The 129,322-nt window shown below is 36.1% G+C and overlaps 4 protein-coding genes and 2 non-coding genes across 8 annotated transcripts; 4 read left to right on the top strand and 2 right to left on the bottom strand.

Moving 5' to 3' along the window:
- Positions 1-15,063: 15,063 nt before the first annotated feature.
- Positions 15,064-15,171, top strand: LOC118344629. The gene has a single exon (XR_004798409.1). It is a non-coding gene; the product is annotated as a small nucleolar RNA R71 (small nucleolar RNA).
- Positions 15,172-22,487: 7,316 nt separating this feature from the next.
- LOC118344571 lies at positions 22,488-23,123 on the top strand. The gene has a single exon (XM_035685590.1). The coding sequence runs from the start codon at positions 22,488-22,490 to the stop codon at positions 23,121-23,123; it is 636 nt and encodes a 211-aa protein (XP_035541483.1).
- Positions 23,124-24,117: 994 nt separating this feature from the next.
- Positions 24,118-28,202, bottom strand: LOC109013991 (probable RNA-binding protein EIF1AD). Of its 2 annotated transcripts, none has more exons than XM_018996282.2 (5): positions 27,926-28,202; positions 26,546-26,789; positions 25,604-25,679; positions 24,794-24,920; positions 24,118-24,544 (listed from the first exon to the last, which is right to left on the bottom strand). In XM_018996282.2, the coding sequence occupies exons 2-5, from the start codon at positions 26,657-26,659 to the stop codon at positions 24,346-24,348; spliced, it is 516 nt and encodes a 171-aa protein (XP_018851827.2). In that variant the 5' UTR covers positions 26,660-26,789; positions 27,926-28,202; the 3' UTR covers positions 24,118-24,345. The 2 variants fall into 2 exon arrangements, with proteins under 2 accessions (XP_018851827.2, XP_018851828.2); XM_018996283.2 differs by having other exon boundaries at positions 26,546-26,668; positions 27,926-28,177.
- A 14,899-nt stretch (positions 28,203-43,101) lies between these two features.
- LOC109014030 (protein FAR1-RELATED SEQUENCE 5-like) lies at positions 43,102-44,442 on the top strand. Its single transcript, XM_018996340.2, has 2 exons — positions 43,102-43,653; positions 43,750-44,442. Exons 1-2 carry the CDS (start codon positions 43,102-43,104, stop codon positions 44,440-44,442), a joined length of 1,245 nt encoding a protein of 414 aa, XP_018851885.2.
- A 6,488-nt stretch (positions 44,443-50,930) lies between these two features.
- On the bottom strand, positions 50,931-51,010 carry LOC118344639. The gene has a single exon (XR_004798418.1). It is a non-coding gene; the product is annotated as a small nucleolar RNA R21 (small nucleolar RNA).
- An 8,793-nt stretch (positions 51,011-59,803) lies between these two features.
- Positions 59,804-101,051, top strand: LOC109013990 (structural maintenance of chromosomes protein 3). 2 transcript variants are annotated; one of them, XM_018996281.2, is made up of 30 exons: positions 59,804-60,115; positions 61,156-61,196; positions 61,296-61,371; positions 70,811-70,849; positions 70,951-71,018; positions 71,123-71,194; positions 73,448-73,527; positions 73,645-73,723; positions 73,855-73,972; positions 74,049-74,224; positions 74,592-74,837; positions 75,025-75,146; positions 78,783-78,927; positions 87,409-87,581; positions 87,657-87,756; positions 89,550-89,686; positions 89,873-90,074; positions 92,378-92,465; positions 92,543-92,692; positions 93,154-93,305; positions 93,417-93,608; positions 93,752-93,935; positions 94,012-94,082; positions 94,188-94,339; positions 95,690-95,858; positions 96,330-96,476; positions 97,216-97,311; positions 98,911-99,085; positions 99,948-100,139; positions 100,907-101,051. In XM_018996281.2, the coding sequence occupies exons 2-29, from the start codon at positions 61,182-61,184 to the stop codon at positions 100,136-100,138; spliced, it is 3,615 nt and encodes a 1,204-aa protein (XP_018851826.1). In that variant the 5' UTR covers positions 59,804-60,115; positions 61,156-61,181; the 3' UTR covers position 100,139; positions 100,907-101,051. The 2 variants fall into 2 exon arrangements, with proteins under 2 accessions (XP_018851826.1, XP_018851824.1); XM_018996279.2 differs by having other exon boundaries at positions 59,805-60,115; positions 100,563-101,051.
- The last annotated feature ends 28,271 nt before the right edge of the window (positions 101,052-129,322 follow it).

Here is a 129,322-nt window from a genome sequence, read left to right as displayed (position 1 = left end):
TTTTTAAATGAGTTTGTGAATTTTTTCTTTTTAAAAAAAAATATTTAAAGGAATTTAAAAAAAATGTTTAAAGGAATTTAAAAAATGCATTGCATCTCATCCCGTCTTATCTCAATATCCAAACACCGCAAATACAAACACTTTTCAATTTCAAATCTTCAAAATTTTCATTTAATCATTACCTAATTATCGTAACTTTCTCAAACCTCCAACTAGGGGTGATATCGGTCCGGTCCGGTCTTGGCGATTTTGTGGACTGGACTGGACCTGTTTAGTCCAAGAATTCTCCACCCTAGACCGGACCGAGTCACATATAGGACCGGTCCAATCCGGTCCGGTCCATTTCGGTCCGGTCCAAGGTCGGTCCAGTCGGTCTGGACCCTCCTAAGATGGGCCATTCAGCCCATCTAAATCTGATTTTTTTTTTTTTTGCCCAGTTTCAATTATTTTCGGCCCATTTCAAATTTTGTACATTTTTTTAGCTAAAATTACTAAAAAAACTTATCTTGAAAAATACAATGATAAAAAAAAACTAATCTATATAAAAAAATAATAATACAAAAGTTATTACAAATTACAAACTACAAATTATAATCCAAAACTTAACAACTTTAAGTACTTAACATATAACGGGTAATTTATAGAGCTTTGAAAGACCAAAATATTAGAACAAGGTTGAAAGTTCACATCAACAAAACTGCATTCCAAAGCTTTAATCCCAATTGACTGCATAGTATGGAAATTTCTAGAAATCTTCAACTCAGGACTAGGCCATATTTCTGTCTGAAATTAAGACACTGCAGTATATCAAGTAGGGCTACGACAAAAAAAGAAATGATTTTTTACCATACAACTAGGGGTGTTTTTTTATATATAATAAGATTTTTTGTAATTTATCTTCACTAATTTTTTAGACCAAAATGATAAATTAGCTAGAAGCAAGATATGAACCCAAAACACACCCCCCTCTCTTTTTATTAATCTTTAATTTGCATAATTTCTTGTAAAATACCACATGAAGATCAGGACATAATTTTATAGCCTAGTTTACCAACAATCTTCTCACCTCTTTAGTTTTTAATCATCATTGAGTGTAGGGCCAGTAGGCATTGAATTTGATCCATCCACAGAATCAGCAAAGTTCGAGTTCCCAACAAGTTCTATCCATAAAAATTTAAAACAAAACAAATTAAATAAATTTACATAACATAGAAGATAAAACAAAATAAACCATAAAAGATATCAAAGGTGCTTCTCAAATTCCTCCACTTCATCCATTAAAGTCCTAAGGCTTATTGGAGTAGAAGAAGAACGAAACCACTTTTGTGCACATATGAGACCCTCAACACGCATTGGATTTAAACTACTTCAGAAAAGGTCAAGTACACAACCCACAGTGCTAAATGTAGATTCAGAGGTCACAGTAGATACTGATATTGCAAGAACATCGCGTGCAACCTCTGAAAGTACGCGATATCTAACTGAATTCACCTTCCTCTAAATTAGAAGGTCAAAACTATCATCTTCATCCTCACATCTTTCAGCTAGATATCTATCAACATTTGACTTACTTTCCAAACTATCTTCTGACTGCAACTGTTGTTTAAATTCAGCCATCATTTTTGTCTTTCTACTAGCCACCTTGTCAGCTGAAGGAGCTAGATTTTCATGTTGGGAACTTGTGCGCTAAAGAGAATGCCCTTCTTCATTTTCCATGTATGTCTCATATATGCGGAAAAATACATTTTTCACCTTTCAACTGAAATCAATTTTTTTTTTTTTTTTGCATGATCATGTGCATACATTTTTCCCAACCCAAAATCAAGATATCGCATCTTGTAGCAAGGATCAAGAAGAACACCAACATAGAGCAACATATTTTAATTTTTCAAGTTCTCCCAATACTTGTCAAACCTTCTCTTCATATTTGTGGCCATTAATCCCACCAAGGGGTTTCGTTCTTCACACTCCATGTTAATGGCATCTTTAATAATAATCAACTTCGGGAAAAAAAAACATTACAAGTTACATATTCACCCCCCGAGAATTTTAAAGTTGCATCATAAAATAATGCAAGGAACCTCACAAACAACTGTACCTTCCCCCAATTGGATGCATTGGGAGGCCCTAACTTCTTTGACTTTCTCGTATTCACCACATGATCTACATTTTCATCATCGACATCGTCATCATCTCTAATACTACTAAGGAAGCACGGATCTTCTTCCTCCAACCGATCAAAAGCCCTTTTAAATTTTAAAACCCTCTCCAACATAAGATAGGTGGAGTTCCACCTAGTCGGTACATCTAGGCAAACTTGGCTTTTTGATTAAATATATTCCAACCCTACACATTTATGAAATGTACTCCACCTTTGAAGGGAGGATTTAACATACTTCACAATACCCCTCACCTTCGCAATAGACTCCTCATATTGCGAAGCACCCCTCACGAACGATTAAGTTCAAAATGTGGGCACAACATCGAACATGCAAGAATTCATATTCCAAGATCGTGTCTCTCCTATACTTTGTTTTTTTTTCAAATAAAAAACAGCCTCATTATTAGAACTTGCATTATCAAGTATGAGTGCAAGTGCTTTTGGTCACCCCCAATCATGCAAACACATCTCTATGCCCTTACCAAGGGTATCACCCTTGTGATTTTCAACCAAATAAAAGGAAAGAATCCTCTTGTGTAACTTCCAATAATCATCAATAAAGTGTGCTGTAAGACACATATAGTTTAGGTTTTGCACGGATGTCCATGTATCCGTGGTGAGAGAAACTCGCTGCCCTCGAAAAGCATTTCTCAACTTTTATTTTTCTTTTTAAAAAAATTAAAGTAATCATTGGCAACCGTCATACGCGATGGAATCCCTACCCACTTAGGGCAAACCACAAGCATAAACTTCCTGAAACCCTCCCCTTCAGCATGCCTAAAGGGCAACTCATCAAGAATAATCATCTCTGCTAAGGCTTGTCGGCAAGCTTCAACACTAAATGCAGTAGGCACAAGTCCCCCACTACCACTTCCACCTCCCTCCACCTTCCAACCTAAAGTCGTCTGAGATTTATCCGTCTTCTTAAGCAGACATTTCTTACATTGGTGCTCAATGTGATATTTCATGTTTTTCGTACCAATGGTCTTCGTATCACATGCATACGAAGCACCACAATAATTACATGCAGCCCTAAGTTTACTTGGATCACTTTTTGAAATTTTTGTAAAGTGATCCCAAACAAAAGACCTAACTCTACCTCTTTGTGACCCACCAACTGATTGATCACTTACATTGGATGGGGGTGGGGGTGGGGGTGGGGGCATGTTTGGTGTTGACTCTTGCACATCATTTGTAGAATACTCCATCTATAAAAAGGAGTAAGGACAAACAAGACAAAAAGACAAAAGAATTAGAAAACAAACATTAAAATATAGTGTTAAAGCCCTGTAAATTCACAGCAAGACCATAATGACTGGACACATTAATCTGGGATTTTTTATTTTTCTACAAATTAATGCATGTCAACTATATATATATATAATATGAGTATATATATTATATATATAATATATATGAGTATATATATGTATGTATATACTATATATATATGAGTATACCGTGTATATATATACTATAAAAAATTAAACTATCGTGTGTTTGTGTATGTATATATATATTTTGGACAATTTATTTTTGTAAACTTGGCTGTCACAGACTCACATCTAAAATCAAATAAATTGAAAATTACAAACTTTCATTGTGCTTCGAGTTCGAATAAAATACAACTACAAGTATACAACCACAAACTGAGTCACCACAATCGGCAATAAAAAGTTAAAAAATAAAATCAACACTCAAGCAATGTTGCAACACCATCAAAATTGAAAATAAAAACCAGAGAGAGTACCAAAATACGCGAGTAACGCGATGGAGGAAGGCGTCTGACGATCTGAGGGGCTAGAGGAGGGGGGGATGCAACGGAGAGGGGCTAGGGTTTTCCCACTTCGCAAAATTGCCTTTCGGGGGGAGAGGGGGGCGAACTGAAGAACAGAGGAAGTGAGGGGGGGGGGGGCCCCAAAGGTCCAAAACTAATGTTGAAACGGCGCCGTTTAGATTGAAATTGGACCCAAAACCGGTCCGATCGGTTTTTCCGATCCAAACCGCCCGATTCTCACCCCTAATCGTAGATATAATTGGAATGAGATATGTGGGGGTACTTGTGGTTTATATATTTAAGTGTGATTGGTGGGATTTAAGCAATACTTGAAGGGAAAAATGCCATGATGAATATTTTCTGAGTATATACATCAAAAAAATGGTATGAAGATGATCATTTTATTTTGGCTTCCCAAACGTCTCAAGTATTCTATTTAGACGATCATCAGTTAGGAAATCAATGGAAAATAGTATAAAAGTTTTCTCCTAGAAATATTTATGACGTTATCCCTGAGGCGGAGGGACAAGATAAAGAAGAAGATGATCCATCTACTCAAGAAGCATACCAAGAGAGTCAACCTGCCTTAAGCTTATTTGTGGATTTGAGCTAGTATGAGATGATCTCATTACATAGAGAAGATATTAAGGCTGAAATAGTTGAGGCGACAGTTGATCAAAGTGTTGAGTCATCTGAAGTATCTACAGATGATGAAAGCGAATCTATAGATGAAACTAATATAGATGATTGATCAGTTTTGTATTCATATTACATAGTATCTCGCAATTATGCCACCAAAGAGGAAGGAAGTTTGCATCTCATCTCCATCTATTCCTAACTCTCCGTCTGACTCACCATTAGAGACTGACTCTACGGAACAATGTAAATACTTAATACTCATTTTTTCAATTAAGATATATGATAATTGGTACAAGATAAATAACTAATATTATTTTATAGAGATAACAATATAATCTCTTTTCAGACGAGGTACTACTAGAGGCGTAACGTTGGAGAAATATTGTAAAGTAGGTAAGATTAAGGTTAACATTCCTGACGAATATACCGGAAGCGAGGAACAACAAGCAGCTTGGCTTGTTGTGCATGTGAGTGCTCTTACAAGAACTTATATGCACCTTTGGCTACAAGTTCATGGCATAAAATCTTGCAAGATGTGAAAGAGCTTATAAAAAAAAGTTGTTTGGTACGTAATATTTAAATAATAAATTTATAAGAATATTATTTAATATTGTAAATAATAATATCTTTGTGTATATATTTTTTCAAAGATAATTTCGAACTAAATTTTGGTCGGAGAGAGGAGCCTAAGATTGTCGAATAATTGATGTGTAATGCATTCCACATGTATAAGGCGAGATATCACGAGCATTACAAGAAGTACGAGAACAAGGAAGATGCACGCCAGCATCCTTTTCAGGATGTCCGACCTAAAGATTGGGAAAAACTTTGCGACATGTTTGAGAATCTATCATATAAGGTAAATTAAATGAATTCTTTATATTTCATATTTGTAATTTTCACTTACTAACTTTTACAAGTTCAATACAGAAGTGAAGTTCTATCAACAAAATGAATAGGTAGAAGTTGAAGATTCATCATTATGTAGGCTCAAGATCTTTCCATCGCCTCTTTCAGAAATTGGTAATGTACTTTTTTTATTCTATATAGTTTATTTTTAATATTGACTTTATATCTTAACAATGTCTCTTGTAGAAAAAGTCAGACACTAATTATGATCTGACAAAATTATATGATACACGTATCACATACTAATAGTAATGGAGAGTAGACTCATCCTGATGTTCATGAGAATTATGTAAGTATTATAATTTCTTTTAATTAAACATATTTAAATTATTGTGTCGATATTAATTTTATATGTTGTGTGCAGGATAAAATGGTTGCCCTTCGTGCTGAAGCTGCATCATATCAAAATTCCGCAACAAGTGATGCTGAAATTTTTACACAAATTATGGGTCAACGTTCAGGATATTTGAGAGGTTTGGGTCACTGTGTAAAGTCTTCAGGCTCTTCATCAACGTTAAGCACTACTGTCATTGCGTTAGAGAATGCAAATTCTAGGATTGAATAATAGATTGCAAAATAGCATGAGCTAGAGGCTCAATCGACAAAACAAACAGACATGAAGATGCGCATAAAACAACAAGAAGATCAACAAAGAGAGATGCAACTCCAAATGCAAGAACAACAATTCAGGCCACCAAGCAATTGATTTTCGTTAGAAGTGTTTTGCATATTGAACAATTATATATCATGTACTAATAATTTTATTAGTATTATTAGTATTTTATATATTTAGTTCTGACTTATTAGATTAGTTTTATTTATATTGAACAATTTGTAATGTATTTTTGAAATATAAATATCTATTTGGTTTTAAATTAGAATTGTCCATGAAAATAATAACCGTTTGAACTCTTATCAAACGTTCGAACATATATAAATTGGACACAACCGTTCGAACCTCACAAGTTAGAGTTCGAACGGTAAAAAAAGTTACGCCATGCTCGAACGCGTTCGAACAAGAAATTCACTATTTGCATTTGATCATCAATTTGTTTGTTCGAACGTTTCTTCATGTGTATTTGGTCAAACGGACTGGTATCGATCGACCGGCCATGAAATATTCGTTTGAACAAAAATATTGTTCGAACGTTATTTACGTCATTGGAACGACTTTTCCAGATGAATTTAAATCATCCCAGAAAAAAAAAATCCGTTTGAACGTGATCGAACAGTCCAGCTTAATTTCATCCCAAAATATATTTTTTGGGACGAAGTTGTTATTTTCATCCCAAAATACCTTTTGGGATAGTTTTATTGGGACGACCTTCGGACATTTTTTTTTCATCCCAGACTATATTTTGGGACGAGATTCCAGTTTTTTGGGATGAAACTTTTTGTTCCAAAAAACCTTATTTGTTGTAATGTCTATAGTGTATTTGAAATTTTTTATTTTTTTTATTATTTGCTTTTAAGTATTTTTTTAACATTGTTAATCATAAAGAAAAAATTAAAAAAATATACAATCTAATAGTCACTTCTTTAACCATTAAATAAAAAAAATAAAAGTAGTACTAGTATTGGTCAACCTGAGTGGAAAGTTCAAAGGAGATGCAGCATCAACTATCAGGTATGGAATGCATTGCTTACAAGCGCGTATGTACATAATTTCCATGGTGGCTTCCATCCACTTTAGAACTTTTTAACTAAAACACAAATAATCATGTACACTATTAGACCCGTCGAGTGTGTTGGACAATCAAATGACTTAACTCGTTTGGACAGTGAAATGAAATGAGATAATTTTATATGAGTTAAATAAAATATTATTGTTTTAAGATTTTAAAAAATTAAATTATTGATGATATTTTATATGGGAGTTTAGATAAATTATAATAATGAGATGAGATGAGATGGATTGAGAATGATTCTGTATCAAAACCGAGCCTTAAAATTAACACGAAGTCATTTGAGTCTTTTTTTTTCTAAGTATTTTTTTTTAATTTTCTTAAATAATTATTATCATACACGTTTATCAATCTTACATAATATTAACATATGAGTCTCCTCAATTTGTCTACTTGGTGTGCCTTTAGTGCAAATTGTACATTTTTATTTTTTTGCTTTTTATTTCAAACATTTTTTAAATATGTTTAAACATTTAAAAAAAAAATACCAATATACTAATAGTACTCACTTCCAAAAAAAAAAAAGAAGAAAATTCATTGTATGAGCGGTTAAAATGAATGGACAAATTGAGGAGGTATAATAGTTGATGGCTTCCAAACTATTACTCTCAAGTGTAGAAGTGGACTAGTTGTAATATGAGGCAGCTCCCAAGGTCATCTCCACAAGGACAAGAGGATTTCCAGCCAATTGATTATATGAAATTGTGAGGATTCAGATTTGAAAAGAATTTGGATGATTTATCAAGTGGGAAAGAGTTTTGTATGAAAATAAGAAAATAAACCAAGAAATATTATATTCACAAAGAAGGATCTGTTGCCATTGATATGTATGGTTGATTTTTAGAGTGCCTTGGTTCTGAAATTTTTGGAAAGGATATGGACTAAACCAGAGTAATTCAAATCTCAAGAAAATAAATTAATCGACTTATGACAAACAACTGAAATTTTAACTTCACCTTATTGTAAACAGAGAATTAAATGGACACTAAAGTAATTACAGATTTTGTAGAAACAATTTGACAAACATTGTGTTGCGGTTTTAGAACTTCTTTTCACTCCACATATTACCAAGATTTCTGGGTACTACTCTTCTTTTATTAATCCAATCAATGTATTAACAAAATGGAATTTGAAGAACATAAACTCAGAGATCATGTACCAAGGCTTTAAAAGAATTTATCACTAATCATCAACCAATTTTTTACTTTATCACTTGGCTGAGAGACACCTTGATTGATTCAAGGTTCTGCTGCACCTAGTGTCAACAATAGAACAAGAATAAGAACGAGAGAATCCAACAGAAACCCATTCACAGAAATATGATTTCAAATATAGTGAAGTAAATAAATCGAGATCTATAGAAATCCATCCAACATAAGGAGCAAAGGAAGGCAACCCAGGCTACAGATTTAGCCTAAGTTTACCATCATCAACATCAAATCTCAACAAAACGAAAAACCCTAGAAACTTTCAAAAACTTCTGGAATATAAAATCAGGGAAATAAACTGTATGCTAACTGACGACCTCTCTCTAGCATTTCTCCTCCTCTTTATACCCATTTCCAGTTCCTATTTCTCTCTCTGTGCCACTGATTCTCCTTTCTCTGTGCTTCCGTAACCGTTTTCTTTTTTCCTTTCTCTTTCTCTCTTCTCTTCTGCTTTTTGTAACCTTCTATCTAGAATCTTCTCTTCTTCCCCTATTAGCAGGCGTGGGCCTCAATCTTCCATTCCTATGTTATGAATCATGTAAGCCTTATTGCAGACGTGGGCCTCAACCTACAATACACACATGAGAATTAAGACCGTGTAAGTCTAAGTTAAGTAAAACTAAGCTCAAGTCTATTTTTACTGTGTAATCAATCTTTACATGTCAACAACCCAACTGTTATGCATTGTTTATTAAATACTCTTTTTGCAAATAAAACTTATTTAATCAAGTATTATAAGAGTACTTAACACAACATTATTTCCCTTTTATCACACCCCCAACTGACTTTTTGCTAGTCTCTAGCAAATAAAGTGAATGAAATCATACAAAATGGAAGTTACCAGTTATAAATTCAATAAATCTGAAAATCACATGCCATGAAATAAACTTGTTGAGTTTAAGAACACTGGAGATAGATTAATCTAAATTTTTGTATCAACTAAAAGATTTATACATCATTTAGTTAATCAACAAGGGAATTTAATGTAACAAAATTTGCTTTCCATCAAGTGTATGGGAATAAGGATAGAATTCCAAGATCAACTACCAAGAGGCATTAGCAGTTTCAATCACAGCAGCTAATCTGAGATAACCATATGGTTTTACTCTAATTCAAAACCATTATAGTGGCAGCTTTCAAGCTATTACACTTTAAAAGGCACCTACTCTTTTATTTATTAAGGACCCTGGTAATTGGCTGTCTTTTCCAATATACTAATATAAACCATGTATGAAAACCTTCTTATTTCACTTCTTTTCTTTTCTCTTTTTTTTTTTATTTTTTTTTATTTTTTGATTTGATCACTAGCTTGTCCATTTTCTCATTTAATACACTTCAAATTTTTTCCTAAGCCATTAGAATATATTTCATTAGACCCAATGTAGTCTTTCTAAGCATTTTGAGCATGTGTTGTGTGTTTTAGCAAAACTTTTGACATCTTTCCCTTGGTTTAACAACTAAATAAAATGGATAAGTTCCTCTTTTGACCTATACTTAGATTTGCTCTACATTCCACACGTTTCATGACCTCAACAAATCATTCTTCAATTCACATTCCAGCATATAAAATTCAAGAATAGGAATTTTAATCTACTTTGAACTCATTACTAGCACTCCCTAAGGTGGACCAACATATGTCTAAGGCATGTAAACAAAAAAATAAATTCTCTTCCACCCCCCAACTAGATTGTGGCATTGTCCTCAATGATGCAAGGGAAATGAAAGAATTTACACAAAGAGAGCAGCTAAGGAGCGAAACAGTTAAAAGAAGAACCAAATAGTTGAAGAAAATTTGAAGGAAAGAGGAAAATGAAGTACCTTGGCAGCATTGAAAGGAATGCAGCCAAAATAAAAATAAAGATTGAAGAACAAAAGAAAACAATGAAAATAAATGGACAGATCAAGAAACGATTAATTAGGATCAAGCAAATGTAGAGTAGATTCCCAAATTGCAAAGTTAGAAATAAAAATCTAAAGCCTTTGACCATTAACCTTAAAAATGTTACCATTGAGAGGATTCATTATCTCTATAGCACCATGAAAAAAAATAGTTTGTACCACATAAGGCCCACTCCACCGAGACCTTAACTTACCAGGGAACAAGTGTAACTGAGAATTGTACAATAACACTTGTTGATCAGGCTCAAAAGTCTTACATTGGATGTGTTTTTCATTCTTTCTTTGGACAACTTAGAGTTGCTGTAGGCATCCATCATCAACTCATCAAACTCAAATAGCTGCAATTTTCTCACACAACCAGCTTCATCAATATTAAAATTATATTGTTTAATGGCCCAATATGTTCTATGTTCCAGCTCTACAGGTAAATGTCAAGCATTGCCATATACTAGTCTATATGAGGACATGCCCAAAATGGTTTTAAAGGAAGTTCTATAAGCCCACAAGGCATCAGACAATCTCAAAGACCAATCATTCATGTTAGGTCTAACTGTTTTTTCAAGAATGTTTTTTATTTCCCTATTAGCCAGTTCAGCTTGGCCATTGGTTTGAGGATGATAAGGTGTGGAGACTTTATGATAGATGCCATATTATTTCACTAAAGCAGAAAAATGCTTATTAAAAAAATGAGTACCATTATCATTGATAATGGCCTTAGGCATGCCAAATCTTGCAAAAATGTTTTACTTTAAAAATTTTAAAACAACTTGATGGTCATTGCTTTTGCAAAGGACTGCCTTAACCCACTTAGAAACATAGTCCCCAGCAAGCAAGATATACAAATGGCCATAAAAAAATGGGAATGGACCCATAAAATCCATCACCCAACAGTAAAAAATTTCAATCACTAATATAGGCTGCATAAGCATCATATTTCTTCTAGTGATACTTCCTAATTTTTGATAGGGTTCACATGCCTTACAAAAGCTATATGCATCTTTAAACGTAGAAGGCCAATAAAACCCACTTTAAATGATTTTAACTACTGTTTTGTGGGTTGAAAAATGCCCACCAAAAGCTTCTGAATGACAGAAGGACAATACACCAAAACTTTCAGTATTAGGTACACACTTCCTAATAATTTGATCTGAACAATACTTAAAGAGATATTGATCATCATAGAAAAAATACTTAGCTTCAGATTTCAGCCTGTTGATGTCCTAAGCAATCCAATGAGGAGGAGTTTTTCCTATGACCAGAAAACTTACAAGGTCAGCATACCATGATAAAATCTCAACTGAAAATAATTGATCATTAAGAAAATAAGAAGAAATTAAAGGGGAGTGTTCAAATTTTTCAGATGTAAGTCGAGACAAATGATTCGCCACCACATTTTCCATCCCATTTTTGTCCTTTATTGTGAGATCAAATTCTTGCAGTAGGAGAATCCACCTTATTAGCCTTGGTTTTGTATCCTTTTTGGATAATAGAAATTTAAGTGCTGCATGATCAGTAAATATGGTGACAAAAGAGCCAAGCAAATAAGATATAAATTTATCCAAAGCAAATACAATAGCTAGGAGTTCTTTTTTTGTGGTAGAGTAGTTTCTTTGAGCAGCATTCAAGGTCTTACTAGCATAATAGATGACGTATGACATCTTATCTTTTCGCTGCCCAAGTGCAGCTCCTACATCAAAGTCACTAGCATCACACATTAATTCAAAATGAAGTATCCAATCAAGGAGTTTAACAATGGGTGCAATGGTGAGGAAATATTTTAATTGATCAAACAGTTTTGACATTCACTGGTCCATTCAAACTTGACATCATGCATGAGAAGTTGACAAAGAGGTTTAGAGATATGATTAAAACTTTTTATAAATCTTCTGTAAAAACTAGCATGGCCTAAAAAAGACCTAACATCATTCGCATTCCTAGGCACAGGTAAGTTTGAAATTAATTCTATTTTAGCCTTATCAACCGCAATGCCTCGTGTGGACACAATGTGTTCAAGAACTATGTCTTTTTGAACCATTAAATGACACTTTTCCCAGTTTAACAGCAGTTGATTTTCCTCACATCTGGTCAGAACAACTTGTAGGTTAGCCAAGCAAGCATCAAATGATTTTCCAAAGACTAAAAAATCATCCATAAATATTTCTACAATGTCCTCAATTAAATCACTAAAGATGCTTAGCATGCATTTTTGAAAAGTAGCCGGGGCATTGCATAACTCAAAGGGCATTCTTTTGAAAGCAAAAGTGCCAAAGGGGCAAGTAAATGTGGTTTTCTCTTGGTCCTCAAGGGCTATCTCTATTTGATAGTATCCAGAAAATCCATCTAAGAAATAGTAGTACTCATGCCCTGCCACTTTTTCTAAAATCTGGTCAAGGAAAGGCAAGGGAAAATGGTCATTCCTAGAGGTTACATTGACTTTCCTATAGTCTACACACATTCTCCAGCCTGTGGTTACCCTAGTAGGTACTAACTCTCTCTTGTTATTTTCTATCACAGTCACCCCAGATTTTTTTGGAAGAACTTGGATTGGACTAACCCATTTGCTGTCTGCAATGGATATATGTTGCATATGCCTAAAAGTTTCAAAACCTCAGCTTTTACTACTTCATTCATTGTAGGATTTAGCCTCATATGCATCTCGCTAGAAAGTTTTGAGTCTTCTTCTAAATATATCTTATGAGTGCAAGTAAGAGGGCTTATACCTTTGATGTCAGCAATGGACCAACCAATGGCTGCTTTATGTTGTTTAGCATGGTCAATAACTTACTCTCTTGGTCAGGAGTTAATTGAGAAGAAATTACCACTAGAAATGAATTTTCTGGGCCCAGGTGAGCATATTTCAATTATGAAGGCAGGGGCTTTAAATCTAGTACTGGGAACTTTTCTGTGGAAGGCTTTAATGCTGCTGGAAGTGCTAGTAATGGCTCAAATTTGAGCTTCCAATGCACCTCAATGGAATTTCCTACAGCACACATAGATGACATAATGTTAGCAGGTTCAACTAAATCAAGGGAGTTCTCTAATTCCTCTCATTGTTCATTACAATCATAATTCAGTAGAGAATTTTCAAAAAGAAGAGATTCCAATGCATTAACTTCTTGAAGATCCTCGAGTTCTTGAGGTTGCCTACACAAATTGAAAATGTTCAATTCTAAACTCATGTTCCCAAAGCTTAATTTTAAGACACCACTCCTATAATTAATTATGGCATTAGAAGTTACTAAGAATGGTCTCCCTAAAATCATAGGCGCTGAAGAATTTAAATGGACAATTACTTTCATGTCCAGTACCATAAAATCTACTAGGTAGTAGAATTTATCTACTTGGACCAAGACATTCTTAACAATACCCTTTGGTATTTTGATGGATCTATCGGCAAGCTGTAAAATAATAGAAGTGGCATTTAATTCCCCCAAACCCAGCTGTTCACAATAAAAGGTAGCAAATAACCCCTGAACCCAAGTCAAGTAAAGTTTGGCCAATTTTGGAATTTCCAATGACACAAGCAATAGTTGGTGAACCAGGATCTTTACACTTGGGTGGTGTGTAATTTTGAATTGTTGCACTAACTTGCTTAGTGAGAAATGCCTTTTTTTGCACATTTAATTTCTTTTTTACATTGCATAAATCTTTTAGAAACTTAGCATAAACAGGAATTTGCTTAATAGCATCAATAAGAGGAATATTAATCCTGACATGTCTAAAAATTTCTAGAATTTCAACATGTTGTTTTTCCTTATGTAGAGAAAGCAATCTATGTGGGAATGGGACAGGTGTGGGGCATGTATTTGTTTTAGATTTTTGCATGCTTGGCTCACCTTTATCTTGGGAAGGGTTAGAATTTTTACCTAAGCTGGTTGCACCATGTGCAGGAATATCCACAACCTTACCACTCCTTAGAATTATGGTGGCCTTGACAGATTTGACATTGGCACTTTCAACATTACTCTGAATTTGTTGATTCAGTCCTTGTGGGTTGGGTTAAGGCTGAGCAGGAAATTTACCTTTTTCTTGAGCACTTAGAAAGGTGGTCACTCTTGTGAGTGTTCCTCTGATGTCGTTTATTGCTAGTGAATTCTAATTGTTTATTGTATTTTGACTTTGCATGAACTGCTGGAGGCTCATGGATAGCTAGTGTATGGTCTCTTCCAAGTTCTTCTTTTGCACTGAAGGTGTGTGATTCGCATACTGTGAAGGTCCTAGGGCTATTGGTGCTGAATAGGAAGAATATTAAGCAGGTCCTGGGACTATTGGCTGCTCATTTCTCCAACGAAAATTGGGATGGTTTCTCCAACCTAGATTAGAATATGGTCTAGAAAAAATTTTAGAAATCATATTCTCAGCATTTGGTTGGTCAAGTAAAACTTCCTTAAAAGCTGGAATTGCTGGGCATGTACTAGTTACATGCTCTGGATCTTCACATATGTTACATTTTTCAGAAGTAGATGGTAAGATTTGCAGCTCATAGACTTTCTTAAGCTCTATAGACTCTACCTTCTTAGAGAGTAATACAAGTCTAGCATGTAAATCATCAGATTCTTTCAAATGATACTTTCCACCCCCACTTTAAAAATTTTTGATTTTCAGATCTATCATACACCTCAGAAGCATCCCATGACTGAGCATTTTCAGATAAATAATCAAAGTACTCAAATGCCCCCAAGGGTTTTTTATTAAAAAAATTCACCATTGTACATGATTTTCACAAATTGTCTCATATTTGGTTGTAAACTCTCATAGAAAAAACTTATGACCCTCCAATTCTCATATCCATGATGAGGACATGCATTAAATAAGTCTTTAAAACGTTCCCAGCAGTGATAAAATATTTCTACATCCTTTTGACCAAAATTCATGATTTGTCTTTTTAAATCATTGGTCCTATGCATAGGGAAATGTTTTTTAAAAAAATCAGTTTGCATTTCCTTCCAAGTCCCAATAGACCTTGGCCTTAAGGAGTTTAGCCAGGTTTTAGCCTTGTTCTTTAGAGAAAATGGGAACAGTTTTAACTTAATGACTTCTTCAATGCATGTTCTATCCATGAAAGTTGAACAAACTTCTTCAAACTCTTTAATGTGCAAATATTTTGATTTCATACCATGAAAATGTGGTAGCAATGGAATCATCCCACATTTAAAGTTAAAATTATTTGCATTCAAAGATTGAATGATACAAGAGGGTGGACTAGTCTTAACAGGCTGCAAATATTCTCTAAGTGTCATGTTAGGATTTACCATTTCTCTATCATTTTGATGATTTTCAGCCATGTTGCTATGAGTGTCAAATGATGATTCAAATGCTGAATTATGAGAAACAGATGAACCCGAAGATGAGGTTGATGATTCAATCCTTGCAAGTCTAAATGGCTATCTCTAGCCCAACCAAGCATGCAAATTCAGCAAAATAAAATAAAATGAAAGATAAAGTAAAATAAAAGCAAACAGATGAAATGAGAGGAAAAGATATCAACCTAGCTGTGAAGAGGTTCACAGCTACACAAACACCCTCTTAGCAATAAGATAATGTTCTGAAAATACCAGTTGTCTCCTGCAACGGCGCCAAAAACTTGATGGTTTCCAAACTATTACTCCCAAGTGCAGAAGTGGACTAGTTGTAATACGAGGTAACACCCAAGGTCATCTCCACAGGGACAAGAGGATTTCCAGCCAATTGATTGTATGAAATTGCGAGGATTCAGATTTGAAAAGAATTTGGATGATTTATCAAGTAGGAAAAGGTTTTTGTATGAAAATAAGTAAATAAACCAAGAAATGTTATATTCACAAAGAAAGATTTCTTGTTTGTCTTATCTATTCCCTGTCTTTTCTCTTGGTTTTATCTCTTTCTTTATTATTAGTGATAGATTTTCAATAGGTTGGACCCAGTCAATTTTGTCCCTAACACCTAGATTAACATCAAATGAATTGTTCGGAAACTATCTCAAATTGATTTCCATGCAGTGTGTGACATGTGAGAAGATTGTTAAACATGTTGTCAAGGAAAGTAAATTGAGTTAGTTGTGGGATATTTTTCCAACCATCTTGTTTTGAGAAAGGTCCAATGATTCTATTCCTATCAAGTTCTCCAACATTAATGATCAAATATGACTGGACCAACAATATTGTTGGAACAAATGAGTATGTGTAGTCAAATAGATGGTGATGGAAATTGGGGGCGAGAGGTCTTTCCATTCTATTATTCTCAAGGTCTAATTCTTGTAGATTAGGTTTGGGAAGAACTGTCTCAAGAATTTTCAAATTTCGTGTGAAAGTTGTTAGAAAGATATAAACCACAAATAGATGGTAGAACTAGAGGAATTGAGAATGATCATTGTAGATTGTTGTTCTCAAGGTCAGACCAGCAGGGAAGAGCATCTCAGAATTTCCAAAGTCCGTTATAAACTTGTTATAATATAGATATTCCGAATAGATGGTAGAATTGGATGAATTGGGAGCAATCCTTTCATCCTGTTCTTGTCAACGTATAATCTTTGTAGATTTGGACATGGAACAACAACACAGAGAATTTGTAAATGTGTGAAAGTGTTACCAGAGCATGCTAATTTGGCGAGGCATGACAAATTGCTAAATTAATTTCCTAGAAGGTTCATATAAGTGAGTTGAATAATGATAAAGAGCCAATTTGAGATAGATCCAGAGAAATTGAGATAATCATTCTACAGGAGATTGAAAGAATTGAAGCATGCATGTAACTTAGTAGAGAACTTGCTTGAAATTTGTGCAAAACTTCTACTCAAGGAATTCCCCATAAAAAAATGCTAGTATGCTATTTGACTTTGCCTGCTCATTTTGACTGCTCATATATTTAAATTTTTAAAATTTTTTTTTTTACTTAATGATTAAGAAAGTGATTTTTAGTGTATTAATATTTTTTTTTAAATATGTTAAAAATACAAAAAATAAAATAAAAAATGAGATTTGTGCTAGCGGGCACGCCACACTAGCATTGTGGCCAAAAGACAAAAAATTAAAAAGTCATAGTTGTCCATAACTGACAATCAAATTTTGTAAAAAATAAAAATAAAGCCAATAAGTAGAGGATAAGAAGAGGAAAAGACTGGAAAGTTCATAACACGTTTTAGAAGATAAAGACCGTAAGAGACTTGCATTAATTAGTTAACAATGATATTTCACCGTTCCTTCTAAGCTGTATATATTAAAACAAGATCAGTCCTCCCGGGGTGCGAGAGGTTTCTGTCTTTGCTCTCAGCAAAGTGCGTCCCTGGGGTTTTTCGAGGAAAACTGCAGAGCTACGTATGGAGGAAGAACTAGAGAGTCTATGGAAAGGTTTCACGCTAACAGATCAGGAAAAGAAAGGCTTTGAAGTTACGAAAACAGAGGTTGAAACGGTGGCAGGGGAAAAAAAGTTTTGTCTGCAGCTGCTAGTGGTTGCTGAAAAACAGGTGAATAAAGAAGCCTTCAGAACCACGATGTCGAAGCTATGGAGCCCAGAAGGATGGATCCAATTTAAGGAAATGGGCATAAACAAATTCCTGATGGAATTCGAGATGGAACAAGACAAAAAGAAGGTCCTGCAGGGGCATCCTTGGACCTTTGACAGATTCCTGGTCTGCATGGAAGACGTTGATTGGTCAGCTCCCCCGAACGAAGCCTCTTTCTCGCAGGAATCTTTTTGGATTCAAATACATAACATGCCGTTGGGCAGTATGAACACTGAAATTGGTTCTCAAATAGGAGCAAGTATCGGAGAGATAATGGAGATAGATTCAGACACGTCAGGCTGTGCATGGGGTCAGTTCCTACGAATAAAAGTTCGCATCAACATCATGGAACCGTTGAATCGGGGCAAACTTATGAAGATGGAAGATAAAACTATTTGGCTCCCATTCAGGTATGAGAGACTTCCAGTCTTTTGTCTTCACTGTGGAGTCATAAAGCATAAGAAGGAAGGCTGCACAAGACCAGCTAGATGGAGTCAAAACTCCCGCAAGATCGAGTATGGCCATTGGCTTCGGGCCAACCCCCCTAAACCAGATAGCTTGTCCATGAAGAGATACGAGGGAAGAGGAAGGGGAGAGGTAGAATCAGCTTGGCGGGAAAAAAACCACTCTGAGGTTACTGTTCCTGGTCATAGACATGAGGGACACAATCTCTCAAATCAGGGAACAGATGGTACAATTAACAGGGACACGGCGCAGGATACAAGTGGTGATCTAAAGCAATCCCAAAAAGGGTTTACTTTTACGGCTACATTACCCAAAGAGTCAATTTCTAACCAGGGTTTCAAGCACTCACAGAGCGCAACTGGTACTTGGCAACAGACTAGAAACGAGGCTTCTGGTCTTGAAAAGGGACGTGACCAAACTGAGGTGGAAAAAGGAAGAAACAGGAAATCCAGGTCACCAAAAGGCCAGCCTAAACAGGTCCCAGTACCTCCCATTAAAACAGAACCATCTATTGCAAACCAGGTTAATTCTCTTAACCTTTTCTTGCAGTCACAGATCAAAGTCCTCAATAATCCTAATAAGTCCACCTGGAAAAGAAGAGCTAGGGAGCAGTCCCAAACAGAAAAAGACCTTGAGAAGGAGGACCTGGTTATGTGTAGTGATGATCTACCGTTGAAAAGAAGGGGGGATGATATCTTTAACAGTGCAGAATTTAAGAAAAAATAGAAGAAATATGAGGTACAAGAAGGGGATACCAAAGAAGAAGAAATGGTGGTGGCTGCTTGGCAGCTCCACCAACAATCATGATTTGTTTAAGTTGGAACTGCTGAGGGCTTGGGAACCCTCGGACAGTTAGAGAGCTACACCGATTGGTGAAATCAAAGTACCCTAGTCTCATCTTCCTTATGGAGACTAAATGCAACAGAAATAAATTGAGCTGGTGAAGAAAAGTCTGAATATGGCTAACAGCTTTGTGGTGGATAGTAGAGGGGCTAGTGGAGGGTTGGCTTTCATTTGGAACGATTATGTGAACGTGAACTTGCTTAGTTACTCACAAAACCATATCTCTCTTAGCGTGAATACAAATATGGTGAATCAGACTTGGACACTTACTGGCTTCTACGGAGATCATGTTACTGGAAGAAGGAAATTAAGTTGGGCTCTACTCCGTGCCTTGCAACCAGCTGATGATCATCCATGGTTATGTCTCGGAGACTATAACGAAATCTTGAGCAATGGAGAAAAAGTAGGGGGTGCTCTTAGGCCTCTATCTCAAATGGAAGAGTTCAGAATAGCTCTACTAGATACGGGTCTTCATGACTTAGGTTTTAAGGGAGATCAATTCACTTGGTGCAATAATAGAGAAGGCCTCCAATTCACAAAAGAGAGACTCGATAGAGCGTGTGCTAACTCCCCTTGGCAACTTTTGTTTGGAAATTATTCAGTAACTTCAACAGCAGCTAGCTGCTCAGATCACAATCCTTTGGTAGTGTCGATTCTTACTCTGGAACAGCTTGATTATAGAGTTGAGAAACCATTCAGATATGAGGTCAGGTGGGAATTACAAGAGGAATGCAAAAAAGTCATTGAGGAGTCATGGAACAGAAATAGCCCAAAGTCGAACAAGTTGCAGGTGGCCTCAGAAAATCTTATGAGAAGTAGAGAAAGTTTGAGCTGGTGGAGCAAAAAATCAGTGATGCCCAATACTAATCTAATCCATAGCAAGTTCCAGAAACTTCAAACCCTCCAAATTGCTAATGAAGGAAACCTTAGAGAGGAAATTCAGGCTGCTAGAGGAGAGATTAACCAGCTTCTTGAAGAGGAAGACACCCACTGGAGACAAAGGGCCAAACAGAAATGGCTCCTAGAGGGAGACAGAAACACTAGATTCTTTCACCAGTGTGCAACTCAGAGAAGGAAGAAGAACACTATCTGTAAAGTGGCAGATGAATCGGGTGTCGTAGCCTCTACTCCTGAAGGTGTTAGTGAAAAATTTAATTGCTTCTTTAAAAATCTGTTCTCTACTTCTAATCCTCAAGGATTATCAGAATCTTTACAACACCTCAAACCTTCGGTTACAGAGGAGATGAACACTAAGTTGAAGAGAAACTTTACACAACAAGAGGTGGAAGAGGCGATATTCAACATGAACCCTTTTAGCTCGCCTGGACCAGACAGGTTCCCCCCAGCATTCTATCAAAATCATTGGTCTCTTGTGGGGAAAGAGGTAAGCGAAGCTGCCTTATATATTTTGAACTCGGGTGGGAAGGTTGATTCAATAAATGATACTCAAATTGTTTTGATCCCCAAAAAGGAAAACCCCTTAACAGTCTCAGACTACCGCCCCATTAGTCTCTGTAATGTTATCTATAAAATGGTATCCAAGGCAATTGCAAATAGACTGAAATCAATTTTGCCAGATATCATATCAAGCACACAATCGGCTTTTGTCCCGGGTAGACTAATATCAGATAACCTTATTGTTGCCTTCGAAGCCTTACACACAATGCACAGCAGGTTAGGAGGAAAGGAAGGGTTGATGGCTCTCAAGCTCGACATGAGCAAAGCATACGATCGGATTGAGTGGCAGTTCCTCAAAGAAGTTATGCTCAAGATGGGGTTTGCTACGGAATGGGTACAACTGGTGATGAATTGTGTGGAGACAGTGTCTTACTCAATTATTCTGAATGGCTCTCCTCAAGAAGTTTTTATACCAACAAGAGGCATAAGGCAGGGAGATCCCTTGTCTCCCTACCTTTTTATTTTATGTGCTGAAGTATTAACCTCCTTGCTTGAGAATGCTGAAAGAACCAAGGCTATCACAGGGATACAGATAGCTCGAAGGAGAGTTACTATCAACCACCTGCTGTTCGCCGACGACAGCCTCTTGTTTTGCAAGGCAAACTCTCTAGAATGGAGCAGGATGTTACACGTTCTTAGCACCTATGAAAAAGCTTCGGGCCAAAGACTCAACAAAGACAAGACCGCAATTCATTTCAGCAGAAATACCTCACAGGAAAACAAGGACTTGATTTTGAGTACAACAGGGGTACATTCAGCTCAATCTTATGAAAGATACTTGGGCCTTCCAGCATTAATGGGTAAATCAAGAACTAAATCCTTCAAGTCAATACTGGACAAGATTAGAATGAAAATCAACAGCCTCAAAGTTCGGTTATTCTCACAAGCAGGCAAGGAAATTTTTATAAAATCAGTTCTCCAAGCAATGCCAACGTATAGCATGGCAGTTTTTAACCTCCCGGGATCCCTTCTAAAGGAAATTAATAAGCTGCTGAGCAATTTTTGGTGGGGGCAGGTCGAGCAAGAAAGAAAGATCCATTGGACCTCATGGAAGAACATGGGGAGGGCAAAAGCAATAGGGGGAATGGGCTTTCGAGAACTCCATTCTTTCAATCTTGCAATGCTTGCTAAGCAAACTTGGAGGTTAATCCATTACCCTCAAGCACTTGTATCCGAAGTCCTAAAAGCAAAATATTTCCCCCACGGGCAGTTTTTGAATGCCAAGCTAGAACACAAACCCTCTTATTTCTGGAGAAGCATAATGGCAGCTAGAGATATGATAGTTAAAGGGACTAGATGGAGAGTTGGTAACGGAGCAACTATAAACATTCTCCAAGATAAATGGATCCCGAGGCCTACAACATTCAGAGTTCAAGCCACCTGCCCCAGCATAAGCATAGGAGATAAGGTCAGTTCCCTCATTGACCAGAATTCGAGACAATGGAACTCCAAGCTAGTGAACCAATTATTCCCCCAGGAAGAAGCAGAAATCATCCAACAGATTCCTCTCAGTCCTTCTAATTGTGAGGATAAACTGATTTGGTTGGGAACTCCTCAAGGCATTTACTCTGTCAAAAGTGCATATCATATGCTTAGGGAGATGGAGGCACTGGAAAAAGGCCAAGGGTCGAATAGTTCTCACAGGGACCAGTTCTGGAAAAGGCTATGGAAGTTAAGAATTACCCCAACTGCAAAGAATTTTATGTGGAGGGTATGCAATGAGGCGCTACCTACCAACTTCAATCTGTTCAAGAGGAAAATTCTCGACAAACCTCTCTGTCCCATTTGTTGGCAAGAAGATGAGACAATCCTCCACGCCCTGTGGTCTTGTCCAGCGGCACAAGATGTCTGGCACAATTATTCCCGTAAAATTCAGAAGTTAAAATCCCAGTGGCACTCAATCTAGGAAATTATGAATTCCCTAGACTCAACTGACCAACAGGATCTGGTAGAAGAGTTAGCCATGGTTGCAAAAAGAATATGGATGAGAAGGAATGAATTTGTGTTTAAGCAGGAATTTAAGAGCCCAAATTCTTTAGCAAAGCTGGTTATTTCTGATTTAAGAGATATGAGGAACATGCAAATGAAAAACTCAACAAGAGATCAAAGATTGCATAACCAGAATGTTAACTGGTCTCCTCCCCCTCTTCACGTCTGGAAGATCAATTGGGATGCCGCGGTTGATAAAGCAAAATGCAAAGTGGGTATTGGGATCATTGTAAGGAATCATACGGGGAGTGTGGTGGCAACCTCAAGACTTAATAGACCACTCTATCCGGATCCTGCACTAGCAGAAGCTATAGGTGCTTTGGAAGCCGCCAGACTTTGTCACCACTTGGGCCTCACGAATATTATCCTGGAAGGGGACGCGCTTCAAGTGATTCAAGCGATCAATAGCAGGAGCGAGAATTGGTCTTCAACTGGGATGATTATGGAAGATGTAAAGGGTCAACTGAGCACTTTTGAGAGCTGGTCTGCAATCCACATACGTAGAGAGGGAAACAAGGCAGCACATGAGCTGGCCAAGAATGCACTTGTAACATCTACGTCTTCCTTAGATGTAGACTGTATTCCCTCTTGTATAATCAACTTCATTTAATGAATGAAATGAAGTATGTTTTACTCAAATATATATATATATATATATATATATATATTAAAACAAAATAGCATCAATAATTTTGACGTTGATCTATGACAAAATATCATCATATATTAATTGAGAAAAGTTTTGCTAGCTATTTATCATTCCCACACACAACACACCACACTTATTTTTATTTATTTTTATTTTTAAAAATCTATTTTAGTTTTATTCTTCTTAAACTAATTAAATTTTTCTACTCATCATCCATACACCACACATTTGGTAAAAGAAAAAAATAATAAAAAAAATTAAGTGTGGTATGTGAAGATGAAGAATAGAATTTTTCAATTGAGAATTGTTTTAGCCATAAAGAGATTATATAAAAATAAATTTACAAACTGACATGCTTTGATACCACATAATAGATTATAAAGTTATTTTTTATTGTAAAATAGATCTAATGTATCAGATGAACCCTATCAGTTTGTGAATTTACTTTAATATAATTTTTTTTATTACTGTGGCACTAATTATCTACTAGAAGATTGTAAAAAAAATATAAAATTGTGTTTGGATAATGAAGTGATCTCAGATATTCTGTGAATAGTAATAAAAAAGTAATGATAAAAATATTGAATAGTAGTGAAAACGCTGCTACAAAATTTACAAACGTTATACCTTGACAAGAACAGGCACTAACCTTTTTCATTAACTGAAAACACTAAAACTTAAAAACACTTGAAAGAGGATGGATAGAGAGTTTGTTATATAACAAAACCATGTAAAAGTAAACCCCTTCAGAAGATCTATCAGCCTCTTATATGGCCTACAATTCCACATCATAAACAGAAACTAAGTGCAGACGGGAAAGCTACAATATCATAAGCTCATTGATTTAGACTGTAAACAATCCTACCTCTGAGGTTGCAATAACAATATCCTCTCCGATTCTGGCGTTTTTGTCAATGATGCTCTCTGCATATTATAATTAATAAGAGGAGGCAAATTGCTTGAAAGGATAAATGTAAATTGCACTTAAATAATATTTCAAAATTATAGCCATCGTCGAATTGCTTGAGACCCATATTGCAATTTGCAGGTGTGTTTTAGGTCTCAACACTTGACTACATATTCAATTCAACAAATTAAAATGCCATCGTGCAAATTGGACACTCATATTTCGTGATGCATGTGCAACTCTTACAATGATGCTTTTTGTCTCACATTGAAAAACTTAAGAATCTCTATCTGAGCCCGAATCTGATTCTGCATCTGATAGAAGTTCAAAGGGTTTGATTCTGTTAGTATTGACCTCTATTGGGGGAAGTCCCTCCTCATCACTAGATTCAAGCTCATCCACTTCTTGGTGGGAGGTCTTCCCCCGCAAACTTCCACTAGAATCCTCCAAATGTGTAGATTTGAAGATTTCGGGCCTGCATTGAGGGAAGAAAAATACAAGCAATGTAAAAATAGCAAACATGAAATGATTCAGCGAAGCTTGCTTGCTTCTGTTTCCCAGTGTGAACATTGAAAAAACGAACTGCTACGGCTACTATTATTTAACTGATTCAGTTACATCAAACTTTCACAATCCAATCACGTCATCCTCATGAGGTTTGCATAATTGGTTAAACAAGTATAATTTTAACCATTGCAGTTGTTAAGATGTGAAGAAAACTCACCATTCTGGAGATTTCTGAAGAGGGCGAACTTGTTCATAAAAGAGAACTTGGGACACAAGGCATGCCACCTTGCTACCTGATTCCAGAGCCTTTTCCTTTCCACTTACGTCAACCACAACAAAACTACCTGCACATTGAAAGAGCTACTCTATTTCGTTATTTAGTCCTTATAAGATGCTACAAGAATATCACAACAAAAAATAATAAATCATCTGAATGCTCTCCCACCCCTCCACCATCTTCTATACATTCAATCACTTTGGACCATCTTTAGTAACAAAAACAAATGGGAATTTGCTATATCTTTTCTTTTCAATACAAGTATGAAATGTGATATCTAAATACTCTAATAGAAATAAAGTCCTGATTCATTTTTGAGAGCTCCTTGCCATCAATAATGAATGGTCAAAAGGCCTTAACATAACTCTACAGAACCAGTGACCTACCATTTGTTTTGTTTACCCAGTTCCCCTCAAGAAAAAACTGGTAGTTACCAATACCATGATAGAGTTTAAGGTCCATCGAAGAGTCAATGGAATGATAGAAATGGTTTATTTTTTTCGCAAGTAAGGTTATGAAAGTTAAAAAATGAAGTACAATGATTGATCCACCGGAGGTATGTAATAATAGCCAACTACAAGAATTAAAGAAAATGTAGAAGTTCAACAGATTTCTTGGAGGGAACGACTTAACCCTCAGATTCCAAACAATGGCAGGTAATTTTCTTGGTAAATAAATGTATTTGGAATGAAGCTTAACAAGATGGGATTCAAGAATTTTATGATTTTGAAGTTTTAATGTGAAGCAAACCTCGTCTTATCCACATGCTCTTTTGAAACTTAGCTGGAAACAATGCCAGTGATTTCTCGCCTTGCCCATCCATTACCTTGAGAGAGAGAGATATATAAAAGGTATCAGCATTAAAACTTGGAGGTGGAGACATATTGTGTACAGAGAGAAACAAAACTGTTTCAAAAAGAGGTCAAGGAAGAAGAATTACAAGTAGATAAACAGCATTACAACTTTTTGGCAAACTACCTAGCTCAATATTCACCCAGGCCGATCACTTTTATGTAGCATATGGACTTCGCTTGAATCCACTTAACTTCTAATTATTTATAAGTCTAAGATAGAAAGTCGTCAAAATGTTTTTTTTTTTATAAGTAATAAATTATTTCATTGATAAAGAAAATAGACATAGCTCAGGTACACTGGAAGTATACATGTGAATACACCTATTTAAGAACTAGCAATAGTTACAAGGAAATCATGGAAGCTAAGACCATTCAAATCTAGCGAAGTCATCAAAATGTAGAAGGTAATTATCAAACAAAAATATATATATTTATATTTTTTCCTTCTTTTTCTTGGTGCCAGTTAATCAATGGTAGGTACAGAGAGATAGGGGTGTGTGTGGGTAGAAGCATGGTAAAATAAAATAGAAAATCATGAATTCAAGAGGGATCTTCAAACCAATAGGATCTTTGCACCAAGGCATTTTGTAGCAGCTTTCCTAGAAAGATTCAAGGACCTTGCTAAACCCATTTCAAACTTGTAACTTGAAAGCAAGTGACTCCGAAATTCCCAAAAATGCAATTGCCATGCAGATAAAAAGATCAAATATCTAACTAACATCATGCACAAAAAGCTAACAACTTTGTCGGGCTAGTGCTAATTCCTCACACAAGCACACAGAGAGAGGCAACTGTAAAAGTAACAGTTGGGGAAAAAAATTATGGAAAAAGAGAGTACCTCAATGAGATTAGAACCTCGAAGAGACAGCACTTGCATGATAGCTTGACCATCCTGGAGATTAAACTTCACTTCCTCGGCTGCCCTCTTCAGATTCTTCCTTCCTCCTTTCATGTGCCCAGACTGCTACTACACAGTTTCACTCACACGCCTTTTACAAAATATAGCTACCAAGCTAAGAGGAAAGCATGCAATGAATGAATTTACCCAGCATGGATCACCAAGAAGGACCCTAACGTTTTACCTGAAATCGCAAAGAATGGTGATTATGAACCTAAACCTAACAAGAATGAATTGTAAAGCGTGAAAAAAATTGGTCAGATCACATAGGAGCTCAGCTCCCGAGCATCGACCATGTGAACCGACCACCAATCAAATTGATCCGACTACTGCCTCTCAAAAAGCTTAGGAAATAAACTTATTTGAAACTCAGAAATAGAAAACTCCCAATTACAGGAGTTCCAGAACTGGTGTCACGCCAGTTTAACCCTTATAAAACCCTAGCATTGCTGCCAGGAGCACACACTCTGTTTTCTCCCAAGTCTGCACCCTTCTCAGCTTACTTTTAGCTAAGTTCATCAAGAAACTCATGGAAAAAGTATTGTAAACCCTCCTCAAGGCCTGCCGCAGCCATAGGTAAGCAAAAACCTTCAATTTAAAATCTGATTGCCCTAAAATGCATCTGTTTCCATCCGCAGTTGGTAAGAAGGATTAGGATTTCATCTTTAATCAATATGTTAACTAAGTTTTCTACTTAATGAAGAAAAAAGAAGACTATAAAAAAAAGTTTTCTACTTCCTTTAAACCCCATCCTTCAATTCCTAAAGGCTGCAACTTTCTGCACAATCTTTAAATCGAAGAAGTTTCAAGGGGCATACATTCTAAAGTTTAAAATTTCCGATCTTTTGTGATCCTAGCTTGTTCTTAATTGTTTCTCTACGTCTATGCACAAAACCTAAAGCTCGAAAGTGCAAGGAACATTTCTAAATCAAGGCCACTCAAGTGGCATCATTACATACATATATGTGAATTCAAGTTTGTTAAGGGTGAGACTCGGCCACTATAGAAAACTCTGCAGCATTGTTACCCAATAGACGTGGCTGTTTAGACCGTGTGGGGGCCGTATTGAGAGTTCAATCCTGTAACTTTTAACCCCAATTTACCTATAAAAAATATAATTTTAACCCCAATGACTCAATCTTGCAATCGCATATATTACCTAAGTATTGAGCCATACCAAGGAGTTAGAATGGGTAAAATTCCACAACCACAAGGCTGGTTGTACAGCCATACACACACGCACACAAACACTTGGTCTTCGTTGGTGCGGCTATGCACACACTTTGGGATGACAGACAGGGCGAGAGAGAGAGAGATCACCTGGGCTCTCAGCGATGCAGGAGTCCGAGCGTGAGAGGGTTAGACTTCGTCGGTTCAGGCGCGAGATAGGGAGACAGCGGGAGTTTACTTCCAACAGGAAGGACCGACCGAGAGGCAGAGAGGAGAAGAGCTGGCTTTTAGGTGTAGGGATGGCGTGAGAGACGAATTTGATCTTCGGCAGTGGTGCAGAGACAGTGAAAGAGAGCGTTAAGGAGAAAGCCAAGCGATAGAGAAAAGGGGTCCGGGCGCGCGTGATTTCTAAATAGCGTAAGAGCATCCGCATCCGGCTGCCGAAGACTTTTTTAACTCGCTGCAAACGGTTTGGTCCGGTCGGTCTATTTTTTTTTTTAAATAATTAATAAAAAACATTTATTTAAAATATTAAATTAAATTAAGTGACTTATTAATATGAATTATATAACAAATTTAATAAAAAAATATCTTATATGATCAATGATAATAAATTAGATGAAAATTATATTATTAATTTATATTATTAATATATATAATTACTATATAATTAACAAATTGATATTATATATTTATTAATTCATAAAATATTAACAAGTGTTAATAGCATATTTAAAATTTTATATTGTTAATAATGATAGGTTAGATGAAAATATATATAAAATATTGTTAATTTATAGAATATTAACAAGTATTAATAATATATTTAAAAATTTATGTTGTTAATTGTACAATTATTATATATAAAATATTTTTTTTTTTATTCGGTCCGGTCCACAGTCCAAAAAGACCCTGGACCGTGGACCGGATTGAATGTTTTCGGTCCTCTAAAATGTGGACCGGACCAATCGGTCTAAGTCTCGGTCCGGTCCGTCCGGTCCGACCGGACCGTTTATCACTCCTATTTTTAAGTGAAAATTCAAAGAAATCTCTTTTTGTATATGGGGCCAGGCTCTAACAGACTAGTATTGGTCTATATATAAATATACATATATATACACATATATATATATATGTAAAATCACCTCTTTTATATAATTATTTTGTCATTTAAACAAAATTTTCACATTGGCTTATACATATTTGAGACAATTTTATTATTATTAATTTTTTGTTAAAATCAATTTTTATATATATATTTTGCAATTAACATCCACTACATACATTTGACATTAATAAGAAAAATGCAATAATAAAAATATAATTTTTTTTATATATTATATTAAAAATATAATAAAATGAAAAAAATATATATAATATATTATAATAATAAAATGAATGTACATGTGAAGTTTTGTTGTGTTGTTAAAAGAGAGAAAAAATGAAAGGATTGTGAGAGAGAGTGGAAGGGAAGAGAAATAATGATTAAAATATATTTTGTGGAGTAAATAGTAGTTATCCAAATTCAGATAAGCATTATTCATAGCTAGTTAAATATTTGGATATGCATAAGCCAATATAGAGGATTTTAGGGTCATATTATGCAAATATGACTTTACATATACATATGCATAGACCAATGTGGATGCTCTAACCGACAGAGTCGAATATCGAATTTCGACGTTCGATTCTAATTAAAATTGGAGGTCAAGTTGCACTCCCACTGCAGTTATAAGGCCTCGTTTTATTTTAATTTAGACAAGTCTCGAAGAGAAAGCACTTGCGTGATGGTTTGACCATCCTGGAGACTAAACTTCTCTTCCCCTACTGTCGTTAGGAATCTGATGCAGTGCACCGTTTGGAGAAATGAGATTAAATGCACAACTTCAATAATCGGTATTATACACAGCGTTTGGCATCCTGAGAGAATTTCAACTTATTATTGTATTTTGTCTCTTTGTAATAGTTAGTTGGTAGATGTATACATGTCCGTCTTTTATTTGTATGGTTTGTTATTTTGCATGAGCATATGAGAAGGGACTGAAGGGAGGGAAAGGCACTCTGGAACCTTGTGAAGAATGGATTTGTGTATGGAGGTTGGAAACCCTCGAAGTTTTCCTTATCAAAGCATATGAGTCTATGAGACTCTTTATCAAACACTTTCCCTGTGTCTATTATTTCTTCCGCAAATCACTCTATTTCGTTTTACAGTAATCCTTATTACATTACAGCAATTTCCAATCCTCTTTACATCACAACAGATTCTACAAGTTACATTGAATTACAAGAAGGTTCATTATAAGTGGTATTTAGAGTCACCAATCTTGCTATGGAGTTGAGAAATGAAGAACTTCAAGAATGTTTTCAAAATTATCACCGTGCACTCTATGATGATTTCTATAGAGATCCTGGTCAAATGGTTCTTACAGTGAAGTCTCCCGACGGGAAGAATCTAAAATTTTAGTCGATTCTTATTTCACTATTTACTATGTGAAGCTCAATATCGAGTATGCTTATGAGAGAAACATCTACCCGTTTGAGCAACACCAAGTGAGACACAAAGGCGTTGTTTTAGAAGATGATGTTATGTTGATAGGGACGACAATATTTGACAATGGGTATGTCGTTTTTGAAGCAAAGAAAACGACGACGGATGCAATTGATGAAACTCAGAGTAGCAATTCAAGAGAGATATCTTCCTTCAATGGGTACGACATCGATGGTGAGGACATGAGCGTGAACTCTTCTAATCGTCATTTCGTTGACGACGACAATGAGAACTTAGCTGGTGGCGATTCTTGTAAATTTTGTTGCAAGAAGCCAGAGGCAGAATCTATAGAGTGGGATGGTGCAGTCAGCATAAAAAACCGATGATCAGTCCAACTACTTCATTGTACAGCAGTAATAGCTTTGTATCTAATTGCAGTGAGTATTTGGATGTAAATTCATATGACAATATTAATGGACAAGAAATTACAACGGATGATCGTCAAGAGAGTTGTAGAAGGAAGGAAAGTAACTCAAATGAAAGCAATAATGGCGTTGATAGGCAAGCAGATGCACCCCAGGAAACACTTCAAGTTCTTGATATTGTCCTGCGCGAATTACCTACTATTAGGTACTGTCCAATGGATCGTTCATTATATTCTCCTAATCTGGGAAGGAGGCAATCATTGGGTCACGAGGGATTGGAGAGTTGGCGTGGTTTTTATTAAAGCATTCGTCCAACTTAGATGGGGCTGTCTCTGAATATAGATAGTTTTTATCAAAGCATGATGTTCGATTTTGTGAAGGAGACAAACCTGAGAGGAAAAACTATGCTTAGCATGGAACTTATAATGGACACCAATGTGGACCAAGTCTTAAAGATCCCTTACAAGTTTCACATGTGGCAATCACAAGATCAAGAGCTAAAAAGTGCAAGGAATCAATGCAATGATTGGTGCAATCCACTTGGGATGAGTCTAGCAAGAGCCGAATATTCAAGATGGGCTTAAGAGAAGGAGACCCAGTGATCATCCACGTGATACAAGATACGGAAGAGTGCAACATAAATTAGGGACTATTATTATATTTATGTGATTGAAGGCCTTAGACTTGTTTATTTAACTAAATGGGCTTATTTTATTAGTTATAAGAATTGGTCTAGAATAATTAGGCTTGAGAATGCCTTGTATTTTGGCCAGGGACTTATTTGGAAAGTTACTTTTTAGGAACTAGAGTTTAAAGAGGTACTGTAGCGAGTTACTGTAGCCGCAATAATGTAGCCGTGACACTATTTATTTAGGGGCATTTTTGGAAGAAAGGGTTTTATTTTAGCTAGGGTTTTAATTAGATTTTGGTTTAAATACTTTTTATAGTCTCATTTTAAGAAATTTGATGAATTTATTCATTGTGAGTTGAGTTTACTCCTCTTGTTCTTAATTGAACTTTTGAACTTATCAAAGGTAAATCACAACCCCTTCTTGTAATCTGGGTTCTTGAGACAGGTTCTTGAAACGAGTTCTCAACCGGGTCTAGGTTCTCCATCCATTGACTTGGTTTTGGCTTTGTTGGGTGAGTTTTCAAATTGATTGTGAGTTCAATGGATTACATTCTCACGGGTTCATATCAACAATGTTGCAAAAGCTCATGGTGGTTTCTCAGTTTTTGCAGGAGTTGGAGGACGCACTCGAGAGGGTAATGATTTGTACAGGGAAATGATGGAGAGTAGTGTCATTAAGCGGGGTGAAAAGGAGGTTGAAAGTAAATGTGCTCTTGTATATGGTCAAATGGAGAGTCATGTCAAACTTTTTGCTCACTATCGGGTTGGTGTATCGCCACTTAAAGTGATTTTTAAACCCTTTGATAGAGGAAGACCATGGAATGATGGATGGGTCTTTATTGAAGAAATTTACTTTCTTCTCCCTAAAACCATTCTTGAAAAGTTACAAGCTCATGCACAAGAGGATGCTGATCATTTTCAAGTCCATTCTTATGATATTGTCTCTGTCTTTCATTGTTTTGGAGAATTTGTTAGTGGATCCATAACTAATGAGCAGAGGAAGATTGTCGTTCGTAACTCATGTCCTGGAGCAGGGACTTGTGGTGGGATGTATATGGCCAACACCATGGTGTCTGCTATTGAAGCAAAGGGAATGTGTCTGCCTTACAGCTCTCCGACACCTACTGAATATCCATTGAAGTTGGATGAGTGCCTTTTAGCAAGAAGGTATCCTTTGGAATTACTAAATATGGACTTGAAACCATGAGATCTTATCACTCCAAAATTCCTACGGAATGCGATGGTTATTGTCATGGCACTAGGTGGCTCTACACATGTTGTATTACACTTGATTTCTATTGCAAGGTCTATTCGTCTAGAACTAACTCTTGACAATTTTCGAAAGGTTAGGGATGAGGTTCCATTTCTTGTAGATCTTAAGCCTAGTAGCAAATATGTCATGGAGGATGTATACAAGATTGGAGGAACACCCGCAATCCTTCGTTACCTTGTGGAGCTCTGGTTTCTAGATGGGAATTTATGACTGTCATTGGAAAAGAATGGCTATATTTCTCTGATCCTGCACTTATATTTGATGGAGAAGAATCCATGTTTGCAGCTATCTCAGAGGATCCTCTCAGCTTTAATGGCAAGGTAGTCCAGGTTTGCGCCACCGCTACTAACCTTGTGGACAAAGGTCTTTTGAGGGGTAGAGGAGTTCTAGTTACTGCTTCAATACATGAGAAAAATATAAACTTAGTAAATATTTGTAGAAATCTTAGTAAAGTGTATATTGGCAATGGAAAATAGGAATTGGTCTCAACTGCCGAAAATGGAGTCTTTGTTAAAATTGAGAGTGAATTTGACTTGAAGAATATTGTAGCAGCTGCAAGAATAGCAGATAAGAAGGTTGATATTTTAATTCACATCAACTCAGACGTGGACCCCAGGTCCATTCCTTATGTTGCTACTGGGAATAAAAACTCTAAATTTGGCATCAGAAATGAGAAGCTGCCATGGTTCTTGGATGCCGTGAAGGCATTTCCTGATAAGTTGAAACTTGCGGGAGCACCTTGCCATCTTGGATCCACCATTACTAAGGTGGACATATTCAGAGATGCAGCCGTTATTATGGTAAACTACATTGATAAAATGGGTTGGTCTTTTAGTAGAAGAAAGTAGTTGAGAAGCTTCTAGCCCTTTACACACATCTTGAGGACAAGGTTCTTTAAAAGGAGGAGATTGTTAGGAACCTGATGCAGCGCACTGTTTGGAGAAATGAGATTAAACACACGGCTTCAATAATCGGTACTATGCGCCGCGTTTGGCATCCTGAGAGAATTTCAGCTTATTATGTATTTTGTCTCTTTGTAATAGTTAGTTGCTAGATGTATACATGTCAGTCTTTTATTTGTATGGTTTGTTATTCTGCATGAGCATATGAGAAGGGACTGAAGGGAGGGAGAGGCATTCTGGAACCTTGTGAAGAACTGATTTGTGTATGGAGTTTGGAAACCCTCGAAGTTTCCTTTATCAAAGCATATGAGTCTATGAGACTCTTTATCAAACACTTTCCCTGCGTCTATTATTTCTTCCGCAAATCACTCTATTTCGTTTTACAGTAATCCTTATTACATTACAGTAATTCCCAATCCTCTTTTCACAACAGATTCCACAAGTTACACTGAATTACAAGAAGGTTCATTACACTGCCCTTTCCAGATTCTTCCTTCCTCCTGCCCTGACTACTACTACAGACTACAGAGTTTCACTTTCACTCACACGCCTTTCACAAAATACAGCAACAACCAAGCTAAGAGGAAAGCGTGCAATGAATGAGTCTTACGTAGCACGGATTGCCCAAAAGGACCCTATTGTTTTGCCCGAAATCGCATGGAATGATGATTCCGAACCAATCTAACAAGGACTAGATAATAAGAAATCGATTATACAAGGACTAAACATTTTATTAATTTTAAAAGATTATACAATAGTAATAATTATATCCACAACACAAAATATCTTAAATTATAACTTTTGCATATTTTTTAAACTAATTGAGAATCGCATGAGCAATGCACTTGTTTGTTTTCTAATGGGAGCCAAAGTGCTCACCACCTTGGTAAGCTTCATGGCGAGGGAAAGAACACATCTAGGTGAGCACAATGGAGAACAAAATGACTTGATACCTCGCCTCCCTAGCTTGATCACGATAAGATTTTGTGGTTTGTGAAATTGTTGCTATGTGAGTAAGATGCTCAAGGCAAAAGATGCACAAAGAAGGGTAACTAGCAATGTTTTGAATACCGTACCGGATGGCGTACCGGTCAAGACACTAGAACGAAATATTTCGGTACCGGTACCGTTTCGTGTACCGTTTCGGGATATCGATATATGAATAAATTATATATATAAATATATATAACAATTATATTCTAAAATAATAGTTTATATATGAATAAATTATATATAAATACATACATACATATAAATTATAAATAGTCTAATCTAAATTGGGGGTCAAAAAATAAACTTGTAGTTTGAAAAAACGAAAAAAAAAAAACACAGGCCGAAATATCGGCCGGTACCGGCCGAAGTATAGGCCGAAATTTAGGCCGAAACGGCCGGTACCGGCCGGTATTTTGGCCGGTACGGTATATATCTAGTACCTGTACCGGCCGGACGGTCGAAACGAAAAATTTTGACCGTACCGGCCGGTACGGTACGAAATTAAAAACATTGGTAACTAGACCTCATTTCCTGACAAAAATAGGCACACTTTGATCGCCCTGGCATTAATTGAGCCGATCTTTGCTCCCCCCAGGGTTCACACATTTTTTGCCCACACAAGCTCTTAGCATCGACAAAAGTGAATGAAGCACAACATGATAGGTAGTGTGGTTCTGATACCATTGGTGAGTACAGCGACAGAAAGTGCTCGTGCCCTAGGCAAGCAACATAGAGAGCACCAAAGTAACCAAAGTGCTTGCCATCCCGGGAAGCAAAGTCTACAAAACGTTGGGGAATATCCATCATCTAGTGTAACATACTAATTAAGGTCACAAACACATGGAAAATGTTGCATCCACCGAGATGCATCTTAACAAAAGCTACCGATTTTTATTTTATTTTATTTTTATATTTTATATTTAATTTTTAATGAAGTGTTTTTAAATGAGTTTGTGAATTTTTTTTTTTTTTTTTTTTTAAATGTTCAAAGGAATTTTAAAAAAATGTTTAAAGGAATTTAAAAAATGCCTCACATCTTATCTCATCCCGTCTTATCGCAATATCCGAACACTACAAACACTTTTCAATTTCAAATTTTTCATTTAATCATCACCTAATCATCATAACTTTCCCAAACCTCCAAACAAAACACAAAAAACTATTCAACTTTTTAAAATCTTAAAACAAAAATAATATTAAAATTATATTCGAAAAATATTTTAACTTTCTAATATTTTATTCAACTTTTTCTATCTTATTTTCTAAAATCTTATAAAACATCTCAACTTAAATTATTTCACTACTATTCACAAATGATCTCATATCACTATTCAAAGGAGGCCTTAAAACTTGAAGGAGAGTGTTGGAATGAAATTCGGGCAAGTGACGAATGAGATCAATATTTGCTATCGAAAGATGCCATAGTTGTGGTAGCTGGAATATTCGAATTGGGAACTCCCTGTACAAAATTCTGCAATCTTGGAGCATTAGAGTTCTCAAAGAAGATAAATTTGACAAGCTTTTTAGGTACTCTGAATGATATGTGATGCCACTAAGAAGAATCTCTTAGAGGCGGGTTAGGTTTTTAGACTAAACCTTTTAGACTTCCAATATGTAAAATTAGATAGTTTTTAGACAGATCGAGAGGCCACAATTTGGAGAGGTATGAAACTTCGAAAGGGATTTCTCCTTAAACTTGAGATTGGCTTAAAAGAGTCATTGGCTTCTTCTTCTCTCGCTATCTCAAGAGTCAAAACATTAGTCCAAACCATATCCACATGTTTGCGCTTTCTCTTCTCTCTTTTAGGTGTGGTTTGGATAGTAAGATTAAATGAGATGATTTTAGATGAAGGTTGAAAATTGAATAAAATATTGTTAGAATATTATTTTTTAATATTATTTTTATTTTGAAATTTGAAAATGTTGAATTATTTATTATATTTTGTGTGAAAATTTGAATAAGTTATAATGATGAGATGAAATACTTCTTGTATCCAAACGGGACCTAGTGTTGTTCCTTCTTTTACTAACGACCTCTAATTTGTCTTCTCTGCAGCCATTTTGTCATCAAGATGAGAGGTTAGTTTTGATGCAATTGAATGATAGCTTTATCATAGACAATTATACTTGTGAAACTTTGTCCAGCTATCCTAAGGTTGCATAATGGAGTACAGAAGCAGAGGATGGTAGATCAGACTGTTGCTCATGGGTTGGGGTTGAGTGCAACCCGCACTGTGCTTGACCTTGGTGAAGGCTGTCTATGATTCTATCAACTCTGATAGTAGCCTCTTCCGCCTTTCTCATCTTCGAAGCTTTAATCTTGCTTATAATTACTTCATAATCAAACATCCACTGAACCACGTAGGATCCACCACTACACACTCTTCAAAACCCAATCTCTTCCTCGGAAAGTAGGCTTTTCTTGTTTTTATTTTTGTCTCCATCAGAAACACAACATCGGGCTGCTTCTCCTTTACTAATAAGCAAAGGGCCTAAACTATCAGGGGATTCCCAAGCCCCCAGCAATTCCAACTTAATATTTTTATTGTTCCTAGCAGGGCTGCTTAACAACCTCCTCCAATCCCTGTATATCACCATCAATCATACTCCCACCACCTTGCTTAACTCTCTTTGAATCTCCTTCCTTCATCTCCACTCCCACCCCTTCATACACATTTCTCTTTTTTCTATCAAATCCTACTAAGTTTTTCCTCTCATACATTTCTCTCTTGCTCTACGTTTCCATCTCCTCCTAGGTGTTGATTACCTTTCTCCCCCTTGTCTATCTTCCTCACCATTCCTTTCTTCACTATCCTTTTCTCCATCTTCTTTTTCTTCATTATTTTTTCCTTCTAAACCAGCACCATCATCATTTTTCCCTCCATTTTTTTCTCTCCCCCCACACTATCCAACACCCATCCCTTTTTTTTGTTTTCTTCTTTTTTGCTTTATGACTTTCTTTCATTTGTTTCCTTCATTACTGCCTCCCTGCAATCATCACTTTCCACCCCCCTCATAGCTTCCATCTACTCTTATATTGTTGTTCTCCCCCTCAACACATCATTCCCTTAATTCCTCAATTCTTCTTGAACTTTGCTCCTCCCCACTTCTCCAACCACTCTCTCCCTTCCCCTTTTGAGTTTTCACTTTTACATTTTGTTTCCAAGAATTATTGTCCCTCTGTAAGTGCATTTTCTACCTTGATCCACCTCTTTGAATCCTTTCAGCATGCAGCCATGTGCCAAAGTGGTCTCTTGGCCATCCCCTTCACTACACATCCACCTTAAGTGTGTATAATCCAACCACAACTAAAGCACATACGAGAGAGTTTTTCATATTGCAGTCTCACCCACATTCCTTCTCCATTCATCGAGATAAGCCTCCCCTTAGCAATCACCTTCTGAAGCTGTATTTCTACCCTTACCCATAAGAATCTCCCACATCCAACTCCATCATCAGGAACATCCACCTCCATCACCCTACCCACAGATCCACCAATTTGTACTCCACATTGTTTATTCATACAACCTAATGACAGATTATGAATCTGGATCCAAAACAACTCTTTGTCAAACTTCAGTTTTCTTCGTTGAGTGTAGGCATCAAACAGCTGGAGTATGAAGAGATGGCTGTCAAACAACCAAGGACGTCCCTCCAATACTTTCATTTTATCTGCATGGGTTGTAAATGTAATAATGTATCTATTGCTTCCAATCTCTTGGAAGTTTGCCGGTCTGCTCACCCTCCAGATTTTGGCCATTGTAGCAGTGATAATCTCCCTTCTAATCACCAGGTTCAGGCAGACTTTTCCAAATAAACTCCTCACCCCTTTGTCTTTCATTTTATCCTCGATCACATTTAGGTCAATCTTCAAGCTCTCCTCTTCCGTCAACAAAACGGAAAGCTGTTAGAAATACCTTGCCAACAAGAATTAATCTATGCAATAGAAAAATAATAGATGACTCTTTGTGCTTACTATGATATGAGCCCACGGGAATGGAATCCCTTGAACCCACTTTGGTTCCCATCACACTATGTTTAAGAGAAGAGGAAACTGTGCTACATGCCCTATGGTGTTGTCCAAATGCATCAGATGTAAAGGCTAAAAAGATGAGTCCAGTACAAAAGTGGCAATATGATGGGGAAGACTTTCAGCAACTATGGATGAAGATGGTTAATGGTCTCACGGAGGAAAAGCTAGAGAAGACAATGGCTATTTTGGAGAAAATTTGGAGTAGGAGGAATGAAGTCATATTTGAAAATAAGTTCATGAGTCCTAAGAAACTAATGCAAGGAGCCATTACAGGATTGGAAGACTTTCATGATACAAATAACAGATTCTATGAAAAGCAAATAGGGGAATTTTCACCTAACTGTAAACAGAAATGAGAAAATACAGTGGGAAACACTTGCAAGGTCAACTTTGATGCTGCTATGGACATAGAACATCATAAGATAGGGATGTGGATTGTAGTTATAAACAACTCGGAAGACATTGTGGCTGCAATGTGCTCTTCTATGAGGTATGTAGTATCTCCTTTTATGGCAAAGTGTTATGCACTCTGGAGATCGATGGAGCTATGCAGAGAGTTGGGCTCTTGGGATGTCGTATTGGAAGGTGATGTGAAGAATGTGATTGATGCAATAAACTCTAAAATGGAGGATGAGTTGGAATGGGAACAAGTGATTTAGGATTTAAAGATAATGCTGAGAAGGAGTGACAGATGGTCTTTGGCTTTCATACATAGAGAAGGGAATGAAGTGGCACATATTTTAGCAAAAATGGCTTTAAATGTAGAAGATGAATGTTGTTGGATAGAAGAGGGACCATATCATATAGATCATTTAACTGTAAAGGAAAAATTATGTAGTGTGTTGAATACATAAAGAAATTATACGTATTATTTTCAAGAAAAAAAAATGATGTCAGGTTGGAGGTGGAATAGTGATAGAGATAAAGGAGGATTGGCAAGGATCATGTTGGCATGCCCCTTTAAAAAAGGATAAAATAGGCGGGGGATTTTGGGCTAGCCACTCTAAATTTATAAGAAAAAAAAACAAATTTATATATTGTAGCCTCTTGCTTAAATCATAATTAAAGGTAATCTTAAGCTAGTTATAGGATAACTACAGATTTTTAATCTTTTAGATATATTTTTCTTTGCTTGCCATTTTAAAAAGAAGAAAAATATTTTTTTTTTCACAAAATACGTACTCAACAGTTTTGTTGAAGGGAATTGAATCACATGAGCATTAAAGAGAGAAATTCTTTTGATCTTTTAGGTTATTTTAGGCAAAAAAAAAGTTTGCGGACATCTACTTTTTGTAAAAACATATATCATATAACTCTTTTTCTTTTTCTTTTTCTTTTTTTAAAAAATTCTTTAGAGCATTACATTCGCCGAGTTTTGCTACTTATCATATTCACACATCACACACCACAGGTTTTTTTTTATTTTTTATTTTTTATTTTTGGTTTGGATTCTTCTACTTATTGTTCATATACTATTAGAAAAGCAAGCATAGATTTAAGATTGACAGTAAGATGATTGTTAATTTGTCTCTTAGACAAATATTACCTCACACTCATGAAAATGAGTTCTGTAAAATAGAATCTGACAATCTTATCCTTAGGATACAACAATGTTTATATAATGTGCAGATTGTAAATTATGAACACTAATCTTAGAACAAAAATATGTAATAGCAACAGTTGTATTATTTCATTTAATTTAAATAAAACGGTTTCTATTAGAAAGGTGTGAAAATAACTGCCATTGACACTTAATAATAACTATCAAGAAATGAAAAAAAAAATATATCATTTCATTTGAATTAAAAAAAATAATTTTGTCACTTGCGACGATGCGTACATGCTAAGTGCTAAGTGCGTCTATGCAACGTGCACAAGTGTGGTCAATGCTTCGCACTAGGTGACACTACTATTGTGTGTCTACCCTTATATTATAATTTATGTATTGTAAAATTCATTCACTTATAAACCACTAAAAATTTGCTTGTGAAACTAACAAAAAATCACCTTGTAGGAAAACTTCAAAAGAAGCCAAAGTCAAATTTGAGGGAATTTGAAATAATCCAACATTCCCCCACTGATTCAGGGTAGAAGAAGAGGAAATCGATAGTGTAAGCCATGGAGGGGATGCATGGCAGTGTGGTGAAGTGGTGGGTTGACAGCAATTGAGGGAAACACAACTAATAGGCACGAGGCAGCCATGGAAGCTCGAGATGGAAGGTGATGGTGGCTGTGTGGGCGACGGCTTGACAACAAACATTTCGGTGTTCATGCCGAATGACACAGAGTAAAAATATGGAAGAAGGAGGTGGTGGCTCAGATACGGGTTGCAAAACGTGGTATGGTCCGATTGGAGGAGGGGTTTGCCTCGGCAGCAAGTGGAAGGAAGAAGAAAGCAGAAGAAAGTAGAAGAAAAAAGAAGAAAAGAAGAAGAAGAGGAGGAACGGGACAAAGCGGGAAATGATGGAACCCTAAAGGTACCAATCAAAACGGCGCCGTTTCACACAGCTGGAGTTGGGCTACTTAATCGGCACAACCTAGGCCAATGGTGCACAGGGGTTGGGCCTTTAACAACACACGGGCTGGGTTCACTTTAAAACACACGAGTTGGGTTTCTAACTCACACACCCACGACCCACAACGAGGAACACACATACACAAGCCCAAAATAAAACATTAACTGCACACAAGCCCAAAAAAATAAATTACAAAGTAAAATAAATTAAAATAACATTAAGAAAATAACACATTTAAATAAACTAAAAGGATTTAAAACGCATGAAAAGTTAAGGATCTCACAACAGCAATGAGATTCTCTTCAATATAGTTTTGCTTGCTCTTGCTTCTTTTGAAGTCTACATTCTTTGATGTAGTGTCCTATCTTTTTGCAAAAATGAAAAGTTCCTTTCTCTTTGAAATTACTCTTACTCTGTTTGTTAAAAACATGAGTATCAATTCAAGGCTTCTTCCCTTTCTTGTTTTTTATTTCAACAACATGAATAGACTTACTCATTTCAGCACTTTCTTCGATTTTATCTAGAAATCTTGACTCATTTTCAATTCAGAGTTGTCTTTGAAGACTCTCAAGAGTAAAATCATCTCCATTTCTCTTCAAAGACTTACAGTGATCCTTCCAAATTGGAGGTAATTTGGCAATAATAGGACCCACTTGAAGTTTCTCATCAATAGGAATACTATCAAAAATAATTTGTGGACAATAAGTTGTAAATCATGCACTTGATCAAGTATAGGCTTATTATCTACCATTTTAAAATCTAAATAATTACTAACGAGATAGCTTTTGTTACTGGAATCCTCAGTTTTGTATTTATTCTCCAAAGCCTCCCATATGTCCTTTGCATTTTTCTTTGGTGTGTAAATATCGAACAATGGATCAGTGAGAGTGTTGAGAATATTCTCACGATATGTGTAGTTTTCATCCTCCCATTTTTTCTTCGTTGCAATTTCATTTTCCTGCGAAGCTTGAGTTGTAGGAAGAACTGGATAAGGGATATCCAACACCTACCGTACTTTCAAAGTAGTAATTAGTAAGAATTCAACTTTCTCCTTCCAATGTCTGTAGTTGTTTCCATCAAACTGATCCAACTTTGAAAGATCTTGTACAAGATGCCATAATATTTCTATAAGAATTGTACAGGTGGTGAAAATCATGTTTTCCATTTAGTTTTAATAAGTTGGTTTTTTTTGAAGAGTTGAATTGCAGTTGGTTTTTTTGAAGAGTTTAATTGCAATTTTTTTTTTTTTTTTGACAGAATACTAGTTACCCATTTCAACATGGCATGGAAGGCCAGTTGTCTCTTAGCAATACCTCCGTTACAAGTAGATTTCTTGGTACGGAGGATAATAGACCCAGTGTTAGGAAAAATGAATCGCCAGCTACATCTTCTAGAGTTGAAGAAATTCATCCTAATAGACTAGATGCAGAAGAAACTTAGTATGGCAGTGCCGGAACATCTGAGAAAGTGCAAATGGATGGTGATGATGAGCCAGTTTCGGGGATGGAGTTTAATTCCTTAGAAGAGTTAATGAGTTATTATATGGAATATGGTAATAAATGCTGGTTTGGGGTGATGACAAAAAGGAGTGAGAGGGGAGAGGATGAGATTGCTAGATATGTCACCCTTACATGTGCCCGTTGAGGGAAGGCCTAGAATAGGATTTTGAATGTCGTCAACCCACGTCCGACAGGAAAGACGGAATGTAAGGCAAAAATTAATGCCTTAAAAGTTGCTAATGGAAAGTTTCGACTGACTACAGTTCACAATATCCACAACCACGGCCTCAGTCTAAAGAAATCTCATTTTTTTTGATGTAATAGAGAAGTGAGTGAATCCGTTAAAAGAGTCCTAGATGCAAATGATTTGGCCGGCATCCGAATGAATAGGAGTTTCAAGTCTCTTGTTATGGGCGCGGGTGGTTTTGAGAACCTCCATTTTTGGAAAAGGATTGCCATAACTACATTGACAAGGCACAACATCTATGATTGGGCACAGGTGGTGCTGGAGCGCTTCGAGACTATTTTTACGGATGCAGTACAAAAATTCGAGTTTCTTTACACTAATGGACTTGGATGATGACGGGAGGTTAAAAAATATATTCTGGGTAGACCCCCATAGTAGAGCAGCCTACCAATATTTCAGGAATGTCGTAATCTTCGACACCACATACTTGACTAATCGATATGGGATGCCATTTGCGCCATTTGTTGGTGTAAACTACTATGAACAATCAATTTTGTTGGAAGCTGGCTTGATTTCCTCTAAGGATACTGAGACCTTCGTGTGGTTATTCCAAACTTGGTTGCAGTGTATGCATGGTATAGCGCCGAAGACTATTATCACTGACCAAAACAGAGCCATAAAAAATGCTATTGCAATTATTTTCCTAGAAAGCCGACATAGATTTTGCCTGTGGCATATCCTTAAGAAAGTCCCTGAAAAGCTTGGCTGTTATGGTTCTTACAAAACTGGAATGAAAACTGCACTAATGAAATGCGTGTATGACACCCAAACGTCGGAAGAGTTTGTAAACTGTTGGGATCAGTTGATTAGCATCTACAACTTGCATGAGAATGTCTGGTTGCAGAGTTTATACACTGAGCATGAGCATTGGGTACCAGCCTTCTTGAGAAATGTTTTTGGGCTGGAATGAGTACGCAACAGAGCGAGAGCATGAATGCCTTTTTTTTATGGTTATGGTCATGCTAAGACAAACTTGAAAGAGTTTGTCAATCAATATGATAATGCCTTGAAAAAGAAGTTTGAGAACGAAAATTACGGAGACTTCCAGTCATTTAATGTCACAACTCCCTGCATCTCTATATCTCCAATTGAAAATAGATACAAAGATTTGTACACAAATGCTAAATTCAGGAAAGTTCAGCACCAACTTACCGGTATTATCGACTTGGACCCAATTTTACTTAAGTCAAATGTTCATGCTAAGACCTATCTGGTAGAGGATGAAGTTCGTGTTGAATATTTCACTAAACTGGTTACACATTCAATGGATTTTTGTGAGGATGATGCAGTCGCCAAGTGTTCTTGTGGTTTATTTGAAATGAGGGGGATACTGTGCCGACACATTTTCGCCATCTTCAAATGTAACGGGATTAAGACAATACTAGATAGGTACATTTTGGATCGATGGAGGAAATACATCAAAAGAATATACACGTTAATCCACAGCAGCTATGACGCAGGGGATCAACGGGAAGATGCTAATAGATATTCAAGTCTGTTGAATATCTGTTATACGATGATTACTTGTATGGCGAGTTCGAAAAAACATACTGAGGATGCAACAACTAAGTTAAATGCAATGATTGACCTGTATGAAGTGGACCAAGGACCACCATCGATGACCGAAAAGTGTTTAAATGTTGATGGCATAACAAAATGATATGAACCCGCGGGAAAGGAATCCCTTGAACCCACAATCAATTTGAAAACTTCTAAAGAAAGCCAAAATCAAGCCAATGAATGGAGAACCTAGACCCGATGAGAACTCGTTTCAAGAACCTAGATTATATTAAAATCTAGACCCATTGAAGAACCCGTCTCAAGAACCCAGATTACAAAGGAGGAATGCCACAAAGGTTGTGATTTACCTTTGATAAGTTCAAAAGTTCAAGTAAGAACAAGAGGAGTAAAACTCAACTCACAATGAATAAATTCATCAAATTTCATAAACTTCATAATCTGATTAGAATGAGCCTACATAGAGTATTTAAAACAAAACTTAATGAAACCCTAGCCAAAATAAACCTCCATCTTCCAAAAGTGCCCCTGGATGAACAGTGTCGTGCTACAGTACTCGGCTACAGTAACCCTAACCCTAGTTCAATAAATTAATAACTTTTCCAACATGCCCTTGCATAGGCCCCATTAAGTGCTTCCCAAAATAAACTCAATTATTCTAAACTAATAACATAAGTTCTTTAAATAAATTAAATAAGTTGAAACCCTTCAAGAGCTCAAAGCCTTTAAGTCTTGTCGTTGCTCTCTTCCATAGCTAATCAAATGAATTAAAACTGAATCTTCATCCTTCAAGCCCCATCTTGAATGTTGGGCTCTTGCTAAACTTATCCCAAGTGGATTGCATCAATCGTTACATTGTCTCCTTGATCTTCTTGGCCCATCTGGAAGTTGCAAATGATCTTTAAGACTAGGTCCATCTTGGTTCTCATCAAAAGGACACAACTACAATTGGTAGTTCAACAAAAGTACTCAGTCCACGTGTTGTGTGAGGAAAAGGTAGACCCCCATCTCTGAGGAGAGCATCCAGGATAGAGAGAGACCTACGGAAAGTTAAGGAGAAGATGAAGAAAGCTATGGAAAAGGGAAAATGTAAACAGGTGATTACTAGTAATATTACCTTGTTTATTTAAATTTTCATATAAATGCTATCTGACAAATTGGTTACTATTTTATTAGCGAAATGGGGAAGATACACCAGTCGAGGACACTTGCAGGAGGCTATTTGGCTCTTCCGATTTGGATTTCTCCAATGTTGGACACGCGAGGGTAATATAATAAGTATATATTTTTATTTGAGTTATGATTTATTTCTATATTTTTTACAAGTATTTATCATCAGGCTATTCCAGAAAGCATACCAATTGTTGACATTACTGGAACCCAAGCCTGAGAAATAGTACTTCAAAGTCAAAAAAGCGTAAGTGGATCGAAACTATAACGATATTTTAATGATATTAGTCGACAGAACATTAATATGAGTTAATATTTTTTACAAATGCAATTTGGGTTTGATGGATCACAACCATGACAATGATATGATGATCATTGGTATGTATCAGATAATCATTAATCTTCATTGAAAATTGCGCAGACTTCCAGTCATTTAATGTCACATATGCATTGGAATGAAATCTGAGAGATACCTTCATTCTATATACATTCTTTGATTTAATGATTAATTATTGTTTGCTGAGAAGACTTATATGTAGATTGAATCGCTGCCATCTTGATTTAGGTCTAATTCACAAGCATTGGAAGTTGCATATTTGGTCTCTCGCTTCAATCTATCAGGCCAAGTCAGATAATCTTTTAAATTTCAGTGTCAAGTTTGTTTTGGTTTGGAACTCAAAACTCTTCCTACTCATCACGTGGTTTAATTAGCGATAGATTGTGTGTGTGTCAGTGTCAAATATCAAAGAGTCATACTACGTGCTTCAAAAACCAAGGGTTGTGTGCTTTTGTCTTCCATTGCCTCTCTGTCTAGCGTCCATTCCGAAATCTAGGTAAAAGCAACACACATGGTATAAGAGAAATTGAGGCAAAGAGCTAGGAACTGCGTTAAGGTTGTAAGCAGCTTAATTGGTAATCTATATAGATATAATGTTGGATCGAGTTTATTTTGTTCTGTCTTTCTTTATTGATCAGATGGTTTAATGTGCAGTAGTTGTTTATATTCTGCATGGTACTTTTGCATGCACCAACTACTACATGTAATATAAATGACAGCTACCCATAACGTAGATATATATATATATATATATATATCGTTGTTGGTTTGATAATATTCTTGGTAAATGGGAATTAAACAATCTCAATGTTTGAAAGCAGCAATAATATTACCACCAATAAAGTTGCTTATATTGATTTTATTGATGGCATATATTGTTTGGTTATTTACTGGTTTGTTCGGTATTTGAGGTAGTTTTTATTGATTGTGTTGACAGATTAGTAAGTATGAAGACCGGAAGCAGTCACCTAAACCCAAGAAATGTATAGTCACAATGAAATTGCTCCGTTTGGTCTGCCCTTGTTTATATATCCAACAAGTTTTGAGTCCTTGATGAGCCAAAGTAGCATACAGTTGGGAGTCATGGCTTATATTCTGATGCCTACCAAGCAATTTTTTTCCTTTCAAGAATTATGGCTATGTATATGACCTATCTTAAAATGTATATTGACTTATGCAATCTTAGAACTGAGGCCTGTAGGTTCATATAGTGTGAAGAAACTTCTCCAGGATTTCTATGTATAAATGCAGTTGGTTTTACTTTTGACTTTGATTTGTAATGGGACATTACATGGAAATTACTCCAGGACATGCACTTGTACGTTACATGGGAAATTACTTCAGAAATTTCAAAACTACGTGGACAGTAAACATAAAGAGATAGTCTGTCACAGTACTCCATATATTCAGCTTGTAAATGGTTTTGATTTTTCAAAACTAACAGTAAACGAAAAATAATAGTAAAAGAAAACAAAAGGATGTGTTCATTTGATAACGGTAGTGAACACCTATCAGTAAAATAAACCAAAATGGAATATAGCCACAATGAAAAATAACAGCAATATGTGTTCCAATAAATCTCATGACAGCTTGCCCATCTGATATAAGCAGTACAACACCTTTCAGTACAAAATATATAAGCAACGTCCAATTTTTACACAAGTTTCACAAATAATTTACAAAACAAGTTCACAAGATAAGCAAAACAAAAACAAACCCGAATACCTAGTTATATAAACCAGCCAAAAGGAACATCTACATTAATTAATGATCTAATCCAACAAAATAACTTTTTATGTGAAATTTATCTGAACCAAGGGAACACTACTACAAAGGTGACAACTCAATACAAACACAATAACTTTCACTTTTCATTTCTAAGATTCTTCACTATCTCTCTCACTTTATCTTCCCTTTTACAAACGGCATACTCGCGCTTTAATACATCATCCCACGTCTTCGAAACCTTATTCTCTCTTGATAAAATGTTCTCCTCTAGCAACTGAAATGTATTCGCCCACACAAAGAATTCACACATCGCATCTCCCTGAACACAGTACAAACTCCCAAGTTAACATGGATCCCTATACACCCCGCAATCAGTAAATCAATATGAAAATCTAACAAATTTAAAGTTGCTTTACCGTATTATACTTTGGGCAGACAAAGAATATCCTTCCAGGATTTTTCTTAGTGTAAGACATCTTTAGTAGTGTTTTCAAACCACACCAACAAGTTGGTGATTCTATGACATCATCATTAACTAAAGCTGATGATTGGGATGATGCCATGCGTGATTTTGAAAAACTAAGCCATGGATCCCTTATATTAGTCAATGCATATTTAAAATTGATAAGTAAAGCCATGAAAGTAGAAGAAGAAAGAGGCAGGCTCTATAGTTGGACATTAACCATGAGGAGCTGTTTTAATTCAGCACTCGGTGACTAAAAATTAATTCAATATAACTTACTAACTCCCAATTAATTCAATTATTGGACATTAACCATGAAGGTAAAAAATCTATTTATTAATATTTCAATGAAGACAGAGACAATGAATCTTTTCTTATCTAATATTTCAATGACAAGAGATTTAAATTTTAAAACTTTAATTGAATTCTATTTTAAAAAATCAAGAAGGTGAAGGCAGGTGAAAAGTAGGGAGATTGAGAAATTGGATAGAACCTCATGATATTGACTACTCATCAGTCTATAAAATTGGATAGAAAATGAAAAAAAAAAGAAAAAGAAACTAACAAGAAACTAAAAAATTATTCATATTCCCTTTTCTGTAATCGAAATATAAGTTGAAACACTCTAAATAAAGTGGTATTACATTCAACAGATACGACTACTTAATCAAGTAAACCGACTGTAAAATTATTAAACATAATTTTTATGTCCAATACATTCACAGCTCATAAATCTGCACACAAATCCTAACATTAATGCCCATTAAAACATTGTTTAATAGGACTAATATGAAATCTCACCTACTAATCATATCTCTCTCTCTCTCTCTCTCTCACTTCATTTTACACATACCCTTCCATATGAAAAATACACTCATAAATAAATAAAGCTCAAAACAATCCATGTGGGTGCGAACCCAATTCCACAATTGGTAGAGAAAATATCCACCTCCAAAAATTTAGAAAACCCCCCACCCCCTTACCAATTATTGTAAAATGTTATATAACATATCTCTACCTCTTAAGAATTATAAATATTAAACACATTTTTTAAAATATCATGAAGTTCATAAGTTTATACTTATGCTAAAATTCAAAACTCAAATCTCAAAGTTTTATGAAAGAAAGTGCGCAAGTCTCGAGCACTCTCTTCAAAAAAGAATGTGATTCATTGTTAAAAGAATACATTTTTTCCATGTGAATCCTACATTTACCTATTTTTTTAAAGAAAGTGTTCGAAACTTGCACACAAGTACTCTGTCTAAAATGGGGCTGCAAGGACGTCAAATAATGCAATTTTTTTCTAGTTTTCCAAGTTATTTTCATGCTTTATATATGCTGAGGCTGAAACCAAGTGCATGCATAGTACTAGGAGTACTCAAACTTTAGTTGAAACTTTGCTTAACCTGGGGTGGGATCAGGTTAATCATTTAGGGTTGAAGTGAGTCACACGACAGCTAGGTATAGATATTAAAAAGTTGAAGAGGGTTTGAGCCTAATGGAATTAAAATATATATATAATAAAAAAGAAAAAAAAAAGAAAAGAAAGAAAAGAGAATAATATTGGTAGATGGTAATGAAGAGTTTGAGTGAAATGCCCATATTCTAGAACTATTTATAAGTTGGTAGATAAAACATCAATTATCATGGATGATGTGATCACCCATTATATAAAGTTATTAAGATATTAAAACAAAAATACTTTTTTATAAATTGTGTTAACTCATGCAACAAATTTCCCCAACAATAATGTATTTGACGTTTGTGAATAAACAGACTTGCAAATATATATATATATATTTTTAAAGTAAGAATATATATGAGTACTACCTCTTCTTGAATATATATACCTATTGGGTCTGCTCTTGCACATCATTGGACACAATAAAGAATGTAGAAACCCATTTGGCATTCAGACCTTCCTATACCCAACCCAAGGTATTAAACTAGAACTTTTATTCTTTGAGACAAGAAAATAAAATCACATGAAACCAAATGGATTCATCAATTCATCGCATGAAATTAGGCTAGTAAAAGAGAACAAGGATGCCTCAAGTTCGCTGTGTGATTGTATTTGTTTTTTAAATTGCTCCTGAAAATCATTCACCTCTTTCAAGAGCTGCTCTTGTAGTGCCTGTTCATGCCCTTTTGCAGCAGCAAGTTCTTGTTCTAAATATAGAAATCGATCTTAAATTTCACCTCTCAACTTCTGTTAGGATCATAAATGAATTAAGGGATAGAAGCTTATACCAGTACACACACACATATATGTATGAATGCATGTATTCACATATGCGTGCATGCAAGCATGGAGAAACTTAAATCAAATTCTCAAAGACAATTCAAAGAATTTCAATGGTGCATACAATGATATCTATTTAAAAAAATGAAAAAGAAAACTGCAAGTCATACCATTTAACTCATAAAGCATTTGCTCAGGACTCATGTTACAGTATATAATGATAAATTAGAAAACATCATTCCAAACAAATTATTATATTTTCTATCATTTTCCTAAGATTACTTGCCTCTCGAGTACTATGAGATTAATACTTGCAACAGAGTGAACACTAAAGTAACCCAAAAACTGATATACAAATAAAACCATATGGAAGTCTCGAGCACAGAGTGAACACTAAAGTAATGCAAAACCTGATAGAATTCAATTGAGGCAATCAACCAGGTCTACCTTTTTTAGGAAATGCAGGTTTCAGAGTAAAAAATGTTGATAAATATAGTGGAAGATTTTTTCAACTCACCAACCTTGCTTCTGTGCACAACTTAAGGAGTCAAAGAAATCGGATTTAACCTACAATAAGAAGAGCATAATCACCACAAGAGCAAATTCCATCCTAGAAGTGAAGAAAAATTCATATCCTTTACAATAATAGCTCGATCCATTAATATTTTCTAACTAATTAAATACAATACACATCCCTCAGAATCCATTGCTCATCAAATATAAATTCAGTCCACTACTTCTAATTTTTCTTATGATTCTTCACAGGGATTCAAAGTGAAATTCTTAATCGGACCTCAAAAATAGAAAAGAAATTATAACAATCAGAGAACTAACCTGATTTTGAAAATCAGCCCGATTGATGATTATGCCAAATTATTTGAGGTTAGGGTTACGGTTACGGGTTACGGTTTAGGGTTACGGTTACGATTACGGTTACAGGTTACGGTTACGGTTAGGGTTAGTGTTACAGGTTAGGCTTACGGGTTATGGTTAGGGTTAGGGGTTAGGGATTCGATGCTATGTGGGCTTCACATTTCAGATCTAGTGTTCGAAGACGACAGGGCTTCGTGGGTTCAAATAAGTTGGTGCTAATTCGGTGATGTGGTAAGAGCCTGAGATAGCAGGGTTTGTGGGTCTTGGGTTCAAGGAGAAAAGGAGTACAAGTGCTTACCTGCTCTGTAGGCTTCGGATTGCCGATATAGTGGAGAAGACGAACCGACTTCATGGCTCTGGTGGAGAAGACGAAGTGGGTTCGTGGAACTGGTGGATGGGAATGGGGAGAAGAGGGTGCCGGCATACTCGTTTCGACGCTGGCCGAACTAGTGTGGAGGAAGACGATGGGATTGGGGAGGATGGGAATGGGGAGGAGGGAAGAAATCGAGCGGGAGTGATCGTGAATGTGAAATGTTAAAACACGAATTATGCAGGAAAACGAATTCCCATCCTCAAAATGTAAACGACGTCGCTTACCGCCACGTAGCACACGGTTCTGCACCGGTTCCCCAAACCGATTGTAAGTAGAATTTTTGTTCTGCAGCAGAGTGAATTGTACACGTAATAAAATTTGTGGTTCTATTTCACCAATACCAGAGGTGGGCCTTCACAATAAGATTCGTCAGTAATGATGAGAGAAAAGTAAACCAAAAAAACAAAATCAATCACATATGATATAGGATTTACGTGATTTGATAATATACATATGTCTATAAAATTATAGAAAATTTTATTTTCTTAAAACTCAAATACACAATGCAGCAAATATATTGAGTGGCCATACAAAAGTACAATATATATATATATATATATATATATATATATGTGGCAAAACCCTAATTAGGGTTTGGGGGTAGGACCGGCTAAGAGCTAAAATTGGGTTAAAAATTTTTAGTCTCATTGAAAATCTACAAAAAAAAATCGCAATGAATCCTTGTCGAGTCGAGTTATCAAATCTGATCGGCACAAAACAGAATCAGGCACGACACAAAAAGCCCAACAAAATTTACATCTCAATGCTCGAGATCCATAAATTCTACATATAATTATATTGAGTTTCTTACCTTCCAAAGTTTCTTAATTATAAACATTAAAATAAATAAAAGTAGAGAATCACACTTTTATCAAGATGCATAATATGCAGAAACATGAAGCATTCATTTGAAGTTTTAAAGGTTTTCCTTTAACATAAACATTTATATTATAAATATCATTTCTTTCATTTTATTTTTCTTTCGTTCATGCTCTTACAGTTTTACTGCACGTTACCACAGCCCCTCAAATCGTACGAGTGTCCTATTCTGTACAAATTTGGTCAAAAGGTCTCCTAAGTAGTATTTTTCTTGCATAAAAAAAAACTTTATTACAAAAAAGTCAATAAAAACAAGTAAATTACAGAGGAATGACTTAAATTTTTATGTACAAAGAATGTTGAATTAGAAGGAGAAGTGTCAAGGTTAGTAAAAAATTCTGAGTAATAATGATGGATACAAAATTAATTTGTATAAATATGTGTAAGTTCTGTAAAAAAAAGTGGATCTTACTATAAAAATTTTATTTTTACAAATAGGTTTCAATTTTCTAAAAGAGTTTCTATTGGGCTTGCACGTCATGGACATGAACAACAAATTTTGAAATAAATTATAAACTTCATAATAATGTTTTGCAATAATTAAAATATCCTATTTCTATCGAAAAAAGATTTACTAATCTTATCATACATACTATACTTTTTTCTAAATTTAATTTAAAAGTAGATTATGGTAAATCAAAGATTGATGGAAAAGACGTACAAAACAACTCTTAATTGTCCCTTCATATACTATATGAATGGAATGTTATGCTGTTTTGTTTAAAACATACCGAGTTTCAAAATATAATGAATAAAATATTTTTTGTTCTCTCTTTTAACTAGAGCAAAGTATGATTGTTCATCCAGATTGGATTTTTTTTCTGTCCAGTCTGAAATTTGGGAAATCGGATTCCAGTTTCGGCCCGGGACAAATTCAAACTGGAACTCGGATTGTGAAATCTGGGCACACCCTGTCTGGGTATCTAGTTTTAAATCCAAAAACTACCAATTATAGGTACAGTATAAAAAAAATAAAATTTTAAAAATGGCCCATTATGTCATTGGCTAAAAAGTCTTAATTAAATTCAGGATATTATATATATATATGCATATATCTGTAATGATTGAGAATCGTATTTTCATGTACTTTTATTTTTGAGTAATTATACATACAACTGTAAAGTGCGTAAATATTTTGAAAAAGAATATGGTCTACTATTAAAAAATTAATTTTTTTCATATCGGTCACATGTCTTATTTACTTTTTTCAAAGCGATTACGTAGCGGTTGTACAATTCATGATTGTAAATATATTTTCTCTTTACTTTTAGCCAGCCATAATATATATCTCTCTCGCTCCCCGGAAGACTTTTTTGTACTATGAAAGTTGTTCATGTAAAAGTTGACTACCCTTGATGTGAGAAAGTGTTTTCTTCCCACGCCTCACGTACACATGTAAAAGTTGACTACCCTTGATGTGAGAAAGTTTCAACGCCACCATCAACCTCGCCGCTGAGTGTATAGTCCCTAGTCCCCAAAACCACTAGCAAACGCTTTAATGCTCGCTCTTGGTTTTTTCCAAACTTACAACTTGATCGTCCCATGAATCCAACTTTCCATCACTCTAGTTATGTATTAGAGGCCCCTCCATGCCATTTTCCTCATAGTTTTATTTGCTACATGAAGTTTGTAGTTTGTTTCTTTCTAATTTGAAGAGCAAATAACCGTCTCGTGAAAAGTAGAAGATGAGTTCAATAAGCAGATCAGCTATTGTGGCAGCCAGTGTTAGAGTGGTGGAGGCCATGACAGACCAAATGAGTATTTGTAGGCGGAATTATATTATAAGATCCACTCAGCAAAACACCAAGAACCATCTCCAGTCGTTATCCAAACCGGAGAACCTCTATTCTTCAACTTCTAGAATGGTTCCAAGCAAAGTAAGAAAAGAGAAAATGAAGTGGTCAGAGGAGTCTTTGAGGAAAGTCATGTACTCCAACATTGAAGAAGAAGAAGAAGAAGAAAAAAAAAAAAACACCCGGGTTCAATCCGGAATCCGGGTTTTAAAAAATCTGAATTCATCCGAGTTCCAGCCCGCTTCTGACCCGTGCTAACCCGGCCCGAGTTTTGGCTCGGGTTTAAAACTCGGGTTCTGGTCCGAGTATACCCGGATTCCCAGGCTGGAATCTGGATAAACAGTCATACTTAAAATATCGGTTCTACTCATTTATTTTTGATGTATTTTTTATATATATAAAAAAATTCATTTCCAATCCAAATAATTTTATATCTAAATAAGCACATTATTAATTTTCATTGTGACATCTTATCTTGATTTCTGTAATAAACAAAAATAAAAAGTTTTCACAAAACTTTAAGAGACTCTCATAAAAGCTCTTCCAAACATATTTTTAATCAAAATATATTTAGATCAAAACGGTCCAAAACGTATTTACTGTCAAGACATCTTATCTTGATTTCTCTTATAAAAAAACTAAAAGGAAAATTATATTTGTCCTCCTATTTTGCTTATTCAAAATTACCGTTTGGGTATTTTAATTTTTTTCTTAATGTTTAAAAAATTGACTATTACTTAAGTCATGTATTTTTTTTTTAATGTTTAAAGATGTTTAAAATAATTTGAAAGAAAGAGAAAAAAAAGTACAATTACACTTATGGTAAGTTTGAGGGAGCAAACTCATAAGACTAACTAGCAACATTCAAACCAAAATAATGTTCACAAATTATTTTAAAAGAACATCTCACAAAAGTTCTTACAAACATATTTTGAAAATTTTCTAAAAAAATTTCTATTATGAATCCAAACATGTTTTCATAAAAAACAATCTAGAAAATACTTTTCATTAGGTGCAGTATGGATAGTGAATTGAGATGAAATAAAAGTTGAAAGTTGAATAAAATATTGTTAGAATATTTTTTTAATATTATTATTGTTTTGAGATTTGAAAAAGTTAAATTTTTTATTATATTTAGTGTGAGAATTTAAAAAAAATTGTAATAATTATATGAGATGAGTTGAGATGAGTTTGAGGAATTATTGAAGGGCCCAACATCTTATCTCAATTACTATAACAAATAAATCCTAAAACCTCTCACAAGAGTATATTCTAAACTTTCTGATTGTAAATATAATTTAATTGGTTCTAACACTTGGATGATAAAATATTAAAACTAGATAAATGTTCAATTTTAAAAGGGAAAATTACTGTTTAGGTAAATGGGATTTACATTTTTTTCAAAAGTAGTACCTAAGGTTTAAAAAGTTTAGATTTAGCACCTGCGATTAGGGTCCGCTTTCAAAATGGTCCCTTTATTAGTATGCTATCAATCTCCTAACCAAAAAACTTAGGGGTGAGCTTTGATTAGTCGGAGTTTAAATCCGAACTCTGACTCCGACTCTAATTTATGTAGGTTTCGATTTAACTCTAACTTTGACTTATTAGAGCAGAGTCAAGTTGGAGTTAGAGTCAGATTTGGGCTTCCAGCTTTGAGTTTTGTTTAGTTTTATAATAATTAGCTCATACTAGTATATAATTAAATTTAACTATATAAACTCTAGTTATATAACTATATAACTATATTAGTATATATAATAAATATATAGATAAATATATATTTTTATAAAATATGTACAATATCGGAGTCGGATTCAGAGTTAGATGTGTCAGGTCGGTCCAACGATACTTTTGATTCTAACTGGCAAATTAAAAAAGAAATCTGACTCCAACTCCATTTGTCGAAGTCGGAGCGGAGCTAGATTTGAAATCAGATTTTCAAAATTTTATTCAACCCTAAAAAAAACTAATGTGGCAGTTATATGACACGTCCTTACAAAAATGGACACATGTCATATTTATACAAACAACAACAAATAGTAAAGATTTAAAAAACAGTAAAAGAGAAAAAAGCTTTAAAATAAAATAAAGTTATAAAATCTACGAAAATCAACAAAATGATAAATAAAACCCATAAAATTTTTAAAAATATTAAATACTTATTAAATACATAAAATAAAAAATTATAAGCAAAATTAAAAATAATATTAAAAACTTATAAACTAATAAAACTATAAAATCATATGAAAAGTTTTATAAAGAAATATTAATACTATGAAATCTCTAATTTCTTCTAATTTTCATTAATTTTTTTGTCTCTGAACTTTATTTTAATTTATCTTTATATGATTTAATATATTTTTTTTTATATAATATTAGGGACACTTTTGAGACACATTTGGAAGGCACCAAACATTGTCCTTATCAGTTTTATGCTTTTTAAATTGTAGTTATCAATTTTTAAAAAAATTACAAACCCAACAGACCTGAACGATAATCTCCCTTTAAAACATGTAAGAGATTTATAAAACTGTTATGAGATATTCCGATACAAACAAATTTATATAATAGCTTTTTTTTATTTTTATAAAAAGAATGTTGGAAAATGATAAATTTACGATTACTCTACAACTTTACTTAAAATGAAAGGTAGTTAAGCTAAATTGAAATTATTTTTTAATAAAGTGTTACTATTACATTGATTGATTTAAAATGAATTGTAAACTAGTTGTAAGCTAATTGTAGGTATATCATTACTTAAAAAATTATTAGATTTAAATTACAAGGGTCATATGAGAGCGAACCCAACTTGCAACCCCCGGAACAAGCGGGAATGGTCCAACAACAAAATATTATGGCTCTGTTTGACAATACAATTGTTTTTAAGTGTTTTTAGATTTTTTTTAACATCACTCAAATACAAAATATTTTCAATTTTAAATTTTCAACTATTTTTATCTAATAATTACTTAATCATTATAACTTTCTCAACCTCCAAAATAAAAGAAAAAAAAATAATATAATTTTTTAAAATTTTAAAATAAAAATAATATTAAAAAATAATATTTAAATAATTTCTTAAATTTATAATATTTTTATTCAATCTTTTCTCTCCAATTTTTTAAAATCTAATAAAACATCTTAATTTAGATTTTTTTACTACTATTTACATATATATTGAGATATTTTAAATATCCTGTCGTCTGATTATTCTTAAAATTTTCAAAAAGACCTTTCAACTTCAAATGAAATGTATTTCAATTTAAAAAATATTTACTATCTCAAATTTTTATCATAATATTTGTCTAAATTTTAATGACAATTAAAAAACATAAAAATTAAAGCAACTTTTAGAAAAATCAAAACAAAATATTTTAAAAAATTAATTCTAGCTTTCTAATTTAATTTCATAAAATAAAACATCTTAATTTAGATTTTTTTACTACTATTTACATATATATTGAGATATTTTAAATATCCGAACAGACTTATGTTGTGGTTTGATTATTCTTAAAATTTTTGAAAAGACCTTTCAACTTCAAATGTAACGTATTTCAATTTAAAAAATATTTACTATCTCAAATTTTTATCATAATATTTGTCTAAATTTTAATGACAATTAAAAAACATAAAAATTAAAGAACTTTTAGAAAAATAAAAAAAATATATTTTAAAAAATTAATTCTAGTTTTCTAATTTAAGTTCATAAAATTCAATAAAAAGTACAGCTCAAAGCACCTCAAATAATTATTCAAAATGCTAAATATACTCTTAAAAAAAACACCGCATCGAGAGTAGCGTATAATAGAACCCTTAGAGTAGTGACAATGGTATAGATCCAAAGTCTAAATAGAATTTAGATTTCAAATCCATCTCAATTCATTTCATTTTATTATTATAATTTTTTTAAATTTTTACACAAAATATAATAAATAATTTAATTTTTTTAAATCTTAAAATAATAATAATATTAAAAAATATTATTTTAATATTATTTTATTCAACTTTCATCTTTCAACTTAACTCAACTCAACTCAATTTAACATTTAAACGCAGATTAGTTGTGGTTTGATTAAAGTCAAAGTCAATGGAGATATTAATTTATATTGGATTATCATTTCTAAAATCAAAATAATAATATAATATTATGTATTTTAATAATATATTTTTTAAAGATTTTATAAATACACTCCATATACTAATTAATAATTAATTTTTACTTAAAATTAATTTTCTCAATTATGTTTTTTCCTCGACCTAATTATACAAAAATACACTTCAACTAAAGGAAGAGAAAAAAAAAGAAAGAAATGAAAATGATAACTAAAAAATAGAACTTGGAGAATATTCTTATACTAAAAAATTATTTAGGAGATGAACAGTAGAACTCCAAATTTGGAGAATAGTTTGACTTTGCTGTAACTCTAATGTGGAGCATTGGAATTCTGACTACGATCTAATACAGACCACTTTAATAAAAGTTAGGCAAAACTTGACTAGGCACAGTGCTCTTAGATGCTAGAAATGCTATTTATCTTAAGCGTGACAATTTGTATTCGATGCAGTGTCAAGTCGTGGACATTCGATTTTATGAGTCAATTCAAATACGACTTAATAAGTTAAATGAGTTAGACTTTAAAATTTTAATATGACCTATTTAAATAATAGGTCGTGTCGTGTCACGCGTTTTAATCCGTTTAATAATTAGTTAGAAATATGTCAACACTACACGATTTATTTCAATCCGTTTCATGTAAATATGTTGAACTAACACGCACAACTCATTTAACTTAATTAACATAATTTCACATAAAAATTAAAATCTATATTTATTAGTTGCCACAATATCTATACTAACAAAATATTAATATTTTTCAAATTTTCACTAATAATAAAACAAATATTACAAACCCAACAATAAAAAATAGGAGCATAGGTCCATAATTACGATTCCAACAAAAAATCATAAGCATATTGAGAAATATTAATATTATAATCGAATAATAATAAAATTTTAATTTTAAAAAAAATTTGAAGGAATTATTGTATATTAATTTTGAGTTAAGCGGATTAATCTGCTCTTGATTTGTTTATCGTGTCTTAAGACATCAAATCCATTTTAATTATATTAAGGCCTCGTTTGGTTACATAATATAAACTATCTCATCTCATATCATGATTATAATTTTTTCAAACTCTCATATAAAATTTAATAAAAAATTCAATTTTTACAAATTTTAAAACAACAAAAATATTAAATTTTTTTTTTCAATTTTAAACTTTTATCTCATCTCATATCTGTAACCAAACGAGACATTTTTTTTTAAGTAAAAAGAGAGGCATGGACGACTAACGTATCAATTTTTTCTGGATGTAACTAGAGGAGTCCCTCCCAACTGTGAAATGTCTAGTTTGAACCATAGTTATTATTCTAAAGGTGAATCCGTCACCACAATACCACCAAAGTATCCAGCTAATCCAAAATCATATTTTATATCCCAAAGGTCAGATTTTATTATCATAAATAGTTTCAACCTATGAACTAACACAAACTTCTAACCTCAAAACTGTAAATTACTAATTTGTACCAGCTACCACCGGGTGTTAACCAGGCCTAAATTCAAATCCGAATTTCGTGTTGGTTTGGATTGGGATCTGTCCCGTATTGGCAACCCAGCAAAATCGCGATACTTCCCGCATGCTGTTTTTATTTTTAAGGCCTATGCAAAATCTATCGTTCTGGTTTGCCGCCTTTACCTCCAACTCCAACCCAGCATTATCGAATCTTTGGCGTTCTAATCCGCACCCTAACTACCTCCAACTTTCCTTACCTTCCTGTTTTCGGAAGCTTCCTCAGAAGTCAGAACACTTGCCCTTCTGTCGACTCGGATCCTCCATTTCTCTGTCTATCTCCCTCTCTCTCTGTAGTAGATGTGTTTCGTTTCCAGCTTCATCTGGTAAGCCTTTTCTGACATATTCCACTTCTCCTACTGTGAGTTTTAGCTTCAACTGTGCGCGGAAAAACTTAATATAAATTTTGCTGTTAGTGAAACCCTAGACTCAACTCCGACCAAGGTTTTCTCTCACTTCTGCGCCTTTGCCCTTTAATTTCGGACACATACTTTGTTTTCAGCACGAGAAGTAGGCTAGCCTTGGAGCTCAATTAACCAGCTCTTGCTTTGAATTAAGTTCTCCTACTGTGATTTTTAGCTTCAGCTGTGCAAAGAAAAATATAATAAACATTTTGCAGTTTGTGAAACCCTAGAGTCATCTCCGACCAAGGTTTTCTTTCATTTCTGCGCTTTTGCCCTTTAATTTCGGACACATACTTCGTTTTCAGCATTAGAAGTAGGCTAGCCTCGGAGTCCAATTAACCAGCTCTTGCTTTGGATTCAGAACCGTCACCTATGCGGGTGTTTTAGCTTTATATGGCTGCTTGTGGAGTTGGTCTTCTCGCTTCAGAAGCAGAAATTGCTTAGGTTTTAGGGTTTAGAAAGCATATAAAGTAATTCAGACACGCTGATTTGCGTAATCTTTATTTCTTTAGCATTTAGGAAGTATGTCTGTGATTTGAATTCTATCATTGCCTTGATTTTTTTGTTTCAGAACAGCATGAAAAGTACTTTTGATACGCTGATAGAACAGCGATTAACTTGGGCATTGCTTGGCTGGTATTTTGAAAGTACTGCACTGTATTGAAAAGAAATTCCAGTCAAATGGCATGTACAGCCGTTGCAAAATAATTTTCCCACAGTTCTTAACTTTTTTCTTGTTTTTAGATAAGTAAGAAGATCTTTATTAATAAGTGCAAAGGTGCAATCCAATTCCACAGTTCTTAGCTTGGGAGTTGTTTAGTTAGCGTTTAGGAACTGCTTAACATCGTATCTTGTTTGTGGATATGCTAATTATATGGTTTAGAAGTCTTGTACAACGCGTTTGACTTGTGCATTTAATATCAACAGCTGCCTGATAGTTTTTCATTCAAATTCTCATGCAGAGGTTGGATAATCTGCTAACTTCAGCATGTACATCAAGCAGGTAATACGAAGACATTTGAAGTGTTGTCATATGTTTTCTTGATGGTCCCTTTCAGTTAAATTATTAGATATCTTTTGACATCTGCGGTTTGAAATTTAGGTTATAATTGAAGGGTTTAAGAGCTACAGAGAACAAATTGCAACTGAGCCTTTCAGTTCTAAAATTAATTGTGTTGGTAATGCTTTTCTACCTTGGATATGATAATTTTCCTGCTTTTGCTCAATACTTTTTATTTCCTGATAAATTAGTATAAAAAATTTCATGTCTGTTTGTTTATTGCTGCTTTAGTTCCTTATGAAATGAGAAATATAATTTAATTCTGGTTAATAGTGACTAATATCCTGTATGAGCTTCTGAGGGTTTTGTGGGAGAAAATTTAGGCCGTTCTTCCTTAAGGCTGGCGGCATACATTTTTTTTTTTGATCAGTAAGAAACTTTATTGATCGAATGAAACTAGGCAAAGCCTATGTACACATGAAGTATACAAAAGAGAACATAATTACATTCTAGAAAGCTGAAAAGATAGCAAAAACTCATGAACACTCCCTCCCTTTAAAACTATAGCAGAAAGCCATTGAACCAAAGAAAATACAAAGAAGTTCCATAATTCCCCCACAACTCTCTCCTTGTTGTTGAACCACCTCTCATTTCTTTCCATCCATATACACCACAATAAGCACAAAGGAACCATCCTCCATGTCGTTGCCAGTTTAGAGCTATGATGATGCCTATTCCAACATGCTAGGAGCTCCACCACACTCTTGAGAATAACCCAATTCAACCCGGCTCTACTAAATATGCCAGCCCATAACTCCCTTGCAACCTTGCAATGTAGAAAAAGATGGTCTATCGATCTGGCGGCGTACATTAGAAGTGTATAGCTGATGTTCGAAGAAATCTTTAGGTTTTCAATGAGAGAGATGCGTGACAGGCAGATTGGGTATTTTTAGAAGCTGTGTTCAGTTTTTGAGAAGGTTTAGGACTCCTAATTGATTCTGGATTGTCTCTTAGCCCTGGTTTGGATTGGAAATTCATCTCAACTTATCATTACAACTTTTTTCTAATTTCCATACAAAATATAATAAATAATTTAACTTTATCAAATCACAAAACAATAATAATATTAAAAAATAATATTCTAACAATATTTTATTCAACTTATTTAAAACCATCTCAATTCATCTCTGAATCCTAACGGGGCCTTAGTCTCCTAATAAGATTTGGATTGGGGATTTGTAAATTGGTCAATTGTTTGTATACCAATTTCTGGTGGGGGATTGGGGATCCTTAACTTGATGAAATTCAACCAAGTTTTGTTGGGTAAATGGTTGTGGTGGTACCAACATGAAAGGGGGACTTTATGGAAGTCCGTTATTGATTCAAAGTTTGGAGAGGCTTAGGGAGGATGATGCTTGAATGAGGTATGCGGTCTGTGGAAATGCATTAGAAAAGGATGGGATATCTTCTAGAGACATGCACACATTGTGGCGGGTGATGGTTCTCGAGTTAGATTTTGGTACGACATATGGTGCGGTGAACAAAGCTTCCAAGACACATTCCCTACCAATTTTGAGCTTGAACGAGCGAAGGATGCAATGATAGTTGACCTTGTGGTCTTCTCTAGTGGCTCCCCTTAATGGAATGTAATCCATAAACATGATGGAGGGTACCATAGATAAGATGAATTGGAGCCCTTCCAAGAAAGGTAAATTCACAGTCAGATCGTTCCACCAAGTTTTAACAAGCTCAGGAATGAACACCTTTCCATGGAAGAATATTTGGGAGACAAAAGCTCCTCTAAAAGCAGTTTTTTTTGTTTGGACAATATCCTTGGGGTAAGATTCTCACCATAGATAATCTGAGAAAATGACGGCTAATGGTGTTGGACTGGTGTTGCATGTGTAAGAAGAATGGTGAATCAATAGATCATTTGCTTTTACATTGCGAGTTGGCCAGGACCATGTGGGATGGCTATTTTGCGGGAATTGGATTATCATGGGTCATGCCTCTTAGGCCTCGTTTGGTTACACAGATAAGATGAGAAATTTGTGAATAATAGTGAAATAATTTGTGAATGGTAGTGAAATAATTTGATTTAAGATTTTTATGGACAAAAAGTTGAATAAAAAATTTTTTAAGTTAAAAAGATGGTTATAATATAATTTTTTAATATAATTTTTGTTTTGAAATTTAAACAAATTGAATTGGTTTTTGTGTTTTATTTGCATGTTTGGGAAAGTTGTAATGATTAGGTAATGATTAGATGAAAAAGTTAAAAATTTGAAATTGAAAAATGTTTGTGTTTGAATGATGTTTGGATGTTGAGTTGAGATGAAATGAGATGATTTCAAAGGTTTTTGAAACCAAACCAGACCTTAGGCTGGTGGTTCTTGGTTTTTGTTTTTGGGAGTCTCCTGTGGTTTCTTGGTTTCCTAAAGACAGTTCTGTTGCAGGTTGATGGCAGCTTGCTGTTGAGATTCATTTTGATTGGACTTGCAATACCTAAGATTTTAATAGGACAAGTTCTTGGGATAAGGAAGGTCGGCAGCTTGGAGTTCTAAGGCTGCTTGGACTCCATTGGCTGCAGGATTCCTTGGCTTCCATATAGATTTAGGACTCCTAACCTTTACAGAAATACCCTCCAGACTTGATCAAGGTTTCTTGGGCCAAAATTAAAAGTGCTCTTAAGCCCATAATCCATAAATGTTATATCAGCAAGGGATCATATGCCCATGGGCTTAAAATCCAAAAACTTCAGCCCTTACCATAAGATTGAGGGCTCGGCTGTGACAAACTGGTATAATACTCGAAGTTTGCTTTCTACATGGATTGATATTTGATTGGTTATGTTAGCATAGTAGTTAATACCTACAATACTTGAGCTTTTTTGGTCATGACCTTTTGGTAGTTTTTTATGAAAGAGGAATCTCAGAGACTACGGAAATGCAAAGTGTTTTACCTGGTTAAACCTTGGACCAATGTAACGCTTTCCCATCACATGGATTAGGTAAATCATAAGCTTTTCTCTGGTGGGACGTGGCCCTATTGATTAATCCCAAGGGTTCAAACCTTAGACTTGGAAGGAGCATACCCACCAATACCAAGGCCCTTACCACTTGAGCCTACCCTAGGGATTAATTTTTATTGAACCATGTACTCTGTTTTGATTATGGCTGTCAAATATCATAGATGTGTATATAATAAAGCACAAGAGTGTTATATAACATGTAGTGTTTATATTTTTTGTAATTAGTTGATTTCTTGATATTCATGTTGCATGATACTCTAATAAATTGAGTTAAGGGTAGATTGTAAAACCTTTTTATTGTAGGTTATGGATGTTTGTAATTACACTATCATTGTTAAAAATGTGCATTTTACTTCAATTAGGTGCGCCCTTGCGCTTTACAATTTGAGCCCTTGCGCTTTACACTTTGCATCTAGGCTCTAGACGATATTTGCACTTATGTGTGCCTAGTGCTTTCACCAACACTGCTCTGCTTATAAAAAAAAGTCTATGCTCATTCCTTGTATGAGTGGAAACTCTACTACCATGCTCACTTTCCACATTTGTAGAATCTCTGAATTCTTGTTACCCTTCCCTTAATTTGGTGTTTTCTTATTGTATCTATCCAATGTGTAGACTCTTTCAACACAGATGGGGTCTTTATATGAGAGGTTGCTATAACCGGTATATAGGCATCATATTTTGATCTATTTGCGATAAGATGAATGCATTGCGTACAGTTTTAGTCTTTTATTCCAGTTGGTAGTGATTCATCAATGGCTTTTCCCTCTTGAGGGGATTAGTGTATTCTTTGAGTCATTAGGTTTGTATTGTCTGTGGGTTGGTTTAGATGGGGTTGTGCAAGGAGGTTTTTATTGATCAGAAGTTGTTTGAGTTTAGAAAGGAGAATGCAAAGTGGTGGAGGATTATAGAAAGTAGTCATCGTGGTGTGAAATACATTTCAGTGGATTGGAAACTCTGGGTTGGCTGGGTTCTATGGTGAAGGATTGTGCAGTAACAGTGGGTACTCAGGAGTTTCTGCGAACTCGTAGAAAAGGAGACATTGTGATAATAGTGAGGAAGGGACGTAATTTTAATGGTAGTTTCATCTCCATCTCAGAATTTGGTCGTGATAAGAGAAGAGGATTGCTTGTGATTCCGGAAGGAAGGAAGGGGGAGGGATGGAAGAAGCTTGTTGATATTTTAATGGAGATGGCTGATATCCAGATAGTTGCTGCAAAGAAGAACAAAGGTGAGGGAGGTGCTCCATCATCGTGGGCAGGAGGTGCAAGGTCGTACAGTGAGGTGCTGAAGAAGATACCGTATTGTGCTGCGTTAGACGTGGTGTCAGGTGTAACCATATCTGAGGACGTGCAGCGGCATGGTGTAGCAGAAAGCAGTTTGGTGGGGCTAAATGAGGAAAGCATTTTGAAGATGTTAACGGGATTGGAGGAGAAGATCGGCTTTGTGTTAGATGAAATAAATCATCTAAAACGCTGCGTTAAGGGTAAGGAGGTGGTGGGCCGAAATGGTGGGCCTGACATGGGTCTGGGCAGAACAATGGGCTTGGGCAAGGGTCAGGCATCAAGCCCTGTGAAGGCCTGGAGGGCAGTGGAGACAGTCGGGTCGGGGAAGGGTCTCGAATCTGTGATATCGGATCAGGGACAGAGAGTGGCACTGATAACATTACCGGCAACCCTGCCGGCACAGAAGTTGCCGACAACCTCGGTCGACCCCTCTGGTGAGATGGGAAAGGAGATCTGACTCGGATCCGAGATTTCGGACCAGGGTCATGTTGCTCCTGTGGGGCCGATAAATGCATTATCGGCAACCCTGCCGGCACAGAAGCTGCCAACACACTCGGACGACCACTCAGGTGAGACGGCGAAGGAGGTCCGACGGGAAGAGGAAGAGGTAGAGGAGGGGGAGTTTCTGGCGTTAGCGTGTGCGTCATCGTCTCCCGAGATATTGTTGGAGAATGGATTCTCGGAACTTTGTGTGGTGGACGAAGCTCCAGAAGAGGGGCACGAGCAGTCTGGTTTGAGGGATAGAGAGATGTCTCTTTGCGGTGAGATGTTTACGCGGGACAGTGAAGTGGTTCAGAGTGGTCTTCCACTTTTGGTGATGAGTAGATCTGCTGAGTTATTTTCTGGGGATGAGTCTCCTCTTAATAATATGGTTGTAAATGGTGAAACAAATAAGCTGGATGTTTCGGTGATTCCCAAGAACAGTGTTGGGGAAGAGGGGGCTCTTACTCCTTTATGTACACTCCCTCCCAGTGATTATGGGAGTTGTTCGATGAATTGGATTTTTAAAAAGGTAGAGGAGTTACAGAAAATTTTCGGGGTCTCTTTTGGAGGTTATGAGGAACAATTTATGGCCCTTCTAGTGGCTATTGAAGCTAGCCGTTCGAAATCAGCTTCAAAACAAGATAGGGAACTTAAACGCTTAACATGCTCCATCAATTATGATGTCAAGGAGGGGAGTAGTGGAAGGGTTAGATCAAAAGGGAGGGGTAAGTTAAGTTTTAATGAAGCCTAAGATCGTTTCTTGGAATGTAAGGGGTCTCAATGATAGGGAAAAACGCCTTCGGATCAAAGCTCTATTGAGACTATGGAAGGGAGATGTGATATGCTTGCAAGAAACAAAGTTGGGTTTTATTGATAGAAGTTTTGTGCGTAGTATTTGGGGATGTTCTTATATGGGTTGGTCCTATTTGGCCTCTCAGGGAGCATCAGGTGGAGTATTATTAATGTGGGATAAAAGAGTGGTTGAGGCGATTGAGGAGTGTGTTGGAGAGTTTTCGGTTTCGGTGTTATTCAAAAATGTGAGCGATGGGTGGATTTGGGCTTTTGCAGGGTCTTATGGTCCTAACATAGATAGAGATAGACGACGGTTGTGGGAGGAGTTGGCGGGAATACACTCTTTATGGGATGTGCCATGGTGTATGAGGGGTGATTTTAACATTACTCGTTTTCCTAGTGAACGATCGGGGCATCATCGACACACTTTGGCCATGGCGGAATTCTCTGAGTTCATCTTTGATATGGATCTTATGGACCTCCCTTTGGTGGGTGGTGAGTATACTTGGTCTAATGGCCGTGCTTGGTCGAAATTGGATAGATTTCTTGTCTCGCCGTTATGGGAAGCTCGTTATCCAGAAGTTAGCCAGAAAAGGTTAGCTAGAGTCAGCTCAGACCATTTTCCCATCCTCTTAGATTGTGGTGGCATTCAAGGGGGTCGCCGGTATTTCAAGTTTGAGAATATGTGGCTTAAGGTGAACGGGTTTGTAGAGATGGTGAGAACTTGGTGGACTTCATACCAGTTTAGTGGCACTCCGAGTTTTATTCTTGCAGGTAAGATGAAGGCTCTAAAGCAAGACCTGAAGAAATGGAACTTGGAAGTTTTTGATCACATTGACAATCAAAAGTCTATTTTGTTGGAGGAGTTGCAGGAGTTGGAGGGTAAGGAATTATTGGGAAGGGCCTCGGAGGAGGAGTTATTGAGAAAAGTGACGGTTGTGGCAGAGTTGGAAAGGGTTTTGCTGTTAGAAGAGACTTCATGGCGTCAAAAATCCAGAGCCCTCTAGTTGAAAGAGGGTGATAGGTGTACGAAATTTTTTCACAAAATGGCTAATTCTCATCGACGCAATAATGCGATTGAGTCGTTACATTCAGGTACACAGGTGCTATCTTCTTCGGCTGATCTAGAAAGTCACATTGCACATTATTATGAGACTTTGCTTACCGAACCAGTAACTTGGAGGCCGAAGCTTGATGACTTACCGTTTGAGGCAATTGATCCGCAGCTTGTGAGTGTATTGGAGAGACTTTTTGTGGAAGATGAGATTTTCAAGGTCATATCTGGTATGGCTAAGGACAAAGCACCGGGTCCGGATGGTTTCTCAATGGGTTTCTTCCAAACTTGTTGGGATGTGGTGAAAGGTGATGTCTTGCGGACGTTCAGTGAATTTCATGCTTATCAAAAGTTTGAAAAATCACTTAATGCGACTTTTATCGCACTCATTCCAAAGAAATATGGGGCATCGAATATTCAGGATTTTTGCCCAATAAGTTTGATTAGCAGTGTCTATAAGATTATTTCAAAGGTCCTTGCTAATCGGCTTAGTCTAGTGCTGGAAAATATTATCTCCAAGCCCCATAATGCTTTTATTCATGGGAGATATATTCTTGATTCGGTGCTCATTGCAAATGAGTGTTTGGATGCTAGGTTGAGGGAGGGAAGTCCAGGTATTCTTTGCAAGCTAGATATGGAGAAGGCTTATGACTATGTGAACTGGGATTTCCTTTTGTATTTATTGAAGATGTGTGGCTTCGGAGATAGGTGGATTTCTTGGATGCGTTTTTGCATTTCAACGGCCCGGTTTTTAGTGCTAGTTAATGGCACTCCTGCAGGTTTTTTTTATAGTTCGAGGGGTTTGCGACAGGGTGATCCATTATCTCCCTTTCTTTTTGTCATAGTTATGGAGGCGTTGAGCAAGATGTTGCAGGCTACTGTTAGTGGGGGTTTTTTATCTAGTTTTCAGGTGGGAAATGGCTCTGGTAGCTCTTGTATCATTTCACATCTTCTTTTCGCAGACGACACTATGTTGTTTTGCGAAGCGGATAGGAGTCAGATCCAAACTTTGCGTGCATTATTACTTTGTTTTGAAGCAGCATCAGGGCTTAAGGTGAATCTTGACAAGTCCGAGTTGGTTCTGGTGGGGGTGGTCCCTAATATACGCAATCTAGCAAGTCTTCTGGGTTGCAGGGTGTCCTCGTTCCCAATGAAATACCTGGGCCTTCTGCTAGGTGCTACTTTCAAGAGTAGAGCTATATGGGATAGGGTGGTAGAAAAGATAGAGAAAATGTTGGCTGGATGGAAAAGGGTGTATCTTTCGAAAGGGGGTCGTCTCACTCTTATCAAGAGTACCCTTACAAACCTTCCCACTTATTTTTTATCCCTTTTTCCTATGCCTGCAGGGGTGGTGAATAGAATTGAGAAACTCTTCAAGGGATTTTTATGGGGAGGCTTAGGGGAGGAGAAGAAAGTTCATTTGGTTAATTGGAAGACAGTATGTTCTCCAGTGGAGTATGGGGGGTTGGGTGTGTGTAATTTGAGAACTTTTAATAAAGTGTTGTTGGGAAAATGGCTTTGGAGATATCATATGGAAGATGGTTCTTTGTGGAGGGAAATAATAGATGCTAAACATGGAGTTGATTGGGGTGGTTGGTGTTCTAAAGAAGTGAGAGGGGGGCATGGAGTGGGGCTATGGAAGTTTATAAGGAAGGGGTGGATTATTTTAGTAAATCATATTCGTTTTGTTGCAGGTGAGGGTAACCGAATCAGTTTTTGGCGGGATGTGTGGTGTGGAGATCATGCATTGGAAAGGGTGTTTCCAGCTTTATATCGTATCGCAGTTAACAAGGACGTTTCTGTGGCGGAAGTGCGATTATTTGCTCATGGTTCGCATCAGTGGAATATTCTGTTTAATAGAGACATTCATGATTGGGAATTATCTATGGTTTCAGATTTTTTCAGCTTGTTTCATTCTTTAGGGTCTACTATGGCGCAACAAGACAGCTTGAAATGGAGGTTCCAGGATCATAAGAAATTCTCAGTAAAAGCGTATTATAAAATTCTGATTTCATAGGATCACACCTCATTCCCTTGGAGGAACATTTGGAGGTCTCGAGTGCCCGCTAGAGTTGCTTTCTTTGTTTGGAATGCCGCCCTTGGGAAGATCTTAACCACGGATAATTTGAGAAAAAGAGGATGTGTTGTATTGGATTGGTGTTACATGTGTAGAAAGAATGGAGAATCGGTAGATCATCTTTTACTACATTGTGACGTAGCAAGAGGGCTATGGGATGAGATTTTTCGACGGGTCGGTGTGGCTTGGGTAATGCCTAGGAGAGTGGTGGAGCTGATGGGTTGTTGGAGAAAATTGCAGGGCAGTCTTCAAGTGGCAGCAGTTTGGAGAATGATTCCGTTGTGTATCATGTGGTGTATTTGGACGGAAAGGAATATGCGCTGCTTCGAATACAAGGAACGAACAATGTTGGAGCTGAAGAATTATTTTCTGCACACTTTATTGCTTTGGTTTTCAGCTATTGTATTAAATGGGGATGATATACATGAATTCCTATCTTTAGTTTAACACTTGTAGAATGTATCTAGGTGTTCAACTGTTTACTTCCTGTGTACTAGGTATATGCCTATTTCATTCACATCAATAAAGTTTATATCTTACTTATCAAAAAAAAATCTATCCAATGTACCATGGTTGCACCCCTAGCGCTTTGATAAAATCTGTTCCTTTACTTGTAAAATTTCTATGTAAAAGACACTATGAGCTTCAACTCCAATGGGGCTTCCTACTGTTGTAAGAATAAGGTGGAGGGTGAAATTGTGGGTTCAAAACTCACTGGGGCACGTCTAACTCACCAATAAGAGAAAAAAAAAATATATAAATAAATGTGTGTTCCTACTTAATATGTTATTGGAATATTAGTATATGCTTTAAAGACTTAAGTATTTAGCCGATCCTTATTGGTATTATTGGTATTATTGGTTTTAAATATGTGTATGACTCTGTCCTCTTCAGTTGGTGCCAATGGATCTGGAAAAACGAACTTTTTCCATGGTGAGTGACTACATGCTTTTGGTGATGTTTTTTAATTTGATTACCGGTGATTTTATTGCAAAAATAATAACCTTTTTGATATGCAAAATGTGTCTTTACAGCGATTAGATTTGTACTTAGTGATCTCTTCCAGAACCTGCGTAGTGAAGATAGGCATGCCCTGCTTCATGTATGGTTCAACACATACTGTTCATTTTCAAGCAAGCATGTTGAGTCGTTCTTTTGATATTACTTATTCTAGATTTAATGTATTTTTTGTACCATTATTAACAGGAAGGTGCAGGACACCAAGTTTTATCTGCATTCGTGGAGATTGTGTTTGACAATTCTGACAATCGCATCCCGGTAACACTTTGTAACATAAAAATTTTTCTTTTTTCCTTGATGCTTCTTTTAAATCCTAGGTAGCTTATTATTTTATTTTTACATTAAGCTTGTGAATCAGAAAATTCACCAAGTTTTACTACATTTATTTCCAGCAGCAGGTAGTACATGACACTGGTGCATTTGTTGGATCTAGATGATTATCCTTTAGTCTGCTACTATACTTTCTCTTATGCATATTGATTGGAAAATTGTTTTGGATATTGAAATAACTTGGGGAAAAATGAAAACGACTAATGCAGGTTTAGTAAGGAAGCCATTTTTAAGGTTCTTTCTTTCCAGGGTTGTGACACAATCACATTAGTTAGTGGAAGGCGGGACACTGTCCACATGGCCTCCTATAGTTTGAGTTCTACCAAAGATGAGAGTTTTTTGTTTGGGTGAAGCCAGAATAAGGATTATTTTGATTTCTTCACTCTCTGTTTGGTGATCACTAATGAACAATTTAGAGTATTCTGTAGCATATCATCATATGCCCTGGTTATTCTTTGCTAAATGATTGCGATTGTGTCTCTTTAGTTATTTTTTTTAATTGTTTTATCTTGTCTTTGTTTCATGGGTAACGAAAACATTGTTGGATGAAATCTTTAAATTACACTAGGCTTTTAATCCGTGTGTTGCATGTGAAACTAGAGCTTTGCATAATAAAATGAAAATTTAGTTCTAAGGCAAGTGTTGCTTGAGGTCAGACAAAATGACAAGCTTGCAGCTAAAAACTTTTGGCCATTTAAGGTGCTTCAAAAAGTGGGAAAGGTAACTTATAAAATAAATGGTAAAGGTAGTCTATAAAAAACTTATTCAGAAAAACATATAAAAAATGGGAAAGGAGTCTATCTGCTTGACTTGATGAGGATTAAAGGCGCCACAGTTTTTCATCTGCCCTAAAAAATATATATATTTTTTTTGGGGGGGGGGGGATGAGCGCATTTCACCTCAGTTGCCAGATGTTCATAGTACATGCATTGAGCCACAAGCTATTCCGGGGAGGCATAAAAGTTGGAACCAATCTGATATTTTGGTGCATTGATTGTATTACTCTCCTACCAATGCTACATGGAAAAATGAGTGCCTCGTCAAACAATTTATAGAATTCAACCTTGAGGACAAGGGTCGTGATTTGATGGGAAGAGCATTACACTTATATTGTGTGTGAGAAATGTTGTCAACTAGTAGTGTCGTGAACATATCTGAAGTTCGTATCCTTGTGGCAAAAAAGGAAGAGTGCTGCTGTCGTGTGTGCTTGCTGTTCAGTTTGTTTGCTAGAGAGAGGTTCTGATGTTTACCTGTTAATTTAGTATGAGGAGTCTGTTATTTGAAGAGTTAGAAGTAAATAAGGCTGTAAGGCCATAGGTAGGAAGTTTTATTGGAGTCAACTTAGGAGTCCTTAGAAGACTGCTGTTATTTTCTTACGTTATAAGTTACTTTATGGTACATGTTATGTGGTTGGAATTTCGTTTTTAAACTGCTGATTTCTATCTAAAAAGTTCATCCAGAAGTTCGGTAATTAGTTTGTATCGTTGGAGCTGGGGTACCTCTATTACCTCAATCATCTACGAAAACAGATCCGCTAGTCTTCCTATTGACATGCCAATTACCAGATCAATTAGTCAAGGTCATAGCATAAACACGTCTATGTTATCAATTAGCTCTCTCTCTCTCTCTCTCTCTCTTCCCCCTTTTTATTTATTTAATATCGAATACACTTAGGTCATGTTGTGACTTAAATATATGAAGCAATTTGAATAATCGAGAGCTTGGGTGCCTGACTAATGATTTGAAAGTTTAATCTCCTACCTTGCCAAGCCAAAGAGCAGAATTAAGTTGATTGCTTTAATTGTCTTGACTTTGTTATATCTGCACTTGATACTTGTATTGGTGTCCATATAAAATGCTAGACCAGAGCATGCATGCAGGCCCCTGAAGAGATACATGACAAGGTTATCTTGGGGGAAGATTTACAATCGTGGTCTTATCAGCTCCGAATTGTAGTTCGTGTATATAAAAACTATTCTCTCTCTCTCTCTCTCTCTACTTTAAATAAGATAGCTTATACCATATTTGATGGTACCATGAAATATTCCATGTCTGTAGTTGTAATTACTGGTACCCCTCCCTTTGTTTTTGTTCTTGGACACAAGTTGGGTATGCCAGATGCTTTCTTGGCTGGGCTGTTCTTGTTTGTCTACTATCTTAGTGCTCTTCACCTCTTTTCAGGTTGACAAGGAGGAAGTTCGCTTGCGTCGAACAATTGGCTTGAAGAAGGATGAGTATTTCTTAGATGGAAAGCACATAACGTGAGTATTGACCATTGTTTGGGAAACTCATATTTTACATCATATATGGTTTTGTTTATAAGCATCTTGGACTTCCCGTTGAATGATGAAGCCTAACATGGGTAACATGATTTGCAGGAAAACAGAAGTTATGAACTTATTGGAAAGTGCTGGGTTCTCTCGCTCAAACCCTTACTATGTTGTGCAGCAAGGAAAGGTACGAGCGATGTTTCAACTAAATTAAATTTCAGTTTTTCTGCTTTATGATTCATGTGACACATGGTTATTTTATTTTATTATTGGATATATTTATCCTTCTCTGATTGTATCTGGAACCTTTTCTTATAGATAGCATCATTGACATTGATGAAAGACTCTGAGAGATTGGATTTATTAAAGGAAATTGGTGGCACTCGAGTTTATGAGGAGAGACGACGTGAAAGTTTGAAAATTATGCAAGAAACTGGTGAGTCATTTCTTTCCTTTTTTCTTTTATGTATGTAATGATGTATATATGACTTTATTTTATGCTTGTGTATCAGGGAATAAAAGAAAGCAAATAATTCAAGTTGTTCAGTACTTGGATGAGAGATTAAAGGAGCTGGATGAAGAGAAAGAGGAACTGAGAAAATATCAGCAGCTTGACAAGCAGCGGAAATCTCTGGAGTATACTATTTATGATAAGGAACTTCATGATGCCCGACAAAAACTAGCAGAGGTCAGTTAGTTTTGGATGCTTGGATGTGGAGTATTATTGTCATTTCTGTTTTCAATACTTGGATGAGCTCAAGAACTTTATCAACACTCTTTTCCTTTGGACTGTATCTGTAGACTTTAACAGTCTCAACTTGCATGAATGTTTAGCATCTTTTTCACCTTCTAGATAGATGTCTCTCTTGTATACTACTGTATACTTGAGTTGCACTTTTTGCACTTAAAAAAAGTTTCTATGTGAAGGTGTAACATATGGTATTCCGGATCTATGTTGTACACATGAATTATTTGTTCATGTATAAATTTAAAATTTTTAAAAGTTTTGTATAGCAATTGCTTTGATGCTGAAGGTTATACAATATTGGTTCCAGGTCGAAGAGGCACGGAACAAAGTTTCTGAAACATCAGCAAAGATGTATAACAGTGTGCTGGATGCTCATGAAAAGTCTAAGGACTTGGAGGAGACATTGAAAGATCTAACAAAAGAAGTTCAAGGTTTAATCAAAGAGAAAGAAGCAGTGGAAAAGCGACGGACTGAAACAATAAAGAAGCACACAGAACTTGAGCTTGACGTCAAAGACCTACAAGAAAAGATCTCTGGAAATAACCGGGCTAAAGTATTGTTATGGTCAATTCTTCATAGTATATTAGTATATATATACATACGTATTTGTAAAAAAAAAACATACCTATTTGTATGTATATATATAGGTATGCGTATATGTGTGTGTAGATACATATGCATATACAAGTGCATTTACATAAGAATTTGGCAAATGTTGATGCTGAAATTGCTTGTTTCAGGAGGATGCTATGAGACAGCTAGGGACTCTACAGAGAGAAATTCAGGACTCAATGGATGAGCTTGAAAAAATTCGTCCCTTTTATGAGAATCAAGTCATAATGGAAAAGGAGATAGCAAAAGGGTATGTCTATCCTGGTTAGTAGATACAAGTTTTTCATTGTTAAAAATCTATTTACAACGATTAATGACACACCCAACACACCAATGATGTAGAAGCTTTCCACATCAGCTAGCATTGCAAAATATTGGCTTTTTCACTTTTTGTTTTAACTGTAATGGGTTTCACGGCGAGTGGTGTTTACACAATGGCTTATAAGTAGCCGAACTCTTTTCATTATTTTTGCCAACTTTTTAATGCTGTAATCTGTGTTTTTTCTCCTTTTAGGATTCAATTTGTTTAGTTCTTTTATCTTAATATGGTGAGATATCTACATGTGTACATATATACTTATATAATAATAAAACTAATGGCAGTAATAATAATAATAATAATAATAATAATAATAATAATAATATACCAAGGCATTGGCATCCTATTGGCCAAACTGGGCTTGCTTGACCAACACATTATAGTGGAAATAAATCTCTGAACAGTTACACCACTCCTGCCCATGTCACTTTGTTTCATTAATGTCATCTCCGATCGTTTTGGATTGGTTCGGTTATTGCATTGCAGGTTGTTTCACTGAACAACATTTTAGATGAGTTGTGTTTACAATCAATAAAATTATTGCTTTTTTTTCTTTTATCCCTTTTATTTCTGTGGGTATTCCTTTTTATTTATCTGAACTGTGTCCTAGCAATATTAACGTGATAAGAGGGGTGGACAAAGATAAAGCTCCGGGTCCAGACGGTTTTTTATGGCTTTTTTTCAGACCTGTTGGGACATTGTTTGGGAGGACGTCATGAAGGCAATGTTTTGAATACCGTACCGGATGCTGTACTGGTCAAGGCACTGGAACGAAATATTTCGGTACTGGTACCGTTTCGGGATAGCGTTTCGGGATAACATTTCGGAATATTCGATATATAAATAAATTATATATAAAAATTATATTTCAAAATAATAGTATATATATATAAATAAATTATATATAAATACATATATATATATATATATATAAATTATAAATAGTCTAGTCTGAATTGTGGGTTAAAAAATAAGCTTGTAGTTTGAAAAAATGAAAAAAAAAAAAAAAAAAACTGGCCGAAATTGAACAGGCCGAAATTGAGGCCGGTACGTCCGGTACGGCCGGTACGAAATAGATATAGTTACGAAAAATTTCGGACGTACCGGCCGGTACGGTACGAAATTTAAAACTATGCATGAAGGTCTTTCTTGAATCCCTACTCGTTTATGAAATTTGAAAAAGGCTTAATGCCACTTTTATTGCACTCATTCCCAAGAAGGCAGGGTCAGTGGAAGTGAAGGATTTCCACCCCATTAGTCTTGTGCATGGAGTTTAGAAGATCATATTGAAGGTTCTTGCCAATCGAATGAGTGTGGTTATGGAGAAGATTATTTCGAAGACGCAAAATGCATTTGTAAAGAGGAGACAAATACTTGATTCAGTGCTTATTGCTAATGAATGCTTGGAAAGTAGAATCAGAGGCGGAGATCCATATATTCTTTGCAAATTGGATGTGGAGAAAGCTTATGATCACGTTGATTGGGATTTTCTGTTGTACTTACACGAAAGGTATGGATTTGGGGAGAGGTGGTGGAAGTGGATGAAATATTGTATTACCACTGCTAGATTTTCAATTTTGGTGAATGGCACCCCCATGGGTTTTTTTAATAGTTCCTGTGGTTTGAGAGAAGGGGATCATTTCTCTTTTCCTCGTCGTTTTAATAATGGATGTTTTGAGTAGAATGTTGGAGGCGGCGGTGGATGAGAGTTTTCTTTCAAGTTTTTTGGTGGGGGGTTCATCTTATGGCAACATAAATGTATCGCATCTACTCTTTGCTGATGACACATTAATTTTTTGTGAGTCGGATCATGAACAGATTCGTTCACTACGGACCCTTTTACTTTGTTTTGGAGCTGTTTCAGGTCTAAAGGTGAATTTGCCAAAGTCAAATGGTACTTGTTGGTTCCGTACATGATATATGGGATTTGGCCAATATTCTGGGTTGCAAGGTGTCATCTTTACCCATGAAGTATCTTGGTCTCCCCTTGGGGGCCCCTCATAAGTCAAAGGCGATGTGGGATGGTGTTATTGAAAATATTGAGAAGAGATTGGCAGGATGGAAAATGATGTACTTGTCTAAATGGGGAAGAATCACCTTCATTAAGAGCACTTTATCTAACCTTCTTATATATTTTCTGTCTTTATCTCCTTTGCCTGCAAGGGTGGCTAATAGATTTGAAAAGATTTTTCATGCTTTCTTGTGTGGTGGCATGGGGGATGAGAACAAGTTCCATTTATGTAATTGGGATAAGGTTTGTATCCCAATCTCAAGAGGAGGTTTAGGGGTTCAAAAGCTGAGAATATTTAATAAGGCACTCCTAGGGAAATGGTTATGACGGTATCACTAAGAGGGGGGGGACGCCCTTTGGAGGAATGTAGTTGATGTCAAATATGGGGGAGCATTTTTTGGGGTTGGGGTGTTTAAATGTAGCAATGGGTTGGTATGGTGTGAGTGGAGGTTTATATCAAATTGGGGGGGGCATTAGCAATTTTAGATTTGTGGTGGGTGAGAGATCTTGGATTAAATTTTGGCATGACATTTGGTGAGGGAACATTGCACTAAAGAATGCTTTTTCCTTCTCTCTTTAGGATTGGGTTTGATCAGGGAGCTTCTGTGGCAGATTACATGGTCAACTCCAATGGCTCTTTACAGTGGGATGGAAGGTTTATTAGAGTTGTACATGATTGGGAGGTGGGTGACATCTCAGATTTTTTCAGCATGTTGTATGCCTTTAATATGGAACATGGTGGGGAGAATAGGTTGCTGTGGATCACCCCAGGAACAAGAAAGTTCTCGGTCAGATCTTTGTATAAGGCTATGTCATATCAACCCCCTAATGACTTGGAAGCTCATGTGGAGGAGCAAAGTGCCTCGCAAGGTTGCTGTTTTCGGCTGGCTGGCTTCTCTTGGGGAAATTCTGACAACCGATAATTTGAGAAAGTGTGGTCTCGTTATTATGGATTGGTGCTTCATGTGTAAAAGGAATGGAGAATCCGTGGATCACCGACTTCTACATTGTGAAGTGGCAAAGGGTCTCTAGGACGAGATTTTTAATATGATTGGTATGGCTTGGGTGATGCCTAGGAGGCGGTGGATCTTCTGGCTTGTTGGAGAGGAATTCAGGAATAATCGCCATATTGCTGCCATTTGGAAGATGGTTCCCCTATATTTGATGTGGTGTATTTGGCTTGAGAGGATCGAGTGTTGTTTCGAAGATAGAGAACACTCGTTGGGGAGGGATTAGAGATTTTTTCTACCATACGTTATTTCTATGGGCATCGGCTATTGTATTGGATGGGACCTGTTTTCATGATTTCTTTGTTGCTTTCACTAGTTCTTAGCTTGTAACTAGGTGTTTTCTCTTGTAATACCCCGCGTACTTGGGTATGCCTCTTTACGTGGTTTTAATAAATTTATTTTTACCTCTAAAAAAAATATTATGCAAATGCATGTGTATTTTGTTTAGGGTGATATTCTTGCTAGAGCGATTGAGCTTTTTGTGTGCTTTGGAGAAAACTTGCTACTAGTTGCTAATATCTTTTCCTCATCATAACTGTGACACAGGATAATGGAGCGAGAAAAGCAGCTTAGCATTCTTTATCAAAAACAAGGCCGTGCTACCCAGTTTGCAAGTAAAGCTGCTCGTGATAAATGGCTTCAAAAGGAAATTGATGATCTTAACAGAGTGCTTTCTTCAAACTTGGTGCAGGTAAGAAATCACAACAATTTGGTTGAGGACATTGCAATATGGTTTTGGATGCAATATAGTGTTGTCTAGATATTCTATCTTGATAGCACATTAGGCTTAAATTTGTTTTGTTTGGTGAAGAGCTACCTGGAAAAATACCATAGTAGAGAGGCACTTAAAGTTGAGAAAAGGAGTGGAAGAGGAGAAAAAGAGGTTGAAATGTGAAAAAGGAGTCGGTTACTATTGACTGTCAGCATACATGTTTTATACTAGAGTAACTATAACATAAATACAACAATACCCTTAATTTCTAAGTGTAACATGTTCCTATACAAAATATGACAGCTCTAACAATACCCCTCAAGCTGGAGCATACAAATCAAATGCCCAGCTTGTTGGAGAATCCCTGAAAGGAGGCATGAGATAATGGTTTGGTGAGAATATCACCCAGCTGATATTCGAAGCGAATATAGGGAGTCCAATACGTTTCTGCATCAATAAATCTTGAATAAAATGACAACCTACTTTGATATGGTTAGTACGATCATGGAAAGGATTGTTGGCAATAAAGATTGTAGCTTGATTGTCACAGTGAATCTGCATAGGATTAGAAACATCAAAACCTAAGTCGCAAAGGAAGGAGTAAACCCATAACATCTTGGAACCAGTATGAGCCATAGTTCTATATTAAGCTTGAGCACTAGAGCAGGCATCAACATTGTGCTTTTTACTATGCCATATAACAAGTTACCACCAACAAAGGTACAAATAGCCAGAAGTGGAGTGTCTATTAGACCGACTTCAAGCCCAATCAGCATCACTAAAACCTGTGATCGAAAATTTAATAGCTGGTTTGCATAACAAACCTCGACCAGGGGCACCCTTAAGATAATGAAGATATGACAAACATCATCAAATTGAGGTTGACAGGGACCATGCATATACTGGCTAATCACTCCAACGACACAAGTAATGTTAGAGTGAGTCACAGTAAAATAATTAACTCCCCAACCAAGCGTTGGTATCAATTGATATCAGTAAACAAAGCACCTTGCTCACCATCAAGTTATATTAGTAGAGTCCTTAGGAGTATTGTAGGTCAAGTACCCAAGAGACCAGTCTCAGACAAAAGATCAAGAACATATTTTCATTGAGACAGAGATACCCTGAGAAGAACGAGCAACTTCAATCCCAAGAAAATAGTGAAGAGCACCCAAGTCCTTGGTATGAAATTGCTTACTAAAATATTGTTTCAAATTGGTAATGCTTGTTGAATTGCTGTCAGAGATAAATATTTCATCCACATAAACAAGCAAGACAATGATGCCAATGGAAGTGTTGAACAAGGACAGAATGGTCAGCATTGGAACGCTAGATTCCATAAGTACAATGGCATCGAATCTATCAAACCAGGCACGAGGAGATTGCGTAAAACCTTATAAGGCTTTCCTTAATTGACATACAATGTGTTCACTACCATCAACAATATATCGAGGGGGTTGATCCATATACACTTCCTCTTGGAGATCTCTATGAAGGAATGCATTCTTTATATCAATTTGGTATGAGGGCCGAGAACGACTAATAGCAATTGAAAGCAGATTCCGAACAGAGTTGAGATGGGCATTGGGGGAGAAAGTCTCTAGATAATTAACACCATATGTTTGAGTGTACCCTTTTGCAACCAATCGCGCCTCGAAGCGCTCAATAGAACCATCAGGAAGATATTTAGTAGTATAAACCCAGTGACAACGAACTGATTGCTTCCCTAGGGGAAGAGTAGCAAGCTCCCAGGGCCGATTCTTTTGAAGTGCACTCATTTCCTCATTCATAGCATGCTCCATCCAGATGAAGCCAAGGCCTGCTTATAAGATAAGAGAATGGAGATAAAGTGTGATACCCCATACTGACTGATGAGTGTAGGTGATGTATGAGATCCTACATTGCATGAGAGGGAAAAGTTATTGCTCTTTATAATGATCTCAATGGGCTCCAATTATACCATTGACTAATCCTTTAGGAATATGGGCCTACATGTGGGTAGGGCCTCCATAGGGTGTTACAAATGGTATCAAAGCCTATTTAAATTAGAAGTGTGGGACTTGAGTCGTGACACCTACGATGGACTGGCTTGATGAGAATGTAAGAATTTGAAGTGGGGAGATTGTGGTACTTCATAGTGAGTGATCAGTATAGGTGGCGTATGTGATCCCACATTATTTGAGAGAGAGAAGTTCTTGCTCTTTATAATGATCTCAATGGGGCTCCCAATTGTACCACTGACTACTGACTAGTATTTTTGGAATATGAACCTAGATGTGGCCATGGCCTCCCATGGGTTGTTGCATAGAGGATAGGGCATATGCAAAAAACACAAGCAAGAGGAAATACGATCATATGAAACAAAACGAGCAACAGGTGTTGAGTACTATTACGCTTACCTCATTGTAAGGCAATGGGTAATTCATCAATATTCAAGGGAGAGGAGAATGGAGCGGGGACCTCTAACAAAAGAGATGTAGAGTCAGGGCTATAAGAAACAACAGACCTATCTCGAGATTGTTGATAAATCTGAAACAGAGAATCAGGACAAGAATTTGAGGGTATGGGAGGAGGAGAGGATGGTAAAGGTAACGGAGAGTTGGAGAAGATAATGAAGATTCCCCCTCATGACTTGAGATAAGGTTAGAAGACAAATTCTGACAAGATGAGATTTTCCACACATGCAACATTACCTGAATCAGCTAATGTAGCAGTGGAAGAAGGAAGTGCAGTGCTTAGGCACTGAATAAGCTCGCTAAGTTGAGTGGTGAGTGCATCACAAATCATGAGAATCAAAGCCAGAAGGTATATTCCCAAAAGAAGTAAAAGTAGATAGTGACTTAGTAGCTCCATCGATGACTTGATGTACATAATCTGGCTTGCCATACTTCACCCAAGAATATGGCTTAGTATGATTAGTACCACCGCAATGATCACACTTCTTGTTACCATGTTCACCATGACGGGGACCACGGCCTCTGTGGCCGCCACGAAAACCCCCAAGGTGGCTTCCACGACTGCCACTATTTGAAACTAAAGCAGAAGACTCTGAGGAGGTGACAGCTGAGTTTTGCCCCATGTATGAGCACAACAATTGAGAATATGCATTAGCTGCTGTAGGTAAGGTCTGACTAGCAAGAATTTGATCTTTGAACCCATGTAGATTAGTGTCTAAACCAGAGAACAAGTAATCATAAAATCCTCCCAATGAAGTTTCTGCTGCTCCAAATCAGTAGTAAAGGGACGATACTGTACTAGTTGATCCCACAAATTCTTAAGAATACTATAGTATTTGAATTGTGTCGAAGATAGGGAGTGCTCTTTGGAGGAGATTGGATTACCGTTTATTAGAACTCTCTTTCTTTGGGCCAAAGCTGTAGATTTCAACGGCCTCGATTTTCATGCTTTTCTTATTTCTATTTATTCCCCCTAAATAGGTGTAATCTCTTGTATGCTACCTGTGTTCTCAGTCTTTGCCTATTCGTATTAATATAACATAATCGATTACCTGTAAAAAAAAGTATTCGAATTGTGGTCTTCCATTCTCAAGAAACATTAATGTGAAAAAGATGCAGCAATAGATTCCCAAATCTTTTTGGAAGAATCGCAAAATTCAACTGTGGAAGCAATTTGAGGCTCCATACTATGCCACAACCATCCCATAACAACCGAATCCTCACTCATCCAATCCTCATAAATTTCATCTTCCATGGCAGGTGGATTACCCGTCAAGTATTTCAATCTTTGTTTTCCACGACGGAAGATTTTCAAAGCACGTGCCCAAGCTAGATAATTTAGACTATTCAACTTTTTCTAGGTAATTTTTTTTTGATTAGTAATAACTTTATTAATAACAATGTAATAGGCAAAGCCCGAGTATACAGAAAGTATACACAAGAAACACCTAATACATTCTAGAACTTAGAAAAACGAAGACAAGAACGCGTTTACAGCCCCACCCTTCAGTACAATAGCAGAGAACCAGCTAAGTAGAGTGCTTATAAAAAACTTCCAAAATGCATCTCTATTGCGTTCCCGATCATTAAAGCACCGCTCATTTCTCTCCAACCAAATACACCACATAATACACAAAGACATCATTTTCCAAGCAGCTGCCACTTGGGAACAAGTATGCATTTGAAAGTTGGTCCAGCATGTTAGGAAATCGACCACTGCTTCTGGCATAACCCAGCACAGTCCAACCCTTCCAAACACACCATCCCATAGCACTTTAGCCATTTCACAATGAAGTAGTAGGTGGTTCACTGATTCCGCTTCTTTCTTGCACATAAAGCACCAATCCACAATAATAATTCCGCGCTTCCTCAAGTTATCAATAGTTTGAATATTCCCTATTGCTGCTGTCCATACCAAAAAAGCCACCCTTGACGGAACATGAGCCTTCCAAATCCTCTTCCAAAGAAAGCCAATATGGTGCTGATTTAGTATCACCTTATAAAAAGACCGAACTGTAAATTTCTTAGAGGCTGTTTGATTCCAACAAAGTTGGTCCCTGCCCTGTCTTCTTAACTCCACTGAATACAACTGTCTAAAAAAATCAGTAACCTCCTCTACTTCCCAATCCTGGACAGATCTGGAGAAGCCTACATCCCAAAGCACCACTCCATTGGAAGATACCATCACGTCAGAAACTGAAGCTTGCTTATTAGTCGCCAACCTAAAAACAACCGGAAATGCTCGATACAAATCAATATCCCCACACCAAACATCAGACCAAAATCTGATTTTTGAACCATCACCAACCGAGAAGTTAACTTGTTTTAGGAAGCGACCCCAACCTTTCCTAATAAACTTCCATAGACTCACTCCATTCGAATCCCTGCTCTCCATGGTACACCATCCTCCCCAATCACTACCATACTTGCGATCAATCACCCCCCTCCACAATGCTTCCTCTTCCCCATGATATCTCCATAGCCACTTCGCCAACCTTAGGCATGTCATTATCAAGGGATAAAGAAGGATTTGCCTCAGCCATAACAATCAAAATCAAACAAACTTGAAGAAGTTTGATGCAACCAGACCACAAAGAATGTCCACAATCACCAAACAGCAAACAAGGTATCAACCTTAAATCAACAATAAAAAAACCAGCACCTATGACAAATCGAGCACACCCGATCCATAGAAAAACCCAAAAAAATGCAACATATCGTCAAACCAGCAACAACTGAGTGTTTCTATACCCTATTTGGCTGAAATGGAAGGATACCCTTGCAACAAAAACCTCAAAACAGCTCCGGATTTCCAGATTGAAAAATAATTTCAAAATTCCAGACATAGAAAACTCACACCAGATGGCTCCAACAAATTCTGCAAAAATCACCACAATAACCAGTAGGCTTTGGTGACTCAAACCATGTGGTTGCTGGAGTTCAGCACTGACGTCAGCGTACGGATGCTGATGTTATATCGTCTCACTCAAGCCCAGATAACCTGCAAACTTTTGTGCTTATACTAATGGGTGGATCGGTTCCTTTTTCTTTAATTGGAAGTGATGAACTACATCATGAGTGTGAGAGAGTATATTGATGTAAGAACAGCAAAGTTGCAGAACCCCACCGATTGTCCACATTGTTTTTTCTTTTTTTGATTGGTGTTGCATTAATTTCTTTTTCTGCAACGATGCGTGGCATATGGTCAGTATCTTCCCTACTGCTGCTGTCCATACGAAGAAAGCAACCTTTAAAGGTGCCTCTTCCAAATGTTCCTTCTATTCTCCTAATAGTGATGGGCCTATGAAATGGACAGACCTTGAATTTCCCTTTCTTAGAGGGATTTCATGACATTAATGTGGTTATTCTCCGGATGCTTCTTTAAAACATTAATGCGGGTGAAAATGGCTTGACAATTAGCCTGAGTTATAGGGCAATAGACACTGAATTTGCAGAAGTCTAGGAACATCAGGCATATAGAGGATAAAGTCATGGATATGGTAACAACAGTTGAACATTTACCAGAGATGGATGATAAAGAGTCACCGACTATCCCGATGTTTTCCTTGCCAAATCAATGCTTATAAGAGGAAAAAGTGGTAGATGTACTAGTCATCTATGAATCTTCATTGTTGAAAACTGGAGAAATAGATACAAGATCTTATCAAAAGAAAATTGGAGAAATAGATAAGCACTGAAATATGCTAAGGGATATTTTACCCCAAGGCTTGAGATTTTCATTGGTATCATGCTTTTTTATACTCCCCTAGGAGGTTCTAGAATCAAAGAGGAATTCCTATAATTAAGAGACACTCGACATAAATATGGAAAGCACAAATCAAGGACTAAATCAAATCTGCTAGCTCTACACCAATCACGCGCATCAACAGGCATAACAATTTCAACATTACAAGTAAACAATATCCGTACTTTATGCAGTGACTAGGCCGGGGGGGGGGGGGCTTGGCTCCCCTAATGCTACGACAGAAATATATATATATATATATATATATAATATCCTTGTCCCAGTTTGTATATCTCCCTTAAATTTTGACACTTTTATTCTTGCTCTTGTTCACAATTTTTTTTGATAGGTAATAAGCAAATTGCTCTTGTCCACAATTCAAACTTGGCCTTGGCCAATGCTCTTAAATGGCCAGTCTTAAGGGGTACCTTGCAAATTGACAAGTTTTTAATAGGTCTTTCTTATATATCATCAAATTAGAATTTGGTCACTTAGAATTTTATGGTAGCTACATTTTTTTTTTCTTTTGCTATTTTATTTCAAGAAATTAAATTATAATATAATATTCACATTAGATGTAAAATTACCAGTATTAATGGAAGAATGCAAGTTTGAAATTTATTTTTTTCTTTCTTATTTTTTTACTTGGTTTTTTTTTTTATCACTTTGTGAAAAGGTATTCCTAAAAAATTTCAATTCAATTCAACAAACCCCTAGGGGTTGGCTCAAGTGGTAAAAATCTTGGTCTTGGTGGTATGCTCCCTCCAAGGTCTAAGGTTCGAATCCTCCTAGGTGCAAGCAATCTCTAGTGGCCATCGGACTGAGGGATCTTCCCCTTGAATTACCCAAGGTGCACTTGCGGAAAATTTCTTGTTGAGGGCTTGCGCACTCCTGAGATTAGTTGGGACACTGTTTTCGGACACTTGGTGCCAATAAAAAAAAAAAATTCAATTCAACTATATAATCAAGACCTAAAAGTACCCGGCCCATCCAAACTTATAATCTTTTCTTTGTCCCTAGGACCATAATGGACTATTTTTCTTAGTTGATGAAAGGATAAATTGACAAAATTTGAAACTGTTAGCCTCTTAATTGCAATTGCAAATGTAAAATGCTGGGGATGAAATTGAAGCCACTACTCTGAATATCAGGCACCAAAAATGTTACTTAAAATAGACGAAAAGAGGGGGGGGCACCCCATTTATTACCTATTGCTTACGTAAACATAGCTCCATAAATCAATAAAGTTTTTTGAATATTGCTACTTGGTCCTTAAGATTGGCATGGTGGGACATGCATTATTTATGGTGTTAAGTCAATGTAAATCACTAAAGCAAGCGTTGAATAGTACAACCTGGCCCCTGAGAGAGAGTGAGGGAGGGAGCCGTTGGTTTGATGGTCTGTCTGTATAATAGATGTTTCCTGGTAAATGGTTCAACTATGTCAGTAACATGATTTTGGTAGGTAAGCAATTAACTATATCACTAACTCAATGTAACTCAACATAGCTGTCATTCATGCTATTGTCCTTTAAATAACCTCTGTAGCAAGACTAACTCAACAAAGCTGGATTCCTGCTGTTGTCCTTTAAATAATCTCTGTAATGAGGCTTCTGGCATCTATTTTTCCATTTGTCTATGAAATGTACCCTTTAGTCTTTTGCTTGGTTTGATAGTATAAACATGTTGTAGTTCTCCAAGACCCTAGATCAAGAAGTGAGACTCTTAAGACTTTTAAATGTTTAGTGATGCTTGCTATTCTGTTCTATAGCTTTAGTATAATTCGCATCTATAAATGTATTACGTATTTCTAAAGTAGTTGAATACAGAGAAGTAGTGGTAAGTTGCCATTTTATTTTCTGAGACAAAAGTTGACCCATTGGTTAGTAGGGTTATTTGCAATTTTTCTATAATGGGAAATTTTCCATTTTCTGTGTAATTGCCTTAAAATTTTGATTACTACATCTTCCTGATTGCTGGTGGTCTAGTTCTTCTGCCTTTTGGTCATTTGGACTACGATAATGATGCTTTTTATTGTTTAGAGAAACAGAGATCAGTCATACATGATTTATTAGTTGACTTCTCTATACCACCTTCCTTCTAGCTCTCAAATTGTTTCATATCCTTGTATTTCATTTTCAAGTTCGTTTCTTTCCTAGATTAATTACTGTCATTGAAATATTTTGTAATTTATAGATGACTTTGCAATCATAGATAACTTTAAAATGTTTTATTGTCTTCTCTTTTATTTTGGCTGCAGGAGGAAAAACTTCAGGATGAAATTCATCGGCTTGACAGTGAGTTAAAAGAGCGGGATGTCTACATTGATGGTCGCAAAACTGAAATTGCTGCTATAGAATCCCTTATCTTTCAGTCGCGTGAAGGGTTTAGTCATCATAAAGTTCAGAGAGACAAACTGCAAAATGAGCGGAAGTATGGTCTTTTGCTCCTTTGATTGATTAAGGCTATTCAAATATTCCAATATGTTTAAGGTGGTTAATTTTGTAGGAGCTTATGGGGCAAAGAGAGTGAACTTTCGTCAGAAATTGATAAGCTGATAACAGAAGTTGAGAAGGGAGAAAAGAGCCTTGATCACGCAACTCCTGGTGTGAGTAATTGTATCTTGAGCTGTTTTACTTTCTTGTTTGTGAAACATGGTTGTCAAAATGCCTTGGGAAACCTACATACAAGTGACACAATCAAAAGTGTACATCTTGGCTCAAATTTTATCTGCACAGTTGCAGTAGTATTGAATGATAAGTCACCATGCATTTTGCAAGTTTAAATTTCTATTTTTGATAACTAAAGCAATCTATCAAAAGCACAGATGGTCGCTACCTATGTTCATATGAAGCATACAAGATGAAACACTCAACTAGGGAGAAGAAGAAAAAGAACAAAAATTAAAAAAAAAAAAAATCTAGAAAATTACAGAAATGGGAGCTGTTGTGAGGAGCCAACTAACCATACAAGGGATAAAACATATGGATTTTAACTCTTATCACTGTTATGCAATATTCACAGGCTTGAGCATTACAATCTTGACAAATTCAACACATTAAGCACAAAAGAATCATCTTCCAAACTTCTAATTGCAATAACCTCCAAACAGAATTTTCCAACAAGCTATAGTTCCACCACCTGTTGATGCATGAGCCACTTGATCCCAAACAAACAGAAAATCAATATTAGTAAGTCCCTAGTCACGTCACAGTGAAAAAGAAGGGGATCAATTGTTTCACTATCTACAAATATGTACAACACCATTCTGTTATTATGAGTTGTCAAGTGATGTGAAAGTGTTGAAACTTGGATTTTACACAATTTCAAACTATCAACGAATGATCTAATGAAGGCATGACCCAAGTACAAAGGAAGCATACAAGAGGACACCTAATTAGAAAATAGAAATAGGAGAAGAAATAAGAGAATCATGGAAGCTTAGCACATTAAAATCTATAAAAGCTGCCCAAAGGAATGAAGTATTGAAAAAGAAAGTTCTAAGCTCCTCAATCATCCACTCTCGATCTGCAAAATTTGTACCATTCATTTCCCTTCAAATGCACCACACTAGACAACTATCCTCTTCTACTGTGTTTCAATTTGTGGGCTGCTATATTATGCAAAGAGATTTACAATTATTCTCGGCATTGCCCAAGCCAGTCCAATTAGACTAAAAAGATCATTCCACTAGGTATTGCAATCTCACAATGGAGTAAAAGATTTTGTACATAATCCACGCTCTTTCTGCACGTATGGCACCACTTTGTCATGTGATAGACTTTTCCTTAGCCACCACTGAAAGGCCAGATAGAAAACTTCCATCAACTGCAGCTGATGAAATTTTGCTGAGATCCTCTGTGATAAAAACAAAAGTTACAATGACAATGGATCTCCATCTCGAACCACATGAAATAATCTGTTGGCAATAGATAGTATTATAATAGCAGTTGACTTCAAATAGTTGAAACAAGATCCATAAAGTTGACTATGATTCAAATTGGATGAAGGTTGACAAGAGTGATCTTAGCCTTTATCCTAAAATATAATGAAATATAAATTTGTCATCTTCTTCTCAATTTTGAAAGTGATATATTATCATAATTAAGAAAGTGACAAATAATGCCAGAGTTCCTGTAATGCTTATGCTTTAGATATCATAAATTGCACACAATAAGTGGCGAAGGCTTTTTAGTTAATTTGTCTAATTATTTAGTAATTTTCTACTAAATGTTAATGTGTAATTATTTAGTAATTATGTTTTTTTATTACTCTCTCTCTCTCTCTCTCTCTCATTTGACTCTTCCAAGTGGTTAGATAAATAATTTGGAACATAGTTCTTCATTAAGGCGGTGTTGTATCTACTACATTTTTTTTCAATTACACTGTATCTATGCACAGGATGTGAGGAGAGGGCTGAAAACAGTTAAATATATCTGCAAAGAGTATGACATTCGTGGGGTGTTTGGTCCAATTATTGAGTTGCTTGATTGTGATGAAAGGTTTTTCACTGCGGTCGAAGTTACTGCTGGAAACAGGTATATACAATCTTTGTTTGTATGTTTGTTTGTTTGTTTGTTTTTTTTTTTTTTTTCTGGCCTTTCTTTCTTGGAGCTGCATGTACCGTAATATGCAGTTGGGCATCTAATCTAGCTAGTGGTGTCATGAGCTTCTGTTTTCTTCCATGTTTGATTTATATCTTTACATATTTGTTGTCTCTACAGCTTATTTCATGTGGTGGTCGAAAATGATGAAATATCAACAAAGATAATTAAGCACCTTAATTCATTGAAAGGGGGACGAGTTACTTTTATACCTCTGAACAGGGTGAGAGCTCCTCATGTATCTTATCCACAGAGTTCTGATGTGGTTCCCCTATTGAAGAAATTGAAGTTTTCTCCCAATTACACTGCAGCATTTGCGCAGGTTAGCATTTGCATACTTATAGACTTTGGCTATGCATGGTGTATGATGCTCTTTCTGAGTACACCCACGTTACACGAGTGAAATGGAGATTATAAAAGGAATATAATATATATTTAATGTTTATATAACTATCAGATGTAGAAGTGCGAATATGTAGTTAAATCTTTTTATATGATGTTTATCTTTTTTTTTTTTATTTAATATTATCCTGTCCAAAGCTTCTTTCTATATCACATTCCTAATATTCAGTCACTTGAAATCCAAGAGCTATCATGCTTTAGAAGGGGATGGGGAGCTATTTCTAGCCACACTAGATTCAAGGTGGGTGATGGCTCTGACTAAATTTTGGTAAGACTTATGTTGTGGAGACAGGACATTCATGGAAGCTTTCCCAATAGTATATAATTTAGCAAGAATGCAACAGGCTTTACGGGTCGAATTATTGGATTCTTCCAATGGGTGTCCCCTCTGTGGAATATTAGTTTCTTCAGAGCAACTCATGACTGGGAAGTGGAAGTTTTACAGATTTTTTTTAACTCTTATAATCTACTAGATTTTGTCTTGGAGGTGTAGGTAAGACCCTCTGGACCCCTTCTATGAAGGGAAGTTTACTGCCCCTTCAAGCTATCAGGTTCTTATATCTCTGGATAGTAACCTTTCTCCATGGAAGAATATTTGGCAGATTGAAGCACCTCTAAAAGCAGCTTTTTTGGGGTTGGACAGCTGCGTTTGGATAATCCTCACTATGGACAACTTAAGGAAACACCATATCATTGTGGTTGATTGGTGCTGGATGTGCAGAAATGTCAATGGATAGCTTTGCTGTCCATCATCAATATAGTTTCCTTCTATTCTTCTTTCCTTATTTAATCTTTACTTCCGTTACTTAGGCTTGTACAGAATATATAGTTTCCTTATAAGGCTAAGAATGCTAGAATCACTCAATAATTAGTTTCTTCCCATGTATAGTTCTCTTGTAAAGTTTCTATATAATATACTGATCACTCAAAGGCCAGGAATTTCGGCCATTCATACAAAACTTTGATCTATCTTGACAAGAAAGAGTGGAGAATCTGTAGACCACCTCTTACTCCATTGTGAGGTTGCTAGAACCTTGTGGAACTTCCTTGGTAGAGTGGGTTGTCTTTGCTAATTGGAGATGGTTATATTGCAGTCCCGAAATTGCCGCAGTTTTGAAGGTGTCTCCTATGTGCTTAGTGTGGTGTATTTGGTGGGAAAGAAATGATTGAAATTTTGAAGACCATGAGCAGACAATGGATGAGCTTAAAACCTTTTTCATCAATGCTTTCGGGCATCTGTTACAGATTTTAATGGGCTGAGTCTTCATGATTTACATTCCTGTGGAAGAGTATTTGGAAGACAAAGGTTCCCCTAAAGGCAACCTTCTTTGTATGGACAGCATCCTTGGGAAATATCTCCACTTTAGACAACTTAAGGAAATGCTGAGTCATTGTCATGGATTGGTGTTGCATGTGCAAAAAGAGTGGGGAGTCCATTGATCATCTACTACTTCACTTTGAGATTGCCACAACCTTAAGGAATGAGATCTTTGCCAAGAGGGTTTAGCTTGGGTGATGCTGAGAAGGGTGCTCAATCTTCTAGATTTTTGGAGTGGCCTTCGGGGCAATTCACATATTGCAACAATATGGAATATGGTTCCGATATGCCTATGCTGGTGTGTTTGGAGGGAGAGGAATGATCGAAGCTTTGAAGAATGTGAGCAGTCAGTGGATGAGCTTAGAACTTCCCTTTTTATTACTTTATTCCATTGGACGATCATAATTCATTTTAATGGCATGAACTTTCATGAATTTCTTGTATCACTAGATTATCATGCATAGGTTATGCTCTTGTATATATGCCTATCTTGATTATCAATAAATTTTTGTTTACCGATAAATAAAAATGATTTCCCTCTATCTTTTTTTGTTGCTGATTAGGAATTTCTCATGTATATACAATGAATACTTGGCAGGTTTCAGTTATAAAGAGAGATTTATCATTTATGATTGTTGCATACACTTTTGGCTGAAATGTACATTGAAAGATGATGGTCTATGGTAACAGTTTTGTGTATGATCATTATCCTTATAATAAGATTAAATAATTGAGAAGTTTTAATTTCTTTATATCATTCTATAGAGTTCACTAAAAGGGTAAGTTTTCTAAGTACATTAGAATTGTTTGCTGGATAGCTTCTCTCACTGGTTTGAAGGCAGTCATGTGAGTAACATATGGTGATATATGTGGACGTACTTTGACCTTGCTTTTTTATCACCTAGGTTTTTGCTAGGACAGTGATTTGCCGAGACTTGGATGTGGCCACCAGGGTTGCTCGTGGTGAAGGTCTGGACTGCATAACTTTGGAAGGTTAGTTAAGAAATGCTCTGTAAAAAGTGTTGCACAAACTTTGGTCAGTCTTCACAATTTAATTAATTCTATAACAGGTGATCAAGTCAGCAAGAAAGGTGGTATGACTGGTGGATTTTATGATCACAGACGCTCAAAATTGAAGTTTATGAATATAATTGTGCAAAACAAAAAATCTATCAACATGAAGGAAAGGGAGCTGGAAGAAGTCAGAAATATGCTTCAAGATATCCTTTTAGTACATACTTCCTCTTATTTTTAGCTGCATTGATTTTATTCTTTGTTTTTCTTGGCTTCGATTTAATGCATATTGCTATTATTACTCCATTTAAGTTTTGATGAGTTACAATGCATTATTATATCATGGCCTATATTCTTGTTGTGATTAAACTTGGTTGAATTCTTAATGATGATGGTTGAATGCCTGTTACGTTTATAAGGAGTGGCAAGTTTCCATAAAGTTGAAGAAGAATATTAATGGAGTTTATTGTGTAATTTATTTATTTATATTTTTCTGGAGACATCGTATTCATAAAATATTGCTGCACAAATTTAAGCTGTCAAATGGTAATGATTGAAATCAGTTGGAAATCTGACTATCAGTAGATGATGTTCCCAATGTTGGTGTTCTTCATGATTGTGATAATTTCCTATCTTCTATGCTTTGTTTTTGCTTAGTTAATCTTACAGATAGATCAAAAGATTACAGAACTTGTTTCTGAGCAGCAGAAGACTGATGCCAAGCGTTCTCATGACAAGTCAGAATTAGAACAGCTTAAGCAGGACATCACTAATGCCAATAAGCAGAAACAGTTGATTTCTAAAGCTCTTGAAAATAAGGTATTTAAGACCATTTGGTTGCTTTATCTGCCTTGCATTGTTTGGCACTTTATGTTTTTCCATACATAATTTTCAGTTCACTTTAATCAGATTCCTGTAAATTTTTTGTAGGAGAAGTCGCTTGCAGATGTCCGAACTCAGATTGATCAGCTTAGAGCTAGTATGGCAATGAAACGGGCTGAAATGGGCACAGAGCTTATTGATCACTTGACGCCTGAAGAAAAAGATCTTTTATCACGACTGAACCCTGAAATTGCAGATCTTAAGGAGAAGCTTATTGCCTGCAAGACAGACCGTCTTGAGGTTAGCAAAATGCATATTAATGATTTCTTATTTATTTATTTTTTCTTTTTGTGCTTTCCCTGATTGGTGGCCAGCTTTACTAATGTCAACATGGAGCATGAATTTTGATTTATGTTACTATCTATGTGCATTTGAATTACTAGACTGAAACAAGAAAGGCAGAGCTTGAGACTAATCTAACGACTAACCTTAAGAGGCGGAGGCAAGAGTTGGAGGCTATAATATCGTCTGCAGAAACTGATACTTTGCTTGGCGAAGCTGAATTGAAGAGGCAGGAGTTAAGTGATGCTAAACTATTGGTCGAAGATGCCACGCTGCAGCTTAAAAGTGAGGGCTTCAAATTTCATCCTATTTCCTATCTTAATTTAGTGTTTCATGTTTTGACTGACACTCTGCTCCTTAGGAGTTTCGGAACGCATTGATGAACAAACAAAGCAACTCCGGATGAAAAAAGATGAAAAGAATAAGTTGAAGGTTGCCTTCTTAAGTTGATTATCGGTTAAGGTTTCAAGTTTTATTTATGAAGTGGTTATCACTTGTGTCTGTTGCTGTTACTAAGATGATCACTTTTCAATGCAGACGTTGGAGGACGAGTATGAGAGAACACTTCAGGATGAAGCCAAAGAATTAGAACAACTATTAAGTAAAAGAAATATTTTTCTTGCTAAACAAGAAGAGTACTCAAAGAAGATCAGGGAATTGGGTCCATTATCATCGGATGCTTTTGAAATGTATTACTCTTGTGATTGTTCCGTTTTTTTTCCTTTTGAGTATATATTTGATCACCAAAAAAATTGAAATTTCACCTTCCTCCTTTAAGATTTGGGTCAAATTAAAAACACCTAGTCAGCAAAACAAAAGCATGCATGGAGACCAAAAGAAAGGAAAAAAATAAAAGATAGAAAGCGCAAAAAATATATTTTGCAGCTTTTTTTCTATGTTTATGTTTGCATTATACTGTCCTGTTATTCAGTCTTCAATTGCGTTTTTGTTTTGATGACTAAACTTTTTAATGTTCAAAATTGAACGATATTATTTAAAAAAGAGTGGTTTCAGCCAATCCCATGTCTCCAATAGACATTTAGGGGATGTAAATTGAAATGAAGCTTTTTGGAAAACACAGACCAATTTGATATGCAAGATTTTCTATGGATGAACTTGAAATTTGAGTGATTTTTCAATGATCATGGCTTTATTTCAACCTGTTTTCCCTTTACAGCTGGATGTTATTGCTTGTGTCTTAAATTTGAGTGTTTTATGACCCAAGATCTTTGACATTTGAAATTCAATCCTTGTAGCAGATTTTCCATCAATTTCTTGATGGAAGTTGTTGACGTGGCCAATGAGTTTCATTTACCTTCTATGTCCTAAGGGTGGTGAGGCCATGCCGTCACCCTCATTTTCAGCCTCCCTGAGGGGTTGGCAGTAGGCCCTCTTTCGAGTGGTCTGGATGTCCCTGATCAGTGGGGAGGGGATCCATCCACCACAAGACAGCTGGCACCCCCATAGTGCTGGATTATTTTCTGCTTTTTGTTTTTTTTACGTTTCCAATTTCCGTTTATAAATTGATGGAAAATTGGACAAAGGTTTAAATTTCAAATGTTACAAAACTTGGGTCTTAATTTTTAAAATGAAGTTTTTGCTCTTAATGTCAGAAGATAAAAAAAGAACAGTGGTTTGTTGTCATAATTTGCCCCCCTTTTTTAAATTATACCTTATATTTTTTTATGATCATCTTGAGCCAAAAAATAGAGAGCTTGCATTTCCTTTCCAAACATGAATGTACTTAAATCATTTTACTTTTCATATTACCTTTAAATTTAAACTCACATTTCTCAAATTTGAACAGTCTTCTTTCATATTTGAACTCACTTTTTTATCCCTATTACATCATTTTACAGTGATTGTTATGTTTTGGTAAATGTTCGTTTTGCAAACTTCCATATATTTTGAAATGCGTGCAGTATGCATTATTAGAGTATGATGTTTATTGGTTGGTGCTAAGGATGTGTGGGGGTATGCATTCAGCTAGGTGTTGGTCATGTTTGCATCTTTATTACTTTTGAAAATGATAATGATAGGTATAAGCGGAGGAGTATCAAAGAATTGCACAAGATGCTGCACAGGTGCAATGAACAGCTGCAACAGTTCAGTCATGTAAACAAGAAAGCACTTGACCAATATGTAAATTTTACCGAGCAACGAGAAGAACTCCAGAAAAGGCAAGCTGAACTGGATGCAGGTGATGAGGTATATTTTTCTGGGACTCTATCACATGAATATCTTAAATTTGAGTGAACGGAGTTGAGTAAAGAAATGACACTCAATATGCTGACATGAGATATTTGAGTAGAGAAAAATACTCCTCACGAAACAAAAAAAGAGGAAGATTTTTCCCTCTCCTGCTACCCCTCCGAATCTAACAATTTGCTACCCAATCTCACTTCTCCCATGGCCAGCGAGCCACCCCCACCACCACCAGCTCCTGCCTGAAGAAGCTTGTCATATTTTGCATGTGAATTAACTCTGTTAATTTGAACAGATTTTAAGGAAATATGAGATTGAAGCAAAGTTAAAACTTAAAGTGTAACCTATTGTAATGGAATAATGGAACAGAGTAGAGAATTTGTTGAAAGTTGGACGATCACAAGTATACTTTACCGTCTCTTTGGCTTATTTCTGTAGGTGGATTTAAGATAGGCTTTTTCTTTACTTCTGCAGAAAATTAGAGAACTTATATCTGTTTTAGATCAGCGGAAGGATGAATCGATAGAACGTACCTTTAAAGGTGTTGCTAGGCACTTCCGAGAAGTCTTTTCTGAACTCGTGCAAGGCGGCCATGGTCATTTGGTTATGATGAAGAAAAAGGTTTGTTTGCATCTTTCAGCTCTTGCTGCTTTTATATTAACTCCATCATTGTGCTAGGGAATTGAGAGTTGTGTTGTCCTTGGACTTTTCTGCTTCTGGGAAGAAAATCTGCTAGGTTCTACTTGCTTTCTGATTATCAGTCTCACAAGCTTTAGCTATGCCATGCATCTCAGATTGAGCTCTACCTGACACAAAACACCCCAGATCCTCACTAGTCAATTCAGAAGAGCCAGTACTCAGATGCATTGTGCTTATTTATCATCTTGTTTATTACCTTTGTATTTTTTTTCTTTCGTTTTGCAATATATTTATTTGTAAATTTTCTACTTTCTTAAGCACAGGTAAATTTGATACATTTTCACAAGTTATTGTCATTCCAGCTTCATTATATTGTCTCCTTGAAATTTCCATATATTTTGTTGGCCTGAGAATTGACCTTCAAAATGTGTGAAGATATGTTTTAGAAAGGGTTCTTGTAAGAGTTGTCTGTGCTACAAGAGTTGTACCTTTCTTGATTCGTGCCGCACCATAATTATTACTCCCTTTTCTTTTTAGAAGAGAAGAAAGTTTTTTTTGGTTATTAGTTTGTCCCTGGCTTTTTCTAAGAAAAAAAATAAGAAAATGAAGGAAACCTTGTCTATTATGATCTACTCACTTTCCCGGTTTTCCCTTTTCTTATAACAAAAGGAGGGCATTCACTGTGCTCAACATCGATTGTTATGATTATGATTTCTTATAGGATGGTGATCATGGTGATGATGATCTCGATGAGGATGGGCCTCGGGAAGCAGACTTGGAGGGAAGGGTCGAAAAATACATTGGTGTGAAAGTGAAGGCATGTATCTTCTTGCATTTATTTCCATTTCCAAGACAAATAGTAGTAGATAGATGGATTACATAAATAAATAAAATAGTGGTGAAATCTTCAAGCATGCTGTATACTTGAACTAGTGGCAATGTTGGTAAAAATGTGCTTAAAGTGCCAATGCTGAAACACTTCCCTTGCTAAAAGCAAAGTGCATTTACAAAACTGCTCTTTAAGATGCCCTTTTGGTGCTTTTTCTGTGAGTTTAAAGCTCATAGGAGCGCACTTTTGTAATTTTCTGTAAAAATAGAAAAATATAATCAGTTCAAGACCCATACAATGATGTAAAATCATATTCTTAAGTATTTAGTTGATATTGACAATCATTTATGTACCATGGAGCCATGTGTTGTCATATGTGTTGTATATGATTGGAACCCAATGTAGTCCTAGTTGGCTTTCTAGATGGATTGATATTTGATTGCTTATGTTAGCGTAGGATTTAATATCTACAAGTCTTGATCTTTTCTGGTCGTGGTCTCTTTAATGTACTTTGATTGAACCATGTACTTTGATAGCCAATTTAGTTAGGCACAAGAGAATTCAATAAAACGTTTAGTTTAAATTTATGTAATTAGTTTATTACTTGTTTTCATGTTGCATAATGTCCTAATAAATTGAGTTAATAAGCTAAGTATATTACCATCTTGCTTTTAATTTCTGGTCGTGGTCTCTTTAATGTACTTTGATAGCCAATTTAGTTAGGCACAAGAGAATTCAATAAAACGTTTAGTTTAAATTTATGTAATTAGTTTATTACTTGTTTTCATGTTGCATAATGTCCTAATAAATTGAGTTAATAAGCTAAGTATATTACCATCTTGCTTTTAAAAGCTTATTTTATTTATTTCTTGGACATTTTGTTGTTATCCATCTTTAAAAATGTGCGGCTTACTTCAATCAGGTGCATGATTGTGCTTTGGTCCTAGGCTTTTGCCGGCATTTGCACTTTAAGTGTGCCTGGCGCTTTAACCAACACTGACTATTGGGTGACATTAGCTCCATGTGTAACATTCTGCCCAATATGATTTATTAAGCAAATGTTGGAGATAGATTTTTGAGACTATAATCGTATTCAAATAATCCAAATAAATATTTTTTTTTTACCATTGTATCTTAGATACAATCGTATCTAAGAGTACAACTTTGTATCTAAGAATACAACTGAAGGATTTAATATTAGGATACAATGGTACCCTCTAATTTATGCTTTAATAAGTTCCTTTCCTAATTTAGGTATCTGTGTAGCGAGCATATTAAAAAAATACAAATGGTAAAAAAAAGATTTATTTGGATTATTTGAATACGATTGATGGAAGAAAAAAAAAAGATTTATTTGGATTATTTGAATACGTTTGTATCTAATTTTAAATGAAAGATACAATGCAAGGTAGCACATTGTGTCTAAGAGTACAACTGAAGGATTTATATCAATTTTGGTTTTCTATTTTTTAAGAAGCACAACATTTGTAACAGTTGGAAGTTAAACACCGTTGAAGTAAAAACTCATTCATGTTTATGTGATGGGCAAGGTATCATTTAAAATTTTGATTCCTTTTGATTTGCCAGGTTTCTTTTACCGGGCAAGGGGAGACACAGTCAATGAAGCAATTATCGGGGGGCCAGAAAACTGTTGTTGCCCTGACACTTATATTCGCCATTCAGCGATGTGATCCCGCTCCCTTTTATCTTTTTGATGAGATAGATGCAGCATTGGATCCTCAGTATCGAACTGCAGTTGGAAGTATCCTCCTTATTATGTTATCTATATACCTCCTCTCCCTCATTTAATTGTTTAGACCCTCTAATTTGTTTTTTTTTTTCAAATGGTTGGTCTCTTGAACTTGTATATGCTTTTCACTCTGCCATGAAGCTTATGTTCCTCTGCTTTGTGGTCAAAAGGATACAATCTGTGGGTCCCTCCATGGAGAGTAATGCTTTCAGCCTCTTTTGTAGAGAGTTCTCCTTGGTATGAATAGTTTAGTTTTGCTTGTGTCTAATGGGTTGGCATGAATGCATAGCTGTGTATAAATGTGTCCAGGGAATCAGGTTTACGTATGCATAAGATAAATGTATCATAACTCATGGGGTCTTTTACATTCTGTCTTCTATGGTGCACCTGAAGGAGAAATTTTGGGATCACTTCAACAAAGCAAATGGAACATCAATCGGTGTACTTGGTTTGACCTTTTTTTTATTTCAGTAAAATCTTACTTAAAAAAATATGGACAAAATTGATTTCCAGATTTTATCATTGTGGAGAAAAAAGTACCCTTCAGTTTTATCCTCTTTTATCTCCTTTTTTATGGAGTTGTTGCTTCATTTGATTGAGTTTCTGTTTGTGCTATTTGATTACCAGATTGACTTTAGAAAGCAAAAAACTAAACCCTGCACACTTTCTGATTGCAGTAAGTTTCCCTTGTGATTGGTCAATATTGTTGTCATTCCTTCTGTATAATGGCATATGGCCATGCATTTATATTAGAGAAACTAAATACTGTTTTTACATACTCTTTGTACCTTCTCTCTTTCAGCTTGATTTTAGCCACTAACTCGGTTACTTTAAGCTATTGTGCTGCTGGATCCTTAAATCACTTGTTTGGTAGATATGATACGTCGTCTGGCAGACATGGCAAATACTCAATTTATAACAACAACATTTCGGCAAGAGCTTGTGAAGGTTTCTGACAAGATATATGGGGTGACACATAAAAACAGAGTGAGCCGTGTCAATGTTGTCTCCAAAGAAGACGCACTGGATTTTATCGAGCATGACCAATCTCACAATACTGATTAAGGTCTGACTGCTATTAAATTTTGCAATCTTTTGATTCTCCATTTAAATGAGTTAGATGAAACTCAAGTTGTAAGGGCCTTGATCTTGGTGGAATGCTTTCAATCCAAATCTGAGGTTTAATGAGGTAAAAGACGGGGTGTTTGCACAATCTTCAGGATTCCTCATCATTAAAAAAAAAAAAAAATGAGTTCAATGAGATGACATACCCAATATTTACACTTAAAAGAAATAATGACGATGCTATGTTTATTTGTTGCTTGTGGGGTGATTGTTTTGGCTTTTCTCTTTTCATGGAATTGACTGGTACAGTAATTTAATGAACTTATTGGGGGTAAACCAGTTTCATACGAGTGTCCACGTCATAAAATAATTAAGTTGTGTTTGTTTGTTTGTGGCCCTTAATATAAAACTTGCATGTTGGTAGGTCAATGGTCATAGGTGCACCAAAGTTCCATGAAGTATAGAAGCTAAGCAATATTTGGAAGCTACAAAGTCTCTTTTTGCTGCTGAAATATTAGGGACAAACAGTGGGCAGGTCGAAGCACTCCAGACACTTAAACTCTGATATAGATTTGCTAGTTGAGCAGCAAGACTCTACTGAATCGTGTAGGACAGACTCTTCCAGAAGTTGTAAACCTTGGAATGGTCGTAGAATTTGGAGAAAAATATTTGAATGCTCTTGATTTAATAGTATTCTAATGTAAATTAGTAGTTATGGTTGTCATAGCTTTATCCTCTTTTATTAATTTTTCCATTTTTCATGTTCAGTTGTGGTTAGTAGAACTTGTGTGATGCTGCCTGTGGCGTTTAGACGAATGTTGCTCCGGACGCTGCAAGCAGGAACTGTATTTAAGTTGAAGGTTTAACAATTCAGCCAGTGGATGCAAAAACACTGAATTGGTGTTTGGTTTTATGTTTATGTTGACCTTTCTCCATTCCCGTCGTAATAAGAATTATAGTGCAGACAGTAAACACTTCATCCAGGAAAATGAGATGCAGTGCAGACACGAGTACCTGTTTACTCGAAGCTGATCACCAAAAAATACAAATGCGTGCCTTCAGATACTCTCCTGTACAACAACTACAAGACAGCCCAGGCGCCTTTTTTCTTTTGGACGGAGTCGGAGAACGGCTTGCTCTACGAGGACTGCCACACCGCATCACTGACTCTGGATACCGATGCGCATGGCTGGTCGAGATCGCTCTTACGTCCCTCAACTTAAAACAGCAGTTATTAACCCCGAGAGGTGCCCAACGTGCACTTTCAAATTGTTGGAATAATCTCAGCTCACTCCCAGTCACGATACTTTCTCGTCTGGGGCTTTTGTGTACCTGACTTTCCAATAAATCCGAGTGTGTGAATGAAGCATTCAACGTGGGGAGGCAGGTAAGATCCGCAATCATAGTAGAGAAATTAGGTAAAAGACTGACTCACACGCCGCCTTCTAAATATTTCATTATATTATTATTATTAAATGATTAGGCAACACCATCTTTTCTCCAATTGAATTACTATCAAAGTGAAAATTAAATCATATATGCCGTTAAGTTAAACTTGAGTAAAAACGAATGTAATATTTTTTTTTCTTTTTGAAAGGAAACAATTCATTGATGAGATAAACTTAAACCATACAAGCAAAATCGTCCATAACAGAATTTATAACTTCAAGAGGACCATCCTCTAACTAGACATTTTCACTAACATCACTAATTGCCAACTTAGTTGCTATGTGAGCAACTTTATTAGCAGACCTATGTACAAAAGATAGTTGCCATGCTGGATTGTGGATCATCAGCTGCTGCAAATCCTGTCACTTGACCAAGCCAAGAATTATCTTCATATTTGGAATTGACAGCATCTGCAACAACTTTGGCATCCCCTTCAAACCTCACTTGTTCAATCCTAACTTGATACAAAGTTCCATGGCTCTGTAAAGAGAAGAACTTTCTGCTTGAAAATTTGGGAAAACATGCTCCTTAAATGCTATCAAACAAGCTTGCAAATCACCTTCAGAGTCCCTATGATAATCCCCATTCCCATTCTGCCATTAATTTTGTCAAAAGTTGCATCAAAATTCACTTTTAAATAAGGCCAATCAGGTGGCATCCATTTCTGAACAAATCCTCTCCCATGACACCCTTTTGCTCTATTTATACTTTTTTGGTTAACTTCTTCAAACAAAGAGAGATCAGCCTGATCCATTGCAACAACTGTAGCTAGGTCTGGTCTGGTCCGGTCTTGGGCCATTTTGTGGACCGGACGGACCTATTCGGTCCATGATTTCTCCACCCTGGACCAGACCGAGTCACATATAGGTCCGGTCCGGTCTGATCCATTTCGGTCCGGTTCGGTCCAGGGTCGGTCCAGTCGGTCTGGACATGCCTAAAATTGGCCATTCAGCCCATCTAAATATGATTTTTTTTTTTGCCCAATTTCAATTATTTTTGGCCCATTTCAAATTTGGTACATTTTTTTAACTAAAACTATTTAAAAAATTTGATTTTGAAAAATACAATGATAAAAAAAAAACTAATCTATATATAAAAAAAAAATAATAATAATACAGAAGTTATTACAAATTACAAATTACAAATTATAATCCAAAACTTAACAACTTAAGCACTTGACATATAACGGGACCAAAATTCTAGCTGCTACATTTAGCTTACTAATCTTCAACTCAGACTTCATTTACTCAGGAGTTAGGACAAGTAGGGCTGCGACAAAAAAAGAAAAAAAAATTATCAAGTAGGAACCAAAATTCTAGCTGTTACATCCAAACTAGTATAATCAATAACGTCGGTAGAATTTAGAGATTATAATCTTCTCACCTCTTTAGTCTTTAATCATCATTGGGTATAGGGCCAGTAGGCATTGAATTTGACCCCTCCACAGAATCAGCAAAGTTTGGTCCCCAACAAGTTCTATCCATAAAAATTTAAAACAAAACAAGTTAAATAAAGTTACATAATATAGAAGAGAAAACAAAATAAACCACAAAATATATCAAAGGTAATTTTATTACATACCCATATCCAGCTGCTTCTCAAATTTCTCAACTTCATCCATTAAAGTCCTAAGGCTTATTGGAGTAGAAGAAGAACGAAGCCCGTTTTGTGCACATATGAGACCCTCAACACTCATTGGATTTAAACTATTTCGGAAATGGTCAAGTACACGACCCGTAGTGCTAAATGTAGATTCAGAAGCTACAGTAGATACCGGTATTGCAAGAATATCACGTGCAACCTTTGAAAGTACGCGATATCTAACTGAATTCACCTTCCACCAAATTAGATGGTCAAAACTATCATCTTCATCTTCACATCTTTCAGCTAAATATCTATCAACCTCTGACTTACTTTCCAAACTATCTTCTGACTGCAACTGTTGCTTAAATTTAGCCATCATTTTTGCCTTTCTATCAAAGTTTTAAAAATCGTTTCGTACCGGCCGGTATTTGCCGTACTGGCCACTGGGCCGGTACAGGTACTACCTGTATTTCGTACTGGTCGAAATACCGGCCGATATTTAGGCCTTCGTTTTTTTTTTTTTAAATTTTTTCAAACTACAAGCTCATTTTTTGACCCCTAATTCAGATTAGACTATTTATAATTTGTATATATATATGTATTTATATATAATTTATTTATATATCGACTATTTCGAAATGTTATCCCGAAACGCTATCCCGAAACGGTACCGGTACCGAAATATTTCGTTTCAGTGCCTTGACCGGTACAGCGTCCGGTACGGTATTCAAAACATTGCTTTCTACTAGCCACATTGTCAGCTGAAAGAGCTACATCTTCATGTTGGGAACTTGTGCGCTGAGGAAAATGCCTTTCTTCATTTTCCATGTATGCATCATATATGCGGATAAATGCATTTTTCACCTTCCAACTAAAATCGAGTTTTTTTGCATGATCATGTGCATACATTTTTCCCAGCCCAAAATCAAGATATCGCATCTTGTAGCGAGGATCAAGAAGAACACTAACATAGAGCAACATATTTTGATTTTCCAAGTTCTCCCAATACTTGTCAAATTTTCTCTTCATATTTGTGGCCATTAATCCCACCACGGGGTTTTGTTCTTCACACTCCATATTAATGGCATCTTTAATAATAGCCAACTCCGGGAAAAAAACATTACAAGTTACATATTCACCCCCCGAGAATTTTAAAGTTTCATCATGAAATAATGCAAGGAACCTCACAAACAACTGTACCTTCGCCCAATCGGATGCATTGGGAGGCCCTAACTTTTTTGACTTTCTCTTATTCACCACATGGTCTACATTTTCATCATCGACATCGTCGTCATCATCATCTCTAATACTACTAAGGAAGCATGGATCTTCTTCCTCCAACCGATCAAAAACCCTTTTAAATTTTGAAGCCCTCTCCAACATAAGATAGGTGGAGTTCCACCTAGTCGGTATATCTAGGCAAATTTGACTTTTAGATTGAATATCTTCCAACCCCACACATTTATGATATGTACTCCACCTTTGAGGGGAGGATTTAACATACTTCACAACACCCCTCACATTCGCAATAGACTCATCATATTTTTTTAATCCCTCACGAACAATTAAGTTCAAAATGTGGGCATAACATCGAACATGCAAGAATTCATGTTCCAAGATCGTGTCTTTCCTATACTTTGTTTTTTTTTTTTCAAATAAGAAACAACTCCATTATTAGAACTTGCATTATCAAGTGTGAGTGCAAGTATTTTTTGTCGCCCCCAATCATGCAAACATATCTCTATGCCCTTACCAAGGGTATCACCCTTGTGATTTTCAACCAAATAAAAGGAAAGAATCCTCTTGTGTAACTTCCAACCATCATCAATAAAGTGTGCTGTGAGACACATATAGTTTAGGTTTTGCACGGATGTCCATGTGTCTGTGGTGAGAGAAACTCGCTGCCCTCGAAGAACATTTCTCAACTTTTGTTTTTCTTTTAAAAACAAATTAAAACAATCCTTGGCAATCGTCATACGGGATGGAATCCCTACCCACTTAGGGCAAACCACAAGCATAAACTTCTTGAAACCCTCCCCTTTAGCATGCCTAAAGGGCAACTCATCAAGAATAATCATCTCTGCTAAGGCTTGTCGGCAAGCCTCAACACTGAATGCGATAGGCACAAGTCCCCCACTACCACTACCACTTCCACTTCCTCCCTCCACCGTCCAACCTAGAGTCGTCTGAGATTTATCCGTCTTCTTAAACGGACATTTCTTACATTGGTGCTCAATGTGATACTTCATGTTTTTCGTACCATTGGTCTTCGTATTACATGCATACGAAGCACCACAATAATTATATGCAGCCCTAGGTTTACTTGGATCACCTTTTGGAATTTTTGTAAAGTGATCCCAAACAAAAGACCTAACTCTACCTCTTTGTGACCCACCAACTTATTGATCACTTACAGTGGGTGGGGGTGGGGGTGGAGGCATGTTTGGTCTCGACTCTTGCACATCATTTGTAGAAGACTCCATCTATAAAATGGAGTCAGGACAAATAAGACAAAAAGACAAAAGAATAAAAGAATTAGAAAACAAACATTAATATATAGTGTTAAAGCCTTGTAAATTCATGCATCTCAACTATGTAATATATATGAGCATATATATGTATGTATGTATATATATATATATATATATATATGAGTGCTATTCTTCTACAAAGTAATTTTTCTCAGATTTTGAACTATATATATAATATATATTAGCGTATATAACTTATGTATATATATATTTATATATATATATATATATATATATATATATATGAATCAACAAGTTCTACAAATTAATGCATCTCAAATTAATGCATCTCAAATTCTCAAGTTCTCAACTATATATAATATATATATGTATATGAGTTATATTTTTCTACAAATTATATGCATCACAGATTCACAACTCATAAATATATATATATATATATATACATACATAAATATGCTCATATTCATTCCAAGAAAGCCTAAAATGCAAGACATCAAGAGTGCCAAAAATTTTCTACAAATTATATGCATCTCAGATTCTCAACTTATATATATATATATATATACATACATGATACATATATTGATATATATGCTCATATTCATTCCAAGAAATCCTAAAGGCTAAAATGCAAGAGAGCCAAAAATACACAATTGACAATACTACCAGTCTATCATTGTGCTTCGACCAACAAAACAAAATTGTGCTTCAACCAAAAAAAAAAAAAATTTCGGAGTCCCTGACCCCAAACCCGTAAGTTTTCTGTAAATCACTTTTTTGCCACACATGACACAAGTTCACAAATCACAACTAGAGTCAAGAGTCACCATCTCACTGAACCAAAATCGGCGCCTGGCGCCGATAAATACCAAAATCAACACAGTCAAGACTCAACACCATCAAAAATTCAAAATACGCGAAGATTAAATACGAGAGAGAGAGAGAGAGAGAGAGAGAGAGAGAGTACCAAAATACTCGACGGGGGGAGGCGACTGAGGGGCTGGAGGAGGGTGGATGCGAGTCGCGATGGCTAGGGTTTTTCCGAATCGCACAATAACAAAATCGCCTTTTGGGGGAGAGGGGGGCGAACTGGGGAAGTTGGGGGGGGGGAACTAATGTTGAAACGATGCCGTTTGGATTGAAATTGGACCCAAACAGCAGCGTTTCAACAGACGGTTTAGTTTCAAAATCCTGCCCCTCTTGGACTTAAACGGCGCCGTTTAGGTCCTATTTTATACTAAACGGTGCTATTTTAGCTTCTTGGCAGTGGGCACTTGGCAGATGAGTTATACTCACTTATACATTAATTTTAATAATACATTAATAATTTAATACTATAGACTTATACATTAATATTAATAATACATTAATAATTTAATACTATAGACTTATAGTGATTAGTTATTATCAATCATGATTAATATAAGTGATTAGTAAATTTTTTTTTAATACCATAGAGTCTATTAGTATACTAATACTATATAGACTTATAGTGTGTGTATATAATATATATATATATATATTATAATGATATAGTGATACTAATATTATATATTATTTAATAATACATTAATACTATAGACTTATAGTGATTAGTTATTATCAATCATGATTAATATAAGTTATAATTATATAATAGATTAATAGTATTGGTACTAGACTATCAGTATATATATATATATATATATATTTTTAATATAGTATTAGAGTCTATTAGTATACTAATACTATATATTATATAATAATACATTAATACCATAGACTTATAGTGATTAGTTATTATCAATCATGATTAATATAAGTTATAACTATATAATAGATTAATAGTATTAGTATTAGACTATTAGTATTTTTTTTTAATACCATATTAGAGTCTATTAGTATACTAATACTATATAGACTTATAGTGTGTGTATATAATATATATATATATTAATGATATAGTGATACTAATACTATATATTATTTAATAATACATTAATACTATAGACTTATAGTGATTAGTTATTATCAATCATGATTAATATAAATTATAACTATATAATAGATTAATAGTATTAGTACTAGACTATTAGTATATTTTTTTTAATACCATATTAGAGTCTATTAGTATACTAATACTATATATTATATAATAATACATTAATACTATAGACTTATAGTGATTAATTATTATCAATCATGATTAATATAAGTTATAACTATATAATAGATTAATAGTATTAGTACTAGACTATTAGTAATATAGTATAGCTATATGTTAGTAATATACTAATATTAGTTATAGTGATTTAGTAAAAGTTATAACTATATTACTATAGCTATAACTATTAACTATTGTCTTAGACTCTTAGTCTATGTTAGACTATTACTAATTTACTAATATACTATTAGTATATATATTTTTTAATACCATATTAGAGTCTAGAAGTAGAGTCTAGACTATTAATATAATACTTGTATTAGTATAAATATTAATAATTTAGTATTACTATAAAATTATAAATATTACTATTAGTATAAAATTATAAATATTAGTATTAGTTAATAATTACTTAATGATGAATTAGTGATAGGATTAGGTTAATTAGTCAAATGAAAATTATATACTTCATATATATAAATTATTAAATTATATATATATATATATTTAATTCGATCCGGTCTGGTCCAGTCCAGTCCGAAAAACCACCGGACCGTGGACCGGACCAAATTCATTCGGTCCTTTGAATTTCGGACCGGAACCACTCCCGGTCCGATCCGGACCGAATTGGCTGGTTCGGTTGGTTTTTCCGGTCTGGACCACCCGATTCTCACCCCTAACTGTAGCAGGTTTCTTAAATTGGTTTTGAAAAACAAAAGCATTCCTCCTAGCCCATAAATGGTAGAACATAACTTTAGCCAATTCAAGGCTTTTCTGATTCAATTTCACAATCATTTCAGACCATAACAATTGAAAATCAGAAAAAAGCCTTTTCCATTTACTAAAAATGCATGTCTCTCCACCCCAAACATCAACTGCTGCAACACAATCCCATAACACATGCACTAATGTCTCTATCTCTCTTTCACATAGGCATAGGTTGCTTTCTAAAATATTTTTCCTGAAAAGATTATCTTTAGTGGAAAGGATATTATTGAGACATTTCCAAATTAGCTGTTTTACCTTTCTTGGGACTTCTAGATGCCATAAGTCTTTCCACATCGCTTTATTACCCCCCACTTGTTGAAACTTCACCTGAGTTCCTTCTTAACAACATAGTTTCCAAGAAATAAGCATTTTTGACAGAGAAGTCACCTCTTTCTGAACCTGCCTATATCAGTTTATCACATGATCCTCTACTACTTATTTGTATAGACAAATGAGCTTAGCTTCTTCCTCATTGAAAATTGATGCCATCAAAGTCTTTTTTCCAAGATCTATTGCCCTCCTCAATCAAAGCATCCACTTTGGTCTCAAGATTTAAAGTATTAATAGGAGTTTAAATCTGGTAAGTCACAGGGCTAGGTAACCACTTGTCCTTCTAGATTTTTATACTTTTTCCATTGCCAACCCTCCAAACAATCACCTCCTTTACCAGCCCCAAGCTGGACCATAAACTTCTCCAGATAAATGAAGAGGAGCCTCTCAATTTAGCATCCATTAAATCACTATTTTGGAAATACATTTGTTTAAAAACTTGAGAAACTAATGAATTAGGATCCTTAATCATTCTCCAAACTTGCTTGGCAAGAAGAGCTCTGTTGAAGCTACTAAGATCCCTAAAGCCTAAGCCACCTTGATTTTTAGCCACACCCAATGATCTCCAAGATTTCTAGTGAATACCTTTTCCATCTCTTTTATGGCTCCACCAAAATTTGGCCAAGAGTGTTTCAGTTTCTCTAAGAAGTAGAACATGCAGTTTAAAACACTCATCGTGTAAGCTGGAATTGCCTGCAAAACACTCTTTAGAAGATTTTCCTTCCCTGCTGAGGATAAGAGCTTGGTCTTCCAACTGCTGATCATTTTCCATATCTTCTCCTTCAAACTTCTGAAAAGTATTATACTTAGACCTCCCTACCATTGTTGGGAGGCCAAGGTATCTGTTATAGTCATTGCACCTCAAACCATTCACTTGCTGCAAATGAAGTCCTCTGTTTCCATCTTAGTATTTGAACTGAAGAAAACACCGGTTTTCTCTTTGTGGAAGCAAAATGTCATGAATCACATACCTCTCACCCGCTTTGCTCTACAGAAAATTACACAGTCATCTGCAAAGAGTAAGTGATTAATCCTTAGCCCACCCCTTGTCACCGCAACTCCCTTGATAAGACCATTAGATTCAGCTTTGTACATAAGAGAACTAAGGCCTTCAATACAAATTAAAAACAAAAAAGGTGACAAAGGGTCACCTTGTCTCAATCCTCTTGAAGGAATTATGACCTCACCTAGTATTAATGACAACATAATAAGAAACTGATTTTACACATTCCATCACTAGATCAGTCCCTTTCTTGCCAAAACCAAGCTTGAGCATTAAAGTCTCTAGGAAGTCCCACTCTACCTTATCATAAGCTTTTGACATGTCTAACTTAATAGCCATAGAGCCTTCCCTTCCTTTCTGTTTTGACTACATAGTATGAAGTAACTCATAGACCACCATGATGTTATCAGTTAGCAATCTATTAGGGATAAAAGCACTTTGGTTCCAAGAAATCACCTTATCCAACACACCTTTCATTCTATTTGCCAAAACTTTAGAGATCAGTTTGTAAACAATTACAAAGAGAGATATGTCTATATTCATGTACTAAATTCGGGGAATTTACCTTGGGAATTAAAGCTAGATGAGTGTGGTTTAAGTCCCTTGGAAACTTCCATTTTTTGAAAAAATCTAGTATAGCTTGAGATACATCTGGACCCACTATCTCCCAATGTACTTGATAGAATCCTGCACTGAAGCCATCAGGTCCTGGGGACTTGAATGGAGACATTTGCTTGAGGGCCACTTACACATCTTTCTCTGAAAAATCCATTTCCAACTGTTGTTGCATCTCAGCTGTAAGCCTTGATTCTATTCCATGGAGACACTGATTAATACAAACAAAGTTGGGCTATGAAGACTGAAAAACTACAGAAAAATGTCTCTTAAAACTTGCTGCTATATCATTCTTCTCAATCAATTATGTACCATCCATATAAATAACTTTGTTGATAGTGTTTTTTCTCCTTCTCTGGTTCACGCATGCATGATAAAATTTTGTGTTTCTGTCTCCACCTGTCAACTAGTGTCTCTTTGCTCTTTACCTCCACCTTGTGTCTTCTTGGTCTAACAGAAAATCGAGTTCCTGCTAGACCCTTTTTTGATCTTGCATATTTCCAGGTCCATCTCTTCTCTGCATAATACTTAATAGCTGAGACTTCTCCCTAATAGCTTTGGTTCTATCCCTAACCATACTCTTGCTCCACTATTTTAACCCATTTTTTGTTGTTTCCAGCTTACTTATCACTCTTTCCAACCCAATGTACCTCCCATTTCTGCTTTGCCAAGCTTAAGAAACTACAACACTGCATCCTTCCTTCTTGTTCCAACTTGCCTCATACTAAAGAAAGTATGAAAACTACGAATTGAGGACCTCTCAATACTACATTGCAGTAGTATTGGATTGTGATCAGAACAAATAGCTGGTAAGGTCTCCACTGAAAACTCAGGATACTTCACTTCTCAAAGAGAGTTAGCAATAGCTCTATCGAGTCTTTCTTTAGCCAAAGACTCGTCTTCATGTCAGTTACACTGAGTAAACTTATTACCTTTCCATCCCAAGTCAAAAAGGTTTCCCTACTCCATCATATTCTTGAACATACCCATTAATTTTTCACTTTCAGGATCCCCCCCCCCACCTTTTCTTCCTTATACAACACCTTATTAAAATCTCCTATAACTACCCATCCCCCCTCATCAGGCTTGAAAGAAGGTAGCAACTCCCAAGTTTGACTTCTTAAATTCGAATTTGGATGCCCATAAAAACAAGATAGAAGCCACTTAAAATTACAATGCTCATCATTCACAATAACATTAATGTGATGTTGTGAATAATTCACCAACTCTAAGAGATCCTCCTATCTCCATAAAAGCATAAGTCCTCCACTCCTCCCTACAACGTCTACTACAATACAACCATCCAACTTGAACCTCTTAGCAACCTTGTGAGCTTTAGCATAAGACAATTTGGTCTCCATCAGAAAGACCACATCGGCCAACTTCTCCTTCACTATCAAGCAAAGGCTTTGAGCTGTTTGGGGAAATTTCCAACTTAAACTCCTCATAATACCTGGCAGGGCTGACTCGCAACCGCTGCCAATTCCAAAAGATGATAACTGTCATTCAGTTATCATCAGCATGAGTTTTCCTTAGTTTTCTTAAAGGAACAGAACTAATATTGTTTACCTCTGCAGTACGCTTGTCACCAGGTGATAGAGAGGAGATAGAAGGGGTAGAAGGTATCCCCTGAGCATGAGAACGACGTTTCCATTTACGGCCTTCTCCCTTCCTCAAAGGAATTTGAGTAGAAACCGAATTCTCCACTACAGGTTCTGGTGCAGTAGTCGTTAGAACATTAGAAACCAGGCCTTTAAACCCATATGTTCATAACACGGACCTGGTACACATTTAGGCCCATATCCTTCCCCTGGTCCATTAGAATTAGGTATCTTAAAAGCAGTTTTCCACCCATTGAAAGCAACCTTATCCATCGTAACAGCCATATCACTTTGCATATTTTTCTGCGATAACTTCTCCCTCGAAACAGAATGAGGATCAGTTTCAAACACGTCCTCTCTTCCCCCTGAATCCGCTGATATCTGCTCCGTGTATCCCGCACCTGAATTGCCTCCACGCTTTTTGCCCATAGGATTCTATAAATGAAAAAAAATAGGCCCAGACTATCCCTTATCCAAATCCTTCTTCGGCCACCCTTTTGTCGTATTGCTCACAGAGGCCTCCACCTCCACCATACCACCGTCTTTCCCAGAGTCCTTCCCCCCCCCCCCCCCCCCCTCTCTCCTCTTCCATTACTAGACGAGTAAGACCAACACCTTGGAATTCCTTTAGCACGAAGCCAAGGCTCGAACTGTAACCCTGAGGCAGCTTCTTCTCCTTGATCAACTCGGGTAGACTGACATCCCTATTCTCCGTGAAGGATCCAAACACATTAAAAACAAATCTTAGGTAATTTTTCATAACAAAAATGAACCTAATGCTTTGATCCCTAAAAATTAATGAATCAGCCCCTAGCACTAGCCTTACATAGTGATAACTCAACTTTTACGCGTAAGCACCTCCCCCACCCAATACCATCATCTTCGACATCAACTTCAATGACACGTCCCACAAAACCTCCAATCTGGTTGCCCCATATAAATCATCATGCAGCCTAGAGGCAAGTTATGGATTTGCATCCAGAAAACTTCACGACCAGAAGGAATTTTTCCTGGTCGCATAATTTCGTCATAAGGCAAAAGCAGAAACAAAGTGTTATAAAAAAAAACCATGGTTTGCCTTCAAGAATTCAGTGCATATTAGCATGAGTCTCAAAAGTAATAACAAAGATGTTTTTGTCAACTTCTTGGAAGATAGCCTTTTTACTAATCCTCCAAGTTCTTGCCATTGTATTACTAATAAGATCCTTTCCCACCATACAATCGGAGCAAACCTTCCCTATCAAACTTTTTTCTCCTTTTCATCTAATCTCCTTACCCCCATTACTATTGATTTCCAGCACCACCTCCTCGTCCTCTGTCAAACTCTACCTTACCACCTCTGGTTTCGACGTAGCTCTAGCCAGAGAGGAGACTACCATGTATATCTTTTGTTGAAAATTAAATGACAGTTTTCATTTGTTACGAATGCAATTAAGTTACTAACTCTTATTTGAAATTAGTAGCCTTTTAATTTTTATAATGTGTGGCTTTTTGGTTTTATCAATTTATATATTTTTAATCAAAGGGTTCTTAGATGTTAATGACTTTAAAAAGAAGTCAAGAAAAAAAATGAATATGAGAAAAATTATAGATACATGACTAAATTCATTGTTCGGTGACATTGCATAGGAATAAAATGTATCCACAAAAATATTTTGTTTTTTTCTTGATTTTTAATGTAGATGGTATTGATGAATATAAAGCATATGATATACTTTAAAATATTAAATATATATTTAAACCTTTTAAAAAAATTATATATATATTGTTTTTAATAAGATATTTAAATGATTCACGCAAATCACAAATGCCTGCGGCTAGTCAACAAGTATGCGAGCAATAATTAACAGATATACATGTCATGTCTTCTAATGAGTTAACATATCCTAAATGCTATGCAAAAAAGACACGTTGTTGGAACAAAAATTAAAAGAAAAATTTTAAAAATCTAAAATATATTAGTGACTCATTGATTTATATATAAAATCAAAATAATATTCTCTTCTCAAACTTCTCGTTACTATCCTACATATCAGGACAAGGAAGATCAACAAGCTATTGTGCGCATGGTACAACTTACCTAGATAGTCAAGATAATGAGAAGTATCTTTTGCTATGTCAAGTTAGAGGGAGATATGAGGGTCCTCTTTGTCTTTGAGGGGTGAGGTGCTATCTTTGCACTAGGCAAAGGGCTATCTCTTAGGCTCTGTCTGAAGAGGATGGTATGGAGGACGAAATTCAAAGATTGTTGGAAGGTTTTAGTCTCACGGATCAAGAGAAACAAGTAGTTGTTCTGGATCAAAAAGCGAAAGGAGAGTGTTGTCTGCTAGCTTTGATAGTTGGTGACAAGATGATTAACAGAGAGGCCTTTTGGACAACAATGTCCAAATATGGAGACCATAGGGATGGATACAATTTAAAGATGTTGGTGACAATCGGGTCTTGTTGGAATTTTAATATGATCGTGACAAGTATAAAGTTATGAAGTGAAGACCTTGGTCCTTGTACAAAATGTTGATTTGTCTACAAGAGTTTGATGGTAACACTCCACTAAGGGACATTCCTCTTTCCAATCAAACTTTTTGGATTTAAACACACAACATGCCTCGTGCCAATATGACAGAAGAGGTAGGAGTTAAAATATGTTATGGTATGAAAAGGTGTTGGAAGTCGAGACTGATGAAAAAGGTTTTAGCTGGGGAAGCTTCATTCGGATCAAGGTGGAGATAGACATCACCAAGCCAATGACAAGAGGCAGATTGTCAACCATCGACCAAAAACAGTTATGGATTCCATTCAAGTATGAAAGACTTCCTTGTTTTTGTTTACATTGTGGGGTCATCAGACATATACAACACTGTTCAGGGATCAATCGAGACAACAAGAAGACATGGGGAAGAGTCAGTATGGTCCTTGGTTACAGGCCAATCCTGCTAAGTCTAGTGGACATGCTACCAAGAGGTATGGTGGAGATACTGCTCAACCACCACAGTAAGGTCGGCACCATGGGAACTCAAGGGAGATTCTCAATAAGGAAACAAAGGCTGCTTTGCCAGAATTACAGAATCTTTTGTTGGACAAGATGGAAGAAATCCCTGTAAATCAGCAACTGAGGGAGCAATTAAGGAAAGATGCAAGTTGTGAAAAGTTGCCTAAGAAGCTCAACGAGGGAACAAATTTGACTTCCTTTCCTTCCATCTCTGAGGACTCGACTCTTAACGGGAAAGACTTAAAGAAGAATAGTTAGCACAAAAGGGGGGGATATAAACATTATGCCTGTTGAGGAAATCGAGGAGATGAAGAATCTTTCATAGAAGACTAAGCAGAAGTGGCTAAGGGAAGGAGATAGAACACAAAGTTCTTTCATCAATGTGTTAACCAACAAAGAAAGACCAATACTATAAAGAGCATCAAAGATGACAGTGGAAATGAAGTTGTATCTCAAGAAGCTATTGCTAACTAGTTCTAGACCTATTTCCAGGAGCTCTTCTCCACATCTCACCCTGAAGGCATAGCAGATTGTTTGAGGAACTTGAAGCCCAGAGTGATTGCTGACATGAATTATTACCTCACAAAGAAGTTCACCAATTAGGAAGTCGAGGAGGCTATTTCCCAAATGAACTCTCTCTTGGACCTGATGGGTTCCCACCTGCTTTCTATCAACACCATTGGAGCTCTATTCGAAAAGAGGTTAGTGAAGCTTTTCTAACTGTTCTGAATTCTAAGGGCATGGTTGATGACATTAATGAAACTCATATTATTTTAATTTCGAAGGTGAAATCTTCTTCCAAAGTAACAGACTTTAGACCCATAAGTCTGTGCAATGTCCTTTACAATAACATCTCAAAGTCTATTGCTAATAGACTGAAAAAGGTTCTCCCATATATTATATCTCATACTCAATCTGCCTTTGTGCTTGGTAGATTAATATCTGACAATGTGATTGTTGCTTTTGAGGCAATGCACATTATGAACAGTAAGCTCACAGGGAAGGTTGGACATATGACTTTAAAGTTGGATATGAGTAAGGCTTATGACAATATTATATGGAAGTTTCTCAAATATGTGATGATCAGGATGGGCTTTGATCAGAGTTGGGTTAATCTGGTAATGAATTGCATAGAGTCTATCTCATACTCACTGCTGATTAATGGTTTCCCTCAACATGCCTTTAAACCTTCAAGAAGTATTAGGCAAGGTCCTTTATCCCCTTATCTTTTCATCCTGTGTTCTGAGGTGCTGAGTTCAATATCGAACCATGCAGAGAGTCAAAGAGTTATAACAGGTATCCCAATTGCTCGTGACCAGTTACATATTAATCATCTTTTCTTTGTAGAGGATAGTTTTCTTTTTTGTAAGGCTAACTCTCTTGAGTGGAGTAGATTATTTCATATGCTTTGCATGTATGAAAAGGCATTTGGACAAAGATTAAACAAGGAGAAAACTTCCATTCAGTTTAGCAGGAATACACCAAGAGAAGTTCAGGAAATCATTCTGAACTTTGCAGGAGTTAGATCAACTGTACCCTATGAGAAATACCTTGGTTTGCTAGCTTTGGTGGGGAGATCTCGAGCTAATTTTTTTAAAAGCAAACTCGACAGAATGAGGCTCAGGATTAGCATCAACAAAGTCAAAACTCTCTCTCAGGCAGACAAGGAGATCCTATTGAAATCAGCGGTGCAAGCTCTCCCCACATACTGTACGAGAGTTTTTAAACTCCCATACAACCTACTCAGAAACATTAACAAACTTATGCAAAACTATTGGTGGGGTTAGCAAGATCAAGAGAGGAAAATCCATTGGATTTCTTGGAGCACTATGGGTAAAACAAAGTCAGATGGAGATCTGAGTTTTAGAGATCTAGAGAGCTTCAATCTAGTCATGCTTGCTAAGCAGGGTTGGCGCTTACTACAATACCCGCAGTCACCAACTTCTCCAGTTCTTAAGTTAAAATACTTTCAGAATGACTCATTCTTTCAAGCTAAACTCGCCAGGAGAACCTCATTTATTTGGAGAAGCATCATGACTACTAGACCATCACTAGAAAAAGGCACAATTGGGAGAATAGGAAATGGAAAAGATGTTCAAATATGGAAAGACAAGTGGCTTTCTCAATCCTCCACATCCTGTATTCACAGTGCAGTAAAGGTGTTGGAAGAGAGTGCAAAGGTGCGAGAACTCATTGATCCTGGTACTAAGCATTGGAGATCATCCTTAATTGATGAAATCTTTTTGTGAGAGGAAGCTGCTATCATCAAAATAATTCCTCTAAGCTATAGTAATAGTTCTGATAAACTGCTATGGAAAGGTACTGCAGATGGTAGATTCATAGTCAGAAGTGCCTACCATTTTCACAAAGAATTGGTAGAGCAATAAAAAGGCCAACCTTCTAGGAGTGTGGGTGGTAGTTAGGTGTGGGCTAAGATCTGGAAGCTGGGTATTTCCCTAGCAAATAAAACTTTCATGTGGAAAGCTTGTAGAGAAGGAATTCCCACCAATCTAAACTTGTACAAGAAAAAGGTTGTGTAAAATCTTAATTGTTCTATCTATATAGAGGGGGAGGAGTCAGTAGTTCATGCATTGTGGAGTTGTCCTGCAGCTCAGAATATTTGGGGCCAATGTTTCAAAAAGTTGCAAAAAAGTTCTCAGTCCAAGCTGTTCTTCTTGGAACTATTAGAAGAAATGTGTAATAATTCAGAAAAAAAGATCCTGAAGGAATTTGCTGCGGTCTATTTAAGAATTTGACATAGAAGAAACATTTTTGTTTTCCAAAGAGTTTTCAAGCACCCTAATGCAGTGGTGAAGCAGGCCATAGAAGATTTAAATGAGATGAAGTCTGTACATTCTAAGGTAGTTAAACAACTAGGCAATATTAGCTCAGTGGATTTAAAGTGGACCCCCCTCCTCAGAATACCTTCAAGATTAATTGGGATGTTGCAGTTGACAAGATTCAATGTAGAGTTGGTAATGGCATCATAGTTCGAGATCATAATGGATCAGTTATTGCTGTAATGAGAATGAATCGATCTTTGTTTCCTAGCCCCTATTGGCAGAAGCTACGAGAGCACTTGAAGCTACCAAATTTGGATTACATTTGGGACTTCATCACATCATATTGGAGGGAGATTCATTACAGGTCATTCAAGCAATCACTAAGGAAGGGGATTCCTGGACTTCTACATGGATGATAGTTAGTGACACATCAAGCAACACATTCAGGCTAAGTGACCTGTCCATCATGTGAGAAGAGATACTAACAAAGTTGCTCATGCCTTAGCTCAAAAAGCCTTTCTTATTTTTGATGTAGCAGTGGACATGGAGGATCCTCCTTCATGCATATTGTCTTTGTTATTACTTTCTTGATGAATGATATATGTTTCCTTTAAAAAAAAAAAAGTTAGAGGGAGATATATGGGATCCAAAGTCGTGTTGTGAAGCAAGGCATGATCAGAAATATGATACATGCAAAAATGGGTATAGGAACTCCATTTAGGATAATTGTCCAAGAATGGTCACTCATCTTAATAATTGAAGATTTAAGTGTAGAGATTGATGGTGAATCTACCTCCTCTATTCCTTGCCAAAGTGATTGATATAGGGCATGTTTGAATACTTAGCATATCTCAGTATATCTGTGAATAGTAGTGAAATAGTTTGAGTTAAAATGTTTTATTGGGTTTTGAAAAATGAGAGAAAAAAAAGTTGAATAAAATATTATAAAGTTAAAAAATTGTTTGAATATAATTTTGAATATAATTTTTGTTTTAAAATTTGAAAAAGTAATATTATTTTTTGTGCTTTGTTTGGGAGTTAGGAAAAATTGTAATGATTAGGCAATGATTAGATAAAAAAGTTAAAAATTTAAATTTAAAAAATGTTGTGTTTGAGTGATGTTTAGGAAGTAAATATTTATAAATTTCTGAAAATACTTGAGATATGTTCGTTGTGTTTTCATACTGGGCCTTTACAAACTGGATTATACTACGATTGAAAAAAATCGTAAGCTCTATCTATACCAATAAAGGAGCTCACGGTGGTAGCTAGGAGTCAATCAAGGGCTAAAGATTGCATCAATATTGCGCATGATTGTTCATATTCTATTGTCTTCCCAAGGACAAGAATACTGACAAAAAGATAAATATCCTAAATAAGTCAAAGGAAAACGGCCTATGCATGGAGTAGCCAATGAGTAGAATGTTATGAGCAAGTTTAGATAAAAGGGAATTTATTTATGAGGATGAGACTTGCAATATTGGAAGAGCATTTGTCACTCATAAAATGATTTTTTAAAATTATATTATTTTCGGGGCTCCAGAATTAAAGAGGCTTACTTAAAAATTAAGCTTGGTCCACTAACACTAAAATACCCCCATTAAAATAATTTCGGACCCATAAGAATATTTAGAAGATTTTAAAATAATCAGCTTGATTTATTAAAATCATCCTCTAAATTTAAAACAATGATTCGAGATTTAAAAGGTAAATGCGAGACTTGGGACCAATCGAGAGGAAAAGGAACGGTTGGTCACGTGTACTAAAAGGAAAAACCGATAAATGGGAACCTAAGACCAAAGTTTGTATGTTTGTAGGATATACTAAAGGAACTAATGGAGGTTTGTTCTATAGTCGAACAAATAACAAGATATTTGTGAGCACATTGCAAAGTTACTGGAAGATGACTATATGAACAACTTTAAACCAAAGAGTAGATTTGTTCTAGAGGAGATGACAAATGGTGCCAATGGACAAATTCCTAAAACATCTAGGGATGAAGCGGTTGTATTTGATACACCACATATTACTATTGAGGAGACATATTCTATACTGGTGCCACGCCATTGTGAGAGGGCTATCAAGGCACTTGATCAACTCAATCTTTTAGGAGAAACTTATGAAGTCATCCCATAAGGGCAAAAAATTGATCGTCGGTCTTATGAGGAGGCAATCAAAGTACGTATAGAATACAAGTTGGAGTCTTTTTATTCCAATAAGGTCTGGGAGCTCCTAAAGGGTTAAAATCCATTGAGTGTAAATGGGTGTACAAGAAGTAAACCGAAGTAGATGGAAATGTTGAAATGTTCAAGACACAGCTAGCAGATAAAAGGTTTACTCGGTAAGAATGAATCGATTATGAGGAAACATTTTCGCCAGTAGCCATGCTTAAGTCTATTTGGATACACTTATCCATTGTAGCCCATTTTCTAGTATGAGATATGGCATGTAGACGCCAAGATGACATTCTTAGTGGCCATTTTTTATGAGAACATCTACATGAAGCAACGCGATGGACTCATAGCTAAGAGCCAAGAAAACATGGTTTGTGAGCTGCATAGGTCCATTTATGGACTACTTAGGCATGTGTCTAGATCTTGAACATCATATTTGATCGATCATGCAATCAAACTGTTTGGTTTTGATAAAAACCTTGATGAACTTATGTAGGAAAGATGTTAGGACAAGTAACATTCCTAGCGCTATATTGCTTTCTAAACAGTTAGGTATCTAGGACTTGGGATAAGCTAGCTACGTCCTAGGGTTCAAGTTTTTGTGTGATTGGAAAAATATGATTTTAGGTTTATCTCAGGCTGCATATATATATAGATAAGATTCTGACCAAGTTTGGCATGCAAGACTCCAAGAAGGCAAGTAGTACCTCATGAAATACGTTACGCTTCGACAGTGGATAGCTTTCAGGTATGCAGTTACTAAACTGGATATCGATCTTGTAGTCAGCATGGCCATGAACATATATTAATTGAATCTCGACTTCATTGGATATTAGAAGTAGAACTGAATATATGCCTTTCTAATGCAACAATATATAGTGTTGTGTGGAGAGCTAGGAGTAGCTAAGGTTGCGTTTGCAAAACCTAGCAGACCCATTCACCTAGACTTAATTTGCCACATGTATATATAAGACTTTTGAGTGTCATATAAGAGGGTTTGGGATCAGATGTATCCCAAATTGAATTTAGGGCAAGTGAGAGATTGTTAGAATTAAAGCCATAATAATCCAATTTGAATGGCATTTTGCACTAATATTTTATTTTATAAAATACTGATTTGTTTGAAAACTGCTTGATCAAGTAGGTGCACTGGATGTTGAAAGGAATGCCTAGAAGTATGAGAATTCCTTCTAAACCAGATAGCACGTGAAATAACCATCTTCAAATCTCTATCCACATCTGATAGCCGCTGCAGAGAATGCATACTTATGTCTAGAAAAGTAAGATTCTGCAAAGACGATTTTTGTAAAGCAGAACAACAATCTTCCCATACGTCCTTTGCAAAAGGACACTCCCATAATATATGTTCAATAGTTTCAATAGCCAAATGACAGACAGGGCAATTAGGATCATCCAAAACTTTTTGTTTAGAAAAATTACTACATGCTGGTAATAGATTATTGCAAGCTCGCCACATGAAATTTTTAACACTGTTAGGAACATGGGTAAACCAGATTTTCATCCAAAATTCTTCATAGGTCTTAACCTAGAAGGGCCACACAAGTGTTTGACAGATCTTTCCTTCTCCAAATGATAGGCCCTCTTAACATTAAAACAACCCAATGAAGTATCATACCATATTTGTTTATCTGTTGACAGCAAAGGGCTTAGAGGTAAACTTAGAATCATATAACCTTCATCAACAGAGAAAGTTGCCCTGACCAACCTAGAATTCCACTCCTTAGTATGAGGATTAACTGAAATATCAACTGTGGCATTAACATCTAAATTCATAATAGGAGATTGTACCATGAAAGTAGATTTATTTAATAATCATTTATCCTTCCAAATCCGAATACTTTTTCCATTACCAACCCTCCAAATCAAGCCATCAAGAAAAAGATTCTTAGCTGCCAAGAAACGTCGCCATAAATAAGAAATACCATTATGTACAGCTGTAGACTTAACATCTCCATGGGGGAAATACTTTGCTTTTAAAATTAAAGCAGAAATGGATTGAGGATTGTGAAATAATCTCCATAACTGTTTTGCTAAAAGTGCTTTATTAAAACACTCTAAATCACGAAAGCCCATACCACCCAGTTTTTGGAAATACCCATATTCTCCCAACTCATCCAGTGAATCTTAGACTCAATTTGCTGATGTCCCAGAAAAAAACCTCTACATCATCCTATTAAGTTGCAAACACAAAGTCTTGGGTAACAAAAAATGCTCATAGCATAAGTTGGTATTGCCTGAATAACAGGCTTCAAAAGAACTTCCTTACCTGCCTGTGAGAGAAACTTATGCTTCCAATTGCTAAAGTCTATGCCACACTCAATCAGCTATGTATTTGAAAGACTTGGCACGAGATCTTCCAATTAAAGCAGGCACTCCAAGATACCTTTCAAAGCTGTGAGAGGTTTGTATGCCAGCAATAGGTAGGATAAGGTTCCTTGTCTCTTGAGTGGTGTTTTTACTGAAAAACAATGTTGTTTTCTCTAGGTTGAGTGGTTGTCCCGAAGCTCTTTCATACAGCTCTAATAATCCTTGTAATCTACTCCACTCAAGAGAATTAGCTTTGATAAAAATTAGACTATCTTCTGCAAAAAATAAATGTGAAACCCATACCACCCCTTTAGCAATTGGAACTCCATGGAGGAATTTTTTACATTCAGCATGTTTAATCAATCCATTTAGAACTTCTGAACACAATAAGAAAAGATAAGGACTTAGCGGATCTCCTTGCCTTATACCCCTACTACGTTTGAATGTTTCGTGAGGTTTTCCATTCACCAGAACTGAATAAGACACCAATGTTATACATTCCATAATGAAAGAAATTCACCTATCACTGAAGCCCACTTTCTCCATTACCAATTTTAGAAAACCCCATTCAACCCGATCATAGGCCTTACTCATATCCAATTTAACAGCCATATAACCCTCTTTACCATGCAACTTACAATGCATAGTATGCAATGTCTCGTAGGCAGCAATAATATTGATAGATATAAGCTGGCCAGGTATAAACGCACTTTGATTTGGTGAGATAATGGAATCCAACACTTTCTTAGGTCTATGTGAAAGTACCTTAGAGACTATCTTATATAGGACATTACAAAGACTTATGGGTCGGAAATCAGTACAATTTATTGCTTTTTTTTTTCCTTTGAGATCAATACAAAATAAGTAGCATTGATGGATTCTAGAGAACAAACTCCATTTAAGCACTTCAATAGACTAGAACATACCTCAAGACCGACAATATCCCAATGATCTTGATAGAAAGCTGCAGCATAACCATCTGGACCAATGGAGACAGTTGGAACAATGCTGAAGTGATCTCTTCTGTTGTATGAGGTTTATCAAGATCGTGATTCATATCCACTGTAATTTTAGGCTCAATCACCAATAGACTCTCAATAGAAGCATCTGGTTTAGAACTTTGGAAAAGATTCTTATAAAATCTGCGAAAAATCTCTTTAACAGCTTTAGCTTCATACTGAACACAACCATTATCATTTTCCACCTTATATAAAATTAGATTTTTTTTCTTCTGATTAGCACACAGGTGAAAAAAACCTTGTATTTTGATCCTCCCCTTTAAGCCAATCTTGCTTGGCCCTCTGTTTCCACTTAAGGCCAGCCCATTCTAACTCAATATTAATTTCCTTTTGAAGCTGGTTAGTTTGTTCACTAGTGGCAGAATTCTCTCTATTCAGCAACTGGGATAAATCCTGCTGTAACTCTTTCAGCCGAGAAACCTCCATAAGGGAATGAGATCTGTCCCAAGTTCTAAGAGCATTTTGGCACAACCCAAGTTTATGTTTTATACACCATAGAAAATTCCCCTCAGAAGCCCTTTCATTTCAAATATTGCGAATCACATCCTTACAATCCTCTCTGAATTTCCAATGAGCTTCATATCTCCAGATTTTTCTATGATAGTTCATGCTGGATGAATTTGTCGTAATTTGTAGGCAAATAGGAATATGATTAGAAATAGAAATTGGAATGGTTTGTGCCTTTCGTCTTCCAAACTTGGATAGCCAAGCTTTATTTGCCATTGTTCGATCCAATCTCTTAGCAATAAACCCTTCATTTATGTTGTTCCTTCTGTAAATTTGGGGCCAATAAAACCCTCATCAGTCAAACCACAATCATCCAAAGCCATATGAAATTCCTCCATATGCTTGACATATCGCATGCTACCTCCACTTTTTTATTATTATTATCCAATATTTCATTGAAATCCCCAATGACTAACCAAGGAGTGTGACAATCAACTTGTATTTTCCTTAATAATGCCCAACTACCTAACCAACAAACCACATCAGGATAACTATAAAAGCCAGTTAAAACCCACTTTACAGATTCTCCCACAAGTGCTACCTCAACATGGATGTGTTTTAAGGAAAAATTTAATAGACTAATGACAAAGGCATCAGTCCAGAGTAGAGAAATACCTCAACTAGCCCCAACACTACCAACTTCCAGCATATGAGAATAACCTAATTTCAACTTTATACCTTCCATCTTATTTTTTTGCAATTTCGTTTCCATAAGAAACAAAATCGCCAGCCTCTTTTCCTTTACCAAACGACAAAGGGCTCGAACTGATCAAGGGTTGCCAAGCCCTTGACAATTCCAATTTATAAGATTCATAAGTCCTAATAGGGTTGCAAGCAGCCACTGTCGATATCTCATTGTTATCTTGATCAGTCTCCTTCAGAGTAAAAAGACCAGAGCGAGTTTTGCGAGTTTTAGGAAGTTTACCTGGCTTTTGTTTCTCAGGGAGAATACCAACCTATTTCCTCTTCTCTTGCATGGCAATCAGATTAATGCCCAATGGAACATTTTCCTTACTCAGCCGAACATGTCTTTTCCAAATTTTATGCTCTACACTTGATTGAGACACAATTGTAGAGGACACCGAACCGAAAGACTCTACTTGAATCTCCAGATCCTCACTTGGATTATCAGCAGTTATCCTGATGGATTTATCCAAATGAGATGGTAAAAAATTTTAATTTTGCCATCCCCCAAATCCGCACTTTGACAAAGGGAGTTCTCCCTTGTAACTGCATAACTGTCCATCTGTAGAGAATTAGAAACAACGGCTGAATTTACTACCATCGTTAATTTTAGTTAACTAACTGCCGATGGAGACTGGGCATTGGATGGTGGAGGAGGGTGAGATTTTCCGATCATAGAAGAAAAGAATTTTGTAGCCGCACGAATCCAAGGTCCATATTGGTCCTTTGTAACAAGTCAATTAACTTGGCCCAATCCAAACCCTGGATCGCATTTATCCTTTTTTACTTTTACTTTTTTTATCCTTGCGTGTTACGCCTTAAACTATTTTATTGGACTTTTGGTTGTACTAGTTAATGGGCTTAGGCCATAGCCTTAGTTTACTTTGTAAATTGTGATTTATCTGTTTTGGTTAGCTAAGCCCATCACATGGGTGAATTTGTTAGGGAAGCCAACTATATGTAATGAGCGGTTTTTGCTTTGAAAAATCATCCAAATAATAAAGAAAGATCAATTTTCTTCTTTTAGCTAAAAGATAATCGAAGTGAGATTATCTTTTAGCCCTTTTGGATGTGTTACAAAGTGGTATAAGAGAGACACAAATCTCTATGCTATCATGAAGGAAAGTTTTGTATCCCTCAACAAAATTAGGAAGTCAATGGTGTGATTACAAGAAAACTTTGAAATTATCCATCAGCGGGTAATTGATGGCAAGAAGGATTTTGAAGAAAAATTTAACCATTTGGAGCAACAGCGTCGTGCTTTGCAGGAAGAGGAAGAACGAGCTAAGTGCAATCTCGACGAGATGACTCTTTCTTCTGTTGCCAGAAATCCTTTTAGAAATTGGAAATCAATTTCTCAATTCTCAGAACTCCCTCTCCGACTCTTGTTTCCTTCCTTTCCTCTTAAAAGTTATTTCCTCTTTCCTTCATATATGACGGTTGTCCCTAGCAACAACTGCACACTACTCATAAATAAAGAATGGCCAGAGAGAAAGATGAGAAGTCGTGCGGTTTTGAAAATCTCTCAGAGTTGGAATTGAGCACCACTGCTGCTCCAACCTCAAGTTTCATGATAAGATTCTCAAATTTGGGAGTTTGACCCTGGCTGCAGGGCATTTTTGGAAAGAAAACTAAAAGAAAGAGTCATGCGGTATGGAGTTGTTTCATTTTCTCACCCTTCAGCCGATATTACCTAAGGGAATTAGAGTGGAGCACCTGGGCATGAGAGAGAAGGAAAGACGGCAAAAATTGAAAGAAGTGGCCCCAGGAATAAAAACGGAAGAAAAAGAAATTGAGGCTAAAGTGGAACGAAGTGGTCCCTAGGATATACACGGATTGCGGCTGGAATTGGTCCAAGGGGCATATACACGATTTGTGGCAGAGATTGGAGAGCAGGGGCGTGGTTTTGAGAAAAATGAATTACGGCTGGAAATGGAGTATTTTGGTGTGTGATCCCTAGAGTAAAAAAAAAAAAAAAAAGCAAAGAGCTTGGTGGTGCGGGCGTGTTTTTCAGAAAGGTAGAATTGCGACTCAGGGCAGATTTCATACTTGATACAACTTGACATTTCTACACTTGGAAGAACACATTTGGAACAACGTCAAAACCCAATACAAATCCTTCACAATCATCCATCCACAATTCTCTACATTCTTACATTTTGTGTCAGACTCATAACATCCATTGTCCCTAGCAATCCACCAATATACTCCCCAACCTGATGATTCATACACCCAAAAGCCAAGTCGTGTAATTGAACCCTAAAAGAATCTGTAGTATACTTCAAATTGTACCTAAAAAGAGACCCATCAAAGTTTTTAATACAAAATTGGCAATTATCAAATAACCAAGGGTGGCCCATCTTCACCTTGTGGATATCCTCTTTGTTAACAAATTCAATCACAAACACATTCGAGCCACCCCAGAAAATCTGATAGATCCCTACAAACGCCTAATTTTTCGCATAGTATTTTGAACAATTGAACTCTGTGTCATGATCAAAAACAAGAATTCCGAATAAATAGTAATCCCTTTGTGCGAAGTATTCTACATTTCGGTTGTCGTGATTATCACATTAGACTGTTCCTTCCTCTTCAATTAACACCAAATCCTCATGGAGGTGAAGGAGTAAGTCCTCCATTGAAACGGATTTCTCATATTCGAAACCTAGAAGATGTTATGGCGTAATTGTAACATGTAGGTAAGTAAATATAGCTAGGCACTTCGAGAGGTCTGACCTCTAAACACTTGATAATATTTTGGATGAAATCTGATGATTTTCATTGATAGTCGTTACAATATTTTTAGACATTGAAAATAGACTAATTCAACCCATGACTACTGGCCTTAACAAATTGACCAACCTTAATCAAATAACTAACCCTCTATCAAATAACTAACCCACATGTTTCTAATCGTGGTTTATGACCAAGCCCTACCTGATAAACACTTAAAATTAGAAATTGCCCCTTCCTACGTATCCCTTAGACATAAGCCCAATTCCTAATACTGCTAAAATCATAAAATACTCCCCCTCTTCAAAAGACCTTGCCCGCAAGGTCTGGAAACTTCCTCCAGTGTTCACCCAACTCTTCCAAGATAAAATCTTCTCTTGTGAAATCTGATTGGCAAAGTCCTTGTAACTAAATTGATTTTCTATACAACATAAATTTCATAGTGAGTTCAGAGAAATCTGATCCCAACTGATGGAGCCAATTCATGCCTAATACAAGGTCAAATCTTGCCAAAAGTAGTAAGTGTAAATTTGCAAAAATGGATTAACCTTGTAATTGGAATGAGACTACCTCACAACATCCCAAACTTGGTACCTGCTCTCCATTTGCGACTCTTGTCAATATAAGGATTTGCTCTTCTTGTCACTTTCGGATCGACGAAGTTGTGTATGCTTCCTGTATCAATTAGGACCATCACTGATTAATCTCCTACTATAACCCATAATCACATAGTCTATCAAAATTATGTGCCCGAAATAGCATGAAGGAAAATTCCTAGCAACTCTCCTTTTTCAGAGGACTCTTGGACCATTCTCATCACTTGTTCATTGGGAATACTCTCAAATAATTCCTCTTATCCTTTTGGTTCTAGTCCTTCCAATAAAATTAATTTAGGTGCTTGACACCTAAGTCCCGCCTGGAATTTTTCATCACAGTAATAACATGGTCATTTTTCTCGTCTTTCTTGCATTTGGGCTAGGAAAATTCTCTTAATAGGTATGATGGGTCTTATGTTAGGGGTAGGTGGTGGGCTGTTAGGCTGGAGATTTCTTGCTTTAGGGCGTGGTGGAGGTGGTGGTAGCCTTAGTATGGGTGCGGGTGCAGGTGCAGGTAGTCTAGGGGTATTGGGTTGGGGTAGGTCGGGTGGTTTTTGGTGTTTGAACCTATGCCACACATCTTCTTCTTGTAACCTTGCAAGCCCAAAAGCAGCCAACAACGTTGTAGGCTTAAACATGGTTATCACAATCCGCAAGTCATCTCATAGCCCACTTAAAGAAGTATTGATGCGGAACTCCTCTGTAAGCCCATTGATCCTACTGGATTGTATCTCAAACTGGGTTTGGTATTCCTCCACTGAGTTTGTCTGACATAGATTTGTGAACGGCCCAATCGGATCCTCATAAGCCGAAGGCCCAAAACGGACCTTGAGAGCCACCATAAATTCCTCCCAAGAATGAACTGGGCTAGAATCCATCAACCAATAATACCATGAGAGAGCCCTACCTTTCGTATGGAAGGAAGCAATTTGCAATTTATGTTTTTCCGGAGCATTACAATAAGCGTAAAATTGTTGGGCCTTGAGAATACGTTCTACAAGTTCCAAACCATGAAACCTTGGAAAATCCAAACTAAGTGTTTACGCTTGAATACTTGTATTTCCCTCAAACATAGGATTATCATTGATTTTCATCACCAGTCTAGAAGAGCCCTCACCTGAATTATTAGTCATTGTTTTAACAGTCAATTGATCGTAGTTGGCTGCCAAATTACTAATCTACTTTAGCACCATCTCCAGCAATTGTCGTTGCCGCTCCTATTCTTCTCTCAATTGAGTTGTCTCGCGCTTCAGAGTAGACACTGTATCAGCAAGTTGAGCGTGACGAGTACCCTCAACCATTGCGCAGGAATGTGGCTCTGAGATCACTTGATATGGTGTAATTGTAATATAGCTAGGCACTTCGAGGGGCTTGACCTCCAAA

Source organism: Juglans regia, chromosome 14, assembly GCF_001411555.2.
Source record: "Juglans regia cultivar Chandler chromosome 14, Walnut 2.0, whole genome shotgun sequence".
NCBI lineage: Eukaryota > Viridiplantae > Streptophyta > Magnoliopsida > Fagales > Juglandaceae > Juglans > Juglans regia.
The sequence above is the reverse complement of the archived record's forward strand: the minus strand, read 5'-3'. Positions and strand labels throughout refer to the sequence as shown.

Excerpts from the sequence above, each read along its gene's own strand:
- LOC109013991 (XM_018996282.2), bottom strand. The coding sequence starts at position 26,659 with ATGAAAGGAGGAAGGAAGAATCTGAAGAGGGCAGCCGAGGAAGTGAAG. Across the intron at positions 24,921-25,603 it reads GAGCATGTGGATAAGACGAG|GTAGTTTTGTTGTGGTTGAC; the intron begins GTTTGCTTCACA and ends TTCAATGTGCAG. Across the intron at positions 24,545-24,793 it reads CTTCAGAAATCTCCAGAATG|GCCCGAAATCTTCAAATCTA; the intron begins GTGAGTTTTCTT and ends CCCTCAATGCAG.
- LOC118344571 (XM_035685590.1), top strand. The coding sequence starts at position 22,488 with ATGGTTGCAAAAAGAATATGGATGAGAAGGAATGAATTTGTGTTTAAG.
- LOC109014030 (XM_018996340.2), top strand. The coding sequence starts at position 43,102 with ATGGACTTGGATGATGACGGGAGGTTAAAAAATATATTCTGGGTAGAC. Across the intron at positions 43,654-43,749 it reads ACACTGAGCATGAGCATTGG|ACAAACTTGAAAGAGTTTGT; the intron begins GTACCAGCCTTC and ends GGTCATGCTAAG.
- LOC109013990 (XM_018996281.2), top strand. Across the intron at positions 95,859-96,329 it reads AACTGGATGCAGGTGATGAG|AAAATTAGAGAACTTATATC; the intron begins GTATATTTTTCT and ends TTACTTCTGCAG. Across the intron at positions 96,477-97,215 it reads TGGTTATGATGAAGAAAAAG|GATGGTGATCATGGTGATGA; the intron begins GTTTGTTTGCAT and ends GATTTCTTATAG.